Here is a 137,964-nt window from a genome sequence, read left to right as displayed (position 1 = left end):
CAGAGCTGGGGAAACGCTTTAGGGGAAATAATTTCACATGAAAAGCCCCACTGGGTGAACCAACCAGAAAAATATTTACAAAATTGATTTTATAAGCTATTCTGAAAAGCGACAGAACAGACCAAATTTCATTTCCATATAAGCCTTTCTGCCTCTTAAAACAGCTGGACTTAGACAGTGGCTAAATTCAGACGAATTCATATGGAAACACATTGTAATTCTGCCACACACATTTCTGATGTGCTGCCACATTACAATGCGCTGTGATCAGCACCAGATACACAGGTTACATTCAGCTTTTGAATGGAATTAAAGTGAGAATGAAGGCCTGCTCATCATCTTAAGCTTCAATGGCTGACAAGCAAATAAATTCAGTTATGTAATTTCTACCACCAAAGGTAAACAAAAAGTAAAAAAACTTCAAATGAAAACCTAAAAATTACATTCACAAAGAGAGGTTGTAGCAGAAAATACTTTAATTCTCATTTTATAGATTCAAACATAGCAAAGATTCAGAAGTGTTTAGATCTCAGTAAGCCATTCCAACGTTGACTTTGATTTTAATAAATATTACATTTTAATAGGCTAGCTATACGGAGGAATTGTAACATGATGAATTGCTGATTGCTATTGTTTATAAACATAAGAATCTAGATTATTTACAACATATTACAGGTCATTTCCCAGAAAAGCACAAAGCAAGGTCATATAAAGGTGACCCAACCATCAAAACACAAGAAAGTGTGGCACAGTGTATTTCATGCAGATACAATGACATACACCACAAACCATCAGTTGAAGTAGGAAAACACTTTTGTTATTCCAGCTTACACAAGTCTCTCTATTTTACTGGTTTAAATCTATATTCTCACCTTCCTCCTCAGCCACTGAAGAGCAAGTTTTTCAGCAACAGCGCCCTACACATTACCTACGCAGTTTGCACCAAGTCTTATTTCATACAAGTCTTCATGACCTGGGAAAAATGAAACATTTTGGTCTTTGTCTTCTCACTACCTCTGGGATTACAATCATTGTGTCATTTGTACAGGGAAATGTACTTTTACTCTGAAATGAAAGACAGACAAGGTTGACAAGCTGATCTCCAACAGGGAGCTGGAATTTAAAATAGTTTACAGGTCACAGACAGTGTAACTAACCTTATTCTTTAGTATAAAAACAGATCTGTAAATGTCTTAAATTTTAATTTAACATATAAAGAACTAAGTCATCTGACTCACATGGCAAAACTTCACAGGCAGCATAATCACAGAATGTACATCAAATACAGTAAAAAAGATGGTGACAGGAAAAATTTTTTCAACAAGATTTGTAAGCGGAAAAATCTGACGTCCTATTTCTACCATGACAGTGAAGTGAAACACCTTCCATATTTGATCACCAAGCGAGATGTACCTTCAAATGCAACAGAACTTCCCCGTATGCGGAATTCGCTGTTTAGTTGCATTCCTGTGTTTTCATGACACAAAGGAAAAGAAGAAAATCTTCCCATCTCTTTATGTCCTTACCCAACTGTATTATCCACGTGCCTGAACCTCTCGCCTGTCCCACGAACAAGTGCACAATGCTAGTATGTGATGCTGCTTCGGTGTTCATAGATTTTAGCCAGGCACAGATGGAAAACAAGAAAAATAGCAAGCTGCATACCCAGAAGAAGGTTGGAAGCAATTCACTTTCCCCGAAAAGCAAGGGGAAAAAGGGAAGAAACAATTCTGAGGCTCAGGTCCTTCCTGGGGCAGCACAGACAACACAATATTTTTGCAACTAGAAAATCCTGCCTAAAGCTTTAGGCACTATAATATATAACAATACAGATAAATCCCAGCTATACAGCATTCTTCACACAAGTGAGCCTACAGGTTCCAGCCCTTGCAGGTCAATCCAAAAGGCAAGGAATTAATGGCCAGCTGAAACCAACACTCCTTCCATATATACAATTACTCAGAAGAGCTACTCAGGGTGTAACTCATTTACCAAACACAGCTGTTCACATCTGAGCTGGTTACCTAGATTCCCCCTTCCATTTAACGGAGAAAAATAAACTCTAGGGTGCAAAATACAGAGCTTGGAATAGGCCAGATGAATCCACCTAGAAATCACCTGCTCTTCTCCATTAACTAGAAGAAGGACGCCTGTGATGACTTGCTCAGACGAGGGTACCCACAGGCAAGAGAGGCTGCTAGGTAAGAACATAACATTCCCAGACTGGCATCAGCTTTCTCTAACACCACATTAAGTCATCTACTGGCTTGAACAGAAACTTCTGACCGGATACCAGTTCATTGCCAATTTGTGCAACTATCAACAAAATTTTGTGGGGTGTCCCCCCCCTTTTTTTTTTTTCTTTCATTCATTTAGCTTATCCCAGTTTGACTCAAGAGGGTTTACTTTCTTGAGAAACAGTATTTTTTAATAATGGCAGGTGTCAGCAGGATAGTCTATCTCATTTCCAGTCAGATAGAAATTTGAGGCTAGTCTGGAAACAAAGGACACAGAGCATACTCCAGCTTTCAGACAATCTCAGCTGTAAAGGACGCCAATACAGTTACAATCTATTATATAAACAGGTCACCAAATATCTGGTAGGGTGTAAAATGTTTAAGAGCACTTTATTTTGTGAAGACTTACTTTTAAAAACAAGAGATGTATCTACACTGTACCAGCACTTCCTACATTCATAACTCCTAACTTCAATTTGAAACATGCTGGTTTAAAAAAACGATTCCTTAATTTTAAATTTAAACCAATATTTGGTTGCTACTGATCAGTAGTGCTGTTTCTGAATTCTGTTTCGGACAATGGTTAAGTTATCATTGACATTTGTGGATAATGATACATGAGTAACCCCTTATTTCATGAAAGTTATGTTATTAACATACCCGTTTTTTTACACTGAATATTCTTTTAAAGAAGATACAGTTAGGGATTGCATAGATAGAGTACGCAGTATTAAATGTCAGTTTGATTATGAATTTTAAAAAGCATCCTTTTTTAAAAGTGACTACAAAAACAAGTTCTTACTTTTTGCACTGACCTTTTAACATAGCACTAAAGCATAACCCATAAAGAGCAAATCTATTTCCAAAGGTCAAAGACTGAAGTGTGCTATTTTAACATTTTAGACATTAAAAAGATAATTTCTGGAAACTGAACTTGTGATTACAGTCTAGGAAATAAAATGGTCTAGATGCAAATTTGATTGACTGAGGCTTTTCAGCTAGCAGCACTCCACTCACCATCTCCCCCTGCCCTGACCCCTACCCCCAAGCAGATGGATGCAGTCAAGGGGCTGCAGAAAAGTCACTTCCAACTGTACTGCATCAGAGACAAGGTAGTTATGTTAAAGCAAAAAGGAAATTCTGAAAAGCAGAACATAAGGACAAAAAATTGTATCAACACAATGCAAAGGAGCTCAGTATGAAATAAAATTTTCCGCTCAGTAAATTTCCTTTTTGTAAGTAAGTTACATTATTCCAGTAAGAATTCAGGACTCAACATGGGCCTTATTTCCTTTTCTGGCTTTTGTTGTTGTTTTGGTTTCGGGTTTTTTGTTTTGGTTTGGTTTTTGTTGGGTTTTGGAGGGGGGGTGGGTTTGATTGGGTTTTTTTGTTTGTTTGTTTTTTCAAAAGACAGCCAGAATCAGCATACCCACTCCTCAGAATATACTGAAACTCAGTACTGGGGAGGGGCAAGAGGTGAACCACCTCTCTCAGCACAGGCCAAGGCAGGGTGGAGGTACATCTATTTTCATATAGAACAACTGTCTCAGAAAGACAAGAAAATAAAGAAAATCTATGAAGTGTCAGTACAACAGAACTGTGAGCAGAGAAAAAATTAACAGATCAGTATAATTTACACATTTAAAAACTATATATTTCATTCATAAATATCTCTTCTAATTAATAACCATTCCTAGTTCAAACATAAATATTCAAGTTGGTATTTGATTTTACTTTTATCAGTTCATGTGAGTCCTGTAAGGATCAGTTCCTTCTGCTCAATGCAGTCATGTAAATGGTCTTCACTAATGGGTTGTGCAAAGGCCTTCATTACCTAGTTTGTTGTAATAAAACTTTAAAATTCTGCAACTCTCTTACACTTGTGGAAAGCCTGTAAAACAAAAACCCCTTAAGTGTTAGTATGTCAGCTGCAAAAAGGACATGCAAATCATCATCTTCCACAGGGGCTTTTTGTTTCTTTTTCCCCCAACACAATTCTGTTCCAAAGATGAACACACTTAAGATGCTACTTTCCCTCAAAAGATCTATCTCACTCTCCATTACATTTACACAATAGATTACAGGGATTGAAGTTCATATATAGGTTTAATTGTCCCAACTTCATTAGACATCTAAAAATCTCTAACCAGAGGTAATAATTTTAAACAGGAACAGATTGTTATATTCAAGACCTGAAGAACCAGCATGATGAACAAAGCAAGTTCTACAGATCTTTTTAAAAAATGTTTATTTCATCACTTGAATGGGGTAAATATCAAAAAACTAATCAAAACTAAAGTTTTAACAAAAATAACCACATCAGACACAAAAATCCAAAAGCTTAAGCACTAAACGACAGTTACTGTTAAAAATAACTCCAAGTATTTTTCTTCCTTTTCACTACTTTTCACATACATTTAAAAGAGAAATGCAAAATGTAAACCAGCTGTAGTCAGTGTTCAAAAAGGAGGCGACATACTCAAAGTCTAATGCTTGCAACTGTTTAAGAGACTTAAATTTAGCTTTCACAAGATGGAATTTATTGATTGGTAAGATTTGAAAGAGATTAATTAGACTCAATCACAGAATGGTGACCGAGGCTAATAATCAACACTCCACATACTCAGTTTGATGGCATTAAGTTTATCAATATGACTAATAGTAATTCAGCCTTTAAAAAGCTAGTTGTACGTACAGTATCATCTTTCCACAGACCTTGCGTGTTGACACTGAAGTTTTATGGTTTTTCTACTACACAAATGATAAAAACTTACCTTCCAAAGGCATTTACAAGAGCAACTATTTCTTGACGTGTGAGTTGAAAACCTTTTGATGGACTATTCTCAGGAAGGCTCTGTATTTCTTTTTCAGAAAACAAGATCTTCAGAGCAGTTCCTAAGCCCTGAGTCTACAAAAAAGTCCAATGTTTTAACATCAATAAGATTACTCCTTCAAATGCTCAGAAAACTGTAAAAAACTTTAAAAATTACCAATCCAGGCAAACTGCAGTACCAATTCTTATATATTGACATTTCCTCAACCCGAATAACTGCACACAAACCACAACACTAATGCAAATGCACGCCATCAATTGTGTACTAGGTTCAGTCACTTAAAGAACATTCGTTTCCTCAGGTATACTTGCTCTCCATCCTTGTGTTTTTAATCTCCTCCTTTCCCATCTCTTTTTCTCCTCTCAGCCACAGCAGATGCATGTGAAAATATGCTTATTACAACACTTTCAGCTCCCTCCTGCCCCTTACCTTACAGCTGCCCCACTGCTGCAGGAGCTGTTGGATCAGATCTCCCCTTTTCCTCTCCCCTCCCCCTTCAAAGTCAAACTAGGCTTTATTACAAGGTATTGCAACGCTTCTGCTTTTTTTGCCTCCAGTCCCAGTGGCAGACATTCCAGTTTCAGTTTCAACCCCTATTTTCTATACAGAAATAAAACAGAAGCAGCTATTTGTATTTCCTCTTTTAATCAGGCTACAGAAACAACCACTGGGTTTTGACAAGAAGTGGCTGAGGCTGGCTGCAGGAGAGTTTTATAGCTCAGGAAACCTGGCCCTGTTTCATTCTATGTGAGAAGGAAAAAAACAATAATAGATCAGAAGCATTAACTAGGGCAGGGTAGGCAGAACGCCGGAAATGCAGCAGAGGCCACCAAGGTTTTGATCTTATAAACTTCTTTGAAAACTGAACTCTGATAAGCTTAATGCTATACAGCAGTATAGTACAGTAGACACCCCGAAGTAACAACTATTCTCAGTCTGGACTTCACATTATTCTGGAGGTTTAAAATCTTGTTCTCAATAAAATAAAAAGTATCCACAAACTGAAGTTGTTTTTCAGCTTTCAGCTTTACTGTGCACCTTTGCATTCATTTGCTGCCTTCTGCATGAATTGTAAAAATCTGAATCACTTCTTTGTTTTATGCCTCAATTTGTGGAGTTAAATCTCACACTGGATTTTCTAACAATTAAGCACGTGCTGTTATTTCCAGGAAGGCTTCCCACAGGTGATTCTACAAGGCTCCTCTGATCACTGCATGCAGGTAAGATATTGCCTGCCAGTAAGACTTTGCCATGAAGCACCTGCTTCAAATATACTATTTTTGGAGAATACAAACCATACCTTTTAGTAAACTAAACAGCTGTTGACTAAACAAAATAAACATTTTTTAAAACAACTTTTTAAAAAAATTGTTTAACAATGAACTAAACATATGGCTATTTTTAACATATAGGTAGGGATATCAAAGACCAACCACGTGCAGAAAGTCTGAATGCTAAGGTAACAGGCATCCTGCCAAACTGAAATAGATGCTTATCTTCTCACACTCCCCACACCCCCAACATACACACAAAAAACTGTACCTGCAGTTTGCCCCACAGCCTGCATTTGTCACATCCAACACAATCCATTATGCGGGATATGTTCTTGAAATGCAACCTGAATTCTTCCTATCAGTTAAAAACAAAATTTAAAAGTTTAAGTTAAAGTACCTCTTTCTTTACAAAACCAGAAGGCTAGCTAATCTAGTGCCACTGCAATATCAGTTCTCTATGACTAAAACTGAACAAACCCACCACCTTACATGGTCAGACCATAACGATGGCCCCCACACACCCAGAACCTTGTTTCCAAGCCACTGCTAACAGTTAATTCCTCGGAAAAAAACACCCCAAAATACAGGACATACAGGGTAACACTTGGGTTCTATACACTGAGTTTCTACCAACTTCCTTGAAATTTTCTGAGCTGAAGTGCTGTATTGTGTCCCTGCCCAACTTTTCTTCCATTATTCAAATCCCTTTTGAACCAACCTACCTTTTTGACAAACAGGAAAACAAGTTACAATTCACAAAAGACATTTCCTGCCCAAAGCTATGGGTAGATTGTTGCTTTGCAGCTACAGTCAGAGTGGAAGCAAGCACAGCACAGAACCAATTAACATGATCTCAATCAAATATTTAAGATCAGAAAAACCCTAGCTGGGCTGATCAACTACTGGCACCATTCTAATAGCATTCTTTCTGATACTGATGGAATTCCATACTACTACTGAAATAAGTATTAAACTAGACCTTTATTACTGAGCCTCACTCCAACTGTGGAAGTCTAGCGCATACCAACCTGAACACCAGCATATTAACACTGGAAGTTGTTAGGTAGTAACAGCATTCACATTAGGTTCCCAAGTCCAGGAACTATGCTTTTCTAAAGTTAAATATATTACATTACATTATATTATACTATATAAAGCATCTGGTTTTTAAGCAAACATCACTTGTTTGTTTGTTTTTGTTTGGGTGGTGTGGTTTTTTTTTCCAGATACTTATGTGAAACAGACACCCTATTTAACAAACACCATTGCATCTACTGTTAATACCAAGTTAACTAATTTGCCTCACCACACTTGCACTCACCATCACCTCCTGATGGCAGACCCAAGGCACTAAACCAGAGATTTCAGTCTGCTTGGCTCAGGACAACACCTTGTATTCATTTACTATAAAGTATTAAGAGACTTCAGATACAACTCTAAGTTTTTATCCCTGCATTTTCTACTCTCAGCAGTATGCTTCTGGTAGATAGAGATGTTTTCTAAAATATCCAAGTTAATTCCAAAATGGGTATTTTGGATGTCATTCAGAAGACTAGCTTTACCTTTAATGACTTGGCTCCTTTTTTATCTCCAGCAAACATGGACTTTTCATCAAAATGCATATGGAAGGACCTAATAAAGACAAAATGCAAAAAAAAACAAATGCTGGCATAAAACACAGTGTTCCATCAAGCTTGGTGAGCCACTGATGCCATCAGCGTAAAATACTTTTCAGAGTTCCTAGTCTTTGCGGAATAGTCTTTAAAAATTTACTGAATGGTATCAGTTCTACTATTCAATCACTGTAACCTGAAATCTGTTAATTACAGTTTTGTTGAGAACTTTCTTCACTCCATTTCCACCCATCAAGATTTCTTTCTAATATACACTGAAATGGTCTTAATGCTTCCCTTTCAGTTGATTGTTGTCTGACCACATCTCAAATACCTAACAAGGTTATGATCAGAGACAGTAATGAAGCCACACAGCACATCACTGATCACAAAAATTGGCGAGAAGGTGAGCAAAGAACTGGACCAAAGATCCTTACAGACTAAACAGAAGGAAGGAGGGATGGCTAAAACCCCAGAGGTTAAGTCTACGATAAAAGCTGGGTTACTCACTGGACCATTAGAAGACTGCATGTACTATTTTCTTTTCCAAAATAAATCACATGCATCTTATACTAAAGAATCAGAAAAAGCAACAAACAGGGAGTAGCCCAGGCTGTTGGGGGTGAGTGATTTGTTGCTGTTGGTTGTGGGGTTTTTTGTTTGCTTTGTTTTTTAAAGATTGGTGTATTGAAACCTGAAAAATACTCATCTCTTCCTGTCAAATGTACAAATTCCTCTTTTTCTCTCCCATTACTTAATTTTATTTCTTCATTCCACTCTTCTTCTTGCCCTATCCTCTCAGAGTCATCTGTTCTCACTTTTGAGTACAACTGAGAATTTCAAATTATTGATAAAAAAAATCCTATGCCTTACTTTGTATCCCTGAAGATATCTAGTAAGAGAGCCTTAGATTCAGCATCCTCGTGGCCATTTCCAGTGTAAAGGTCAACAACTGAACGCTCAAAGTACGGCGCAACCTTTGACAAAGCACGCAGCTCTATCAAATATAAGAAATACAAATTCTTGAGCCTCCTTGGTCCTTCTCCTTTTGTTTCAACAGGATCAAAGCGGCGAGTGAACTCTTTCACATTTGGTCCCCAGCGAGGCTTCCCCCAGGTTTCTACAGAGGGGGGGGGGGGGGAAGGCAGGGGGGGTAAACCACACATATTTAGAAAAAGAAAGCAACTAAGTTTACATCAAAAATTTTCAGATAAAACAAATATATATTACAGATATTGTAAAATTCCATTCAGCAATTTTACCTAGACTTAAGTTACCTTCCAGAAGATAATTTGCACACAGATGCAAGTTGATGCTAGCATGAAGTCCAGAAATGAGTTTATAAAACACTCTTTTCTCAAGGCAAAGACCTGTCCAGGAGAAAAGACAAACAGACCCCAAACTAAATAATGGAAATAATGTATTAAAATTAATACACCTTAACATTTCACTGATGCAAGTCTGCATTGTTTAACTTTCAAGAGTTACAATTATAGTACTTCAGCATTGTTAATAAGCCCTTATAACCACCACAGGAAAAGTTTACCTCTTATTTTATATATAAAGAAGTACTAAGAATGAAGTTTGATATTTCCTACTTAGTATTTTAGTGTCCTAATAAATACAGTCAAATAAGCATCTCGTCAATTAGTACACATAATCGTTCCTTTCTCAAAGATAAGTTTGTGTGACTTCCCTGCCACTCCAGTCTCCACAAATGGAAGCGGGAAGAGCTGACGGTGAAGCCTATCTGTGAGGCTGAGCTATGGCCTCACTGACAAGACATCGCATTTTAAAAAGCATATAAATTTGTGTGCTTTCCTACAATAGCACCAGTCAGATTTCCAACCAGACAAGGAAAGGCTTATGAAAGGCAGAATAAGCTAAGTTTAAATTTAAGCACATTTAACTCATTTACTTTTCTGCACACCTCTAAAATGTGATTTTGATTGCTACCACTGCAATAATAATTTCCATTTAAATATGAAAAAAACAAATTGCTTTGCCTTCTGAACAGACACGATACTTATGCTAGTTTATATACTGGGAACAGAACCATCAAAACGTACATGTTTTTTAAAGCTGCTTTCAAGTAAGAACACTTAGAAATGTTACTAATAATAACGTCCCTGCTTAAATGCCTAAAATGAGCAGAAAATTCAAAGTAATTGCTATCGAAATGAACTCCCCCTTTACAAAACATGAAACACTGAAGGGTTAAAAGAGTATACCATCTAAGTGAATGAGAAGATTTTCAAAGACCTTCAAGAAAAAAATATCGTTTGAATGACACTCAGAATTTCTGCACAGTTTATTAAAAAGCCTACACTATAAAAAATATTGGGGAGATGAAAAAATACTACGGTGTTTCTTTTAGTGATTTTAACATTCTATTAACCCATCCAAGAGCCTTTACCTTCTAGCCATGTGTAGAAAGATTCCCCTGTAAATACAAAGTATATAGTTAAATGAAGAGCATTTATTTTCAACACTATAGTATCTTTATATTACTATGCATACTAACATTAGCTGCCATCTGGACATAAAGCCGAACAATTTAGCTATTAAAGTGAGAATAGGTACTGAAGTGGCTGAACTTTGAGGTTAGTTTAAATCTGCTGGGGTCAGAATAGGAGAAACAGAAGGATTAGCATGCCTAAGCTACCAGTCAGGGCATTCAGAAGCTATGGAAGCACAAGCTTGATTACATGCACTAGTGGTGAAAGACGTGACAAAGAGTGTAATTGTATCTGATAGCCTTTACCTTGAATGCTACTATCTGACGGCTTCCTGTACACTTAGATTCTTTCCCTGAGAGCTTTCAGCTGACTGAAACATCTTAAAGTCTGTCTCACTGTAGACAGACCAAATGTTTTTTCTCCCCACCTTCCCAAAATCAAGGACATTCAAGAGAGTATACAAAAAACCTGTCCCTCCTCTTTTAAGGAATCTGACATTCGTATCAATGGGGTTCCGGAGGAGACCCAAGAATCCTTTACTTTATGCATCTCTGGTTACCTTGCTAACAACATTATCACAACACATACTCTGTTAAAAGGTTTAAAACCAACAAGATAAGTGTATTTTGTTCTTATCCACTCCTTCCTCCTACTCCAAATGAAAGAATTATCCCAACAAAAACACTTTCTGATCAATCATCTGCATAAGAACATAACTTCCCTGCCATCTAATGCAATAGCAATAAAGTGAATAAATCAGATGTCCAAAACTCTTTTAATGCTTTCTTCATTTCTACAAGTCAAGCAAAATAAGATGACTTACCATCATCTCCTCCTTAGGGGGGGGAAAAAAAAAATCCATATGCATTAAAAAGATAAATTCCACAGCAAAGTAGTAATGAAACGCAGGGTTTAACTACAAACAGTGAAGAAGTGCAAGAAACCTTATTTAGTCTACAAAAAAAATAGGCTACTTTCCATCCTCTTCCTCAAGACCACCTGAGACTGAACACATTTAATAAAAGTCACTAAGAATTTGAAATCTTAGTAGCAGCTGATTTACATATTCTTGAAAGCTATGTTTTCGCTTCAAAAAGACGGTTAAGTAGTCGTCGTCTTCAGTTCACATTATTCAACAATCTGACCAGTGTCCCTTTCTGAAATTATGATCCCCGAGTTAAACTGCTCTTAGAATTCTTTTTATTTGTGTATACCAGCAACATATCTCAATATTTATAATTACTAAAATTTATCTTGATTTTCTAATGTGCGGTGATGTTTTCTAACTCAATCTATTGGCTAATAGTTTATTTTTAAGGGAAATGAGACACATTGACAGAGGAAAGCAGATTCATTTGGAACATCAGGTTATAGTTTTTAACTTAAATTTGAAAACTTAAAACCTTAGTCATTGGCATACTTTTTTTTTTTAACTGAGATAACTCAGTTAAAAAAAAAGCAGATAACTGAGCCTTCCGAAGTATTCACTCTTCCTTCAAATCATGAAATTATTTGTACATTCGTAATACACTAAACATTATGGATGAAAAATGTAGAGCTACATTTTCTAGGACGACTATTAGCTAAAGTTGATTAAATGCTCTAGGAAAAAACACCAAGGTAAGAATACAAGAGTGCTGAAATTTTTGTTGAACATTAAAGTTCCATCGTTCCAATCCACACTGGAAAATGACTGTGACACTTACTAAACAGTTTGAGGTTTACTTCAGTTTTCACATAAGCTTGCCTGACATTAATAAGCCTATTCACATGCATAAAATTAAACAATCAAGTATCACAAACCTTAGTCTAAATATTGAAAATGGACAGCTACTTCTACAGAGGAAATTAAAAAAGCAGTAAGCACACCTACAGACTGAAGATTACTGTTTGTATCACTTGTACTGCAGTACTGACTATATTAAAATGACTGCATTAGAAAATGAAACAGGCAAGACCCACCCCTACTAGGTGCCAGTGGATTTAAAGGACGATACACAGATCGAGGCCTAGAAAATAAGTTAGAAAACACAAAAATCAGTTTAAAGCTAAACTGAAGCACAAGTATAACAAACAGGCTTCCTCCCTCTCCCAATTACTTGAAGCAGTTTTCTTCGTAGATGCTGTTCCACACTCTCCAAGCAGAAGGCCCCTTGTATCCAGTATAACGTTCTGGATTCAGCAGCAAATCCACATACTGTGCATCTGGAGATCTCTCGTCTAAATAGGAAACCTTTTGTTACATATTCTAACTGATCAGTTAAAAAAGATCTAGTGTAAAAAGTCACACAGAATTAAATATAATTAAGAGGTCTCATATAATACTATTTTGTCTTCCAGTTGTATTATAAATGCCTTGTATATAAAAATACAGCCATATACACACTAAATAGAAAGCTCAAAAGTATATAATTTATTCCAAAGTCTCTTGTGTGGCCATCATTTCTACAATGTCTGAACACCTATGTGGCTTCTTCAATTCCACCATAAACACTTGTCAGGCCATGTGTTCTCTCACTCCGTGCTAAGATATGAACAGTGTTTTGTTTTAAGTGGGCTTCAAATTCAGGGTTTATTTGTCCGGCAGTATGTGGTGGTGGTGGGGTACTTTTCTGAAGTGGGTATACTGCTACAGGAGCTTCTTAATAAAGACAAGGTCAAAGAAGTGCATCTTGTAGTTGGTACATATTGTATCTCTGTTAGCCAAATCCCTTTTTTCCCCAGATACCCTTGTATACTGGCAGAAAGTCTGCATCACATTGTTTAGTTGAGCAAACTTTCAGCATATTGCATAATATTCTGTTCGTTATGGCAAGAAACATGTTATTCAAGCAGCATTTCAACAACTTATACCCTCATCTCTGAAGTTCACTACAAATTCAGGCAACATATCCAAAGAAAACTGTGAAACTCTACAGTCTCTGCTTAAAAAATCCATATGAATAGAAACTTAAGTTTTGAGCTACAACTAGTAAAAAGCTGGAAGAATTCCCTCCTCTTTGAGAGGTCAAGAACAACTCATGCTTAAAAAACCCCACATACAAGCCAGTAGTCCAGAGACTTATTCATAGGAATAGGCCAAGCAGCACCACTGACTATTTCCTCAGATGTCGAAAAAAGGCACAGAAACAGTGAAAACTGCTCTAAAAAGAAGAGATGACTCGGCATTAGCAGTCGAGCATCTCTTCAGCAGTAGTAGCAAAAACAAAGAAAGGAGACACACACAAGACGCACAACAACACAGTGAGTGCCAGATGAGACAATGTCAAATTACAGCTTTCTTTCACAGCATGGCTAACCCAAGCAGGTCCTACACTTCCTGGTCACTTCAGGTCTCCACCTTTTCTTCTCATTACCCACAAACAACTGAGTCTGTGGGACAGTGCAACAGAAAGATGGAAAGCTGACCTAGGTTATGAAGTTTTTTTCAGCTAGATCAATTCCCTTATCTAGTTCATCATTAAGACCAACAAAAACTAATAAAAAAGTAAAACTGATGACACTGTTTTGTGCTACAGTGGAGTGAATTAAGTGCTCTCTCATCACCAAGGAAGAAAGGAGAGGAAGAGAACAAGAGGTTCTACCTCCTTCCAGTCACTCCCAGTAGTTATTCTTTCTCACCTCTCCGTGCTCCAAACTCACCTGATAAACCATCACAACAAATCTGGGAGATCGGAGAGAGATGTCAACTTACTTTCCTGCTGTCCAAGTAAGCTGAATCAGCTTACCATGCAGAAAGATGCATGCCAGAGCCAGTGCAAAAAACTGCACTGGAAGAACACAGCTGGGGGCAGTACATCCTCCTTCAGCAGGGCACAAAGTAAGGAGAGATGGAGGTAGAATCAGGAACAACTTAAGTTATAATACTTCTAAACTAAATGCTTCTAAACAATACCTTTCCTAACTGAGTCCTTGTAAAAATGTAAGTAGGGAGCTTGAAGATAGCAGAGACAACAGCAGCTCATTGCATATAACAGGTCAGATCTACAGTAATGCTCACCAACTATTTATTACAGAAACAGCTTATATAGAAAATTTTGACAGATAAGACACAGTAGAAGTGCTGAAAGAGAATTGCAGTTGGTAAGTCCACTACAGCTGCTACTTTCTCAGGTGACACCACACATTAGCCTAAAGGTAGACTAAAACATCTTGTCTTCCTAGCATATAGAGCTTTCTAAGGTATTTATTAAAAAGGCCTTTACCAGTCATTCCTGAACTTGGCAATTCTCATGTTTAACTGAAAAACATTCCTTTGAGCTTTGAATGTTACAAGCAAATAAAAAGACTCACATACGTGGAGCAGAGGGAAGACACAATCTAGTATCCTAATGTTTTAACAACAAGGAAGTCCTTACAAATAAGGGCAAATTTAATGCAGAGATCATTTGGAAACATAGCAAGGCTGGAAGAGGAACAAACTCAGTCCAAGCATAGACAGTAGAATAGCAACAAAAACAATATACTAGTAAGAAACCGAATGAGCTGCAAGTAATTTGTCTTATATTTGTGCTAGATGCAACTCTTCTGAGAAAAAGCTTTTTAAAAACATATGCTAACCCCCTCCCATTTACCTTATTTCCATAAGAGTCTCCTGTTCACTATACTAACACAAGGTAACAGCTGAGTGTGCACTGTGTAGACTACCATATGCTCCTTGTAAAAACCTGCATCCTGCATGTAAGATATGAACTGTCACATCCCCATTTAGCACAAAACTAACTTTTTAAAAATGGTTATTTGCAGAGAAATTATAATCTTCTGTTTTTTAAGAGACAGCAAATAAAATAAATACTCTGAAAAAGCTTAAACATTTTACCATCAAGTTCACAAAAATGATCCTGTGAATCATCGTATCTTGCCCAGTCAATGAAAGCCTCCTTACTTTGGTTACTGAGGGGGAAAAAAATACATTTAATTTTAAACTTTTAAATAGACAACATCAATAAGAGCTACCGAAAGAAACACAATTCACATGTAGTAGTTAACTTGAAACTGAATTCTGAATTACTGTATCTGAAACTTGAGAATACATGGAGTTAGCTGCACAGAGACTCAAGCAGGCATCAACTGCAATACTTTAAAAAGTCATTTTTATGTTACACAGCAAGAAAGATTTCACTGTCATTATTTGAACAAACTGTACGGCGGCAGCAACTTCCTTCAGTAAGAGTTTGGTAAAATACTTTCATAGCATACATCATTAACACTCTTCGAAATACTACTTTAGCAGCTGTCACTTGAGGGGGGGGCAGGGGGGAGGAATCATCATATTTTTGTAACCTGTACTTTCAATGAGATCTACAATAGTTAGCTTTGCTTTTTACTGGGAGACTGGACGTCTAAACGCCCCTTCCAAGCTAAATTACTCTATGAATATGATCTGTCTTAAGCCTTTTAAATAATAGTGGTATTACACTCACTCTAACATTTTCAAAGTTGTACTGTACCAGAGAAACAAGTACTTTCAAGTTCCCATGCTATGAAACACAAACAGTGCCAAAAGCTGAATGCTTTCTTCTACACATGTGCACAGCACAGAACTACTGATGCCACACTACTGACAGCATAATGTAAGCAACATTAAGATTGGGAACTCTGCTCCAGGGTGCAGTGAAGCACCTTGACATAACAAAACCAACCTATTCTGTTTGATCAAATTAGTACTAGCTCAATTCTACAAATAGAGGCAATTCAATAACAATATACATTTCTAACCTTCTGCCAAATTACAACAGAAGACTATGCTTGGCATTAGGTGAGGAACTTCTCCAGAAATTACTAGCAGGCAAGTTTTGATAACCACAAGAAATGCAGCTGATAAAGGAAAATAACCCAAAACCACAAGGATGATGCACTGCTAGGTAGAGAACATGGAAGTTTGCCTACAAAGCACAAACTCTTCCTGCACTTGGAGGATCCATTACCTGCCCTCTCCCAACTTTAACCATCTATCCGATTCTCACAAAAAGCATTCTCTAGCTCTCCATGCGTGTAATCAATCTGTATTTGTTTGCCCTAAAGGAGGGGAAGAGAGTTAATAGTTTCTCATTTCCCCTAAAAAACCTTGGATAAGGTCTCTACCCAGTTTGGTTTAAAACCCACCAAGCCCACCAAGCTAGAAGCAGTTGCTTTTTCATGGCAGTCCCATTTTATCAGATGACAGGAAAGAGTTTCAACATCTCTTAGGTAGAACTACTGAAATCTGTGGTCAAAGACACCGCATTTCTCCATCAACAGTGAAGAACTGATTTTTCCATTTCTACTTTTTAAAGGTGGGGAATCTAGCAGAACGCAAGCTTTCCTAAGTGCTGTTCCACACATTTTCCTACTCAGGGATAACACCATCCTGCAGAATTCCTCCCACCCAACCTTGACTGTGCCATGTAATAAGCAAGATCAGGGAATTGATCCAAGCTAAAAATAACTTTGCCAACAACAGAAGTAACTCACAAGCTCCCTGCTCTGGTTCACTGAATGATCACAAACAGGCACATCAGTGCAACAGAGGGACAGAGCAGGACAGAATCCCTTAATCCAGCACAGTCATCAAGAACAAAGACTGATACTGGTAAAGAGTAGAAAAAAAGGTGGGTTTATCCACAAGTTTCCTCCAACTCTTGATGCTGTAAGATACCTCTTTCAAATATTAAAGTGTACCTTTTTTTTAAAAAAAAAAAAGAAAGTCTACTTAACACCTTTACCTTCAGATATTCTTGCATCATTTCACATCTACTTTCTAATGGGCTATGGAAAGAATGAGTAACAAAAACAGCACATTGCGAAAACAAGACAGACAATAAAATGCTCCTTTGTTACTATTTTTGTACTATTGTTGTAAATCACAGCATACCTTAAGGTACTGTTAACTGCTCCCAGTTTGTTAGCTTGCTCACAGTCTTCCAATTCTTTGGAATTATTTGCCGCTTTTGAATACTGTAAGAAAGTTCGTCTTTAATATACAAAAGAATTACCTAAAGTTCTCAGAGAACAGGTGCTGTGAAAGGTATTTCTAGGTTTAGCAGTGAATTGGCTAGTGTCAGGGAAAATCCTCAGATTCTAGATTATGTAAGTAATTCTGGAACTTTTCTTATTTCTGTTTTTCTTCACTTAATATCTCCGGAAAATTTCACTCTGCAGATATAACTACCACAGACAATTCAGCTCAAATGTCAAAATTTTGTTTGTTTTGATTTTTTTTCCCCTGTTTGTTTAAATTAAATGGAGTTCTGAACTGTTTCAGATACTTATTTACATTCTTGTAAAACAACCTTGGAAGACAAGCAGTGTCATACCTATAATCATACCTTGTATTTTGCAAGCATAATCATACCCAGGTTTCACTGATCATTTCAGTAGGAAATGTATCGATTTTGGCCATTTTCCCCTCCTGTTTCATTCAATTTATTCACTGACATGTTTTAGACATTCCTACATCTGGAAGAGAGGCTTTTCAAGATGAACTCAAATTTTGATTATTTTAAAATCAGAATTGAAGTATTTAAGCTGAACTCTGATTCTACAGTATTTTTAAAAAAGTAATCCACTAAAATAGACTCACTATTAGAATACTTCTGAGGAAAACATTTGAAGAATTAAAGTTGAAATTCTACTATTCTACAATAATATGGTTATGTCAGCAGGGAATTTGCTAAGTCTGTCAGCCTAAAGCTCAAAAAACCCTTCTAGCAGTTTTGGAACATAATAAATAGTGTGAGTGCTCTCTTAAAAGATAAACAAACCCAATGTCCATATTGCAGTTGGGGGGGGGGGTGTATGTGTGTTTTCTTTTGTAGACTAAGCCTTAGGTTTACACATATTTCTACCTTATTGCAGTCCTTAAGAAATACAGAAAACTGTTTGATGTTAAGTAACTGATAGCTCACAAAGCGAAACTGCTGGCTTCCCTTCACTTCAGGGTACATACATATGGGCATGAAGGATTATCCAAAACCAGCTCAAAATAAAAAGATAAGCTAAAGGCTTTGGTCAACCTTCAGAGACAGCAGACAACAATAACAAATCGATAAATTTTAAAAGAAAAACAATAGTTCATTTCTGAGGACAGACGTGGTCAAGATGCCAGAGGCAAAGTACCACCAGAATATGTATCACAATACTTGTCAAAAAAAGAAAGAATTGAATTAATAGTGTTCAGATGAGTAAGCAAGATGACTTGCTTTAAAAATGCATTTGCCAGAACCAATAAAAGGAAAAAGAGTAGAACCTACTGAAGACCAAAGAACAAGTAATTTAAACCTTATTAGGGGCCTTGCCCATAACAACTATTTACTCTAAAAGGAACTTCCCACTCAGTTTTCTTGGATTTGCCAGGTGTGGGTAAATCCTGGCTCATTCTTGAGCATCATATAGTTGTTAAATGGAAAAATCTGAACAAGGAACGGATTCGACCTAGAATGAAACAGATACTGCTGATTAAATGACATACTGAGATGCTGAAGCAAACATTCTGCATGTTTGCAAACCAAACCCTACCCTGAAGTGAAAAAAATCCTCCAAGGATATAAAACTAAATTTAAGGTTTCAAACAGAATGAACATTCAATGCTTCCAGGCTTCACTATTCTCCAGTGTTTAACAGCAACAGCTATTGGATCAGTGACTAGATCAGGACAAAGTATCTGTTCCTACCAAAGCAGGATCTCCTGAGAGCAGTTTCTGGAAGAAACCAGAAAAAAAGGTGGGCATGAAGTACAATATTAAGTTAAATGTTGTAACCTTGAGTTACTGCATCCTGTCCCTTGCTTCAAAGACTAATATAGCAGCTGTCATGACAGTTCTTCACTGTCTAGGCCCCCAACATATCTTCACTCAAATGAAACAGGACTATAGAAAGGGAAACTACTTTGTGGCTCTCCAGCACTGTTTCAAAAACCTTATGTTGGTGCCAAGTATTAAAAAAAGAGATCCTCTACTGCTAACTGCACTTCTGTGGGGAAGCTGTGAAAGTGTAACCCTGGTCTATGCAGCTAGATGCTCTTTCAAAAGAATGGTTCTCTCTATGGTTCAGCGAATAAACAAAAAAAATCCCCCACGAAAGCCTAAATAAAGCTAGAAGTTTACAAGCTCATCTACATTAGGAGAAAAGGGCAAGAGGAAACGGCACAGACGCCAAGCACTTAGACCACAGAAAACGTCTCCACGGGATCCTACCCTGAGTATATCTACTCAAGAGAAAAAGATGCTTTTGGTTGTTTTCACCTTTACAAGGCAGACACTATCAGGATGAAAGAGAGAAAATGGACATGCATGTCCCCAGAGGTTTTGTTTGTTTGTTTGAAACCAATACTTTAAGGATAATCCACAAGATGCAGGACTTTCCCAAATGGACCAAGGACAGGCTAATAGCACAGACTTGCATAGTCCTTGAAACAAAACATTCATACTAAGGTAAGTTTGATGTTTCCTTAAAAGGGATATTAAATGAGATTGTAAATTTTTAATTGGCTCCAAGAAAGATCTTTAACTGAATCATAAGAAGTAACAAAATGGTGTAGGCAAGATTTATGTCAGTCCTGATGACAATTTTCCTGCAGAAATATTTTGTTTTCTGACAGTGAAGCAGCAGGTATTGGTGTCTCTGTTCTACTGCAGATTTGCCCAACTTTCAGTACTGTAGCTGGTTGCAACAACCTACAAGGCAATTCAGAGGAAACTACTGTAGCAAACACACCAGCATATGACAGCTTCCCAAAAGGAGCTATCCCAGTTTCTTTATTGTGGTGAAAGCAAAAGGTGGCTGATTTTTCTCTTCCAAAGTCCAATTCAATATGCTCATGTGAGGTATCTTAAGAACAGCATACTCTCTGGCTACTAATTAGCATCTTGCTTATGGCTCTCAAGATTAATCAATCAGGAAGCTTAAATGCCTACTAGAAGAATCCTTTCTAAAACAGTGTTTAAAGTCTTAAAATGCCTCTTTAGAAGGAATTACGGTATTCCAGGAGACAGTTTTTCTACAATCAAGCTTGAAAGAACAGCTTGTGCCAAAATGGTGACTGACATTTAGGACATGTCAGTGAGAAAGATGATTCTTCTCTGATCACCAGAAACCTTTAAATGAAGAGACATACTTTACTTCAGATTGAGCTTAACAATATATGTATAAAGAGGACAAGACTTCCTCTTCAGCTAAAGCTTGGATGACTTGCCTGCCCTGCTCACAACAGCAGGACACAGAAGTCATCAATTCACAATGAAGTATTGCTCTCAGATATCTTTGATAACCTTTCCTGGCATGAAGTCTAAACCTAATGCCAATGGTAATTTATGATATGGTGAACTACACTCAGGTGAGGCAAGCAGCAGCTATGGCTGCCCAGCAAGGTGGAAAGTACTGGAGAAGACGGAGATACGGTAGTTAAGCAAGAATAAGTATGAGTCTACAACACAGCCAAGGCACTCAACAGGAAGAGCTCTCATTTGGGCACCATCATCCCATCAACTGCTAAAATCCTTATTCTTGGGCACTGGGTCTGGGACTTGGAGGTGGGGGAGGGTTGTCTTTCTGCTCTGACCTCTTTTCTAGGTGTATATACCCTCTTTTTTGGCTTTGCTGAGATCACTTGGTGATTTAGGAAGGATGGCTTGGAGAGAAGCAAGCAAAAGCCAATAGCACAGACTGAGCTTTACTTAAGCTTGCACTGACCACTTTAGCCTACATTGTCTTTAGACTAATGACCAAATCATCCCCAGACTAATGACCTACTCAAGAGCAGACATTGCAAAACTACATGTAAACTTTCAAGATTCTTTTAATATTAGAGATTGTGGTTATTTATGATTCTGACAAAAGGCTGCACTGCTACTGCATCTGTGCATCTCAGCGTATGGCTGTATAGAAGGTGGCCTGTACTCAGAAAATGAACAAAGAATTTTGCATCAGGCATTCTGTGGCCATGTACTGCTGTCCCTGGTCACTCCTTGATCCAGTCTGCACCAGCTCTCCAGCTATGACAGACTCAGAATGACATGACAGTATCATCTACGTTCGAAATACTATTATACATAAAAGTAAAAATGTAAAGCCACATACAGGAATGGTTACATACATACATAACATCAGTTAACAATTTCATCACTGTGCCAAGACTAAAGGTTTGTAACAAAAAGTCACACAGCTAGTGTAATGTTAAGATTAAAAAAAAAAAAAACAACTTAGAACATAAATGACTACTTACTTTATTAGAGCTCCCAGCCTTAATTCCAACAGGTATTTTACTCTAAAAAAAAAAGAAATAAATCACAGTTTTCACACTGTTCAAAGAAATGATTGTGCTTGATTAAAAATCTACAAATTAAATATCATTCCTATAGAGGTCAAAGCAAACTTGGTTTTAAATAATTAACTTGCTCCTTTACCATCTCAATGTTATATCCAAAACGGTGCCAGAGCTTAGAAGAGACTTGAAGTTTTTTGTTTTACTGGTAAAATGACTAAGATCTTAAAATACTTTGGTTGTATTTCTGCTTTTGAAATGGAAAATAATTTTATTGTCACTCTTGTATTTAAGTTCTTATTAGTAAATATTGTTAGTATAGTACTAGTCACTAGAAATTAGCAAACTTTTTAACAAAATAATCTTTTTCTATTTTATATTATTTGATCCATACCTCAGGACAAGGCTCTACATGACAATCTTTGATAGAACAATGGCCATCATCAGCCCAGAATGGGCACGGTCTCTTCAGGTTGACCTGAACATACAAAACCAAAAGTTTACAATCAACACTTACATAAGGCAACTTTAAAAGAAAGAGCTCTCAGTATCAGGAAATCCTTTCAAATTAAAGGAAAGGATACAAGGAAAAAGGGGTAAATCTAGTACTTTAAGTTCGTGGGGGTTTTGTCAGTTGGTTGGTTTCTTTTAACTATTCTCCCTCTGAGCATATGAACAGAAGCTTGCTGCAGTGGAACTGGTAGTGATAATGGTCTCCAGTGGACACAAACACACAGCATATTAAAGCACAAATTAAATCTCTTACCACTAATATAACTTCAAAGCAGTAAATAAACTACTAAAAAGAAGGCAAATCAGACATATGCAACTCTAAAATGGTTATATTTACAATCAGCTGTACTTGTATATACTGCTCAAGAAAATACATTTGATGAAGGACAGACTAGTGCATAAGTTTACTAACTCAAGTAAGTGCTTGGATGATTTCAGATTTCAAGCAATAAAACCAGGCAATCATTACTATACATCATAGCTAGTCAAAGAAGAATGAGTATCATAATGGACTCAAATTAGAGAGCTTATATAGTACAAATATAAGTAATGAAGAGAAATCACTTCAGAAACATTACCAGCAAATCCTATGATGATTAGTGCTCCTATTTGTCATCAAATGGCACAATAAAGGCAGGGAGTACCACATATAACCAAAACAAAACCCAGCTTTCCTTTACATTAGCCTTATACATAATAACAAACATTAGTGATAAAAAACACTTTGACCTTGTCACTCCTAAACTGAAGACTAGTCTAAAGGCTTTCCTGCAGGATCAACCAAAAACACTGCAGAAGCACACCATCTTTGAAATCTAACATTAAAATAAACTACAAAGCATTTATCCTTAGTAGTAACCACTATTTTCCAAATAAAAAGTCAGTTTTAAAACTTTCAAATAAAAAAAACACAACACAAAACCACACACAGGACAAAAATTACTTTCATTCTTATACTTTGTTTTCCTTTAACACAGCTTGTACTAGTTTTCTTCAGCTGACAAATACTATTCATAAGGATAGTCAACTGAAGTCACTACTTACATCCAACAAACTACATCTTGACTGATTTGACGTGTCACTTATTTGAAACTGTTGCAGATACTGAATTTGATTCTGTAGCAAGACACAGCGAGAGCTCTATAAAATTCACTGTAAAAGTAAGCCTAATACACCAAGGATGACATCAGGCCCTAGAGCAGTGTCAACACAAAAATATAACATTTATAAATGTGCTCGTAAAAATTATTTAAATCTATAAATCTTAAGTCAGAAAACTAATCCTTATGCTAGCCGATTGGAGAAAAAAATGCATACAAGCTGTACAGTAAAGCTGTATAGTCACACACTATAAAGAACAGCATTCTTGCTATACCTACAGGTTAAAAGATTGAGACTAAACACTTTGTCAATTTAGTCTTCAGAAAGCCATGTTTTCCTCTTATATGTAGAAACATTTTTCTAATTCATGCAATCTATATCCTATACTTTCACTTTACATAAGGAGAAACATAAACAGGAAACAAAGCTTAAACAACTAGTACAGTAGTGCCAGAGCAGCCCCTTAGGCAAAGAATCAGCAACTGAGCTCTAAGTCCCATGCTCTGATGAACCTGGAGCCCACCACGTGTGGTACCTGAAGGGTTCCTGATACAATAAAAGCAGCATACTACTCAATCTTTCAATTTGGAAAAAAACTGAAATCACTGAGCCATCTTGAACAACTATTCCATTAAAAAAACCCTTTATGCTTTGAACAGATTTAACTGGCAGAGTACATTTACACCGGATCAGTGATTTGCTTTAAGTGGCCTGTTTTTTTGCAGGGGAATACAGTAATAGAAACCCAGTGGCTACATTCACTGAATTGTCAAACCAGAGCCTCACCAATAAAAAAAATAATCAAATTCAATTTTTTCCCCAGCATGATACATAATATACTAAGCATAAGGAAAACTAGATTAATACACCTCTGATACAAAGGCAGGCACAATATGAAGAACCTCAGATGAGTTATAGCCAGATTTTACTCTTTCTCCAGTGTATTCTCTTAATTTTGACAGCTAAGAAAAATCAAAACTATGTACCAGAAATAAAAACCCAACCTTTAATGCTTGAAAAATAAATTGTTCTGAGGCACCATGTACCCAAATTCAAGCAAAGCAAGAAAAATTTCCTCTTCAAATGTTCTGTCAATACCACAAAAGATCCCCAAAGAACAAAACAATGTTTGACTGCTCAACTGACCCTTATACTAAATTCCTCTACCAAACCTTTCAGCAAGCAAGTTCTTTCTGTATTTTCAAAACACACATACAAAGCTAACTGCTATACAACATCTGAAGGAAAGACTGTTTCCAGGTTTCCATTTTGATGTACTTATTCAGCATGACTGGGAACTATAAATTCAACCTGAAAACGTTAAAGAGATTCCTCAGTTAAAAAAAAAAAACACGAACAAGACATTATGCAGATGGTACGACTCCTTAAAAGGGATGACAACGATCTTCTAGCTATAGTTCAAGCCATGTTAGCACAGATACATTAAAAGCAGAGATTTTAGGTTGTTTTCTCCCCCTTGTTTCCTCTATTCAACCCACAAACACCATCCACAGGAAAAAAAATATGTAAAATTTTTGAGTTTTTTGTACTTGCTCACTCATCATCTTTTTTCAAATAAAGCACAAAAAACCATTACATTTTACTTCACCTTCACAACGAGACCTATTACATAAAACATGCCCCTCCCACTAACTTCTATGAAAAAAAAAGACTAGCTAACATTGTCAGACTACAACCTTCTTCAAAGTAAACTCTAAAAATAAAAAATGCTAACACACTTAGAAAGATACAAGTAACTATGCAGTAGTTGTTCTTTCACAGAAGAACACTGTAAATAAAATACTGCTGTCTAAACTGCAGACTAATTCAGAAAGAACACATGCAAATCAAAATATACTAATCCCAGAGTGATTCAAGAGCACTGAAAACCAGCGTGCACACACACACACTTCTGAGACAAACTGAGGCTGTACGCTTATACCATAATCAATACCAATAGTGCACTGACTATATAGAATATCTTTCTACATTCTTCAGGGTCTGAAGTATTGGATTTCCTTGTTATTGTTTAAAGTATTATTCAATACTTGTCACAGATTAAAAGTTAAGATTCCTTATCAGGCTTCCATAGTTTTGTGTTTTGATGTATAAAACTATACAGAGACATATTCTTTTACTCCTTTACTTCTTCCATTAAGAAGTGTTCCACTACCTAGAAACCACCTAGCACAATTTCAGCAAGACTTTAAAAAGAAAGTTTTATTTGGCCTTTCAATAAAAACTAGCTAGTCCATTCAGTATTAAAGTTTTGAGTTTTTATGGCTGTTGAACTAGTAACACAATGGGAATACTGTGACTGTAGTTAGAGTTCATGATCCAAATTCCTATCATAAATTAAATTACTTCAGAGTAGGAGTGTTTTAACTCCAAGAACGAGTATACTCCCCCATGCTTATTTAGCTACACTGTAGTTGACATAGATGATCATTGTCTACCCTCACTTAATAGCACTTCCATGATTCTGTGTAGGGACATCAAACAAACTCTGTTGCTTATTTAGAGGGGAATAACATTCTAACTTATTCAGCTTGCTTGTTCAACACAAGTTCTTCGCTGTCACAAATGGAAGTACTAAATCATGTGTGGTGACTGCGCACTGGCCCTTCTAATTGCCCATCTATTAGGAAGATCGTTATGAAAGATGAAGTAGGATTGCAACACATCATTAAAGTACGATCTGCAGAACTGCTGCTGAAATGAAGATAGCTCTAAACTTGCAGGATGCAATTACTGTTGTCTAAAACCTTTTATATACCTGTTGCTCCTCTTCTTCAAATGCTTTGGTTTGTATCTTTCTGTTGCCTCTGGGGAATCTAATTACCACTACTATGTGGTGTATTATCACTGAAGTTGCACATATCTTGTTTCTCCTGAAAGTGAAGCTAGAACTGTATCATGTAGCAGGAGGAGATTCAGGGTGAAGTTACACATTACTACTTGCTCAGACTAGAAAGGGAAGATTCTTGTGCTTTTTTTCTTCCTTGCCCACACTCATAACCCCATCTTGCATGAGTTTAATACTTGTCTGATTCTAGATCAGCTAGATGACTTGTTATATCCTGGGGAAAAAAAAACAAACCAACCAACAAAAACCAACCAACAACCAAACCCAAGCATCCAAACTAAAAATCTAACAGGTTAAAGAGATGCATTGGCCTAATGCAGTCAGTCAAGCCCAAGAGCTAAATGTAGGGAAGCAGGAATACTACTTGAAAATTGAATATTTTAACCTATTCTTCAAAGGAATAATGGCTCTCTAGATAGCAAACATTAAAATCAGTACTAAGACAGCAACTTCTAAGAAAATGAAATCATTGCGATAGTTCCACTTCAAATTATGAACATTTCTTAGAAGACCAGTACTGCACACTGTCAGAGAGCTGCTAATACACAATCCTTTTCTAGATGCAGCAGCACAAAGATACTACCTTTAAAATTACCACTTATCAGTTGAACGAAAGCAGTCATGATTTACTGTCACTGACTCCAGGATTAACACAGCAAACATGACTTATCACCAACATAACTGTCAGGGACTGGAAATCTGCTACAACCAAATTAAAGAGCTATGGGCTTCTAAAAGACAAGCTGATTTGATATGTAATCCTCTCTATATTTTCTGGATTTTATTTAAATTATTCAGGAAAAAAACATTCTAATTGTACCTTGTAATATCTGAAGTAATCACGTTCTTGCAGTTTCTGTATTTTGGGGAAGATCTTGAAATTATTGAAGTCATCAATGCTTTCTATGTCACATAAACAATCATCTAGGACTCCCATGAGCTATTAAACAAAAACACATAAAAAATTATTTTTAATCAAGAAATACAATATTAACTACAGAAAAATCCTCTAAAGAGAAAAATATGGCAGCCAAAAGAAATACTAGTGAAATACAGCTCCATAGCAAATAATTTATTTCTCACCATAAAATACTCTACAACATACCTTACACACTCAGAATTAGAAGATAACGGATCTTAGCCCTTTTTTTGACCTTAAGTCCAACTCCAAATGCAACTCTGAATCAATGTTAGCCAGATGAACACTTTCAACCCTCAAATTTATTGATAGATTCAACATGTAGAATTTTCTGCGGAATAAGCACCAAGATTTTCCAAACTACGAACACACGCTATACTATCGCATCAAGAGTTGCATACCAAGTATTCCCCTACCAAACACTCAGTAGTTGCATTGCCTAAAAAAAAAGCCACAATCATGCATTGACATCTTATTTTTACAATTCTTTTCAAAGTGTAAGAACACCCCAGCTAGTTTCTTTAGAGGCATGGGAGAAAGGTGAATAGGTACTTTTTTGCCCAAGAAGTTAGTAACTTCACAGTTAAATGCTACAAAAAAAACAGCAGGAAAAACCAGGTGCAGGCATCTATATTGTAAGGCTGTAAAACTATTGTGAAACTAAGTCTGAACTTTCCAGGTCCCATCCTTAACAAGTGAACCATGGGCCAGCAATGTGCCCTTGTGGCCGAGGCGGCCAATGGCATCCTGGGGTGCATTGAGAAGAGTGTGGCTAGCAGGTCGAGGGAGGTTCTCCTCTCCCTCTACTCTGCCCTGGTGAGGCCACATCTGGAGTGCTGTGTCCAGTTCCAGGCCCCCAAGTTCAAGACAGACAGGGAACCTCTGGAGAGTCTCCAGCAGAGCGGTATGAAGATGATCAGTGGACTGGAGCACTTTATTATGAGGAAAGGCTGACAGACCTGGGGCTCTTTAGCCTGGAGAAGAGAAGACTCAGAGGGGACCTTACCAATGCTTATAAATATCTAAAGGGTGGGTGTCAAGAGGATGGGGCCAGGCTCTTTTCAGTGGCACCCAGTGACAGGACAAGGGGCACAAGCTGGAGCACAGGAAGTTCCACCTCAACATGAGGAAAAACTTCTTCACTCTGAGGGTGGCAGAGCACTGAAACAGGCTGCCCAGGGAGGTTGTGGAGTCTCCTTCTCTGGAGATATTAAAAAAACGTCTGGAGGTGACCCTGTGCAACGTGCTCTAGCAGTGGGGTTAGACTAGATTATCTCCAGAGGTCACTTCAACCCCTACCGTTCTGTGATTCTGTGATCCCTCCTCTTGTGCCAGGACAGCAAGCTGGTTCAAGGTACTGTTCTAGCTTAAGACCACCTCTACGAAACAAAGCGCACACAAGTGCAGAAGCACTACTTCCAGCACAGGAGGGGAAGGCAGAACTTCAACAGAGAGGATGGGCCCAACTAACCGAGTATACTAAGCTATAGCAACACTTTTGCTGAGACCCTGACAGTAACTTAGTAAAAGGCAGAAACACCACAAGTGTGATTCTACAAACATTTGTATGGTAAATTTCATTAAACCTAAACTAACTACTCATAAGCATAGCTTCCTAAACAAGTACAAACATATTTGAAAGGCCTTTCAAATATGAGATTGAAGGCTTTAGACTATACCTAAGGGAATGGAACCAAACACTGCTGTTTACTACTACTATTATTTAGCCAGACAGGAATTCATGGGCATACATAATGGCTTAGAAAACATATAAAATAGGAAAGCCCATACATCTTACATCTCGCACGGGCTTAGAAGAACTTCTAGCTATTAAAAGGTTATGTACAAAAGGAGATGAAAAATATTTTGAGGCTTTTTTTTCTCCACAGATTTCACACACATGAGATTACGAAATCATCTAATCTGTTTTATGCATGATAAATCACTCCACTACTTTACAGAACAGATACCCTTATATAACCAAGCTTGATGTAAAAAAAGTCACTAAAAATCAAACTGCAGGCTTCTGCTTTTTTATGAAGCACAAAGAAGGACTGGAAAATGGATTTCCTGCAACTCCCTCTGCGAATAAAGAGGTGAGGGTACGGCAATAAAGCATTTAAGTAGAAAATTCACCTAATGTAGATCCTTCTTTTCCTGAGGCACTAAACAGGCTCACACAATTCTGCAGAGTAGACACAGCAATGAAGTAAAACTCATTTAAGGGAAGTTACTTTACCCGAAGTCTTCCATGGTGTTATGCTTCCCTTGTTAGTGTTATGTAACTTCAAACCTGGGTGAACAGCTACGAAAGAGCCTATGCAGGATTACACATTTTTCACAAAGCCAAGATAGCTCACAGCCTAGATGACTGCCAACTTCAAAGTCAGAAGACAAAACTTGTTGTTATTGATATTTACAGCAATAAACCCCCCATGCATGTTGATCTATAATGATTTCATTAAAAATTTCAAATTTTCTTATCCATCACACATAGGTAAAAATTAAGTTTTGCAGTGTTTACATGTAACACCGTAGCACAAATCAAACAGCAGCACATTTCTTTATAATATAAAGGGGCAAAAAGATAACTCTGAACATTTTGTTCAAACTGTATGAACAGGACAAACCTTACGTGAAGAGCAACAATTTTTTAAGTTGAAAGCAGTAGGAAAGATTCAAGAAATTTTCTTTGGACTCAGAAGATAAAGAATAAGAAACTATTTTGATGACCACTTCATGAAGTTATCCACTGCTTATAAAAATATTTTTACTGTCTACACAAAACTGAAAATGCTTTTTCAGGGGAATGTTCCAAATAAACAAGCAGTAGTTACACTCAGTGTCAAAGCCCCATGGACAAATAAAAAGCTGCAGTCTTTATTGAACTAAGACGGCAAACTAATGGAGGTCACACCTCTGTCAGAAATTTCTGAAAAAAAAAAATCTCAATTTGAAGAACATCTTCCAAAATGCAGTACAGTTTACTTCAAACATTATGAAATTTCAGAAGTAAACCCTCAACAAAAACTAGAACCGGTTTAAGAAACTATTAAGAGAAAAAATAATTCAGAGTAACAAGAGCAAGCAAATAAAATTCTCTATTTCCTTCTCGCAACTTTTTCAAAACCGGAACGGTTTGCTTTTGCTATTTTATGTATAGTGAGCTATGTCTCCTTGGAAGGCATACTCTAAAATTAAACTATGCTATATCCGTACCAAACCACAATTTATAAAATGGTTTGACAGCACATATGAAACACCAACACTGCACATCAGTGGAGTCAGTTCATAGCACACTAATAAAACAGCAACACAGGCTTCAAGCACCCCAGCTAGAGCATTTTATTAGTCCAGGTGTAGTCTTCAGTGCTCTCACTTGCAAAATGATGGAAGACCATGCAAAAAATTGTTTTATTTTTGTTGACAACTGGATCTTCCAGTGAATTATTTTTCAAACTGGAGATGTCAAAAGAAGAACAGTGTATTACACAGTTAAAATTACATACTGCAAGACCTACTTTGCTATTTGCACAATTGGTATTTTCCCTTGTTTTCACTGAATTATACTAGTTAACTTAGTTCACTAGTTACAGAGGCAAACTGTGTTGTAAGTTATCACAACTTTTATTACAATGGCCAAGTATCAAGCTTTCTTTTCATCTGTTAATTACTTTGAACTCTAAAAGCATTACCCTGCTATAATTTCTGTTGAAGAAGTAATCTGACATCAAACAGCTGCTATTTCTTCTGTATTTCCAATCAAAGTATTTCCCTATCAAAGTATTTCCATGTATTATCAAACCTAGTTTAGTTCTTCTACAGGTACCAGAGCTGTACTAGAGATGTTAAACTTCTAACTTATCTTCTCCAAGATAAATCAACCTTTCAGAAGAAAAGGTCAACGTCCAACCTGCATCAATTTCTCCTTATGAAATCTGGAAAGCGAAATATATTCAGCACTTCAACATTAAGAAGAGCTTGAATAAATGCACATACTAACAAGCAGTCTATTCATACAAACAACCTTATTAGTGTTATCAGGCTGTTGTACTTTAATTGCTTCAACAATTAGAAGACCACCTGGGATGCTTTGTTTTCTTCCTTAATGTTTTACTTTGCCATAGCTGCAGAACTAGAGAAAAGCTACAGGTAACATGACTCCAAGAACTAAGGGTCAGCTTACCTTTTCCCTGCATATGTCACACTCTAGGTATTTAAACTCTGAAAACAACATGGTAACAATTTTATGAAATGGCAACAACCAATCTCTTTGCCAAGTGTCATATGAAAACCATGCCAGCCTGTTAATGGCTGCTTTTAGAATGCAAATTTAATTAGCATTCAGTTATGCTAAAATAGCTGCTAAAATTAAGGGATTTTTAAACCAGAGAAAACCTCAGCGTACAATAACAAAACCCTGCAATAACAGCTGTCTAAACCTGACTATTCTAGTCATTGCCTCGGATGGTCACTTACAATATTATACAAAGCAGAAATTGAGAAAACACAATAAAAATAACAACCAGATCCAAAAAACATCGTACTTCCATACAAACTCACTCTTATGTCTTTAGCCTGGCTGAAATCCTTCCCTACTTGACACCAGCTGTTACTTCAGTCATAGTCATACTGCTGATGAATAGCAAATTCCCAACACATGTCCTTCTGAAGCTGTTCACAGTTTCACAGTTCACAGAAAGAAGAAGCATTCTCATCCTTCTCTGCAACGTGGGCAAACAGACACGACCTAAAGACAAGCCAAGCCCGGGCACTGATACTACCATTCGAACATATGGCTTCTCATCAACTTCAGGACACCGAAGCTCCTGCCTAAAGCCAAGGGTACGGTCCGGCCCGGAGCTCCTCAACACAACATCCTACAGACAGCAAACAGCGTTACCTGGCTTAAACAGCTCCTCTGTGCAGCTGCACCGGTACAGGGGCACTACCAATGGTTCCCAGGTCAAACAACTTCCCTCCTCGCTCTTGCAGGGGGGCCCCACGGACCGGAGGCGCCCAACCGCCCGGCCCCGGGCTGGATCCCGGCAAGCAGCAACCGCAGAGTATCGAATCGGAAGGACGTGGGCTACAGACCTCAGCCAGAGATCCGCAGACTTCGCCGCCAGGCGGGCTGCACAAGACCCTCCGAAAGCGCCCTCACCGCCTCCTCCAGCCCGCGACAGGGAGGACCCTTCCCCTCAGGCAGCAGTCCACAGCCCTATCCAAAGCCAGGGGGGTACCCCTGCCCAGCCACCACTCTCTTCCCGCCCCCGCCACGAGGGGACCCCGCCGCATCATCCCAGCTGCCGCTGGTTCCCACCTGGGCCTCCGCTGTTAGGACGCAGCCGAGCACCACCAGCAGCCGCGCTGCCGACCGTGCCCTCGCCGCTCTGCTCCGGACGGCACCGCCGCCGCTCATGCTGCTGCTGCTTCTGCTGCTGCCGCCGCTCCGCCCGCCGCGGCTGACGGGGGAGGGCGGCCCTCGCCTCGCCTCGCCCCGCTGCGCAGCAGCAGCCGCCGCCGCCACAGGAAGGAGACGGACGAACTGAGGGTCGGCAGCGGTGTCAGCGTCTCCTCCCGCCGCGGCCGCTCCTGCCTGCGGCGGCAGCCGTCGAGCGGGGGCGCCGCGCTCACCTCAACCTGCCCGCGCGCTGCCGCCCCAGCACCGGCGCGCGCACACGCTCCTCTCGCGCAGCCTCTGCCGGCGCCACCCGCCCGCCCGCTGGCCCGCCGAAGCGCCCGCTCCTCCGGCAGCCGCGCGGCATCCCGGGAGCTGTAGTCCGCGCGCGCGCGCAACCCTCACCGCGGCAGGGCTGGGGCGGAGCACGACGCGGCGCCCAATCGGAGAGGACCACGCGCGCCTCCAAAACAAGTGGCGGGGGAAGGGCCCCTGGGCGCGTGCGCACGGGGGGAGGGCTGTACCACTACGTGACGGGGGGAGCGGGCAGGAGTGGGGCAATGGCGGCGGTGGCGGTTGCTGTGTCCAGCGGGTTGGGGCCCTACCCTGCCCTGTCCGATTGCATTAGGCAGGGCCGCAGGTTCCCCCCGCCGCGCCGCCGGCGGGAAACTGGAGTACCCGGTGTTTACCGGCGCCCGCCTCACAGAGACAAAAAGTACTTCTGGAGACTTCCCGCCTTCCTGCTGCCGGGAAGTGAAGTTCCCCAGAGATGAATTGTGTCAGGTGTTTAGAAATGGCTTTTTTTTTTTCCTTTTCTTTTGAGGTTAGAGCTGCCCTTTTCTCTCGGCACAGCTTCCCGCACGCGAAGCCGTTCACACGGAGGTGGGCGCGCCTCGCGGTTTGTTTTTAACAACAAGATGTACAGGAAGATGGGAAACGGCTTTGCCTTGTCTGAGTCTCTTACCCGTTCCCTTTGAGAGCAAGGCTGAAAGTTCATGGAAAAACTATGGACTCTCCATCCACTGGCTTTATTTTTTTTTTTTTCTCTAATTCGGTTTTTTAGTTTTAACCCACACACACCCCACCCCCGCCAGCCCATACATTTTTTCAGTGGAGGCATAAGCTACTGCGCAGCACAGTGAAGCCTACGGGACGGGGAGCAGGTGCTTTCAGGTGTGGTTTCACGTTACAGCTAAGATGATGAAACACCGAGTTGTGTGGAAAGAGGCAGTCCTATTGCTTCCTCTCCTTCCGCCTTTTCCAGCTTCCCCATCCCAGGTATCTGAGCTAGTGGTCCTGAAGTTGCATGTTAGATCAATTCAGCTGCTTGAGCGATTTTTACTTTGTTTTTGTTCCCTAGGGATAATTTTCTGCCAGAGCAGCCAGCTGAACTGATTCACTCTGCCTGCTTCATCACTCAGCCTGATCCAGGAGAAGAGGCAAGGGTATATATCCTGGTAGGAAGAAGAGAGATTGGGACCATCCCTTCCAGTGGCTGCTTGCTGTTAGAGCCGTTTAGCTACCCTTAATTTTATTTTACTACTTAGTAATTTTTTACTAACCTTTTAGGGAGACTGGTTAGCACTAGAGACGTTGAAAGTTACAGCATGGCATCAATTTGTCTAGCTGTGCTTTGCTAATAGCTATTGGAACTGTCTAAGACTGTTACTGTTTCTTCTTTCCAGTTTCTTTCAAAATCTTAAAAAAAACAAACTAAACCAAACCACACATACACGCAAAAAACAACAACAAAAAAACCCAAAACAAAACAAAACCCAGACAGCTCAGGAACAATCTTTTGCTCCCAACAGTTAAATGTATGTCTGTAATTCACTTACAGAATTGCAAAAATTAGTATTTATGTGGGAAAGCACTAGTGCTGCACTGATTTCATGTGCAGGGTTGCTGGAATTGGGGTTTGATTTTCAATCCATCTGCTAACCCAGGTTCTTCTTACACCCTTTCAGTTAGAGGAGAATACTCCTTTACTGGAATAAGGAGACAAGCTTTAAGGTCAAGGTAGCTATGCCAGAGAGCTTAAAAGTTTTTAGATTGGCCATTGTTATTTACTTATGAGTCAATTCAAACTTGTTTTCCATTATATTTGTCCTTAAGTGCCAGTATGCCACAGATTTTGCATTGCTGAAAATTGCTTGAAAAGTTGAAGGATCAATAGCTATGAATTACAGAGACCATGAAATGGAGCAGGCAGTAGTTTTATAGTTTGGTCCTAGAGAGATGATGTAATTGCTCCTTCCTCTTCTCTCTGGAGTACAGGCAGCACACCTGTCATTTGGGAACACTTAACTGAGAATCTGTTCCTACTTTCAGTGTCAGCGGACCCATACCTTTGCTAGGTTTTTGAGAAGAAATGGCAGGAGGGCTAACGCTAATGTTTCCGTTGCTGTGGTTTGCTCTCGCTATCAGTACTCCGTACTTTATCTCAGGTGGTTTGTACTCTCACAAAGGAACTGTTTCTGTTTAGCAGATTCAGATGAATTAATTGTATTTGTTTGCATCTTGCAGCTTTGATTCTGGAGCAAAGTTTCTACCATGAGTATTTAAAAAAGCCCAAAACCGTGGAAGAATCGAGCACTTGCACTTCACACACTTGCATAAAGGACTATGCAAATTAGATGTAAACTGTCATATTTTCTAAGTCACAATGTTCACTCAGTTGTCACTTCAGAACATTTTGTTAGTTATGGAGAGTACTTTATTTCTTCACCTCTTATCCTGCTTGCATCAAAAGTCAGTAGCAGTTTCATTTTTGACTGCCATGTTAGAAGCATAAGGAATTTGCTATAGAAATGTATAACTAATAATTATAAGAGGCAGAAAAAAAAAAATTCCTTGTATACATAAGTATTATCTGCTAGACCAGAGCTGAATTTAGCTTAATACAGTTTTCTTAACTCTTGAGTACTTTCAATTTTGTTTTATTTTTTAGTCTTGATTTCAACCTATGAATGCTACTTTGGTAGTGATATAAAAATGTTTTAAAAAAAAATGTACAAATCCTAATATAGGATTTCAGGAAGTAGCTGCAGAAGAAACAGTCTTACAATTGCAAACAAAACCTAACAGCATGTTACAAAGCTGGGAGTATCTACTAAGCCTGTTTCTTCTAAAGAAATTTGCCATGACATTATAATATTTTAGCAGGGGCTGAAGACAAGCCTTTACTGGGGAAAAGGTTAATCATAGTTTACAGCTTGCTGGGCTCATGAAAAAGAGTCCGGCATATATATTTAGTTTTTCAATGTACATTGTACATGCTTGGCATAAGAACAAATATCTTCTGTGATTTCATAACACGCATTGCTGTTAAAAACGTTGACAGTTTTATTTGCAAGCTCTAACGTTTTCTTCCTATGTGGTAGCAAAGAAAGCCTTGAACACAGGAACTAAAAAGAAAATTCTTCTGTATTAGTAAATAAGAGTTAAATAATGCACATCAGTCACCTCTTCCCCATCACAACATTGTTCTCTAGAGCGGACAGAGATCTGGGTGCACCAGAGAGTGACAGGCGGTCTTTTAGCGGATATAACAAATCTGCAATTACCAAACTTGCCTCTGGCCTGCAGAGGGGACGCAGTGAGAACTTAAACTGATAAAGTCCTGCTGCTTTTCTGGTATTAGCTCCATTGATGCTTTTTAGTCAGCTCTTATTTGCTGGAATTGAGCTTATGCACTCTGGTTGTACAAAGAAATAATGATCTCTGGTCATCAACTGTGTAAAAATATATCTTAGAAATTATTATGGACTAATTTAAGTGAACAAGCAGGCAAAACAGGGTGGCTTCACATTTCATGTTAGGAGAAGCTTGGTAAACCCCCGCTGCTTTGCCAAGTTCATGAACTAGATTTCAGTAATCTGAAACGTGGATTTTTGGAATTTTTTTGCCCTTGAAACTTTTGCCTTTGTTTGTTTTTCCAAATTAACATTTGCATGAGTCCTTTCTAAACTTAGGAGGGTAAACCAGAGGAATCAATACGTCACAAACATCTGTTTAATTCTGGCAAACAGCGGTGGGAGTGCAGTGCCTGTTGAGCAATGGAACATATTGTGGTATCCTCGTTACAAAGATTTGATGATACAGCAAGGCAAAGCTGTTGCTAAGAACTTTTAGTGAACCACCTGAGCACAAAGATCAGACAAGTAGTGGGGTGCGTGAGTTTTGTGGTCTCCCAGGCCTGCTGCAGCTGAAGAACTTGTATGCCCAAACCCCTGTTTTATCCAGCTGTCGTGAGGCCATATGTAAGTTCTGTTTCCTTGCAAGTCATGCTTCACTGACATCCTATTCTCACCTGCTGACAGCTGCCTTAAAACCACAATGTATGCTCAAGTCTGAGTCAAAACTGTTGCAAATAACTTTTCAAAAGTACCCATGGATGTCTAGACAAACAAGAGAAATGGCAGGAGTGTGGCCTGTAAATGGCAAAACAATAGGTCAAATTCAGTATAGTGGAAAAAAAGGAAAATTTGCATACAGCAATATCTTCGCAATGAATATGAGGAAAAAGAGGAGAAAGAAAGATATAATGCAGTAAAAAATAAATAGCAAAGTATAAGGAGAGAGTAACTTTTTTAAAAAAAGTTTTTGTAGGTGGTGAAAAAATTAACTACACAAAAAACCAGAAAAATCTTAGCTATACACCTGTATCCTCATTCCTATGTTTTGTGAGCGTGTGTGTGCTACAGCCGAGTGTTAACAAACTGCGTTGTGTAGTGTATGACAGCACGGTCTGAATCAAGAGTACAGAAGTAGAGTAATCTCTGGAGACTTACTGTCTGTCATTCCTGTAGTACCTACAATTTTTGAAGAGGGAATGCTAACAAAGAAATGAGTCTCCTGACTCTGTCAAACTTCTGAATATAGCAAGTGCAGATGAACATAAGTAATCTTGTTCAAAAAAACCCCAAGATTTATTATGCACTTGCACTTTCTGTCAATGTGCTTATCTGTCAACAAATCTGATCGTGAGGCAGAGATTGCAACTACATTATTATACGTTTATGGAAACAAGCAGCCAGGCAGGAGGACCCTGTTAATGACCCTGCAGAGGGATAAGCTGCAGCCTGAAACCAATCCTATTAGGCTCAGTTTCAATATGTCAGTGTAGAGAAAGCAGGGTTTCACTGTTTCTGTGGTGCGTGTTTGACTTGGACACAGCACAGCTCCCGGAGTGGTGGGAACATTCCTATACCGTGCAGTCCTACAAGGCAAACAAATGATCCACAGGCTTATGTAAGATGGTGTAGGTGCGTGTCATTTCTTACATTTTCTCTGTATAATATTCTTTCTATCAAATAAATGTCAGAATTGTGACATTCCTGTACAAAACCAGACCAATATAATTATTGGCAAAGAAAGTAGTTTTAACTTCTTAGCTGCTGGCTAATTATTCCTACTCCAAAGCAGTCCCAGAATTTTAAAGATCTGGTCTAGCAATGCGCTGAAGCTGCCGACAGTTGAAAGCCATCTATAGGATACCTGGGAAAGAAAATGCAGGGAGGTATTTCCTAACCCTACTGAAATACGTTAGAGATGAGGAGCTTATGTTGAAACAGAAGTATTTTACTCAATATGAACTTCCTTAAATAAAGATACTTGAAATGTATAAAGCAAACGAACAAGGAAGAATAAAGAAGGTTGCCATGCAATACTGGCAGGCCCACAGTTACCAGGACTATTGGCACCCCCTGTCAGGGAGGGGAAGGTCACTGTACCACTGTGGTAGCAGCATTTCTGATCTGGAACAGCTGTTCTTTATTTCCATGGGGAAAAGCCATAAAGGATCAGATAGAAAAAAAGGTTTATATCTTTTTTTTTTTTTTTTTTTTTTGGGGGGGTGGGGAGTGGGAAGATAGCAATAAAGTTTTGCTGGACAGGAATACATTGTCCATGGGAGGAAAAAAAGCTTTCACCTGCAGCCTTGTGCTCAGAAGGCAGAAACCCATTGAGACTGTGGGTTGGTCAACAATAAACTGACTGGCGATGTATTACCAAATAGTTTGTAAATCTTTGGGAAAAGTCTCTGTCCTCATCAAAGGTGGCTGGTTTTTTGATGGGGCCAGGAAAGGGGTGAGAAGAGGCATGTGTAGGCTTGATGTGCAAAAAGTATTTGAAAATATTAATTCTGTATTTGAGTGGAAATTTACAAAATGCTGAACTCTGTACGTTATCATTAGTTACACTTAATTTAGCAGCTTGCGGGGTTACAGCAAGACAAGATATAGCTTGTATTTAAGTACAGCAATTTGATGAGAAAGTTAATCCACTGTTTTAAAGAGTGTTGTTGCTTGAAGTTATCTTATTCTGGGTTTAGTTTTTATGGTACAGTTATATTTAGTTTTGCCAAAATAATTGCTGGCTTTCTGGACTGGTCAGTTAGTTAAGTAACGAACAAAGATTTCTATATTTCTCATTGAAAAATGGTACAAGAACAGGCATGCAACAGCCAAATTAATCTGTACTGTTGACAGTGCTCTAGACATATCTATACGTAATTGCAGGCTCCTCCTTCAGTAATAGGGAAAACTTGTTCAATTATGATGACTAACATAAATTTTGAGGCAGTAATGTTATCTAGACTATTCGTTTCTATTATTAAATTCCATTATTTTAAACAGTTCTTTACAAATAACATGGTTTTTTTTAAAAAAAGTTTCAAATCAAAAAACCAATGTAATTTACTCTTTTAAAAATACATGATTTTTGATGACATTAACCACATGCTGGCACAAGTGGTGTTCCACTAAAATTATTTTGTTATTGTTTACTAAAATATTTTTTTAATCCCAATGTAGGAAAATTTCAGGTTAAAAATTATCAGAAGACTAAATGCCACACTGATGGTAAAACCTGGCTTAGCCCTCAACACCCATGCTTCGCATATTTCTGCAGTTTACAGCCACCCGTGTAACGATGGTACACTAGGGATATTTTGAAGGATGTTAATGGATACATTTTTGTGGAGATTATACATATATTTATCCAAAGTTTTTGTAGTCGCTGACTATATCTACTTCTGGGGTTAAAATCAGTAGTCTTCAAGCAGCACACGGAGGCAATACATACATGCAGGTCCTCAGGGCAGATACGGTATTCGTTTTATTAAGGCATAAATTTGGCAGGTTTAAAATCCAGAAAATTCTTAGTTCTACTGTGGCTTTGTCATTCCTTACAGTTATAGGAGGGGCTCCAATTATTACTCTAGCATTTTTGTGGACCTGTGTTGGTAAGAATACACTTCATCCACCCTATAACTCTCAGCCTGATTATCCATCACCAGAAACATGGTGCCTGTAAGGAAAACTAGGGAAACATGCAGAATCAACAATTTTATTTCTAATTAGACTTGGTGTTACCCTTTTAAACTAAGAAGTGCCTCTGTCCTTTGAGAATGAGTTTCAATATTAATGTGGAAGCTGTCAGAGTCAACTCATACCTTGAACAGCTGGACTCCAACACTACGGCTAAAAAAATACTTCCTTGGTTTTTACACATCATGAGTTACAGAAATGTTAGTGATTGGTTAGCTCAGCCTTGGAGATGAAGTTATGTAGGGATTTATGCATGCGTTCGTGTGTGTGTATAACCCAATGCCAAAACCTCCATTTATCTCCGGTGAAATAAGGGTGATGCTCTGAACCATATTATGACTAAATACCATGTCAGTACTCTCACTGGTAGGGTGATTTAGAGGTATGCCGTAAGAGCTCTCCTCACAAAGACCTTGCTCTCCTCTTGCTCTTTTACAAGAGTTCACAAATTCAATAACAGAATAATTGAAAAATACTACCATTACTGATATTAATGACAAGCCAAATAGCAGGATGAGCCACTGTATTCAGTCTGAATTCTGAAAATAAGAGCAATTTAATCTTTATCACTTTTTTTTTTTTTTTTTTTTTTTTTTTTTAGATTTGTAACATGCACAAGAGATGGAAAATAACCTGTAGAAAAGCACGCAGTTTTTAATGCTTTATGGACCAAAGGCTACTTTTAGTTACTCCAGTGTAAGCCAGTTGAGTGAACTGGAGCTTTCCCAGTGTAACAGTAGAATTTGGCTGTAAAGTAACCTTATTAATAAACAAGTAAGGTGGCTAACACATAAATGTAGTCTTTATAGTGACAAATTCAGTTATGCTGGTTTCTTTTGTTTGTATTGTACAATAAATGGCAATACATGATATTTCCTATTTAGAAACTGATTTTGCGTACAGACCTCATGTAATAAACCTGTATGACTTTGAGTGTATTGAAACCTTGAGTGAGAGAATTTGCCGGAAATGGCGCTGGGGACTCAAAGCAATTACATACAGAGGTTTGACATCGTCATGGTATCGGAAGTGCCTGTAGCATAAGAAGGTGAATTTTACGTTTTTGTGAAAAACCAGTGCAATATTTGTGTTCTCGACCTCTCTCCGTGCTCCGTGAGCCATCTGCAGATGGACCCTAAATCCTAACCGAGACCGCCCCTCTCCGTCTGGAGGTGGTTACTGAAGCGCGGAAATACTTGTAAGCGCAGGAGAGCGAGCGCTTGATTTTACATTGCCGAAGAAACCTACTTTGGGTCCGAAGTAGCCTTGCGGGATGAGCCCCAGCACGCACCCTGCGGCTGTGCGCTAACGGGACACAGCGGAGCGCCTCCCGCCCGCAGCCGTTACCCCGCCGTATCCGCGGGAAAGCGGTACCCCCCGCCGGAGAGCGCCGGCTCCCGCCGCGCTCGGCCCCGGCCCACAGCGCTCACTACCCCGGCGGGGCCTCCCTCCGGCGGGGGGCGAGGCGGGGCCCCGCGCCCGGCCCTACCTGCGGCGGGGCTCCGGGCGGGGCGGCGGCAGGAAGGGGGCGGGGCGGCGGGGCGGTGGTTCCGGGCACGTCGGCGGGCGCCGCTCGTTCCTCACGCTGGGACCCCGCCGCCACCCGCCCCATGGCCGCTCCGCAGGACCCGCTGCCCTCAGGTGAGGACGCCGCCGCTGCCGCCGCTGGGAGCCGGGCGGGCGGGGTGCCCCGCGGGGCGGCGGGAGGAGCGGCGGCGGCTCCTCCTGCCGGGCGCCCCCCTCCGCGGGTGCGGGGCAGGCGCGGCGCGGGGTGCGGCCCGCGGCGCCCCGCCGCCCCGCTCCTCTCCCCCCCCTTCCCCGGGCGGGGGTGACCCGCAGCCGCGGCTCACGGGAGCCAGGTGAGCAGCCTCGCCCCCGCCGCGATAAAAAGGGTTTGTTGGTTGCTCCCTTCCCCCTCCGCACACGCTAATTAAGCATGGTAATAATTTATCATGTGCTCTGCTGGTGTGATTTAGTGCAACTTGTCTTGTCAAGCCTGCTCCGGTGTTTAGTGTGTGAGTTAGATGGTGCTTGCTAACAGCACGTGAAAAAGCCATTTTCTTAAAACCCCAGTCTCTGGGTGGTTAGGAGGCTCATGTGCTTTAATTTTCATGCCGAATGGTGCGAATGACTTTGGAGTACCTCATCTCAGGTGTGACATCGTCCCAGTTTTTCTCCTACCTATCTGCTCAGACAGTGACAAAGTTTTGAGTAGTTAACAGTAAACAAAAACGGACAAGTGCTTATGGACTGAGATTTGTCAGAGAACCAACTATTCTAATGTAATTTGCTGTATTTCCTCCTCTTATTCAAATCTAAAATTCATGTGCCTGTGGTCCAAGCACCAATGTTGATTGGGGTTTAATCAGAAGGTTTGTCTCTACGAACATCATTAGCATTAGGGTGATCACTTTGTTTGACTTGTACTGTGTTGTACAGTAATGTGTGTGCCCAGGCTTGGTGTGAAAGAGGTCTTATTATGTGTATGGTGGAACTACATAACTACGGTACACTTCATGGGCTTCTCTCACCACTGGTGGTGTCAAGGCTACTTGCATGGAAAAAACTGTAACAGAGGGTTGACACCTGTAACGTGGTGCTTTGTGAACCCCCTCCCACTCAAAGGTCAAAATGCTGTGGTCTCCAAAACTCACCTTCAGACTTCCTTCCAATGCAAGCAAGAAGAGCAGATGTAGGATTAGAAGTTTGAATGTGTAAGTGTATACCCGTGTATACATCTGCGTATATTTAAAATTGACAAACTGGTCACACAGCATTGCATCACTGTTAGAGTAGCAGCATTGAACAAAGAGAAACGGTGTCGATGGGCACAAGTCTGATGATCCTGTTGCAGATTGGTGATACTGGACAGACTCAGGCAGAACAGCTGTGGCAGCAGTGTGGCTGCTGGGCAGCAGAAAGGAGCCTTGAGAACAACCACCGAACCTGAGTTCCATCTGTCCGGGTCAATTTGCGCGTGCTGATTTATGTCCATCTGAGTCAACTCATGTGTGGTTCCTGGCGGAGGTGTGGGGAAGTAAATGTAGTCCAGTGGCTGTATGCGGTCAGTGGGGAGTGTGGTAATAGTGATTTTTTGAGGGATCCAGATGGTGGTGGTGTCAAGCTGTCTGTCAAAGTAACTATGAAATCAGACGATCTGCACCGAATAGTCAGTCATGTGATACCTATGTTTCCTGTTGGCCTTTCAACAAGCAAAACTGTGGATGTTTTACATTTGAGATAAACAGAGAACTTTCCTCCCTGCTGTTTTCTGCACCTGCTACCAGCTGTATAACATGACCTGCAGAACACTGTGGGAGATACATGTGGGAAAGAGAGGGGCGACATGGCTTTTTAATTGCCTTATTCACAATTAAATATTAAGCCTGTGGTTTTCAGATTATCTGCCTACTATCAGTGGTCAACAAGACCATGGTGAGTCATCCACAGCCTATACGTGGAGCCTTTATTCTTAGGTGCAAATATTCGTACACATACATGCCATTTATAGAAAATGTTGGGACTTGGCAGTGCATAAAAAACATGGAAATTGCTGTTCTTCGTAAAGAACTAGAAAAACAAAAGGGAAGAAATTGAGGTATAGGAAAAGAAACACAGTTTAAAAATGTTTTTCAGAATGGGTACTAAGCAAGAAAGATACAGAGACACAGATTCACAGTAACTTGTTTCTGTGTGAGACCTAGAAAGCAGGAGTCAATTGAAGGTACCATACTGTAACCTCATCACCTCTTGTAGAGTCACCCTGGAGTCTGTGAAGTCCTTATTTCAAGTGCCTATATTCTTGGAGCTTCTCCCTTTTTTTCAGTGCTTCCCTCTGCATTGTGTGAAGTAAATTACCAGTGTCGCAATGTACCTTGGCCGTATCTTGGAGATGTAACAGAAGCCCTTACCATACCTACGGTAGCCACCAAGATTCACCAGGGCATGGACCTTTTGTGGGGTCTGCTTTCATCTACCTCAAGGCTCCTCTTACCTTACAAGGGCAAAAGAAAGATTATTTTTTTTTTTTTTTTAAAATGTATCTAAGAAGCTGTAAGGAGGAGCTGTGAGGCCTCCAGAATAAACAGATCATAAGTTGCATGCTTTGCCACTGGGTTTGTTGAGTCTTTGCTGACAGTGGAGAAACAATGAGACTAGTGTTGCCTGGGCTAGCCTTCTTCTCTGGAGCCTTTCTTTGGTTCCCAGTACCTCCTTCTGTTGCAGCTTTCCTTTGCAGGGTGGGCTTTTCTCTGCCTAAGCTCCCTTTCCAGTTCCTTCGCAGCTTTCCACTACGGTTCCCACTTGGATCCTCCCTTTTTGGCCCTACTCTCATGCTGTGTCTTATGCCAGCTCATTGTACTTTTCATATCCCAGTCTGACTCTCAATCTCTCTGCATTTGAGCTGTGAAGCTTATGGCAGTTTGTGCTGGCCCTTGCCATCAGGGCAGGCTTTATCCAGAAGATTCTGTTAATACCATGTTTCTAGAGCAGGGATTTCATGTTTACCAAAAAGAGCATGTCACAGGAATGCGGGGTTTTGGTTTGGGTTTTTTTCCTCTTCTGTATACGTCTTCCTAAACTTTGTACTGCAGTGTGAACATGCTCATCTGAAATTTCATAGACCTCTGCCTTTTTAAAATGCACAGTGTGTCTTTGTGCAAAGGCTGTGCTGAAGCCCTGCAGATCTGATTGTGTACCTCCTGCCTGGACAATGTGTGTGGTTTTCCTGTGGGCACTAGCACTGAGAAAGGCTCTACCTGGCGTTGCAGAGAGGGGCTGGGCACTGCACCGGACACCCAGGAACTGCTGCTGATGGTACTGCCTCACAGAGGCAGGAGGGAGAATGGCTCTCTCCTATAGCCCCAGGGCTGCTTCTGTCCCACTGCTGCTACCTTTTTTATTTTCAGGCCTGTTTATTTTATTGTGTTGTTTATGCTTTAGAACATACAATCGTTAAAGGACTTTTCCAGCATAAATGTAAGTCCAACCACAAACCCAACACTGCCAAGTCCACCACTAAACCATGTCCCTAAGCACCACATCTACATGTCTTTTAAATACCTCCAGGGATGGTGACTCGACTTTCTCCCTGCCAGGTCTGTTTCAATGCTTGATAACCCTTTCAGTGAGGAAATTTTCCCTAAAATCCAGTCTAGACCTTCCTGGTGCAATTTGAGGCCATTTGCTCTTGTCTTGTTACTTGAGAGAAGAGGCCAACACCCACCTTGCTACAGCCTCTTTTCAGGTAGTTTTAGAGAGCAATAAGGTCTCTTCTCAGCCTCCTTTTCCCCAGACTAAACAACCCCAGTTCCCTCAGCTGCTCCTTGTAAGACTTGTGCTCTAGACCCTTCACCAGCTTTGTTGCCCTTCTGTGGACATCCTCCAGCACCTGAATCACAGAATCACAGCACATTAGGGGTTGAAAGAGACCTCGAAAGATCACCTAGTCCAACCTGCCCTGCCAGAGCAGGACCACCTAGAGTAGGTCGATGTTGTTCTTGCAGTAAGGGGCCCAAAACTGCACACAGGATTCGAGGTGCGGCCTCACCAGTGCCAAGTACAGGGGACAATCACTTCACTACTCCTGCTGGCCACACTGTTGCTGATACAGGCCAGGATGCCATTGGCCTTCTTGGCCACCTGGGCACACTGCCGGCTCATGTTCAGCTGGCTGTCGACCAGCACCCCCAGGTCCTTTTCCACTGGGCAGCTTTCCAGCCACTCACCCCCAAGCCTGTAGCACTGCATGGGGTGGTTGTGACCCAAGTGCAGGACCCAGCACTTGGCCTTGTTGAATCTCACATGATTGGCCGTGGCCTATTGATTCAGCCTGTCCAGATGCCTCTGCAGAGCCTTCCTACCCTCAAGCAGATCAACACTCCCACGCAATTTAGTGTCATCTGCAGACTTACTGAGGGAGCACTCAATCCCCTTGTCCAGATCATTGGTAATGATATCAATCAGAACTGGCGTCAGTACTGAGCCCTGGGGAACCACTTGTGACCAGCTGCCAGCTGGTTTGAACTGCATTCACCCCAACTCATTGGGCCCGGCCATCCTGTCAGTTTTTTACCCAGTGAAGAATGTGCCCATCCAAGCCATGAGCAACCAGTTTCTCCAGGAGAATGCTGTGGGAAATGGTGTCAAAGGCTTTACTAAAGTCCAGGTAGACAGCATCCACAGCCTTTCCCTCATCCACTAAGCGGGTCACCTTGTTGTAGAAGGAGATCAGGTTAGTCGAGCAGGACCTGCCTCTCATAACCCATGCTGACTGGGCCTGATCACCTTTTAGCTTGCTGTTCTATTGTGTTGAGTAGATTTGTGGGAGTAGGTCCCAAAATAAACAATTGTGTTAAATCTGAGTTGGTTAGGATAGTGTCTGTGTAACTTCTGAGTTATTTTGGGGCTCAGTGTTTGTACTGTGCAGTTTGTAATAATTTCTGGGACTGTGTTCTAAATGCACTAAGTGATTTCTATATGTGTGAGAAGGTAATCACCAAATATTCATTCCAATCACCTCTTACTGGTTGCAGCTGAAAGCATTTGATGTATACTTGTAGTAAGTATAAGGACTTTCAGAATGAGAGTATCAAGAATGGAGTGAAAATCCAACCACATAATTTGAAATTCAGTTTTTGAAAACGTGATACTTGTCAACAGAAGAGACTCCTCAAGGAAATGGCAGTTAAATTACAGGAGTGATTTTGAGAATCCTGACTTCTGCATGAGATTTGTTTAAGATTTTCTGTGCCCTTTTGCTTGATACCCCACTATTATTTGTGAGTTTAGCCATTGATGCAGAGGGGTTGACATTTAATGATTCACCTGCAAGTACTTTGAAGATTTTTTTTTATATATACTTTTGATGCTAATAGAATTGAAGGTTATTATTCTATTGTATGCAAATAATTAATGTTTACCTCAAATACATTTTTTATTAGGTTTTGTAGTACAATATGCTGTGTATTATAGTATTAATCTTTGTTGTAGAGGGTATGTTTACTGTTTGAATTACCACTTTGAGGAAAAAGTGGAGTGCTGTCACAAGAATAACAAAACTTACCTTTTAGCGAATTTGCTGGATTTTACTCTTTATTGTGGAATTGCTTTGTGATTTTTATTTTTTTTGACTAAAAATAATTTAGAATTTTCATTTATGTCTATCTTTTGTTAGCTTAGAGTTGGGTTTCCTTGTTGCATGTAGTTTCTCATCTATGTGCTAGTAGCTATGACATTTTCTAGTTTGTCATGTTTTCTTGTGGAAATGTAATTTGACATAATGCATGTAATGGCTGCATAGTTGTGCTTTATCTTGGTCAGACAAAGAATAAAAATACAAATTGCCAGACGGAAGATTAAGGAGTGATAAAGCCTTCTTATTTCCAGCAGATCATGCAGCAAAAGAGCCGGTGGAGGATACAGATCCAAGCACTCTTTCCTTAACAATGGTATGCGTTTCTGGTCTAATAAAATCATCATAGCTCTCTACAGTTATGTAGTGCAGAAGTGAGGTAAAACATTCAAGAATGTTAATCTAAAAAGTGCATATATATAGGGGTTTGCTTATCCATAGGATTGTATAAGCAAATTTTAATTTGATAAGCTCGGGCAATTAAAGTATGAATAGAAATACTAATAGGTACGTAAGCTGAATTGGATGTTATATCAGCTGAGCTGTCTATGGGATAGCCTCTAGAGGCTGCGACAGTATAATTTTTTTCATTTAAAAAATCCAAACCGAAACAACCAAGAAAGATTGGTGCTGTCATTCTTCTGTCTATTTGGGTTGAGGGATAAGAAAACCCATCTAATGCTTAAAATGTCAGTTGTACTAGGTTATTATTCCTTCCCGTATCGACTGTCTGATGAGAAGTTGTGGAAAGGTAAGACCAAGCAGCAGTGCCTTACAGCAGGCATGGATGAACCTAGGGAGAGACTGAACAGCATTATTCAGTGCTTGCTGACAAAGTTAACACCATTTATGACAAGGTTTTGTGTTTTAGGATATTGAACATGCCAGTCTTATGCTAAGACAAAGGTATATCAGGTAAAAGTAATACGAAATTCTGCAAAGTCTTTTAAGACTTTCTCTTTTTAATGTTGCTATGGATAGTTTATTCTGGGGAAAAGTTACAGTGCCGTGTAGCCCAGAGAAGACTGTTGTCTAATGTAGTTATGTAAACAGATTGAAATGCATTGGTTTATTTTATGGATGTCAAGTGTGCAAGCTGTTGCTTTGACTTGGTGTTTTCTTCCCATTTTGATGTTTTGCAACAGGGAGTCAGCAGGAAACTCAAGATTTCACTAGTGCTTTAAATGCAGATCCTTCACTGGGATCCGTTATTGCAGTCTTGTGTACACTCATTTGTGTTAGCAGGTTTTAATGAAGGATACAGACTTTGTGATTGTTTTTGTGGACTGACTAAATTAGATGCTGTGTTTTGCTAAGGAGAGGTTTTTTTAAAAGGTGAGGGAAAGTTGCTATGTCTGAGAATGAAAGTTGTTTATCCCTCTCACTCCCTGAAATTAAGATGTCTTTAATCTGTTTGCTTGGGTACGAGCATCTTTAAAAGCCACACCTACTTTTACGTAAGAGTAGGGGTCATAGGGAAGGAGGTAGATTTCAGGTATAATAGCAAGTTATAAAGTGCCTGGAAATCAACAGCTATCCCCTTAAACTCAGTAATAACAGTTTTCTATCGCATCTTAATCAGCTTTTTAATTTTAGAGCAGAAGGGGAAAATATTTTTTCTTTCAGTACAGTAATATTTCAGTAAAAAAAGCTTGTATCTGCTAAAAGAGCTTTTGAAGTCATCTCTGTTCCTCCTGGTATGCATTAGCTTTTCTAGGTTGTCTTGCTGCTTAAATGCTAAATTTCTGTCCCAATCTCTGCTTTTTCACAAAGCAGCTAAAAATACTGCAGCAAAGCAGCAATCTCTATTACTTTTGCTTGTGTTAATCAGTGGTGTTAGTAGCATCTCAATTCCCACATCAGAAGTGTTACTACATCTGATTGTAGACAGATCAACTAGTAGCAATTTGATGCAACTGTGATTGTGCAATTTTATATACTCTTTTTCCAGTGCGATTACACTCAAAATAACAAACATCTGTGTCTCTTGCCTTTTTGTGACAGACTGAAAAATACCCTGTCCAAGACACAGGAGTACCTAAAGGTAAGTATTGTGAATTCTGTCTATGCAGGTGTCATAGATCTGTGTTGTTACATGCAATGAAACCCATTGGTCTTATCCAACAGATTGAAACACACTTTTTCCTATATGTTTATGCTTTAAATGTAGTGTCGCATTCTCTATTTTTAAGGTCAGTTTGGTGTATATGTAACTTTGGAAATTTCCTTCCAAAGTTTCGTTTTGATCTTAAAAGTCAGTCTAAAACTATCATCATCAGATCTTGGTTCTCAATCTGGAAGGAAAATATAGTGGTGCCATCAAAAAACAGTGTTCAGAGATGGTGGAGACATGATAATGTTAGAAGGTGGCTTTGAAGAGATTACCAGTGCCTTCAGGTTACCAGAAATACAATCCAGAAATACCTTCCCAGTCTCTTGCCTCTGATTGCATTCTCAGCCCTATAACAAATTAACTCTTCATGCTGTCTTTACCTTCAGCAGGTATTAATCCTGTCTGCTTGGGAACCTCATATAGGTCCACTCTGCACAAGCTACAGGCTCTCCTCACTGAAAATGGAGTGAGAGAGTGCAGTTTCTGTATTGCACTGCAGTCAAATACCTGGATTACACAGTGTGAATATCCCCTTTATGGTTTCCTTGACATGTGGGGTGGGGTTTTTTTCTCATCCCGGGCTTCACCGTTGGCTTTTGTCCAGGGAATGCACTGGCAGGGGCTCAGTTGAGCGCTCTGCAGGTAGTGTGTTCTCCATGCTGTGTTGCACAGCAGGTCTGCAGCGGGGACAGACACAGGGAACTATGCAGAAGCTAGTCACAATGGAAACTTTTGCTGAGGAGCGTGAGCGATAATACCACTGGGATTAAAGGAAGTTCAGAGACTGAGGGGCTTGAGGGAGCCAGCCAGAGGAAACTATCATCTTCTTAGAAGTGCTGCTCAGTGGGGAAGGAGAATGTGGGATGAAAATCATTTGAAATCATAAACTACTTTGTGTTTATTTGCAGGCAGGTAGTTTGTTCCTTCAAAATTGTTTATTGTGTTAAGCAATTTCTCTGTAACATTCTTTTCCATGTACTGTTTTTTATTTCACCTGTGACGTTAGTTCACCCTCAAAATTAATTAGATAAATTCCTAAATTTCAGCTTTGTCAAAGTTGTTTGAAATCTGAGATTGCATGTTTTAAATGCATTTAATTTAAAAAGGAAAGCTGAGAGGAAGTAGAAAATTCAGCACTTCCTGTAGAAAGGAAGGAACTTGATTTATTTTTAACTTTAGTTTCTGCTTCCCCTTCCTAAGTGTAAAAAGATGTAAGGACTAATATAGCTTGACATTTCCCCTTTGGAGTCGAAAGTGATAAGAGTACGTCTTAATACTCTGTTAATTTCTGTGATTTAAATTTTTTTCTAAGAATTACTTTCTGTAACTATTTCTGTAAAAATACAGACTTAGAAATATGAATCTGTGAGCTATAAAGCGTTACAGATGTGCAGGTCTGATTCTGTGTAACCCATAATTATGTTTGCTTCAGATTTAATGTTTGAATAGACAGTACATTGGCCTGGGGGAGCAGGCGGAGCTATTCCATTGCTTTTATAGGTTGGTTAATTAATGGACAATTTTGGGGCCATGGATTATTAAAGTTCTTGGCACCCTCTACCAATTATGAGTTAAAGGTGAGTTGAAGGAACTTTTCATCTTGCAGGACTAGGCTTAATGTTTACATCATGTTTTAATTATAATTGGACCACCACTCCAATACGGAACAAATTGCATACATAATGCTTCCACACAAATGAAGTGGAATTTTGATGCCCATACTCTGCATTTTCAGCCAGAAGTTTTTTGTTTTGTTTTTGTTGTCTCTGGACCTACAGTCATAAAGATGATCCTTATTAAACATTTACCCTGCTGGGGGTGGAATACTATTTGTCTTTAAGTTTCAACAGTCTTATAAAACTAGAAAAAGAGGAAAATAATGATTTTGTCTTTTTCTTGCAAGTGTAAGGATGAATTCTTTGATTCAAATAAATTTCTTGAGTGAGATAAGGAAATATGTCTTCTGTAATCTTATGATTCATAAAGATAATAGCTGTTCTTTAATGAAATCTTTCCACTGAACAAACAGGAAATGGAAATGTACCAGCACTACAAACATAGTCACCGCCACGGAGAGTTCTTGAGTGTAAAAGCATGTAGAACATAACCTCTTTTAAGCTCATGTTAGTGGTTGGTCAGCACCTGACCCAGGGGAATTATGCAGATGGTTTGATAATGAGGACCTCGTTAGTTATGCAGAGTGATGAAATTTGTCTGTCTGCACAAGATTCACAAAGGGCTTATGTATCCCTTGTACTCCATTTTGAGGGCTGAAGTTAAGCTTGAAAGGCAAATAGAGTTTGTGCTGTACTGAGGAATGTTGTGCTTTTCAGTTGACTCCCAAGGCAGTTGATGAGCACACTTTGAAATGGATTATTTCAGTGCTTCAGAAAACTCCTGTATAGTACAGAGAAGTAGGATGAGCCTAGTTCACAAAGGGGCAGAATAAAAGATAAATATTTGTGTAGTACATATTTCAACCATTACCATTGTAAGTGTGATAAGAAGAGCAAAGCAAAATTTATAGCAACTTGTGACAGTCGTCTTCAGCCTACATTGAAGTATAGGATCAGTTAATATTCTCAGGTCAGCTCTCTGAAAGAAGAACATGACTCTTACTTCAAAAATAGTGTGGTGTTTGTTGAAAAAACAACTGCTACACTAATATATAATCTCTGCAAGGATTAATTTTCTTTGCAGTCATGCTCTGCATGATTGTTGTAATCTCTGCCGATTCAATATTTGGGGCTTTTAATCCAGCATTTCCCAGTGACTGATCATGATATGGAGTTAAATTTTGTATGCTAGACACTTACATTTTATGCTCAATAGTCTTACTATTTAAATTTGTATTTGGATGGAAGACTAGTGTTTCACAGTCTTTGTCTTAGATGAGGAATACGTAACAGATCAAGTTACATTGGAAATTGCATCTGTGAACATCAAGACCCTTACGTCAGATTCTGGCCTAATCCAACAGGTAAGAAAAAAAGATACCTGAATGTGAAATAAGTTGTTGCTGTTGATTAAATAAGTGTGTTAACAAATAAATGTATTTTCAGACTATATCTGGAGAGCACGGAATTACTCAGTAAAACAGACTAGAAATAGGCTCTCTTTTCAAGAGTTCAATGAAGTGAGCTTTTCCAGAGAAGAGCAAAAGAAAGGTTATTTAATCATTAACGTGTACTTTGTAGTTTAAATAGGTTTTGATTAGTGTGTATATGCTCTGAAGAAGAGCTGACAAACAGTTAAGGCTTTGTCATGCATGCCCTCCCTCTTTCCTGCTGAAAATAGAGCCAGGGCAGAGAATAAGTGAAGAAGTAAGGAATCCTAGGTTTTGGACTCCTTGTGTTTTGCCCTTAGGGAGGCATTTGACTGTTCTGCCTTGACTTTGGGACACTGCTCTTCCCATAGTGGAAACACTCTCCACTGTTGGTGCAATCCTACGTTGCCACAGGGTGGGCAATGCTGAGTGACCCCCATGCTTCATGGTTGCCATCTTTCAAGTGAATGTTGTTTGCTGAATTTCAAATTGATTCTCTTTGGGTTGAGCAGAAAACTTGGAGAAGAGAAATGAATGAGCATTTTCCAGCAAGACGAAGAATTAAAAGGAGTTCCTTATGCCAGAGTCCCAGCTGAATTTCATCAGAAACAAACATGGGTTTGGTATGCATTTCACAGATGATGGAGGTAACGGTGTCATTCCCATCATCAAGAAAAGAGCATTTATTGCCAGCTTACAATCACTATAAAGATCTTTCAGTGTATTAGGGTGTTAATGGTTCTACAGAGCTGGAAAACTTTCTGCTTATCTTCAGACTGTGCGTAGGTTTATGGCTTTGATTAAGACCTGTAGAGGTTGGTTGAATTTTAGTTGTGGGCAAAAAATATTCTTGCTTAATGCCTTCATTTCATGGGGAGTAATGTTACATTGTCTTATTACAATTACAATACAAGAAAATGTTCTTGAATAAACCTGAGTGCATCTGACTTGATAAAAGTGGATAATAACTGATCAGTAAAAATACAAATTTTGAAAACAGATGTATGGCACAGGTAAGTATCCCTGGTTTTCTTTGTGCTTTTTGTAGTACTAGCCACTCTTGTGGTTTTTTTTTTTTTTAATCACAAGACATGAATATAATGACATCTCTTAAAGGCATTTAGGTATTAGCTTTCACAATACAGTTTGAACTTTCGTGGATTGATAAAGTCTGGGAAATGTTACTGAAGCTCAGGACAGCAACTTAGCTACTGCAAACTAAGTGAGCAATATCCACTTTTCCTTTTTTTTTTTTTTTTCCCCTTTTGTTTTCATTTGCTTGTTTATTTATTTTGAAATATCTCTGGGGAGGCTGAGCTCTGATGGGGAGCTCCTCATTCTCCCAGTGAGTTACCCTTCTGGAGGTTTGCTCCTCAGGGCTCAGTAAGAATGTTCTACATTGTTAAGGAATTTGTGGAAATGGAGACAATGAGTATAATCATGATGTCCAGATTTAATTTTTCTTAAACTTTGGGTGCTCACGTGTTGCCATGAAGGCCAAGTTCATGCTTAAAAAGCTCTGTCCAGAGAAAGCTTACCTGGTGCCAGTGGAGAAGTAAACTCCTAGAAGATAATGGCAAGGATTATTCTGTTGCAAGTGGCATATACAGTGTTAGATCTCTCTTGGGCAGACAGCAGAAATTTTATGGAGTGAATTGGTGTTGCGTGTGTGATCTTGCAGTTTTCAGGGAATAAAGAAATGCTGAAAACGGCATGCAAATTTTTCCTTTCCTAACGAAGACTTTTAAATATTTTGGAGATAGTTTACCTTCTTCATAATTGGACTGTGAATGTATGCGTGTTCACCACATGAACTGAAACTGCCTGTATTCTATTTTTAGTGGATATCTTAGAAAAGAAGGTGTAGCAGGTAGGAATAGAATATCTTATTACACTATATTTTTACCCAGTTGTCTTGTGTTTGCATGCACAGCCTGCAAAATGTTAAGAAGCCTGCCGTGATAGTTTTGGAAGAATGATGCAGTACAAAAAATCAACAATACTTTATTGGAGCTATCTAAGGGGAAGATCCCCTTCTGCTTTCATTTTAAGTCCTCAACAGAAGAAAGCTATTTCACCTGGCTCCACACCTGTGTAGCTAAAGTAAGGGCAGCTGCAATTTCCGATGGTCCTAGGATCAAGGTGCTGTCCTTCCAGTTTTCAGACGTTGCTCTCTAAATAATAGAATTGAAATGTTACAACGCATTTTGCAGCCTCAAGCTGCAAAGCAATTTCATTATGTTTAATTAGCAGGCGAAAAGCCACTGAGGGAATGTTTACTTCAAACAGGAGGAGGGTTAGACCTGAGCCAGCAGAAATGTTCAAGTCCACCTGTTGTCTAGAAACCTTCTTATGTGTGTAAAGAAGTTTGTAAAGAAGGCTCCTCCACTTTTCCCAGATCAATGAAACAACCCCTAACTGATGCATGTTACAGGAAAAATTCTTGTTTTTTCATTACAAAGCATTAAAAAAAAAATCTTCTAAATCAAACCTTATTAATTGTTGAATAGCTGTTGAAGGTTTAAGAACAAATTATTCAAAAGATGTAACCCCATAGTGTATCTAATAAAGATGACATTGTTCGATGGATACAACCAACAGGGTGGTTTTGTGAGCCAAAACGTTAAAATGCTGCCTGAAAAGACTGCAGATTGTCAGTAGTTCCTCAAAACCAGATACATTCCCTGTCTGACTCTACATGTAGTTCGGAATTCTTCTAAGTAATCTCCTGCCACATGTAAATTAGCCAAATAGTTATTCTGGTGTTCAAATACATTGTTTTGTTTTGATTTATGTTTGTTTTCTGCTTTGTAGCCAGAAGACAAAGACACACAAAACCATAGTGATGAATCACTTTCAGGTAGTATGTCAGCTTTACTGTTCTACATATTTTATTCCTAAGTTTTCTTTGAAAGTACTTTATTAAAAACTGCTATTTGTCATAACCAAGAACTTCCTGGGTAATTAGTGCTTGTGGAACTCATTTCATTACCAGTGTCATTTACAGCTTCCTTTTTATTCTAAGGGAGTGGTGATGAATAACACAGACCGTACAAAATGTGTAAGTTGGACTTTCCAAATAAATCTAGCACATCCACCTTTGGAAGAAATCTGTAAACAGCTATCAGGAGAGAGCAGAAGCTGGTAGTAGGCTGTGGGGGTTTATCCCATAATGGTATGAGCTCTGCTGGGGATGGGGGTGTGTGTGTGGATGATATACAGCCCTGTTAAGCTAACAGCGAACAACCGAGAATTTCCTGTTAGTAAAGAAGCTTGTCTTATCATGTAGCGTTAGGATCATACAATTAGGTGGGCAGGTCATCATTTGCTCATCTGTATCTAACGCAGGGCATCTTAGAAAAGCAGAATTCTTTATAATGCTTTTGCTAGTCTGCACGCAGTATAGCACAAGAAGCAGGTTGGTTTAGTTTTGTTTACCTATAACTGTGCCCTGTGTTTTCTTTACCCCTTCTTCCCTGCTTCTATTGGAAGATAAAACTTACTCTGGCATCCTTGCAAAGCAGAATAAGATGAAATTCAGATAGGGTGCTCTCCTGCCCTTTGAGCTCAGCCAGAACTTTGATTGGATTACATTAATTTTGCCTTGTTTGTATAACTGGTGTGGGTGAAGCAAGCAAGTTTTGTCTTACTTCAGCAAGAGTTTAGGGTTCACAAGAAGAACAGAATAGTTAACATACATATTTCTGTAGAGAACAGCTGCAAGGCCTGTAGAATACCTGTGAGCAAAGATGTCACCAGAACATGTTTCCCCTTAACAGGGAATCTAAGCATTTGTATGAAGTTATGTGTCTGCAGCAGTGTTGTTGCTGCATGTCCTAACTCGTTGAAAACTTCAGAAGTTGTCTTTGGCCTGCTAAAAAAGCAAGCTAATGAGCAATGTTACAAAAATAACAACAGCTTGTTCTTCCCTTAAAAACAAAAAACACAGTGCATGCAGAAGCTACATTCAGCTCACAATTTTACTGTCTTTCTGAGATTTTCACACAATCTGACAATAATTACTGCAAATTAAAAAAAACCAAACCAAAACAAAACAAAACACCCAAACAACAAAAACCCAACAAAACAACAAACCAAACCCAAAACCCCTCAACCTTAACAGATGATGTTGTCTGTATGAGTAGGTGGCACGAAGTACCAGATTTGCCTTTTGCCAGAGATAGAGTTCAGGTCTCTTAGACCAGCACTCATCTGGCACTTGTAAATTGTGTGTCACCATTTTCTGTTGTTTTTAATCTTGTGCGTAATATCAGTTTTCTTATTGTAGTGTCCCTTTCTCAAAAAGTTTCATCCCAAGTAGGACCAGTTACTTCCCTATTTCAAGCTGTACAGTGAGGCTGCAGGGCAGAAGCTTTAAAAAGTGTTTCTGGGCTGTGTCCATTATCTACTACTCTTTTGAAGGCGGGGAGAAGTTGGTATCTCTAAAAGGAGCGGGGAGGGTTAAGGTCATATCTGCAGTCAAAATGCCCAATGCCCTGCACCACCGCAATGTTAAAGGTCTTGGTGTTAGTGTTTAACTAGAAGTATGACTAGAACTGGTTTCTACATGCTTTTATGGGTTATTAATATATAATATAGTCTGATAGCACCATGTTGTTCACAATGTGCAGTTGTGTGTGGGAGATCTCTAAATGGCAATTTTTGGTATTTGATGCAGATTTTAGCACATACCACCACCTACTTCCAGCAACTTGGTATTTTTATTTTTCTCACACATGTAGGAGTATGCACTTTATTCGTTTCCATAATGTATATTTAAAATAGGCTTGCTTGGTAGAACAGGGACAGTTGTTATTGTAAGAGCCCTTACAAAGCAAAGGAACATTTCCACTTTTTCATTGTGTTAAAGTACTAGATGTTAGTTGTGTTTGCAGCTATCAGCAGAGATTCTCCTGGTGCAAATGTTTCATGTTGTTACGAAGGCAGCAGCTCAGAAGCGCAAAACTTTTTCCTTCGTCCTACAACACGTATATGAGATGCACCAAATGTGCACATAATCCTGATGGTGATGTAAGCAGCGTTTATGGCAGATTCGAGGAAGCGACGTAGTTCCCAAAAAGAAAGAAAAAAGGGGAATATCCCAGCTCACACACTGGATTGAATTGCATGCCTTTTCTCTAAAAGTATAAATACGGTACTTTCAAAATTATTGTCCTTTTGATTATAGCCACTGAGCATAGTGAAAAGAGAAGTCTTAGAAAGTTAATTTCTTGAGTACTTCAAAAGGAAAGGCATTACATGTCACTATTCTGACTTTTTCAGAAATGATTCGTGGGAGCATAATACTCTTCAACCCTTTTTGCTTTTAACTTTCTGTTCCCACTGAAACCACAGCAACAGATCCTAACTTCTCCCCATCTAATGGTTTTCACTGCAGATCTGAAGAAAACCTGCAAGGAAAATGGCACCTGCTCCTTGTGCTTATTCCGTGCACCGACCATCAGTGACATGCTCAATGATGAGGACTTGTTGTACGCAGTGAGGCTAAAGCTGGATCCCTGCCACCCAACGGTGAAAAACTGGAGAAATTTAGCCAGCAAGTGGGGGATGACTTATGATGAATTGTGTTTCCTTGAACAGAAGCCCCAAAGTCCCACCTTGGAGTTCTTGCTACGGAATAGCGACCGAACTGTGGAGCAGCTGATTGATCTCTGTAAATTTTATAAGAGAATTGATGTTGTGAAAGTGCTGCTGAAATGGGTGGAGGAGGAATGGCCCAAGAGAGGGAACAGAACTTACCAGAATGACTTCTAGGTCAAAGAAAGTTGTTAGTCCATACTGGGACTGCTGTTGTTAGTTAGTTAGAAAGTTGTTGGTCTGCTGGGACTAGCTGCCACTAGTACATGGGAAGTTTCCCTTGCAAGAGAGAGAGCGCCTGTACTGACGGTTGGTATACTGTGTAAGCTTTACGTACTGCATACACCTATGTGTGTTCTGTGTCCTCAGAGTTGCAAAGATAACCTTCCAAAAACGGGTGGAGTAATAATGCAGGTTGAGTTCTTGAGTCTGCAGATGGCTTCAGTTTCTTTGCTGCTGTTCGTAGGCTTTGTAAGCAGAAGAGGAATGAAAAGCCAGACCACTGGTTTTACTGCAGCGGTTGTGAACCATGTCAGTTGCGTGCTCTTGTTATTGGGAAAGCCACAATTAGAAGGCAAGTCTCTTGGCCTTTCTGGCAACCCTTCCACAGTTTTATATGTTCTACCTAGTTGAAGATGAGGGGTTGTTTTTTTTTTTCTTTTTTAAAAAAGTATTTTTAAAGCTTTATGATACTGTTTTCAGCACAGGAACACCTCAGTGTTCCAAGCAGTAGTTTGGATTTGCATATTACAATTAATTCAATGTTTCAACATCACATTCAGGCAAATTAAGCTTTAAATCTCTTTTATAAACAAGGATAGATGTTAAACAAAATAATTATTTGCATACTACTACATCATAGGGCATATATTTGTTATAGAAGAAATCATGCAATTCAGACTTTCTAGCCCATAACCACTAGGGACCAAAAAAACCCCAATTAAAATGCTTTATATTAAAATTGCTTTCCAAAGTTTTGAAGACACTGTTTATCTCAAGTGCCTCTCACTTTGCAGTGTGAGGTGATGGCTAATGCCTCACCCACAGTATATCCTTAGTATTGAATGTAACTTCCCTTTTCACAGGCTGTGTGTGGTTTTCTGTACATATCTGTGGGTTGACCTACTTTCTGTCCCCCACCAAAGTAGTGGCACACTTGCGTGAAACATTGATTAAACCCACTCTAATGGGAAATTAACAGGTGAATTCATCTACAGTCCAGATAGATGATTATTATAGCATTTATAGACTGATGTTTCTCAAAGAATTTTGATACTCTGAATTACACCGTTTATATTTGAAGTATTTTAGAAATTGGTCTTTTTCTTACCATTCTTCTGTGTTCTAACGTTTTAAAGAAACTCCTGAAAAATCAGTATAAATACAATGTATAAAGTACTTATAGCTATAATGCCACACACAAAAATGTTGAAACTTAAAAATACTTCTAGTTGTAACCCTTACTAAAAGCATCTCAGACAATACTAGTATGTACATAGCTGTATATACCAAAGCACTGGTGAACAGTATGTCAAGATGTGGGGCAAAACTAGAATGGGGTACAAGTTCATGCACTGTTTACTTTTCTTGAGTAGAAATTGCTAGGAATTAGTAGCAAAGCTGAGGGAAGTCTAATGCTGTATACTGATTTTCTTACTGTAAGAGAATGAAAAGGGACCTCTAGTAATACTATACTATAGATACTGAGTAATATCGTTACAGAGGAGCTAGAAGGAAAGACTAACATTTTCAATATCAGGCAGTAGTTCTGGGGTGACACAAATTAGCTTTATTTTAGTGACTTCAAGAAGCTGAAGATCTAGTTTCAAGGTGAAAAGACTGACCTAAATTTGAGGTTTGATTTTTTTTTTTTTTTCTTTTTTTAAAAGCTTGTGGAAGACTGGAATTTTTAATAACTTTTTTTAACCATTTCTCAAAAAAGCTGCTACTCTTTAGAACAGTTAAGTTTTCTAGCCATATTGTAAAGAGGAAATTGTACTGCTGTATCTTATTGGCGCCGCAGTTCAAATGTTTCATGGTCCTCTTCTAGGTACAGGGTGTTCCCGATCGATGTCTGTCAACTCTAACTTTTGCAAATAAACTTCTCTCTTTAGTTAGGAGCTCTAGAATTGGCTTTGAGGACTTCTGCTGTGGCTGGGCTGCCTGCTATTTTCAATTCCTACTGTGGCATCCGCTGCATATGTGCAAATAGCTCGTGATGTAGCTTGTCTAACATAATTCCCATACTTTGGGCCTGCTATGTGCATCATTTAGGATCATGTGTCTATGTGTTGAGTTGTTGTTCTGAGTGATGAGTGCTGGCATGTATGCCAACAGCTTTTCTCTCCCATAATGTACCACAGCTATATGTCTGTGGTATTATAGTATGCTCTGCTTTGGTAGATCCAGTCCAGCAAGGAGCTGGAGCCCTCGCCTAAGACTCATGATGGGAATATGAAATGATACAGCAGCATTTCTGAATCAAGATGTTCAACTGAAGTCTACATGTTTTCCTGTTTTCTGGCTAAAACTTGTAAAATTTTGAAGAAACACTGTTGTCTTTTGGAAGTGAGTTCTGATCTCTTGAAGCTCTTGAAAAGTCTATGTCAGCTGCAAGGATTCATGTCTCATGGAAATAAAGCCACTTCTGAGAGTTTGTGGGTGGATTCTGTATAGATTCAGCACTGAAGGTTGAAAATGTTAGCCTTAAACTTCATCACACACTGGATTACTCATTAGAATACTTGAAATACTGTTTTCCTCTTTGTATGGCATGAACTGAGATGTACACACTATTTTTTAGTTATATCTGTTTACAAGATACTGGGTCTGAGCGTTCAGTTTATTCTTATATCTACTGTTACAATTATACTATTTTTAGAAGGAATATAGATTGTCGATGTTTGACTTTATTGTATTTGTTTTTATTACAGCTAGGAAAACAGCTGTTTTCCTTCTCACCAGTCACCTTGGAACCACTGAACTATCAACTAGTTGTGCTGTGTAAAAAACATCTTGTATGCAAGATTCATGGCATCATAAAGCACCTATGTTTGCAACAAATACTGCTGTTCAAGAAAGGAAGATGCACTTTTAAAAATCTTTTCCATATGAAAAATGAGTTAATTTTGGTAAGATGATGAACAAAGACGTTTATCTAGAAATTTGCAGTGAAGTTACTAACTACAGAGGTATGAAACCTACACTGAGTGAACTCTTCCTTAATTAATAACTAATCTGATAATGAAGGTTAGAGAATCACATGGACACTAGACTACCAGTTTTGTTCCATTATCTCTTCTCCTATTCCCATATGAGACCCACCTTCCCTTTAGGGATTTCCAGTTCTTTGGCTGCCATCTCTGAGCCTGCAGGATAATCAGTGGCCCTTCCCATCCACTTTAGCTTCTACAAAGATGTCCAAACCACTGTATTCTTTCATTCCTGCAGCTTTATCTAAGGCACAATGAGCCCAATAACTGTTCTTCAACAGCAAAGGTGCAGTCCTGTGCTCCAAGAGCCCCTAGTTTTGCTGTGAGGTCAACTCTGGGGCATCCCCAACAAAACGGCGACAGTTTTCCAGTTACCTTACTAGCTGTATGCAGTTCCCTTTGATCTGTGGAGAGGAATGCAAGATGGGCGTGGGGCTGTCCTTTGGAAGCCTGCTGTAAAGGATAGGGTATTCAGCATGGCCCCAGGTGCTTACTTGGAAGTAAGTTGTACAGAAACTCTAAACCATACTTCTTCCTGAATCACTACTGAATAATGGAGAGCTGCAGCTCAGTCTGGGCAGTGCTTTGTGCAAGAGACTGCATATTTTTCACTCTCAAACTGACTGCCTCCCACAGTTCCAAGTCAAGCTGTTAGCAAGTGGAAAAAAATGTAAATTCTGCCTTATGGTGGTTTAATTTAGGGTAATGCTGTTGACTTGTGGCCAGACATAGTTGGAAATTATTTGTCAGACAGCAGAATTGTTTAAACAAGGTCAAAGAAAGTGCATGGCATTTATAATAATTTAAAGAGCAGCCTACTTCTGTAATATTTGGAGCATATCGTGTACTTCTGTCCATTGAGGAAAAGCAATTAGTTATTCAAACTAATTTCAGTATATCTTTTAAGTCTTTGGACAGTAGTGCAGAGCACCATTAAATGAGAACTTGGGTTTGTTGCCTGTTTTGACAGAAAAGGGCTTTTCCTATCCCCTGAGCTCAGCTAGTCCTGATGGCGTGGCTATGGTCAGTTGTTGGCCTTAGCTGGGTAGGGAAGGTATGGATCTACTGGTCAGACAAGCTGAACATGAGCAGCACTAAGAAAAATTTATTTTGGAAGGTGGAGTCTGTAGTATTTGTTTGCTTGTACCTTGGCCAAGGACTGGGACTGACTCCATCTTACAAGAAGCTGATGGCAAAAAGGAGTTGACAGACATCTGAAAGGCTTGCCTGTACCCTCGGGGCGGGGGTCAGGGGGGGTGGGGTGTGGCAATTAAACAGCCGGGCAGACTTAGAGTTAGTTTCATCTCTGTATTTTACCTTTGTAAAATGGTTCTTGATTTCAAAGGCAGGTCGTTGGGGTAAATGTATATTTGTTACTGTGGTAATGGGAGTTGCATGAGAGTCTTGAATGTGAGAAAGAGCAGTGCAAGTCTTGTTAGGATGGGATCAGCATGATTGGCTTTGGCCTTTTTGAACTCCAACGTGAAAGAGTATCAGTGTGTTGGGTTTGCTCAGGCTTTGTTTACTGACCTTCACAGTGCTATGAAGATGAGAATTAAAATTGGAGAAGAGATAGGAAAGAAGTAGCTTCTGTCAGAAATAATTAATAAGAAGTAATGTCTATAGTGTTAACTTTCCTTTGATGTATGTACAGAAATAGTTTCGTTGACTGAAAATTGTAGTTATTTACAGCTATGTCTTTCAACTTTTTTTGAGAAAATTCCAGAAACACGGCCAAATGTCTTAGTAACTTGGAGAATAAATGTGTTCCGTGTATCTGTGTACAGCGTGAGATAGATATGCAACTTGATGTATCCACATGAAGGTTTTTTTTTTTTTATTGTGAGTTTGCTGCAAAATTTCCAAATATTTAGTTTGGGAATGCTTTTTGTCTCCAAAAACAACCGAAGTTTCATGTTGTTGGTGACATGAAACACATTTACACCAGCAAAAAGTTTCTTAACCAGGAGAGACAGGATAAAAGAAAGGGGCACCCAAATCCTTACACTAGCAATAATCTATCTTGAGTCTAAGCAGAAGGGTTTTGTTTCTTGTTTGTGCCCGATATATGTGAGCTTCCCCTACTCCTCTCAAGCTTCAGCTCATTCACAATCCTGTAAATAGTTTATTAAATTTTTTTTGGTCCTAATTTACTTTCGTTTCTAGTTTCTCTGAAGCTGAGGAGCTCACCGACTCAAAGGTCTGTTAAAAGCCTATTCCCCTCTAGCTATCGGAGATCACCTGCCATCTCGTGCTGAGAGGTGATGCTACAGCCTTCTCGTTTCTCCCTTGAAAATGCAGCAGCGCTGGGGGCGAGTGAGCTCACCTGTAACTGCAGACGCTCACCAGGGAGATCCAAAGGCAACTGCAATGAGGATAGTGGTGTAGCTAAGGTGGGACGGCGTGGTCCTAGGGATCTTGGGTTTCGTCACAGCGTCTAGTTTGAAGGACATCACTGCCGACTCAAGCAGGACTCAGGAACAACCACAAAACCATAGATGAAATGCAAAAAGTAGATTTATTCTCGTTACCTTGCGATCCGGGGCACCTCCGCAGCACCACCTGGGCAGAGGCATGTAAGCGGGGACGCAGGCACTGCAGAGCTCGGTTCTGCTCGTGAGCAAAAAGCTGACAACCCTGCTGCTTTTTGCCTGTTCTAACAGGGACTTTTTTCAGGCTTATTTTTCCACTGAGCTTTGATCTTTCCCACAGTAGGGCAGGAATCTCAACTGTGTTTGATAAGGTGCTTTCGAGTCCATCACAGGCCTACGTTATCTGAACACAAATGTTCTACTTGTCAAACACACAGAACTAAACAGCAATTAGTGTGATATACGTGTGTTTTGACACCCCAGCTGCAAGTGACTTGAGCGTGTTTACAATCCTCCTTGCCAATCTTCCGTTATTCTCCCACAATCACACAGGGGTTTTTTTTGCACAGATGCGTGATGTTCCTTGGTTTTTATCTCCCTAGGTAGGTGGGGACTGAGGCACTATGTTTGTGCAGACTGTGGCACAATCATCTTGGGGCTGGGGGGGCAGACAGGGCAGGCATAGGCACAGATTTGCTCTAGTATCTAATGCATCTGTTGTAAATGGCGAAGTGATCCTGACTGTTTTCAGAATCCCAGAGCATGGTGTCACTGATTTAAGAAAGAAGGGGTGAGTATGTTTTAAGGGTTATATGGCCTGTAATTTGTTTTCAAAAGGACCAGCAACTTCTCTGTAACTTGTTTGTCCTTTGGCCCTCATATCTAATCTGTGTCCTGTTTGCTCTTATGCTTCTCTTCAACATTTTGCTTTAAAAGGCAGGCATTGCAACAAAAAAAAGAGACTACTTACTAGTTTCTGAAGTAGAAGTAGCATTTTAGGCTTTTGAATGGGTAAGCCCATTAAAAAAGAAAAAGGTTTTATTTTGTTCCCTGTGATTTGTAAGATTTATGCATTTAGGCTTTAAACTGAAAACTGGAAGAGCTGAATGATCACTGGAGCGTATTGACATATCAAGAAAGAGTTATGGAAGGCCACTGATTAACTTGGAACTAAATAACAGCTAAACTAGCTGTTAACAGCTGTCAATGGAAATCTTTAATGTTGGTGTACCAAGAAGTGGTAACTCATGTCCACTTCGAATCTAAAGCCTTTCAAAGAGTCTAGGGGAATAATTTCCATCAGAATATACTGTAATACACAAGCAGCTCCACTAAAGCTATGGAAGACACAGCAATGTCAGGCTTTTGAGATCATATGAAGCCTTTACACATCAAATTTTTGCTGTAAAGTGTGCTGGAGGCTTTACCCCTGTGGCCTGTAGTACTGTATTAACTAGGGGAAGAAATTACAGTTACTCTGGTACCACACATCAATATAAAAAAGATTGTCTGAGAGTAACTTCCTCTGGGCACTAGTAGCCTACTTTGATTGCCTCACTGCAAAGCTAGATAAAGTGTGTATCCATCAGCTTTGGGTGAGGACAAACAAACTTGTCAAAATCCACATTTTTTTAATCTGTTACTGGCCTGTTAAGGACTCTTGATGAGACCTGTGGAGGGCCATTGAGGTTATTAATATTGAATCATCGTAGTGGTGCGTTACCAAATAAGCAGTATTTACAGTGGGGAGAAGCTTCTTGTTCTGGACAGGATTTTTTTTTGCAGGATATTCAGACAGTGATTTATTAAAATATACTACATGCTGACACGGATTGCTGTGGAGGCCCAAAAATAGTGTCATTGACCTAAAAATGAAATCGGGAAAATTAATGGTCTGCTTATTCAGTAAGATGATGCAGTTGTAACCTCTGGCTCAGAAAGTCCTAAATGGCTGACGGTCAGTAGCTGAGTGCGTTGTGCTGTGTGCTTGCCTCAGTTCTCGCTCTGCTCCTCTAGGCAGCTTGTGATGGCCACTGTCTGTAATGGTTGTGGGTGCGTGACCCTTTGACTTGATGTGGTACAGCCAGTTTTGTCTCTACAAAAGGCAAAGCAGCCTCTTACCTAAGGGGAAGAATGGTGTTTTGAATTGTGGAGAGGAGAGCTGAACAAAAAGGGATCTGTGAGAGGTTTTGAAATGTGTTTATTTGTGTGACGTCTAGGGACTACTCTTTTTTTAAAATAGCTCAGCATTAATTGGTGGAAATTTTATAGTTGGAACTGTGTATAAAATATTGAGCCACGTATCACTATGTCTGCTGTTACCCTAATCTTGGGCAATGACTTGCTGCTCTGAGAGGTACTCTGGGAAGCAAGGACAGGGGGTCTGCTTAAGAAGTCTCCTCTGAGGAAGCATGATAGCATGTCATCATGTACTTTGTGGCACTCTGCTGAAAAGTGGGAGGAACTGGAGGGCAGGAGCAGATAGCCAAGTGGCAGCAGCTAGCTAAGGCAGGTAGCACAGCCAGAGCCCTGCTGGAGTGACTCACAAAAGACAGAGGAGCTTGTAATGCTGCTGGGTCTGGTGCAGTCTGGATGCAGCCCTGCTGCCCAGCAGGGAAGGCACCAGCCTGTGCTTTGGAGAAGTGTAGGTGTAAGATGAGGCGTTTACTGCTCTGTTGGTTGTGCTCTTCTTTTTCTGCCCAATAAGATGGTATTTGTTAAGCCACCTGACTGAATATGTGAGAAGGGGTTAAAAAAAGTGCCTGGTCATCAGTTTAGTTCAATTTTCTCAGGTTTCTGGGAGGGCTTTAACTGTTACTGGCATGGCCTGTGCTGCTGTCAGAAGCTTACACTGAAGCATGATACAATTATACAGGTGATTGTAACAAACTATATAAAGTCTGGTTTTGCCGACAGCAGACTCAGCAAGGACAATATTTATCTAAACTAAAAATTCATTGTCACTATTAGACTCAGTCACATAGATCCAAAAGCTCTGTGTAAAATGGTGCTAGACATCATCAGCCTGCCCTAATTACTGGGTTGTGGCCTGATGCTGCTGCTGAAGTGTTAAGTCCGTCTCTTCTCCATACTGGAAAGGGAAAACAGAATGTAAATGGAAAGCTAAATCTGTAAAAGATCATGTTTCAGTTTTTAATAAGATGAATCTAAGCAGTTCTTTGTACCCAAGAGGGAGTATGAAAGATTTGGAGATCACCTAATTATCACTGAAAATAAGCAGGAGGTTCCTAAAGGCTGTACTCAGTAGTGCTGGTCGGGTATGGTGGCAGCTGCTGCACTGCTGGTGCCTTGTGACTGTATTCCTCTCCCAGTTCTTGAGGCTGGGGCAGGGAAGGCAGGTAAAATTTCTTAGAGGTAACAGGGTCCTCCCTCAAATGCTACCTTTTGGCCAAGAATAGCTGCTAAATTTGCTTCAGCCGAAGTTGTCTGCCTCTGTCTTGACAAAGCACTTTCATTTCCCCAGCAAGCGAAATTCCACTGGAACACCGGAAGTTGGACTGTGCTGACAGGGTAACCCACAGTCCCAGCAACGGTTGTGTGCAAGTCGAATTGTAGCTTTAAAAGCAAAAGCCAGAATTAAGACTTGGACCATGGAGCTAAGGGAAGACTTTGTATTTGCCTTCATGGTTTGGGGGCTGAAACAGGGATTTTCCTGAAAGTTTCATAAACTGCCAATGACTCAGCTTTCAAAGAGGTGACCAGCATGTTAATCAAACAGCTGTGCTGCTTTGGTAAAGAACTGGTGTACACTTTAAATCAGTGAATTTCCTTTGGGTTGTTTCTTCACCAAAGTAAAAGAGCTCTGAGCCAGAAGTAAAGTACTAAAACTCTGTTTTCTGTGGTTCTTCTAGAAACACTTCCACTTACTGCTCCTCCTTTCAGCATTACCACTTCCTCCTTCCAGCCCTTCAGGGTATTTTCTGTCCCTGTTGTTTGACCCAAACTTGCCAACCTGCTTTGAGGTTGCTGTCCAATACTGAGAAGTGAAGGTGTTTCATGTACTTCTGTCTGTCTGGTTTTATCAAAACTTTCTACTCTTTAAACTAGAATGCCTGGAATAATAGCTCCAACTGAAAACTTAAGTGGTAGTTCAGGCTCTAGGACCTTTTCTTCAATCTCTTGCAAAAAGTGCAGTGGTATTTTGTAGAACAATTGAATAGTTGGCTTTTTGTTATCACCTGACTACAGACAATAGTTCTAGGTCCTCTCTCAAAACCATGCATGATTCGAAGGTATCTTTCCTCAAGCAATCTGCTTTGCTGCTCTTTAATCTGAATAGCTCATTTCTGCAGTTCTCCTCAAAAGAAATGTTATCATACCTTTCTGTGAATGCATCCTTCAAAGCTGATGTACCCTTGAAAGCAGCAATCCTACCAACCATTAGCAGAACTCTAGCAAGTGGATATGATTTGGTATGTGGTGTTTTTTTTTTTTTTTTTCGTGCTGGTTAATTGTAGGAGACTGTATATTATCTAGCTAAGATATTGAAATGGTCTTTGTGACCAGAGTGGCTGAATACCTTTCTAACTTTGCTATAGCCATGTGCACTGCTTCCTGCAAGGCTAAGAAATGCTGTAATGCCTGTAATTGAATGGGATGCAGTGATTTTTTTTTTGTGGGCTTTTTGTGTTGCAACCTTTGGTTTTGTGCTTAATAGACTGAAACAGCCAAAGCCTGTAAGGGAACTGGAAGCTGTGGGTATGAGACTGTGGGCAGGTATAAGATTTCCAGGTTTCAGGAACTCCACAGTCCTGGAGTGGCAAATGACCCCGTTGGCTTTGAATGCCGCATTTGGGTCTGGTCACAGGAGGCGCGTCCTGCCAGGAGGAGGTGAGGTGGGCTAGGCTGCAACGAAGGGCCCGCCGAGGAAACACAAAGCATCAAGTGGAGGTTTGCAGCAGAAACCTTGTGGTAGCGTTGGGGACCTGAATTAACTTTACGACCGAGCTGTTACTTCAGCGCTGGTAAACCCAAGCCCGCAGGGCCCGCGCCGGAGCAGTGGCGCCGGGACCTGTGGCCAGGCCTGGGCCCAGCAGCGCTCTCGGACAGATCCCGGGCCCGGTTGGGGGCCAGGCCGAGAAACGGCGTGGTCCCCGCGCAGCCCTCCTCCCCGGGTCACGGCGATGCCGCCCTCCCGGGCGCTCTGCTGGTCGGCCCAGGAGGAAGTGATCCGCCCTCGGCTGGGGCCAGGCGCGGCCGCAGCGCTGGGGAAGGGCCGCCGGGCCAGGGAGCCACGCGGGCGGCCGCCGGTGCCCGCCGAGGTGCGCGGCGGTGTTGGAGACGGCCGGAAGCGGCTGGGAGGGGCCAGGCCGGGGGCGGAGCGGGCGCGATGGCAGCGGGGACGGCCTGAGCCCGTGGGTCTGCCGGCGCCGGTAGCCGCGGGAGTGCGTTGTGCAGGTAAGGAGGGAGCGTCCCGTTCGGGGGCAGCCGGAGAGTGGAAGTAGGAGTAACCCCCGCTGGCGTGCCTGCCTGTCGGGGAGAGGGGGCTGCTGCCTGTCGGGGCCGAGGCGGGCCCGGCCGAAGTAGGCGCCCGCTGGGGCCGGAGGTTGCTCGGAGGGCGTTGAGGCCGAAGTGGCCGAGGTTTCTTGATGAAACTAGTCCTGAGTTGTCGTGTCGGGTTTGTAGCCGGGGGCGGGGGTACGCCGGTGGGGTCTTGTACCCTAATTGCTTGCAGATACCCGGGGAGTACCTCGCTTGTTCTCTCTGCGGGAGTCTTGTTTGCCTGGGTGTAAAGTCTAGCTTTGATTCTAAAGGCTAACCTGAGTTACCCTCGCGAATGGTGTTTTCTGCATGTCACAGTGGCACAGCGTAATAGCTGGTTGTTGGCCTTTCTGTTTTCCTGTTTTTTTTTTTTAACGAAGAGGTTTTCAGCAGTTTTCCAATGTGTGGCATAACAGGAAAGTGTGTTTATCTTTTTCAGCTCTAAAAGTATAGTCAGGAAACCTTAACTCACAGTGTTGCAGACTTAAGATTTGGTGTAACGAGTACTGACAGCGGTTCCCCTGACGGAAGGTTGCAGGAGAGCCTTACAGTTGCGCACCCATCTGCTGTTTTGTCAAACAGAGCCTGACTTGCAGCTTTCCTTCATTATTGTGACCTTTTCAATAAAAAACTAATAACTGAATGAAAAACCCCCTCAACCCATCCCTTTGCCGTAATGCCACCGGGTCTGCCAAGACTGACAGTCAGTTCTGTTCCAGGATCTTCTTTCCGCAGGATCTAGATTGCTGTTGCACACCCAGGGACGTTCACTCAGCAGACTGCTGGACGCTGGGTTGTAGGTCAGGGTTTCACTTTTTTAATTTTTTTTTTTTTTCTGTCTGCTATTGGACTTTCCGATGCTAAAGGCAGACTTATTGCTTGCTTTGATCTTGATTTCCTGCTTTCAAAAATGAAAGCAGTGAAATTTGCCTGCCTTCACACTTTCCTGTTGTGAGTTGATGGTGGTATCCTGTGAGAATCAAACAGGCAAGCCAGTTATGCAGCATAGACACCTTATGTTCTCCAAATTGCATTCTAGACGCTGGTCTTAAGTGGGAGGATTAATATCTTTCTGGCCCAAATCTCCCACAAGATAAGGCAGATGGCAATGGGTCACTCAATTGTTGAATCATTGCAGAAATTAACTGCAGGGCACTGTGGAACATGTCACAGACCTTGGATTTTTGGTTAGGTTGTGAGGGATTTTTTGTTCTTTTTTTTTTTTTTTTTCTTCTTCTAATGTTGCTAGCAGTTGTTGCACAGTAATGATGCAAGAACCCTCACCTTTGACTTTTTCCCTGTCTGACTGTCATCACCACACAATTTGCATGGAACTTTAAATTTTTTCTCCAGAATGTGCAAGAAATAATTACTTAGTTGATTCAATTGGGCCTTGAATTTTGGTCACTTCATTAGAAGATTTGCTAAAGAAATCAGTGTAGTTGGATATACTCACAAGCTGTTGTTTCATTTCTTATTAATGTTGTGCATCTAATGCAAGTTTTACAAATTTCCGTAGTTATTTGTGGAGTTCAGGGGTTGTATGTGTTGGAGGAAGAAACATAAACCACTCTTTGCTTCCCTGCTATGTCTTTGCCTGGTAGCTCCTAACTTTATGTAAGATAAAACTGGAAAAAGCAAGTTCAGCCCCTAGATTTTGTCTGCTTTGGGAAATCTGGGGATAGCATAGAAAGTGTTAAAGGAAACAGAAGTGGTTGTTTTTTTGTTTTGGAAAAACTGCTTTTGGTACTGTGTATCTTTTTCCTGTCTGCAGGCAGGGGTGAGCTGCAAATGGAGAGCTATTGGGGCCCAGCTGACGAGCACAGAGTTGTTGGTGTTCCCTTGTACAATGATGATTTTTATGTGGGATTCTGTCTCTGTATGTGTAATCTGAGGAAGCTGCTGTGCTTCCTGTCCTGCTGTGTGTGCTGTCCCTTGTTGGAGTGGCACCTTACTTCTTTAAGCAAGCCTTTATTTTTTGTATTTCAAAACTCCAGCAAATTTCTTGGAAAGGAAAGATGTTTGCATCATTTCTTGTGCTGTTAAAGTTGTACCCTTGGAGGGTTTTACTTCATGTAGTGTCACTTTGTTTCTTTCTAATTAAAAGTTTTGGTTTCTTGAAGGGATCCCTCATTTGGTGCTGCCTGACCAGTGAGTACTTTAAATACGCTTCAGCAGTGGTCACACAGAACCGACAAACTTAAACTGGAGGAGGGAAGATGATGTCCTTGGATGGGCAGCGGAAGACAATCAGTAACCCGGTAACTCCCCTGTCATGTCAACAACTTTTTCCTTGGGAAATGGGACCTTGCTGTTTTATGTCAATAGTTGGTACTCGTACTGTTCTGTATAGTGAGGGGTGTTACTGAGAGCTCTTTGCATTGCTCGGGTGTTTGAAGGAAAATGTCACAGGTGATGCTAGGCACCGGTGGTGTTTAGAAATCGTGCTGTAAGCGAATGGACACTTAATGCACAGGACTTCCAAAACAGGAAGGAAGTTCTGTCGGCCTTGGAGGGTGACCCTTTTTCATACACAGCTTATGTGGATGTCTGGCATTTTCGCAGAACATGCTGATCGAAAGTGAAAATATGATAAGCAGTGTTTTCACTCCCAATTCCCTGAACGCGGGTGGCACCTGGCAGCCCTCCTGAAATATTTTTTTTTGTGGTCCTTATAACTTCAGTCTGAACAACTAAACTTGGAATCTTTTTTGGTAGTTGATATCTTACCTTACAATAAATCCTGTTTTATAGGGAAGACTTGAGCTAACACAATTCAGCAGCTGCAGAGAGTGGATCTGACAGAATGTTGTTTGCCTAGCTTAGAGTCTGGAGACTTTCTCTGAAAAGCTCTGGTATTCTCATCGTCTGGGGCAGCGGCCTGACACTGATATGTGGCTAAAGGGGTGGGCTGGAGCTGTGCTTTTCGTTTTATCTTTAAAAAGCTAGTTCCTTTGAGCCTGCAGGAAATAGTGTTTTTAACATTCTGTGACAGAACTGTTTAAAAATATTAAAGTCTGTAGAATATCTGTGTGGAGTGTGCAGTAGTGCAGATCTGCACAGGACATCCTTATCTATTGCAGCTTTGCACTGATACAGACCTCCAGACAAGGCCATGAGCAACCTACTCTGTCTGACCTTGCTTTGATCAATGCATTGGGCTGGAGACACCAGAAGTCTTCCAGCCTCAGTCCTTCTGTGATTCTGTCACCTGTGTGATACCACGGAGTGAACTTAATAGGGATGGAGGAGGGCAGGCGATGAAGATTTCAGTTCCATGAGCAGCAAAACTTAGCAGCTTTATTACAGGTTTGAGGCTGAGACTTATTTCTTCACTACTGTACTGTTCCAAATCATCCAGAGAGAATCCTACTTTCCTCTTTATGCCCTTTGCTCCACCTGTCTGGCAAGAAATGTTGTCATGCCCCATCTGATGGGGTAGCTGTCCACTACCCAGCGAGGTGGATGAAAACCATGTTATCACAGTCCTTTCCTCTGTAAGAGCATAATCTATCCTCTTGTTTTGTGAAAACTGGCAGATACTGTAAAGAACTCGATCTTCAAGACCTCTCAAACTCAGTTGGCATTGACCAATTGGCTTCAGAGGTAATTTTTGGAGGTGTGGAAGAGAGCTGGGATACTGGTAGATCATGTGATGTCACAAGCATTACTCTTAATAAATGAAGAAAAATTAGTAGAAGAACATCTGGAGACGTGAGGAAATTACAGGTGCATTCTCTGATCATGAAACCTCATTAAGTCTGTAGTATTGCACCCAGGAAATGCTCTATTATGGCCTTGCAGATTCCATGTCCGAGCTTCTGAAGAGTTGATGGGCCAACCTTCTTTTCTCTTAAATAAATGCATCCTTTTGAATGTAAAGAAGTGGTTTTGCTACGGCTTCCCTTCAAGGGGTGAATAACTTTGATCCACCGGAGTGGTTAATTCCAGGCACCCCTGACCTGTGTCTGTATGTTTTTCTGGTTCGTCTTTGGAGACTGAACCAGTAATTTATTACTCTGCTGCATTACTCAGAGCTGCTACTCCTCAGGAGCAGTGTGTTAAAACTAAAATAATCAAGATTTTTTAATTATTATTATTGTTGTTTGTATTCTTTGAATAAAAATGAGCCTCTTGTGTACAGCTTGTATATTAAGGAAACAAGCTACTGCCAGGAAGCAAGGAGATTCCAGCCTATTTATTGTTTCACTTTTAACTCTTAATTTCACATTTTGGTCCTCCTGTACTGCACCTGCTTAAGCCAATAAAAATAAAAGAGACTTAAAACAACTTGACCATTTGTAAGATTATGTTTAAGAAGCAAGTTTTGCCTGCTGTAGAAGGGGACAACTGCAAATTAGATTTTGTGCAATGAGTGGATAGCTGAGAAGGGAAGTGGAGAAAGGGCGGAAAAGGATATGTATGTACTGGCAGAAACGATCAACACTGGATTTAAACAATTTTTGCTGTCATTCTCCCTTGCCTTCTGACAAACTCACAAGAATAGGTGTCAGCAAACACTTCACCTTTTCATGTCTTCCTGTTTCGCATGATGAGATAGGCAAAAAAACCCCACAAACAAAAACAAACAAACAAACAAAACCAAACAAAAACCCCAGAGATCTCAACTTGTCCTTTTATGATCCAATATTCCATTCAAGAGTAGTATTTCAGTCTGTTCGTTGTTTGTTGTTAAATTACTGGAACTCTTGCTTGCAATTGATGTTTCATGTCAAAGATGTCCTAAAATCTTATACACTGTTCCATAGATCAGGCATTTTTTGGGGAAAAAAAAACCCAAAACAAACAAACCAAAACCAACCTTGGCAGAAATTTTTGTCTGTTAACCAGAGCAAATGCCATGTTTGCTAAAATTTATTTCCTTTTTCAATCTAAAGCACATGTGATGAGATGCAGACTTAACAGTCTCCTGTGAGCTTCCACAGTTTAAGGTGCTCACCTTCCCTCCCCAAAATGCTGGGTGCACCAGCTGGTGGTCAGGGTAGGGCTTCTGTCAGCATGTCTGAGCCTTTGCCACAGAGCTGTGCTGGGGTGTTTGGGGCTTTTATCTTAACTGACATGTCCCCTCATATGGCTTAACAACTCCTACCATGTTTGCCATTTCAGTTTAGCATGATGTACGTGTGTTATCTTCTCCAGCTGATGATAGGGAAGAAAAAATAGTCAGGTTTTGAGCCAGACTGCATGTCATAGATACCATAAAGACCGAGAGCCCTGAACAGGGCTATTTCAGTGCACCTTGCAGTTCTTGGCTCATTAGGATGAGGTATTTTGTGGTGTTTGTCATGTAGTTTTTACTAAGAAGACACTCTGTGACACAGTTTCTTCTTTTCCCATCACTGTTTTCCAAAATGGAGCAAGAACAAGCTAAAAGGCAGCTGGTGTAGGCTGCGGTAGGAAGCCTCCTGCTACCAGAAAAGGGCTGATAATGGTCAGCCCTTGGCAATGACCTAATTTGAAGTGAATCCTCTTTATAGTCTATTAAAAGTCAGGCAATAAAATATTACCGCTCTTCATTTGAGAGCTAGGAATGGAGGCTGGAAATTTTAGTTTTAATTTTTATCTGAGAGGCTTGCTTTTCATAGGTGAAAATCTGCTGGGTTTTTCCTTCCTATTGTGGTGGGTATTTAGTGCTTTTCTATTGCTTCTTTTAAATAAAATGCTAGTTCTGTTTCTTTCAATGTGCTAGAGCACCACATCATTAAGTATTAGAATATTATTTTTAAAACTATTGAGAGTTTTTTTTATCGTCCATTGCAAAATGTTATTTAAATCTTTTTTTCTTCTCTCTTTTTTTTTTTTTTTTTTTTTTTTTTTTTTTTTTTCCCCCTTCTCTTCTAGACCATTCCGTATGTTGGGACAATACTTGGTGGCCTTGTTCCTGGAGAGCTAATTGTGATACATGGGACTGTTCCTGATGATGCAGACAGGTAGTGGCTACAGTGTCACTTTTTGCAGTGTCACCATGAGCAAGAATGTATTACATGGATAAAGTGTTTCAAGGGGTCCCATTTACGATTGCACACAAAGGCTTGATTTAAATCCTTGTGATAGCATCAGGGTGAATGCAGGCTTAATTGCTTAATGAAAGCTTTGTGATGGGAAGTGGAAGATGAAGTTATTTTTTGCCTTCTGTTGATCTTCTCTTCTTTCTTTTTGCTTTGCCTGCTTCAATGATTCCCACCCCACTCCATCATAGCATACGTCTGCTTGTCTAAAGAGGTTATCCGAGGCTAACAAAGTTGATGACTGAGTGTGTTGTGTGAAGAAATTAACTTAAACTGGGATAAGGAGGTATGAACTAGTGCACGTGCCCAGTATAGAGGTTCTGTTCACAGAATTACAGAGTGGTGGGGGTTGGAAGGGACCTCTGGAGATCACCTAGTCGAACCCCCCTGCCAGAGCAGATTCACCTAGAGCAGGTCGCACAGGGCTGCAGCCAGATGGGTTTTGAATATCTCCAGGGAAGGAGACTCTTAAGAAGGACCTTACATAGTATGAATGGTGACCATTAAATTAATACTTAAATATTTTAGTTCATTTCTATAAATCATGGGAGAACCTTTCACAAGTGTGTAGGAGTTGGACAGATATGTGTTTGGGTTTTTTTCCTTATCCAGCAACACTCATTGTGTCTGCCTTTTGTGAGGCTCCACAGTAAAACATAAGTGTATGAAACTTTTTGGTGATTTCTTGCAGACTGAGCTGAATGTGGTGTGTCTTACTTTTATGGTTAGGTTCCAGGTGGATTTACAGTGTGGCAGCAGCATAAAGCCTCGAGCTGATGTGGCGTTTCATTTCAACCCCCGCTTCAAAAGATCTGGCTGCATTGTTTGCAACACACTGGAGAGGGAAAAATGGGGCTGGGAGGAGATCACTTACGAGATGCCCTTTCAAAAAGGGAAGTCATTTGAGATTGTCATCATGATTTTAAAGGAGAAATTCCAGGTGAGTCTGGGTTGATTCTGTAGCCAGTTGTCAGGCCAATAAGAGAGGTATTTTGTATACTTACAAGAAGCAGCTGGAAGCCTTGGTTTCTCTGTTACTGTTTCTGTAGTCTAACTACAGAAAATTTTAGAAGCTTTTCTTTAAAGAAGTGCTAGGTAAATCAGACCTTTGATTTTGTATTGCTTTTCTGTGAGTTGGGTGAGTAGGCAAGTAACTACCTGCTGTGGCTAATGGCTACGCCACCCTTCCCTTCTTACGTGCAAAAGGCTGACCTTAGGATAAACCTGTTTTGTAACTAGTGTAGGACAGTCCTCTGGGAGGAAACGTGAGGTGTATTTGTCTTGCTCTGTTAGACAGCAGTAATAGATTCTGTTAGATTGATAATACCAATACATTGGTAGATGATCAGGTGATAGAAACAAAAGGTGTGAAATGCAGATTTTAGCGTAGGCAAATAAATCTCCTTCATAGTGATGGAAAGAGAGACTGAATTGTGGGTGGGATGAACTTAGTTGCTCTGATATTTCTGGGACACTCCCTGCTTCTGTACCAAACCAGTGTAAAACAGATGTATGCATACAGTTTGATACATGGCTGGTGTAATATATGTTTAATACAATTTTCCTATGTTGTTTCCTGTCTCTTTAGGTGACTGTAAACAAGAAGCACTTGCTGCTCTACAACCACAGAATTAGCTTTGAAAGAATAGATACTCTTGGAATATATGGCAAAGTGCAGATCAAAACTATAGATTTTGTTTCTAAAGTAAGTTATGTAGGCAGCTGACTTGTTCGATTCCTTTTCTCTGTCTTGCTAAACTACAGAGTAGGATTTATGGTGAAAAAGGAAGTAAAGAAAAGCAGCTACACAGTCTAACATCAATAAGATTTCCCCCCCACCCCTGCATTTCAACATGTGAGTCTCATGTGAGGGTCTCTGTCTTCCCATTTTAGTCTTGAAGTTGGGGGCAAAAGGGTGACAAAAGTTACAGCATACAAAGTTAACAGGACAGATGGTATAAGAATTGATTTGGTACTGGATCTAGGAATGGATTAGCCTTTTCAAATATTGCAGGAGCTCTAAAATGACCTCTCAGTATTCAGTGCTTCTAAGTGATAAGTTCAGCCATGGCTGTAACTTGTTGCTTGGCTTCTAAATACCAAGTTTAGCCACAGCTGGGACTGCTTGTGCACGTAACCCTGTTTTTCCTGCTAAAATGACTGAATAGTTGAATGACGTGATAAGTAGGAGTGTACATTTATTTCTGGGGAGCGAGAAGAGGTGTCGTTTCTTGAAGACTTTGTGGCTTGACTTGCACTTGGACCAAACAGCGGTGGATTTAAAGTAAAGGCAGTGCTGTATTTCCTCTGAGCTGCCAGCTCTGCTAGAGAAAGTAAACCAACAGGGCAGGGAGGAGTTGAACAATGATTTTGCCTGTGCAGAAGGAGAGATCCATCTGCTTTGGAAGAGAGACTTCCAGAGCAGAAACAGAAGGTGATAAATTCCAAGGAGATACAGAAGGTGAATGCCTTTTCCCTTTCTTCCTGCTAGTCACTAAGGCAGCCTAGCTTCTCCTGTGTCACATTCCGCCCCATCCTCACTATACTGTGGGCGGAGCTCGGGTCTCTTGCTGCCAAACATTAGGTCTAAGTCAGGTCAGCAGACTAATAACTGTGTTGAAAGAAGTTGGAGATTTGGGCCTGAAAGAAATGGGGTCTAAGCTTTAAAGATGTGTTACTCCCTGATCATTTCCAAAGCCTATGTACAGACTTTTATGGGCATGTTGCCAGAATAATGTTTCTTCAAAGCTGTCTGAGTCCTGGTCTTGGAGGACTGACTCTGAGAAGAGCTTGGGGGCAAGCAGGTGCTGTAGGTCGATTTGTGTCCCAAGCACAAACCAGAGTTGCTTTAATCTGTGGTTGCTGATGCTGTATCCTTTGGGGAAGAAAGGAATGGAGAAGGACAATTGTTTCCTTTTTGTCTTTGCTTCGTAATTATATAATCTTCTGTGGAGGAAGATGGAGGCTTGTATTGAAATAAGCAAGTTGAAGACACAATCTGCGAGGGCTAAGCTGGAGCTGTATCTCTGCATGGCCATGTTGCTCATCTGTCTTTCCCATGGAAAGGGACAGAGATGCAGGAGGCTGCTTAGAATCCTGAGGCCCCCTGCGTGGACCTGCCCTGATGGTATTCCTACCCCAGTGAGGAAGGCTGAGTGGATACCCTCAGATGCTAAGGGGTTAACAGTGTTCTGACTATTAAGTAGAGATTCAAACTGTAATGAGGTGGTCTTTAGAATCTCAATTTGGTTTCAGCAGTTGATCTTCAGGACTTTTCCTTGGTTTGTAGGGATTTGTTTTTTTCTTACCATAGCTCTGGATTTCCGTGTTAACAGTTCACCCTTCAAAGCAGCACAGATCCTTACACAGTCCTAAACTAATTTCATGTTAAAGTTTTATCCTGTTAGCAGTGACATCTAAATATCTCTGTTTCTGCAGTCTTTACAAGGCTCTCTGCCATCATCTCCAGGAGTAACAAGGATAAACACAGAAAACGTATGTATGTTTGTTTGCAAAAGGTTGAATGAATGTCCCTGTTATCTGATTAGCTAGTTAATGTTTGTTTTCTCTTGTAGGAGAAAATGCCAGATGGTTCACAATTTGTAAGTGTTTCATGTAGACTTGTGGCAAATGTGAAGAGTAAAAAAAAATCAAAAACCTCTCCGTTATTCATGAAAAAACATGCACAGAGCAAGGGAATCGAGAATGTGCTGGGAGATGGTCATCAATGAGGTTTTGTAGAGAGTAATCCTCTTTTCTGCTGGTAGTAAAAGTGAGGCTACTTGTTAAATAATTTAGAAAACCCAAAAGATAAACACAGCATCTGCAGCCATAAACTGAGAAATAAAAAGTGAGGTACCTGGAGTTTTAAGAGACGAAATCTCACTAATAACCTTTTTTTCAAATAAGCATACTTAATTTTCTCTGACTTGGGGAATACAAAAGTATTCTGCACTCATATTATGCCAGATGGCCTTATGTTAATGTGTGTATCTCAGAACCTGTCTGGCTACATCTTCCTCTGGCTGACAGATCCACGCTTTCCCTGTATACGCTTCAGGTGGCTGGATGCGAGCATCGCACCTTAGGGTTGGAACCCGCACCCAGCTAGCACGGGGCATAGAGAGCGTGCGTGCTCATCTTTTGCAAAAAGCTGCACAGGTGGATGGTATCCAGACTGGAGTAAGGAGCACAGTCAAACTGAAAAGGGGTTGGAAGCCAGGAATATGTACAAATAGGATTTGTCGAGAAGGTGGAGTTGCAGTGAGTGCCATGATTTTAGTCGCATTGGCACTTGACAGTCAGCCTTATTCAGTCTTCTTTTCAAAACCAAGAAACATGCAATGTTGTCATTTGCAAGTGGTGGATTTCAGCAAAAAAATAAGGTGAAATACTTCTCCATTCACTCCTTTTCCCTGATCAAAGTAACTTCCAACACAGCGAAAAAGAAAGTCAAATAAAATACTTGCACTATCTGTCATTATGAACTGGTGCCAGGAGGACAGGGTACCCAGTGACCCTATTTCTAGTACTTAGGCAACTGTGGGACTACACACCGAGCATGAGTCTTATTCTTTAAAGCACAACTGGGGCTTGCAGAGAGGAGAGGTCGGGATGTCTGTATCTGAATAATTACGTGATACAAATTTAAATTAGTGCAGCTTGCTTTTTTTTCTTTTTCATTCTTCCCCTCCTTCTGCCATTAGTGGTGGCAGAAGTAGTTGTAAATAATGTTTATTTTGACCCTAAGGTGGTAGTCTAAAGAAAAAACCTGACATATTGGTATGTTAATCAGCCTAACTTTTCCACTAGAGTGTTAGTATTCCAGAACATGTTGGCAGGACTAACTGTGGCTGTAAGTGCAGACTGGCAATTGTAGGCCAAATTTCTTCCTGCCATAGTAAAGCTTAGCTTGTATATTGAAAAAAAAATAAGTCACTGTCAAAATTTTTACTGGTGTTGTATTTCCAGGGAGTTCCTTATGTTGGGAAGCTCGATACTGCACTTCGTCCAGGATGCACAGTTGCCATTAAAGGGGAAGTGAATAAAAAGCCAAAGAGGTAAGTGTTATGGAATTTTTTCTGCCAGTTAACTGAGCTACTCTTGAGAATGAGTAGGCTTTTCCGTTGCCTCAGTATATCCTTACTCACTTGCAACTTTACATCTGGCATCATCTGAAACTGCAGTTTTCTCAGGAACCTGCAGGATACCGCTTTAGAGAAGACTTAAAAGAGCAGCTCCGTTGTGAAAGGTGAAGGTAAAACCTGAGTGTCTCGCCTCCTAAATCTGCATCGTTCACAAGATTGTGTGTCTGTTCAGGGTTTCCATTGTGAAAGGCATGTGAGCACACACATCGTACAAAGACAGCTTTTAATCTAAAGAGATCTAAGGGTAAGGGAACTGGCAGAAGTAGGTGGAAAATGAGTGAGCGAGAGGAGTTGCTGGTGTCCTGGAATGCTGCATGTTACAGTGTTTCTCTGAATACTTCTTGGACGGCCTCCTGGGGGACTGCATAAGCATGCAGGTGCCTAACTGACAACAAGAGTGATGACAGCTGGTAGGGGAGTATGAGCCTTAATTTTGATAGCAAATTAGGAACAGTGTGTTGCAAAGACGACATTTTCCCAACATGGTTTAAATAGAGAGGAAAAAAAAAAAAACGGGGAGCATAACATGATCAAAATGGAGCTGAGGAATTGTCTGTGCTTCATCATGCCCTTTGCTTGAAGGGTGGTTTTGCCTGTGCAGAAACATGCCTGAAAATGAAGCAATTCATGCAAATGATGAGAAGCATGTTTTTTACACTGTGTGTATGCATTGCACTCCTGCTTCCTCAGAGCACATATCTTCCCAGCAGCTGAACAGCACTCAGAGTTCATATGAATACTGGAACCCAAGGTCTAGAAATCTCATTAACAAAGTTGGAACGGACTTTAAATTGGACAGGATAATTTAAAAAAAAATACTTAATACCATTTGTTTTCCATCTTTTGGCTTGAAAATCTTATTAGCACATTTCAAGTGCTGAATGTACTGCTCGTAAGGCTGAAGAGGCTTTTGGGTGTTAGTTAAAGCGTTGCAGGTTGCCTGGTCTTTGTGTTTGTGCTTTTAAACGTATAAGTTACTTAATGTCTTTCACTCGGTTCGCACAGTTGTAGATGTTAGTTTTTTATGGTAAAAAAAGAGGACTTCACAGTGTGGCTGTTGCTGTATTTCATTCTAGGCCTCTCAAAGGAGGGAAATAACATGACAGCTGGAGCTAATTTGGGGGGAGGAATAGTTCTTCTTCAAATGCAGTGAGGTCTTTGCCACAGGTTGAAGCATTCATTTGAATTTGCATGACTCTCCCCTCTGATCACTCTTCTCCAGAGCTCCCCTTTAGGAACCCTGTGTTGTGGAGATGTCTGAGACTGCAGAGTATGCGTTCAGCCTGGGCAGAGCTACGCTGCCTATGAAGTAACGCTTTGTATGCCTAGTGCCCCACTAATCTTAACTATATGGAGAGAATCCTGAAACATTTCCTTGTAGAATCCTCAAACATTTCTTTAGAGTCTAACCAGTTTGTTGGCAGGAAGAATATAATGTCTTAAGGTAAAACACAGCCTCCCACTCTCCGCTGCCCAAGTTAAGAGAAGGAGGTGGTGGAACAAGTAGCACCATATGTTTCTGTGAGAATGCCGCTTCCCAGTGCTGTAGGGGAGCAGCACTTGGCCCGCTTGGCTCAGTGCCTCCTTGCTGAGACAGGAACAGAAAGCTGGGAGTGATGAAGCAGATCTAGCAGGGTCGTGTGCATTTGCTGCCTCCAGCAAAGGTTTCTGTGCAAAGGGGACAAATGCTGTTAACTGCCTGCTTGGTTCTTCAGGTGAATCGTGGTCCTGGCTCCAGAACAGTTGTGAATATTAGCTAAGGACTTGATAAATAGTGTGGACCATGTTTGCATCATGTTCATAAACCCTTGGTATAGTAAACTTTAAAAAAATATCTTCCAGCTTTGCAGTAAATCTGAAATCAAGTGACTCAAAGGACATTGCGTTACATCTGAATCCCCGAGTGAAAAATCAAGTTTTTGTAAGAAACTCATACCTTCATGACAGCTGGGGAGAAGAAGAAAAGGAAGTTGCCAACTTCCCTTTCAGTCCAGGGATGTACTTTGAGGTAAGATTAACTGAAACATAGCATCAGACTGGTAATTCTGCGAGAAGGATTAGCAGTGGTGCTTAACTGTCATGTCGCCAATACAGATTTAAATAAAACTGCCATTACTGCATTTCAGTGTCTCGAGAATATTTAGGATTAAATGGGACCATAGGGAGCAGAGATTTGGCTTGGGTTTAATGACAGTTTTCTTTTTAAATAGTGGCAAGAATTCAGCCTGTGCTTAGAACAAATTTTAATTGAATTCACTTGGACCGGATGATCCTTATGGGTCCCTTCCAACTTGCGTTATTCTATGAATTTTATTGAAGTTCCACTTTTTAAAATGTTTCTTTTGCATGAAACATTTTTTGTAACAGAAACAGGGCTTGCCCAAGTCTAGGCTAGATCATCAGGTTGTTTTTCATGTCTTAGGTGAACTTAAAACTTAACCATTTCTCTTCTTGCTCTTCAGCTGATCATTTTCTGTGATGCCCACCAGTTCAAAGTTGCTGTTAATGGCATTCACACTCTGGAGTACAAGCATCGTTTTAAACAACTTGAAAAGATCAACATAGTGGAAATCATGGGAGACATTCAGTTGTTAGATGTGAGGAGCTGGTAGTGCTTTTCGATCAGTACTAAAAGAATTAAACCTCTTCTAATGACAGTGCCTCCTTGTCAAGTACAAATAGGTGCTGACTTGTGCTGAGCCTGCCTTTATCAATCTAGGCTGCTGCCATCTGCCTCTCCAAGTTAGGTGAGTACCAGAACTGGTAACTGCGAGACTAAAATCCTCCTTTAGCTTACAGTATCCTGCCAAGCTAAACATTTGCTCAGATAAATCTGCTGTATTACTGAACCTGGCAATATGAAAGTGCTGCATCATGCTGTGTCTAACAAACAATTGCAGCCGGTATGTTTAAGTGAAACTGCTGCTCGGCACTCCTTGACAGCATACATTCAGTATTGTGAAGTAGAAACAAGACTGAAATAGGATCTGAAGATACGGTTATCCACCCCAAAAGGGACATTGATAATTCATTTAAAATATAATTATGAAATATACTCTTCTGCTTCTTAGTTTATATTAGCAACTGTAACCTTTTTACTGAGGTTGGATTAAGCAAACGATTGACCCATCAGTTCTAGCAAAAGGCAAGGAAGAATTTGAGCTTACTTCTTAGCCTGCTGCTGCAGTAGTACATTCTCTGACACTCATGGTTATGTCACCTCCTACTTAAAAGTGGCTTAAGTCAAACATACAGCAGCACTTCTAGCTTCTAATTTTCCAGAGTGAAACCAGTGAAAATGATTTAGGTGGTTCCAATTGCATGAACTTTTAAAACAAGCTTGTTTGATCTGAAATGGTTCCTAACTGATTTGAGATTGCTCAGGGACTGAAGTAGATGCTGGGTTTTCATTTTTTTTAAAAAATGTGTGAGCCTGGGTACTCCAGGCAGGGTTTCAGCTGAGATGAGATTGGGATAGTCATCAATAGAATAGAGAATGAATCCTTTTTCAGTCTTGTATTAAAATACTATCTATCTGAAACAAGCTGTTCCTATTTAATCAATTTTCTGTTAAAAAGTCAGTCTTAATTTTTATACTCTTTTTAAAATAAGTTGCTGCTGTCAATACATGCCTGAGGGATGTTCCCGTTTATCTCAACAGCTGCTAAAAGAGTGATGCAATTTCAAGAATAAGATGTACCCTAAAAGACTGTTTAAGATAAATTACCATATTTAATGTATAAAAAGCATAAATAAAACCATTTGTGAACTCTGCTTTTCTCCAAGCGTAGCTAAGTAGCTATGATCCCTTTTTGGTCTATATTTTGTCTTGTTTCACTTATTATCTTACCAGCCTCTCTCAGGTGGTATAGTGATCCTGACTGGCGGACCATTTCCCCATTGAGGGGCTGGTGATCCACAGACCCGTTACCCTGAGCAGGCCTAGGCCTCGGCTATGCTGGTGAGGCCTTCGGGACAGGGCTGCGCTGTATATCCCCAAACTTAGCTGGCCGATTTTCCCTCTGTAATTGCCATTACAGAGGCAGCTCCCACTCTGTAATGGCAATTACACCACTTGTGTGTGTCCTTGCCTTTAAGAGTTCAGCAGGAAGTTCTCATGTGAACATCCTTTTTATTTGAAAGCAGACGTGATTAATAGTTGTTTTATTTTAAGGAAGTCCTGTAAAAGCACAAATGAGCACAAGGGGGTGACCTTTCTGCAGATGGGATCTGCATGGCATGCTGCACCCTAAACAGAGGCCCAGTCCCAGCACCCCATGGGATGTAAGGTTATCCTATTTATAGTGTTAGTTCTAACCCCTTGCATTTTAAACCGTACTTTACAGAGTCTGAGTGCCTTTCTTACTAGCAGTGTAATGAACCAGCACCTCCTGGTCCAAAACAGGTGGTGAATGTTTTGGTAAACTTATTAACCGTAGCAAGCAATTTATTTTTGATCTTCAGGTGAGTAAGAAGCTAATTAGCAGTAGTCTTTAAAGACTGAAAACCAGCTTTAGCTCCTGTATGAATCCTGGTTTCTTGTGACTTCCCTTTAGTAACTTCTGTGGGTTTACTTTTTACTTTCCTAAAAATGACAGAAAAGCAGAGTCTCAGGATTGCAGTAGCTTGGTTCCATTGTAGCACGACAGCCCCTCCACAGCGACAGTGACAGCGACTGCATACCCCAAGCACAGCAGGATTCAGTGGGTCTCATGCTGTCACTCTGTTTGTGCCCAGCTATCAGAAGTTGGTTATAGCTTGCTCAGGTTTCCCAGTGTTAAGAAAAGAGTAGTTAAGGAAAACTCCCCAGACCATCCCAAAATGATAAAGCCAGATTCTTACAATATTTTATTAAAAAGTTAAGATCTTGGCTCTGATAAAAATTAGTATGACAGTTTGCCTGTACACTTGCATTTGTGAAGCTAACATGATTCAGACAAAATTTGAAAACAAAGGGGATAAACTTAGAAGTAGCTTTGGAGTGGTTCTCCCAAAATGACTTCTATTTGCTGAATTGTCTTCTGGCACTGCTGTTCAACTTCTTCACATTCATCTAGAAGAAGAAATAAAGCAGGAATTAAGTAGAACAGTGATTACAAAGCCACTCCAGGAAGGCTTCATCACTCCTCAAGGCTAGAGCTGCCTTCCAACACCAGGTATGACATAATTACTCAAAAATATTTTGGCACCGACTCAGGACTTAAGCCAATTATTTCTGCTGCAACACTGATCTAAACCATGCAACTGGGGAGATGTGCACAGGCTATTAACACTGAAGAAACTACTGTAATTCAACTGAACTTTATGAGTGTAGTGGACACAATCAATTTCAGTTTGCATCCTGCAGTTAAGCTACTGTATGCCATTTCATAAGATTTACAGCAATTACAGCAATCATCCTGTCTGAATCTTTGAAATAAGTGGCCCTGATTATTTTTGTTCGTAGGCCAGTTGTTTGCCTTCACTAATGCCACTTGAGAACATTACCTTCCATGAGCTCAGCTAAGAATGGAATAGATTCTGGTAGCAGGACCAGGTAGTTCTCCTTCAGTTTTTGTGCAACTTCTACCAAAGCAAGTAAAGCAGCAAATCGGACCTAAACCAAAACAATAATCTTTGTAAGGAAACAAACATTACAATATAGATCCTTGTTTTCTCCCCCCACCTTCTTTCCATACAAGTTTGTAAACTAGCCTTCCCTACTGAAGGGAACTAGTTTTAAGCTAATTTAAATCTTACCATCTGGGTTAAGATCATGTCAAAGGAAAAACAGGCTGCAAGAAGCAGGTATGTTGCTGGAAGTTATTTCATATACTAACAGTCTTCAACTTCCCGTTACAATGCCACTCTGTTCCACTGTATTGGAATGACTTAGTACAATGAACACCCAAGTAGTCCCTCTGAATACATAGAACCTGTCAAGTAGGAGTCTTGACAAAACTCTATATAATAAACAGGTCTGAAGGTCAATAAGTAACTGTCTTCCAGTTCCCCCTCTGAAGTGCCCCCTTCGTCATACACAAACAAGTTAGCTCTTACTCCAACACCTACCAGATCTTTAAAAAAACGCAAACCACACAGTAGGGAAGACATCCACACATGGAATATTGACTGCTTACAGTAAGACTAGAGGGCTATGTTGTATACATCTCTCTAGAACCTGGAGTAGCACAGTACGATATCAGTATTTTAGCAGTGACTTGGCTAATCCACTTTGAGTTTTGGGGCACTGTTCCCATTTTCTCATGCAACAAAGCAAACCAGTTCAAATTCAGATTAGCTCCCAACCTTAGGAGAGGCGTGTCTCGTTTTCAGCAGGATGTGGTAGTTCAGTGGTTTCCAAAGAGAATCATCTGCCATTGCCACTGAAAACTGAGCTATGCAGGGTATCAGATGTGCTGTCACTCTTTCCTGGAACTTCTCATCTCCTCCAAGCATATTTTCTAGCTGTGGAAGTAAAAAGTTTGTCAAACAGATCCAGGCTCAGATAACATCAGTCAAAAGCACTTCTTCTAGCTTTGGCTTTCAGGTACTCCAGAGTTACATCAAAGAGCATCAGTAGGAGTGCACTGGTCTGTGAGAGCTCAACAACATGCACAAAACTTCTGGAATGAAGATGTTTAGAGAGGACAGAAAAGTATCGGTAATGCAGAGCCTTAGGCAAAGCAGTTAATACTGACTGTAGCCCAAAGACAATGAATTAAGTCCTCCCTTTTTTTAAGGGAGAGGATTGAGGGTGATAGTAAAATAAACAAATAAATAAATCTCTGATGGGGGGGAAAAACCAAAAAAAGTCAGCTAGGAATTGTTTTTTCCTGTTTGTCAATACCTGATCGACCAGAGGCGTCATCAAGGTTTCTGCTCTTTCCTTACTCAGGAACTTCTGGGTGTCAAACAGGAAGAGCTTGTGCAGACAGTTCACGGTGAACTGCAGCAGTAGACAGCTCTTTTCTGTGCTATTCTCAGAGTCAAAGAAAGCTTCATCTACGTATCAATCAAGGAGAAGGAAAAAAAAATTACCAAAACCATGAAAATACAAAACTTCCTCACAAGATAGAAACATTGTTAGTTTGTGAATATAGCTAAAGGATGTACTCCATAGCAATTATGTACTCATCACTCAGAACAAGAAAGTGGATGCAATATGTTATCTGGCTTTTAGCTAAGGCCCTAGCATGTCTGTCGTCACTGCTGCTCACAGTCAGCTGGGGATAAAAGAGAATAGCTACAGGCTATAGGAAAAGTGCTTGGCCATACCTGTGGATATGGAGAATTTCTTCATGTTACTACAAATGGGACGGACAAATAGTTTCCCATAGAAAAAAGTAATACCTCTTTTTTGCCAAAAAAGCAGAGTCTGAATACATGAGGTAGCATATAAGAGAAGTCAATAAATGACAAAAGAAAAAGCCCAAACAAAACCAAGTCCCCCTCTTTCCGCACAATTTCACTCTCATGGAACTCACTGGGACTGACATTGAAAATTTTCATGTGGTCTCTACTTTGTGTACTGGCAGCCCAGAGCCCATGGATGAAAAATGGCTGTTGGTTCCATCAGAGTAACAAAGACGCCTTCTTTATGAGAGAAAGAAGACAGGCAGAAATGAGAGGCATGTGCTGTGAAGTAAATCCTGTAAGACTAAGCTTTCAGTAATTAAAATTAACCTCTTTCAGCAATTGGAGTTGGCCTGCCAGTGCCTCGCTGTAGTTAGTAACTGAAAACTTACCAGTTTTAGAACTGTTGACCTGGTTCAGTGTCTCAGCAAATGGCTTCACTAAATGACCAGCAAACAGGGTGAAGAGACCCTTGAGCTTGTCTGCAATGCAGTCTGCTATTCGGTGGAACGTCAGCAGTCTGTCTTTTAGGGTACACTCTGTTTTGGACCAGTCAAAGAGCTGAAAGTGAAAGGCAGATTAGCTCTTTCCTGTGTCTGTGCACTGGAAAAATGTCAATATGCCGATGCAGATGGAGTGTATTTAAACTACTTACCTTGAAGAAGAGGGGTCTGAAAGAAGCTTCAGAAAGTTTCATAACCATACTTATCAGACAATCGATAATGTAAGCTTCTGTCTTACCAACTTCTTCTAAATCATCCTAGAAAAATTAGAAAACATAATTCCAAGTCTGAAATGTAAGAATTTGAGCTTTCAAAGCACGTTTTAATTCTGTCTGTTTCAGCCTAAATACCTAACCATAACGTTTTCTACCCCAAGAACAATTCCGGAACAGACTATTCAATACCCAGAGTTTCAGAGCACATATCCAATGAAAACTACTAATATTTAAAAAAAACCCCGTGATAGAATTAGCATGTAGAGGTTGAGCTGCTGCTGTTCACCCCTCTAAACAAGCCACCTGGGCATGCTCTGTTCGGAAGTCCAAGGCTTTCATGAAAAACGCCGTCAGCTCAGACTGATGGGAGATCAGGTGCTCCTTCTCCATACCAACAATGTGCTCCTTCAAAATGTTCATAAGGGGACCCAAGCAGTTCTGCCAAAACAAAAGCAAAGCAATGCAAAGGCAACCATGACACTGACAGTAACCGAGAAACAGCACAAAAGAACTGGCTTTTGCACTTCACACATTTACTCATTAAACTACTGTTGATAAAGAAACTTTGTCCTATACATTTTGGCAGCTTAAGTTAGTAGCATTCCTGAAGAGACTGGGCTCCTCTCTCCAATACTGGAGATGATGCCAGTTAAGTCTGAAGGGTTTGCACCTATGAGACAGGAGCAAAGCCCAGATGAAAATTATGACTCAACTCGTGTTCCTAACGGACAAATCAAGGCCTTTATGAATGGGATGATCTCTCAAGCATTCATCATCTCGCATGCTACGGACACTAAACTGGTGCATTTCTCCCAGGTCTAACTTTCCTGAATCACCACTGTGGTACAAAAGAAAACAGAGATAATATAAAGACTGGTAGGTTTGGCTGGGGTGGAGTTAATTTTCTTCATAGCAGTGCATATCGTGCTGTGTTTTAGATCTGTGACCAAAACAACGCTGATAACACACCGGTGTTTCAGCTGTTGCTGAACAGCACTTGCACAGTGTTAAGACTTTCTTTGTTTCTCACTCTGCTGGTGGTGGGCAAGAGATTGGGAAGGGACACAGCCAGGACAGTTGAACCAAATTTTGCTCTGCTTGTTTCTTTTTTTTTTTTTTTTTCTTTCTTTATTTTTAATCACAATGCAAAAGAGTGAAAAAACGCCATACCTTCCGGGTATTTGCCACTTCACTGTAACACTTTGTAACTGCAGGCAGGAGTATTCGGGGAGCGAGCCTTGTAGCTAGGATAGTTTTCAATGATGTTACACGTAAGCTTATCTGGGAAGAAGGACCAAACTCGACCACAATCCTTTCTAAGCGGACAGTCTAGAAGGGAATCCAACAAGAGGCACGCTTAAAACAACTCAAGAACTTATTTTACAGTAGTCATCTGTTGCAAGTGTCAGATGGGAATTTTGCTGTTTGCACCACTTGGAGCACCTTACATTAAGATGTCTGCGCACAGAGCTTCGCTGTCTTCAGAAGAGAAACACCGAAAAAATGTGCATGTCAGCAGCAGGGGGTCAGAATTACCCTAACTAGAGCTGTTAGATACACATTTGAGGAGATCATGGGTATTACAGAATGATCCTTCAGGATTCGTCTCCCTTTCCAAAGAGGCAAACTACAACCTGTCGGAGGGAGGAGACGCTCTTGTATTCTGTATCTTAGTTACCTGCATAAGAAGGTGAGTAGAAAAGTAATATGTTATGACCTTCCACAGAGTTGGCACACACTCCCTTCAGTTTCAGAGAGGAAAAAAGTAATCTCTCTAACAGCTTCTAGGAACTCGGCAGACCCTTTACAGATCTGTAGGAGTCAGATAGCTCACCTGCAGCAAGCAATCCAAAAGGTAAGGACTAAGGAAGTGTGGTAATGTTTCTGCAACCTTCAGCAGAGCAGTGACAGCACTCAGCAAGTAAATCTCATTGGAGACCAGCTCCTTCTTACTTTTTAAAGTCTTCAACAGTGCCGGCATCAGCCTATGAATAACCAAGCATAAACAGAGAAAAGTGAAACCGCTGACCATTTGAAGGCACGTTTCCAATCACATAAATCCATCTCTTAAGCCTGCAGAGGCAATTTTCACATGAATTTTTACATGTGTATTTGAGAAAACTCAGTATTCTGGGCTTTACTGCTGCATTTCATTTTTTCAAAGCTAGTGAAGGATATTAGGTTTAGAATCACAGAATCATGGAATGGTTTGGGTCAAGTGATCTTTAAAGATCATCTAGTCCAACCCCCCACCACAGGCAAGAACATCTTTACTAGATCAGGTTGCTCAAAGCCCTGTCTTTAAAGATTTAATGACAGTAAGAAACTTATTATATGTAGTGAGATCAAACAGTCTTAAAAGCAACAAGTTAGATGCTTGAATTCTTGAATAGGGAGAAAAAAAAAAAAAGTAACACACAGGGTTTCCAACTGTACTGGTTCTCATGTTTTTAAAATGCAGTTTGCTCTACAGTAAGAGTGCAGAATATGGTCTGACTTTTCTAAAGCCATACAGATTGCCCCTTTGTTCACAGTAGCAGACTCCATACGGAAATCTACTCATTATAAGAATTTCCCCATTGGCTGCTTCTTCGTTCTATGACCAGGAAGCACCTTCAAGCACTACGAACACCTTTATTCTTATCTACACAAAACACACACGTGGGCAGACTGCCACTTGGCCTTCATCAACATTCCTTCCGTAACACATTTCTGTATAACTAGTTGCTGCTGCAGTTGGTTCTGTTAAAAAGAATACAACAGTACCTTGGAAGCTGAGGTATTGCTTGGGCTTTCAGTGTACAGGTGACCTCAGCTATACAGAGCAAAGCACTTCCCATCACATTCTTTTCCTCCTTCTCTGAAGAAATTAGATCAATGGCAGTTTTCAGAACAGGTACAAATGGCCCTGGATTTTCTGTGCCAAAACCTTTGCAGAGTAGCTTGAGGCTGAACAAAGCAGTCTGCCTGTTGATGGCTTGTTCCTCCTCTTCCTCCTTTCTTTTACACTGCACAATAGCAATGAGCTCAGGAACTAGCTCTAAGAGCTGCAGGATCTAAGAGGACAAGAGAACACACACATTAGACATATATTTAGAAACTCAGGACCTGCAGGGTAACTGTGGGCAGGTAGCCTACGTCTCGCTACTCAAGAGCTGCCTGCCAGAGCTGGAATGGGTACTTGATGACTTCACACAGAGCAAACCACTTCTACATCAATCTCTGCCTACTTCTGCTAAAGGAACTGACTTTAACCACTTTGCCTCACCTGGCTCTTCTGCCACCTTGTGCGCTGCTGCACCTTATTGTTCAAAAGGTCCATTGCCTTACGTCTCACAGATGGGAGCTGATTCGTCATTAGTCCCCTGATTACAGGGATGAAGGTTTCTGTTGGCAATAAGGCATTCACCTACAAGAAAACACAAAACAATACCATAAATGCTCTTCCATGCACTGTGACGTAGCAGCCTCCAAATAAGACAGGCAAACTCTCTTCAACTTCCCACATGGGTTTCAGGATCAAAGAAGAGAGGACAGGCTAGCAATGCTGTATCCGAGGCAAGTAAAAGAATAAAGCAGGTTCCAGTTACAATACTTAATGTATGTTCACTGGCTGCTAACCAGCCATTCATTATCCATTCGCTCCAAGATTTCCTCTGCCATTCCTTCTGCCTACACTGGTGAGCTATACTGCCTTACCCTAAAATACTTCTGGTAGTGCCCTGTGCACGTACATCATGAAAACTGGAATATGCTTCATAGGCAAAAAAAAAAAAAAAAAATCCAAACCGTGAAAATATGTATGCTCCACAGCATGTAAAGAGAGAACCAGTCCAATTCTACAAATATACTTCCGATCAGAAAAAGATTAGAAAGAAAAGCATAAGGATTTTTTTCTCCGTTTAATTTCCATGTAGAAATATACATTAGCATTAGTTAAATCATTTTATTAGTTAACAGTGAGAAATGCTGCCAAAAGCCATTCTTCTCCACCAGACAGACAGTGAAATGATTCTTCCAGCCAGCAGAATACTAACTAGAGGAAACACTTACTGCATTCCTGATTTTTTTTCCTGGTAGTTCTGCCTAAGCTGTTAGCTGCAGTTATTAAAGTTGTTAGATGAGAATAAACAATGATGCACCAGGTGGCAGACCATCCAGTACAGATTAGCATTAATCCAACAAGAAATCCTTGTGAAGGTTACAATCATATTAATAAGCAAAAGCAGAAATGCCCCACTGCTAACATGAGGGCTAATGAGACATACTTTATCCAGCATATCATAGGACTTGTTAAGCAGAACCCTCCAAAATTTGGCTGTTGGCTTGTCCACGTTTGATTCCACTGAAGATGCCACAGTGTTGATATAGCGAAGAACTTCTTCTAATAGCCTAGATGGAAAGGAAGCATCCATCTAGTTAGTAACAAGAACACTAAGGAAGTCAACTTTATTACTGGAAAGCATAAACTTTCATGAAACAGCAACAATAAAAGAAAATGAAAAACCGAATGGAGAGACTAGTGGATCACATCTACATATTAACAAAAAGCTATGGCAGTACGGACAATTGTGCACATTAAAGAAGTTTTCCTTTTACCCCCCAATTAGCGTCTACATACAATAGTAATTCTGCTTTAGAACTCTATTTTAAAACCAAAACAAGCTGGGAAGATATGGATATTTAAAAATTTAAAAATGTAAGAAACACAGCATTTAAAGTAACTCCTACACCCTTTTTCACTTCAAACAAACACAGAAGTTAAGCCTCTGCAAAGGAAACCCTCAATTTTGCATCACTGGCTGGTTCAGCCCAATGACTACAGCTGTGATCTGTGACTACTGGTAATTTTCTTACACCGATACAGGGGCACCTGTGAACAACCATTTTGTTTCCTATGAATGAAGCAATATGTTTTGCTAAAAATCTGGAATTCTGTTAGAGACTCCATCATCAATAGCATAATAGTTATGGCCAAGTATGTAAATAAGCACTATCAGAAATGCAGAAAGAGTGGATATTGGGTAGAGCAATCTTTCAGAAATAAAAAATTCCACATCACACTAAAAAACCCAAACCAAACTGAACCCCAGGTAACCTGCATATAATAAATAGGGCTTGTTGCTGTGGACAACGTTAAAAGTATCCCTGGGGAGAAAAAAAAAAAAAAAAAAAAAAATCATTCTAGTGGGATCACACTTTAAAATATTCCCAGGCTGCAATAAAAGCTAGAAATAGGAGGAGCGGAGCAGATTTACAGCATACCTCTGTTCCAACTTCTGCAGCTCTTCTGTTTCTTGACATTCAACTATCTGGTTTAAAAGGGAAGAATGAAAACGCCATGAATGGAACCTACATCCCCTCATTAACTTACTATCCCGGTATACGCAAATGTGTTTGTTCTGAATGAAATGTCCCCTAACATGGTAATTACGAGCTCCCCACATTTGCACTTCAGCCATCATTCTAGAAGAAAATCTGAGAATCTTAGGCAATGCAGTCACAGTAGCAAATACATTTCATGCTGCTGGCTGATGTTCAGTTGAAAAACTGGGAACTACTTCCAGCTAGAGCCGCAGCCAAAAATCTGTAGCATTTGTTTTGTCTTTTCAGAGTTAGTAGTATGAATCCCACACCAACCTTAGGAGTTAGACAGACTGCAAATGAAATCCCAGACTCCATAAAGCCAGTGGGAATCCACTGGGACCAGAATTTCACTTTGTTACCTATTCATCAATCACACAAACGAAGTCTATCTGGAAAAGCCTTATTAAAAAATAATTAACATTACAGAGAGGTTTCAAAGCTGTGTCAATAAAGGTGTCAGCAAGATACACTGGACAGTGTATTCTTTTATCGCCTTTGAATATAATACTAAAATACTAAAAAGCAAATTAAACCTCATCTATTACAGTATGGGACAATTACTTAATGCAATCAGTTTAAAATCAATCTGCCAGTATTACCTTTTTCACAAAACTCTGAGAGGATAAAAGTTGTGACATGAAGGAGACTGACAAGAATTTGAAATGCCGGAGCTGTTTGTCTGAGTGAGACTCCACATTAAAGAGCTGCCCATCCTGATTTTTTAGCTTTGTATTGCATGTTCTTGACTTTTTTGGCCCAGAATCATCTGTTGAAAACATGCATGAAACAGATTTGCAGTGAAGACAAACAGACATTTGATTTCTGATTACAGAAACAAAGTAAAATTACAGTCAGATGCCTATCGGGGACAGTCGTTCTGCAGTATCCAAAATCATGTCAAAGTTCCAAAACAGATGCCCTGGAATACCACAAGAGATAAATTTTTCATTTCAACAGTCTCAAAAGAAACAGTGCCATTTCACTGCCATTCCATCTGATTGTTTTTACTTGAAGAATCTTCTTTTTCTTGGTGCTAAAGCTATGGTACACTGGCTACAAACACGAGAGACTTTTGAGGCAGGACCACATACACTGCGTCACACATTTGGGAAAACTGCTTTCAGTGTCATTACTGGTCCTTCCTGGCTGAGAAAACGTATTCAAACAACAAATACAACAAGTCCTAACTTAAAAACAACCAACCAACCCTCACCCACCTTCCCCAATGCTCTTTGAAATAACAGACTGGAAAAGTATTAAAACGTATCGTTTAATTGTTGCTCCACTATATTGTAGTAGAAGGAAACGAAACCTTAAAAAAAACCCAGAAATGACTGGTATTCACAGAAGACAAGATCACAGGGACTAACAGCTTTTTATTTCAACTACATGATTTACTGTACTTTCTAAATGAGGACTAGTATTTGATTCTAAGTGCTCAAATTAATCTATAGTTAAAAAGATTAAAAAAGAAAATCACATATCTTAGCCATTTTATTAAAAAAAAATGTCATTAGAGTAATTCTGTATCCCTTAGTCTTTGGTCTAGAGAAGTAATAGAATCATAAAACAGTTTGGGTTGGAAGGGACCTTTAAAGGTCACTTAGTCCAGTCCTCTGCAGTGCGCAGGGACATCTTTAGCTGGATCAGGTTGCTCAGAGCCCCGTCTGACCTGACCTTGAATATTTCCAGGGATGGGGCTTCTACCACCTCTCTGGGCAACTTGTTCCAGTGTTTCACCACCCTCCTTGTAAAAAATGTCTTCCTTATATCTAGTCTAAATCTGCTCTTTTTTACTTTAAACCCATTATCCCTTGTGCCTGGTAGCAGGAAGGTTTACATGCATTTGCTGGTTCTGTTTTGTGGTTACCTTCTTTGTTCTCTGGCAGCTCTGTCAAGTACTGGATTATTTTCATCATGCTCTGGAAGTGAGTATGTACATTAAATTCGCAACAGATGGAAATCCAAAATTCAGTGTCTGCTTCCAGAACAGCATCCTATTTATGGTTTAGAAATTAAGAAAAAAAAAAATTAAAAAAATTTCAAGAATTAAAAAAAGTAATATTACTAATAATGATAAAATACTCAAAAACTCCTCAGTGAGTTTGTGAAAATGCCATGGTGAGCCGGATACTGCCAGGATTAACACCACGGGAAACAGCAGCAAGCTCTTGGAGAGAACATAGTTCCAGAGGATATAGAAAGAGATTAAATTGCTACAGCAAAGACTGTATCTTCTCACCAATGTTCTTTTAATAATTCTTTTACTTTTGCCCATAAACTACGCTTCACCTAATCCGAGGGCCTGCCTACACAAAAACATAATAGGGTTTTGATCTTGGTCTGTGCAGGAAGACCAATATCATGTTTCACAAACACAGTTAAAAAAAAACAAACCAACTTTAAAAAAATACTGAAGCACCTCATCATTAGATTATCAGCTCTTTAGGTCAAGGATTGCCTTACAATATGATCTGACTTATTGTTCAGGCTCCAGGACAAAACAATATTGTACCTGCAATACAAATTGTAGTCACCATCAGGTTCTGCTACAGCACAAGCTCAGAGCTCGCTACTTATTTTAGCATAACCGAGGGGCTCATCTTGCACCTTCTTAAAGGCAAGACCATGAACAGAAAGGGGGAGATCAGCCCCTTGAGGAAAAAGTTGACCCCACTAGTTTTCTAACCTTGTCTGTGCTTGATGTCGCAGTCACAGTTTTGGTGACGTACTGCTCAAACAGCAGCACCAGGAGAACCCAGAGAAACTTGTCTCCTCCCACCGTAGTGACCAGCTGGGCGAGGATTGGCAGGCGTCGGTGCTCCGGCACATGGGGCAAGGCATCCACAAACACACGAATGATCTTTATCACCACCTCTTCCACGCTTCCCGAAGACTCTGACAGGTCACTGTCTTCAGCCTGTGAACAAATAGGTACAGCCGTTCCAGCAGATCATCGCAGGCGGGTACACGCTCTTTCTTGTAAATTCAGAAAACGAGAGAAAGCGCTATGTGCCTGATAACAGCGTTACCAAAAGCATAATCTCAAGGAAAATACAAGTGCTCCAAAATGAACAGTTCCTTTTCAGTGTTTAAGGAAGATGCTTCAAATAAAAAAAAAAGAAAAAAAAGAAAAAAAGTGGCGAAACAATGAAAACAAAAAAAAAAAAAGAAAAAAAAGGAAGGAAAAAAAATTACTTGTCATCAGCCGAAACAAGCGTGATGTTTTCAAGGGAAAGCAATGCCACATCCTTCTGAAAACTTTCCCTGTAAGCCTGAGAGTTAGGACCTTCGTACTAAGGTCTTGGATTCAAGGACCTAGTAAAAATAATACGAGTAGGCTACATGATCTCACGTAGGTAATGTTAGGCTCTCCCCACATGTAATAATTGTGTGTGCCATAAATAATGTGTCACAGAAACTTGTGATGCCTGCTATGAAAGGTTTTAAATAAAAAAAAATTTAAAAATCCAAAATACCAACAATTTGATTCCTCTAACAGAGATCTGCAAGAGGATGCAAAATGTGCATACATATCATTAGAAAATACACTGGGAAATCCCCAGCCCATTGTTAGAAGAAGAAATTTTTTTCCAATTCATTTTTATGTAATAACTTTATATAGCATTTGCCATGTTTAAATCTATGAATGCCTCTAGAATTAAGATTTATATAGGTGCAAGTGAAGTCTGACTGAAGAAAAAATGTCCCTTTCAAAAAACAATGATGTATTTTTGCTTTGGTTTATAACCATTTATCCATTTATAACCATTTATGTCCAGACAAAACCAAGAAAACTCACAAAAACACCAGCTGGAAGAATAAAAGCATTTGTCAAATATTTTACCTTTCCACTTCCTTCAGACCATGTCTACTGCTGATATGACACACTATTATAGGACTAATAACCACCTTCTTATTTCCAGTGATTCTGCTACTGAACTTGCCTGCTATTTTTATGATTAAAAACTTGAATTTAAAGTATGTTTCACGTCCTCTTTAAGTACAGCTGTGATACTATTTTGGCTAAACCATTTATAAAGTGTAGGAGCTGATAAGATTAAAAGGAAGCACTGGTCAGATGAGGAGTAGTCTGTTAATATAGTTATTATATATAATTTAATATCTATCTAAAAATAATCCTAGAATAGGCTACAACTTATTCTACCACTGATATTCTAACCCACTTAATTAATAAACTTTTGTTCAACTTTTTTCTGCTCCTTTCCAACAAGTAGACAAATTTACCTGTATAAGAGCAGGAATAACCATCTGCACTGTCTTATTAATTACTTGGAAAGTGTAAGTATCATCCAGACGCAAGACATTTGCTCCCATGAATGTAAAGATGGGCATAATGTTATGGAGAACCTTATCCTGGAAAAGAAGACAGATGAGATTAGTTTGTTTTTTGAACTGTGCTGCTCTGCCTATCATACCTTCAGCATTTCTCCCTCCCACAAATGCCACTAGAATCATTAGTATCTTCCAAAACTAATTTTGAATGTAGTGGCCCTTAAAGCTACTTACTGTGTGATTGTTAAGAGTTCTAAATACCACGTAGAAACCAAGATACACTTCTAAGCAAGTAATTAAGGAGTGGAAATTGAGAGTTTAGTCTGATGAAATACCTTGAATTCTTCCACTCAGTGCCATGGTAGTATGACAAGCAAAATCAGCTACAGGGAGATTTGCAGAAGCACAAATGTGAGCGTGGCACAGATTCCAGTGATTTTCATACCTTTCCTACCCACCCTTTTTTAATCTGTAAAACATCTGTGGTATCTGTGATCATACAATGGAAGCCAACCACACTCATGTTAATTTTTGGCTTTTTTTGGGGCTAGACTGTAATCACAGTAATTAAGAGGGCTGGATTAGAGTTGTCACCTAGCTCAAAAGTTAGTTTCCTAGATTTTCCCAGAATTTAGAGCAAGAAGTTATGGGCACATTTTTCATTACGTTTTAGTGAACTGAAGGAGTGTTTTAGATTTAAAAAGAGAGAGATGAGACTCAAAATATTTCCTTGAATTCAGACCGTGAAAATCTTGTTAGAGCCAATATTAATCGAGCATAAAAGCTCGCTTCTATAGCAGGTGATAGCAGCAAGATGGTGACAAACAACCCCAACAATAGAATGCCAAATCTTCCACAAATTTGTCAAAAATGTTGCGGTTTTGCCTTTTGGGAAAAACGCTCTTTCCAAATGTGTGGAGAAAGTACTGAGGTAAAGATGCAAACTGAGTTTGATACATCTGGATCCATTTTGCTGCTTTTATAGTTTCAAAGCAGAAGAATCTTACTTAGAAGAGTAAGTGTACAGTCACATTTCAATCCATAGAAGAACAGGCCTGTTTCTTGGTCAATTAAAACCAGACCAACCTGGTTTTATCATCAACCACAAATACATTTCTCTTGGTGTTGTACAAGATAGGAACTTCGTCTAATGCACTTAACTGCAAATCATAAATGACTTGTGACCAAAGCATCAAGACAGAGGTTTGTTTTCAAGTAAAATGGAATGGAAAGCCCTAAAAGAGCAGGGAACTTGTAAATTTGGCCTCTTGCTCCTTTCAGGTTTCTCCCCATAGAACAGCTCTGCATGTTCTTCACTCTTCCCAATATTTGGAACCTGAAGAGCTGACACATAAATTTCAAGTACTACTTACAGGAAACATGCCAGCAACAGCACCAAGGAGAAGCAGTGCATGGTGGTGTGTCTGCGGCATTTTAGATATCCTGATACACTGAACTATCAATTCCACATTGAATTTTTCTTTGTCAAGGATATCTGCAAGTGAAAAATACTCACTGATTAGCACTTCTGTGGTCAACCATGTAAGAATAAACAGTAAGCTCAAGCACTGGTTTCAATTTGCAGACCATACCTAAGGGATCTGCAAAAAATTATTAATAAGGCAAACTTGTACACCCTATAGAGGAATCTATCTCTCCTCAACAATACAGCATAGGCTCAGAGAAGGAAAAAAGTTATGAGGCCATTGTTTTAATGCTGTACTGGTAAGAGAAGTACCAAGAAATGGGTCTGGCAATTTTTACCTGCTGGAACCTTGCTACCATCTGAAGACAATTTCTGACAGATGCTTAGCAGGCAGCTGAGGATTAGCTGCTTTGTATATTCCATATTTTCTTCTTCCGATGCCATAGGTTCCAGACACCTATACATTCAGGAAAAAAATTAGAAATGAAAAAGGAGACAGAAAAATAAGCAACCAAACTGCACATTAAGATATAAATAAGAAACTGCAACCTTCATTCTACTGAAGTTCTAAACTGAGGCTTCCAAAAAGCATTTGCCAAGAAGTGTCTCTTTTGTTTTCAAATACATCAACTGGTCTAATAAAAGGCATTTATCAAAGTGCTGTCAGGAGTATGAGGTGATTATGTGAATGTGACTGCCAGTCTATGTAAAGGCAAGTCTTAAGATAAATACCCAATCTATATGTAAACTTTCTTAAGTGCCTGGAGATAGGGCTGGCAGGAGAAGTGATTGTTTTCTTAGGTTGCACTGGATGAAGGCTGTTCCACAATGTTTCAGGAGGAATTTTAAAGCTTAGAGTATTATTACAATAGCTCTGCAAAAGACACAAGTCCTGTCAATTGTGGCAGTTTTAGCACAGGTGTCATTCTTCTTCGCAATCCCAAGCCCTCCACCTGAGAAACAAAGCCTTCACATAAGCAGCTATGCATCCGGTAAAAATCTTAAAAAGCCCATCGCATTGTTTAAAGGGCAAAAAAGTCGTAACAACTTCCCATTCCCCTCATCTGATTTACCTAAGAGAAGTTCAAGTGAAAAAGTCAAGCTAAGCTACAAAACACAGGAACAAAGCAGAGAGAAAGCAGCCCACATCTGAATGCTTTACAGTGTCTGCTGTAGAAGAGAATGCTCTTCTAATAGAGCGTGTTACGGAGGCACGATTACCGGCTCAGCAGGTTAAAAAGCGCAGGTACCAATGCCTGCGGGCGTCTAAGTTTCTTCTTATGCTGCAGGAGTTCCAGAATAAGCATAACCCTCTGCCAGCTGAAGGGACTTGTTTCTGGTGCCAGTTCTGCATCTTGAGGCTTTCTAAAAACATAAGACAAACAATCAGGATATACATTTGCAAAGAAAATAGTACAGTGTTTTGGGGATCAAACACACACGTGAGTAAAAAAAGACAAATTTTCTTTCACGTAGTAATATCCTTTACTGCTCCTCCTGGGACAGGTGGCAATGCACGGGCTTTTGACTGAAGCAGCAACACATTTCAAACAATCAACAGAAAATTCAAACCAAACTTGAAAAAACCTCAACAAGTATAGCATACAAAAACTCTATACAACGAAGCTGTGGAAGAAAAACAAAATCTATTACCAAATAACTGTCCGAATGCTGACCTGCTTGCCATCCAGGCAACTTGCACCTTCTAGCCACAGTTGTCTAGCCACTGACTGTGCAGGCAATGGGTGTGTGCGCACACAGTTTACAGACGGATCAATCTAATGGGTGATGATTGTTAAAAAAGGTCAAGTGAAGGAAAAGAACAGCTATTCCAGGTCAAACCGAGAAAACCAACTCAATGTCCTGTTTCAACAACAACTGAGAGCCAATGCTTAAAGAAGAGAATCAGTACAGTGGACAAAAAGCTTCTTCCTTATGAGAATGGAGAGAAGAAGCAAGACAGATTTAAAAATTAATTATTATATTAATGTTTAAACTGAAAGAAAGTACTGTTTTTCAGTCAACTAACAGGAACATTTTGATGAGCATCTGTAGGCTTCATCCATGTGTATGTAGTCTGTCCACACATCTTTATTACTAACCAAGTTTAACACCTTCAAAATGAATCACATTCAACTGTGTCAAGCCAGATTCTATAAGAGCAAATGTCAACATTAAAACTACTGTATTTTTTTTTATTAAATTTTGACTATAGCTTCATCAGTTCTCAAACAGTAACATGAGTTGGTTTTCTTCTACCGAAAGTAGCTCAGAGTTATTTTACTGTGCAGAGGAAAAAAGAAACAGATATTTATGCTTTCAATATGCAATGCAGTAAAGGACTGAGGTTTTCACGCTGTACAGATAATATTTTTGGGTTTCTAGTTATTTTACCTCTGTTGCTGCATTTTCTGCCTTCTAGTTTGCTGAACAGTGCCCAGACTTTTGGTTTTCTCAGGAGGCTCTAGTTCTTTGACAATCTGCTCAGCACACACTGAAATCTAAACCAAAGAACAATAACGCAAGTACCAATGAACAATGTGTCATATCACATGTCTATCACATCTATGCCCCCTCCTTTTTTTTTTTTAAAAAAAGGCATCCCTTCCATGCACATATGGATATATAATCCACATATTCAAGTCATATAGCAGAAAATGAAAATCAGTGCAGCAGAAAGAAGTGAACTCTGATGAATTCATTCACATAGTATAGTACATGACTGATGCATGGCTTTTAAAGAAATAGCTTCTAAGAACAGTCATTTAACAAACTTCTCATGCCATTAACACAATTATATTATGTGACAAAATGCTATGAATGATATAAACAATGAGTGTTATTGACTGTAGCAACATAGAACCACTGCAACAGGTTTGAACATATTTCTGGGTTCTGGAGTTTGCCACTTACCCCTTTAAACACACTGCTAATTGTCTGGGCGCAAAGCGGGTCCTTACAGTTTAACAGTAAGTCGAACAATACTTTTAATAGTTTCTGTTGCACCATCCCATCTGACACAGCTGCAAAGAATGGTTTAGTAATCTAAAAAAACGGGGAAAAAAAGGGTTCAGAATTTTACTGTAAGAAGGTAACGAAATCACAAGCTATGGAACTTAGGTATGTTAGATTATGTATGACACATCCAATCACACACACACATTAGTATGAACATATATTGTAAAAATTGGCATATTAACTATGTATTTGTATATATCTAGGAATCCTTAGATGCCAAGCACATACTTCTGAAATATCCATCAGACGTACTGATTCCTGAAATTTTTCACACAGCTTGCCTGGTGGGGGGAATAAACTTGCTGTTGCCAGCCTTTGGTAAGTGTAGACTAACACCTGGTTAATAGAAGGCCTGAATTTGTAGCCTTTTTCAAATGAGACTATTTCTCACCTACTGTATTTTCTTGACAATTTTTCCTCAGAAGAAAAACACGAAGTAAAGCTCCTGCCTGACTTACAAAAACTAAGGACAATGGAACAGTAGTATCTGCAGGCAACGATACAGGTGTTCATCTGCATGCAAATACAGTGATGATTCTGTTCTGTACTTGTCAAAATGCAAAAATAAAGAGAGCAGCAATTTCTCCTGGTAAGTTTAAGAGAAAGTTTTGCAGCCTGTTTAGATGTTTCAAAGACACTATGGAGACCTTGAAAACTTGTACGAAAAGAAAGACAGGTCAAAAGCCATGGACTAAACACAGAAAAAGCCCTTGTAAATCCAGTCCTAAACACTGCTATTTGCTTTAAGCATAAAAATAAAATTAAAGATCTTTCATAAAGCCATACCTGCCCAAGTGCTGTGATCTGAAATGGTGGAATTTCTTCATAGATTTTCTTGGCAGCATGTAGACTTTTGATAAATAAATCCAGACTCTGCTGATTCTTGCACAAGAGTGTTGCTGAATATTCGTTAAACTTTCCAAGGATAAGATACAGGAGAACAACTTCATCTTTCAACATTGCCTCAGGTTTCTTAGAGACCTTCTCTAGCAACCGGTCTAGTGCAGGCAAGAGGTGAGAAAGGATCATCTGCAAACAGAGAAAATTCATAACAGAAGTTTTTATCCATTCGCATTTTAATAAACTTCCAATAGCACAGCTGCATTTTACTGCAACATCCTCCCTCTGACAGAGCATAAAAATTCGTAATTCCATTCATTTTTTGAACACTAACTCACATATTTTCCAGCAGAGAATTCTGAATATACTAGACATGAGGAGGTTAATACACACAAATAAATAAAATTGATAGTACTACCTACTCTGTTACAATTCTGCACAGAAAATTCTAGATTCACTGGTATCTAACCAAGGTAATAAATTTCTCCCAGAATAAATCTTCTTCTTTTTCCATAACATAAGGGGATTTTCCTTAAGAACTGTAGGGCAAAATTCCGCAGCCCTCATTCCTGGATGGAACATGCAAATATTTTATGTTTCATTACACCGTACTTCCCAGCACTACTGCATATTATTAGAAGTGTCAACTTAATGCCTAATAGTCTAATACATTATGAAGTTATTTAACAGCATTACTACTAAATGAAATTTGAATTCAGCATTTCAATCAAGTGCAAAACCCATAAAACAACTAGAAAGGCAGCATTTACCTCACCATGGACTTCATGAAGAATTTTCATTAAGTTTCTTGCAATATATGATGGGAAAGTAGGGTTCTGTACACAATCAAGTATGCTTTCCAAAGCTTCCAACAACTTTTTCTTCTGAGATTTCTGTTTTGGTTGTGTCTCAAGCTCCTCAAATAGAGTTTCCATCATCTAGTCATTAACAAAGCGAAAATTAAGTTATTTCCCTGCAATAAAAATGCCTTAAAACATCATTTATTCAATGCTTTTGTAATAATGCATCCAGATACAAAAAGAATTCTTAATCTGTATATAAATCACAAGTTAATACCTCTTATTTGATTGATATTCTCAATTCTCTGTATATAATAAATCACTTGAATATTTTTATAGTCTTTAAAAAATATATATATTAAAAAAAGTCTACTATCGTAAACAAAGACAATGAACTTTCCCAGTTAACTTGATTTCTTTTAGAAAAGATGGGAGCTCACAGCAGCAGACAAAACTTGTATCAATGTACACCTTAATAACAAAAATACCTGTGTTATGTATGTAGGGTCAGATACGATTTCTTCTGTCTTTTGCTCCAAATGCTGAAGAACAGGATGCAATAGAGACTCCTTTATCCCTCTCAAGGAATGGAGGCAGTTGAGAGCAGCCCTTCGAACTTCACTCACAGGACTGCCCAAGTTAATTAGCAAAGAGATCACCACTGCAAAAAAGAGTGAGGGAAGGAAGGAGGAAAACACACAGATTAAAGTGAATGGTCAGAATTTTACTGTATCTGTCCCCAAAGAGGCATCAACATTACTTTGGAATTAAGAAGTCATCTCTTTTCACTATAAAGACATTTATAAACCTCTCAACTACACAAAACCAACATGAATCTCACTGATCTGTGCCTCTGAACTTCTTCATTACAGTCCTTCTATTTGTGCTTAAGCTCAGAGAGTTCATATATTGTGGCTGACTGCCACATTCTTATACCGCACAGAAAGTAAGGTGCTGTAACTGACTTCTTCAGCACAGCAGCATGTTTCTTTAACACTTTTAAGAGTAAAAAAAAAGTGGCTTCACCTACTTCCAAGTTTGGGCTAGTAACTGCAGCAGTGAATCAGCAAGAGAGCCGTCTCAGCCAGCCTAGTGCAGCTGAACATCAATAACTATAGATACCCTTCATGGTATAAAATATAGTAAAATTGCACAAAATTAAAACCCCCTGTGATTAAGTCTTAAGATGAGAGATAGATACGGTTTTACTTTACCTGGAGACGATGGCAATAGCAGCTGTTTCTTTTTTTGGTATGTCTGTGATTCAAGCAGTGCATAGCCAATATACAGAGCTTGAGTCTGTAGCATTGCATTGACTTCATAGTTCAGATGATTTGAAAGGTTATAACTGTAAGTCCATAAAATTGAAAGGAATTTGAAAAGAACCTCTGAATCTTTTAAATGTACCTTAAATTTAATGGAGGGAAGGGGAAAAAAAAAAAAAAAAGAAAAAAGAAAAAAGCACTTGTTTAATAACTTTAATTTATTTGTCAAACTACGACTCACAACATCTGATAAACCACCCAAATCAAAGGATTATACAGAAAGAGAACTACAGAGTCAGAAACAGTGTCTTTTGGGATGAAAAAAGTTATGGAGTAGGTGCTTTTGAGTAAACACTAATTGCACATGTATACAAGTCCACATGTTGCTTAACAGCTGTGGCTTATGTAGTTTAACAGATAACTTGCAGTCTATAGGTATGTAAATACAAGGGACTTTTTTCTAAAATCCTAACAGACTGAAAACACATCTATATGAACATTTGTATAGTATGTTAACTACGCAAGAAAATTGTTATACGCAAAACAAAGAACTTCTATTTCCTGTTTTGTGCAGCAGTAATCTTAATATTAATCTAAGTAATCCCTGACTTTTTCATCAACCATACAAAATGATTTTCAAAAGTCTGTAAGCTAGCATCTCAGAATTGCTGGGCATCCAATTTCCTTGTAGAGCACAGCTTCCTGTGCTGAATACTCACACTAAACTTTATTCTTAGAATTTGTCCTGGATTGGCTGTATAGGCTTTATAATAATAGACCATGGACCAAAATGAACAAGCTGAATCGTAAATGTATCACTGACCATTGCAGACACAGGTCAGAGTGCCTTCTCACCCCCCAGGAGCAACAGCTGCTCCAAGGAGATTCAGTTCACTTTTTCACGCATCTACATTCAATTGCTTTAGGACCTTTCTGTCAAAATGAGGATAGCTTCTGATTTTGAAGCAGTTACATCGTCTCCTAATAGTATCCCAAATCAATTTAAAGTTCTTGCTTACTACATGGTCTGGCAACAGCTAGCATGCTTTCTGACTGCAAGGTGCTCTCTGGAATCCCGAGAGCTCTTCATTCATCAAACGGGAGCGCCCAGCCAACATCCTGCAGACTGGACACAGCTTGCCAGAACAGCTGATACAGCTTCTGACATACTCCTGCCTGTTCTCTTCTTCCATAAGGCCACCGAGATCTACATTCTAGTTATATTAACTGTTCCAGAGCAGGGAAAAATAACTGTCTTGTCCCTTTTGAATTAAACACCCTCAAAATCGGAGACCAGCAGTACTCCATAAGTGAAAGCAGCAAATTATTACTGCAGCTGTTGCCTTCACTAGGTCTTAGGACATTACTAATCCCATTCCACAAACCTTCTGTAGTCCCTCCTCCAACCTTCATTTCTTCTGTGCAGTATGACCCAGCTTGCCCAGTCAAACATCCCACCAAAATAACATCCTCCCTTCCCTGCTGACAGCCTTTAGCCAGCCAGGCACTGAATCAGTCTTTTTAACAGCTCAGTGCCAGTACAATTTCACTAGATCTCGGAGTGACTGATAATTAGACAAAGTTACATATAAGAATTAACATCAGAAACAAGTTTTGTTATGAAATTATTGCTATTCTTTCCTTCCTGTTTGTGTTTGTTGTGCTGTTCTTGAAAAACAGCATCAAATTCCAGTAACAGCAGCTTTGTGTCAATTACGTGCTTCTCTTTTCCTCAGAATGTACAGTTACTACTCCCTGTCATCTAAAACACAGACAGCCATAATCCCTTATTCTCTTTACAAAAATTTATCACGCAATGCAGGTGAGAAAACATGAGATGATGTTATAAAGAAACACACAATGTCTTCTAGGAGTGTTCCTTTCAATTTTTGTATTTAAAAACTAACAAATTTTACAGAGCAACTGTTTACTTTGCTCCCAGATAGGACCAAAACTTTTAGCTCAGACTTCAAGCTCTTGACTCTGTCCTGCAAATCAGTGTTATGTTTTCACCTCTGCCTCAACTGGTCCATTTATTGTTCTTTTTTTTACTTTAGTTTTCTATTATTACATTTAATTAAGTTTAACTAACCAGCTGAAACTTAGACTTTCATTTGCTTACAGTACTAGCATGCTGCAAGCAGTGTTGCACAATTAGTTCTCCATTTTTCTCTGTTTTCCTTAAAATTATGTAACTGCATAATAGCTGGTGATTAGTAATTCAGAGCAACAGATGCAAAACTAATACCTTGAGTAAGAGATTCATCAATGCTCTGTACTGAACAGCATTGCTTCCCTCACTAGCTCCACATACAAGCAGGTCAAATAGCCCCAAAAGGATGTGCAGGTAGTCTTGGCTATCTTGATTCAGAGATTCAGGATTCCACCAAGTTCCCTCTAAAAAATACAGGTTATAAATAAGACCCAGTGGATGCATATGAACACCTTCAGAAACCAAGAGAAAACAGACATCTCTAGTTAAAAGAAGACAATACATTTGGCTGATTTCATGTTCACAAGTAAGTAATCTTCACAGATCTCAATGACAACAAAGGAAGAAGCTTGGGGAAGCAACGCTTGCTTGTTTCCAACAGCTTCTGAAGACAAAAAAAAAATTAACCTCCTTTCTTCGCTTCATTGATATAAAAGACAGTCAAAACCTTAACACTTACCTTTCGAAAAGGACAGAGGAGGTTTTAGGCCATTAATGAAGTTTTTCAATAAGAACAGGAACTTAGCTGACTCCTCTGCATGAGCAGTCTGATCACTATTGAGCTTTTCTATATATGCAGTTACCAAGTCCTTAGGCACCCAGGTTTCCTCTATTGTTTCAACAGACCAATTTAGGGGAGTTTCCTGTGAATGAAAATTCATTTAAATGTATATAGTCACAATTTCATGCAATAGAAGACAGAAATTTAGCACGAAAATTCAGCAATATTTAATTTCCAACCTCAAAAGAGGTATCCTTATGAATTTAATTACATTTCTTTTAATTTAAACTTGCATCCGCAGTTTTAATACCTATGGCAGCTCTTACTACCAAAATTAACAGTGTATGTAAGTGAAGTAACAGAATAGTAAAATACCAATCCCTCTAAAATACCTCTTCAAAGGGATTAGGAGTTACTCACAGCATTTGGTCGATATTCAGTTTAGTCCTTTCATCTAACTCTGTTCCAGCAACATAATCTACATCTTTCAGATATTTGTATATATAAAAACTATTCAATAGAATAATCTGAGATCAGAATAACCTACTATCATCTATTGCTCTGCGTGTGTATGATGGGGCGCACTTACAGAAACACAGCCCTGCTGACATTGGTTTCTTACACAGCTGTTTCAATACAAAATAAATCAAGTAAACCCAAATGGGGAATATGCATAAAAATAAAGCAAAGAAAAAAGGTAGCAAAAAGATGGAGGCTAAACCTACTTTCTTTTAGTTTAAAACCATTGGCCTTTGTCCTATCACTACAGGTTACCCTGGTAAAAAGTCTCTCTCCATCTTTCTTATAGGCCCCCTGTAAGTATTGAAAGTCCACAATAAAGTGTCCCTGGAGCTTTCTTTTCTCCAGGCTGAACAACCCCGACTCAGCCTCTCATCACAGGAGAGGTGTTCCAGCGCTCTGACTATTTTCATGGCCCTCCTCTGGAATCACTCTTCGTATAAGCTCTTTTTCATACTCAACTGCATTTCCTTCTTTCCCCTATTGAACAAGAACAAACCTTTACTCAATGACTAAAAACCCTGACATTCCTAAGCCAAACAATGACACCACATGATGCCACAGGGTAGCTGGCAGAAATGCCTCAAACTTTGTACCAAGCCCACAGCACTGAAACATTGAATCAGTTGGTGGGACGCTAGCCTAAAGCTCTGCAGTTCTCAATTTTTTAATGCAGACTCACTAGTGTGGTAAAATGTAAGAGCAATTCTTAATGGCAGTTCTAGTAATGCTGCCAGGTGTGTGTTTTTGCTTTGAAAAGAAATGAAGGTGAGATTTTCAGTCTTTCTCAAGGTTTCTGAACTTGTTCTCCAACAAAAAAAAGATTTCTACATTACAAAGAAAACGCCCTGTCCAAACCGTTTACATCTTACCTCTGCAGGATCACAAGCTCTGAGATTTTTTATTTTTTTCTCCAAGAAACAGAAGACTCTGATAGCCACTGCAAAATAATGTTCCTTCATCTGTGTGTTGCAGCAGCACTGAACAAGCACTGAACCAATTATATGAACAGTTACTTTCTGTCTCACACTGTCAGATTCTGTTTCAGCAATGAGTATCAGATCATCAACCTTAGAAAAGGGAGTGGAGGAAAAAAACCAACAAAAAGTCTGTTAAGACAGTGGGACTTCACTACGACTTTACACCATTTTTTCATGTGCAAGTCCGATTAAATCCTCATTATCTTCTATGATAAAGTTACTGTCTGCTGTAACGGTACTCTTTGGAACCTGGAAATGCACAAACATCTGTTACTGTGAAGTACCCACAGGTATACTTGTTTATTCTCTAGAATTTCTTTTCAGAAAACTAGCAACTCCTAGAATTTAGTTACACTAATAATTTGTCAAAATAGGTTACAGCTTCGCTGCTTCTTTTCCTTATGTTAAGGTAGAAATCTGTTTTATCTAGATTGCATTGGGGTTCACTATTCTCTCTCTCTCTTATATATACACACACATATATACACACACACACATATATATATTTCTATATATATATATTTTATATATATATATATATATATATATATATATATATATATATATATACACATAGCAGGAAATGCTAAGGCAGGCACAAAGTTCTTCTATATCACATGGTATGTTCTACTACAGTGACCACCTGGAAAGTCAGATCTCCTAAGGCCAGGGTAACATGGTACACATACCATTTGCAATAGTAAGGAAGGGTCCCCTGAAGTCATGTTTTTAGAAAACAGCAGAATCATTTTCTTGTTGGCCACTCCAATCAACTCTGTAGACTTACTAGATTTAATTGCCTCTTCAAGAGCTATTCCAAGGAAAAAAAATAATAATCAGACAGTTTAGGTATTCAAATCACATATTAAAACACTGGTGGCTCAACAGTATTTAGAAACGGTCAGAAACATACTAGATAATTTCTTCATGTTTTCAAAGAGTTTTTTAAAGAACTGCATTCACACTTGCAGCATGACAGCTTGTTAATGACAGCCAGTCTCCTTCAATAAGTGTTTAGGTTCAGTAAGGATGACCAATTGTCACACCTTTTCTTTCACCAAGTTACAATTAATGCTTACCTTCTGGCCACCCTTTCAGTAAAGGGTGTAAGGAGCAGAGATCAGATTCGGACAGACAAATGGCCATTTTCCAGTCTGAAGATTTTGAATTTGCATTAGTGATTACCATAAAAGGTAACAACCGCATTACCGCTTCATCTAGTAATTCTTTTTTCTCTTTCAAAATCTCCTCTTTGACTAAAATTTTTATTGCTCGCTCCAGAACCTTGTACCTAAAAGAGAACAAGTCATGTTGAAATCCCATTGCTCAATCATACCAGCAGCACTTCTTTGATTTGTTCTCCATTTTCCACGGTGATTTTCTGAATCCAAATAGTAGTGAGAACAAATACAGAATTCATGGGAAATGGTATGCAAATAATTGAACATTTCCCTTGTAACTCAGCAAATAGAGCATAACAAAAAATATTTGAAGTGGAAAACAGTTTTTATAAGTATTCTTTAGAGTTACTTCAAAAAAATTGAATTTTTACAGAAAGGATGTAGACTGAAAAAACGCACAAACATACCACTTTCCGTCCTTTGAGAGATCAGCTTTCTGGAAGATGTTCAAAAGACTTGATACTACTACTTCTGGATTGACGTGTTTCCTGAAGATCTGAAAAGTAATCAAGAAAAGAAATGAAAGTATAATAAAATAGAAAATAATTTACCGTATCATAATGGAAAATGCATCTGCTATACCAAGTGGAAACAGGGATCAAACATCGCTAATTGCTAATTCCTATTGACGATCATGTAATAAAAATATTATCAGGGTATACAGAAGTTATAAGGCTGCCCAGAGTATGGCCTCTTGATATGCTAAATTTACTGAATGCAGAAATGTTTGGTAAAATTGATAATAAGAAAAACACTTAATAATTAAATAAGAATTGCTTTTACTTTACATAGCATCTGTATGGCAAAAATATAAGGCACATTAACAAAAGATACTAAAGTTTAAAGAAGCACTCATGCTTCTATTTCTGTTGTTTAGTGACTGAGAATGAATGAACACACAAGACCAATTACACTATTGCTAATAATATTCTCCACTACTACTACCAGAAGCAATAAAGACAGACTGTTACTCTAGCTGGAAACAATCAGTACAATGTGTACCAGAGTCTGACCCAGTGAACCTGAACTGGAGTTTAGGACTTTGCCGCTATCAACTGACCAAATGACTCTCATACGGAAAAACTGAACTGAGCACTTCTCACTAACGTAATGACTTGTCACTGAACCATTTTCCATCCAAATGGCACATAATATGGCTTGCATTTTTATTAAAAAAAAAAAAAAAACAGGATAAGCAAGAAGCGCACTTCAAATAATAATCAGAGATTAAAATATGCTTTAGTAGCTACATTAAAAAAAAAAAATCAATAAATTCAGGTGCAAACACTTCAGGAAAGATCAGGAAGCAGAAATTCAAGGGGGGAAATTGTGAGGTGGTTAAACAACACAAGCCTCCTAAATTTCTGCTGCTTCATCTTCTTAAAGGACAGAAGCCCTACACTAATGTTACTACTAGAAGAAGGGCCATTACAAAGAATACATTGCAGGCAGACATATTTGAGAACAGCTAAAACCCCAGTGGACATATCAAAAGATATACACTTACCTCCAAAGAATTGAGAGCAGACATTACAACATCTCTGTTGTCATCCTTCAGACGACCAAAAATTGCTTCTTCTATGAAAGACTGATCAAAGCCTTCCTGAAAAAATAAAGGGGAAAAAAAAAAAAAAAAAAAAAAGAGTCAAAGGAAAACAAAAAATCATTTCTTGGTAGCAAAATTTACAGGCTTTTAATGAAATATCTGAATCCTAGTACAAGGAAAGTAGTAACATTATCTAAATTAAACCTCACAGGCAGACTAACTTTCAACAACAAAAGAAAAAAACCCAGAAGTATCCATTAACTTAAGATTTTATCTTAAGACTACAAGCAGCTTAATAAACAAGAACTACATCCAGACTCCAGAATACAGCAAAATGGTGTCAGGAGCCTACAGAAAACACCATGACAATCAGTGAGGATGACATACCACTCATCAACTGACATGTCCAGGAAACAGCTTTTTGAAGACGTTATATGTTAAGTCAGTTCTGTAACTGAGAGACTCAGGACACAAACCTTTGACGTTTCAATAACATCTTTCAAATGCTGAAGAGCCAGGACCCGCACAGCTGGCTGAGGATGATTCAAACTAAGCAGAAGGGAGGTATCAGAGTCTTCCAGAAACTGAAATACAAATTTCAAAGTGACTCACTACATGTTAAAAATATTTAAAGTATATATCAGTAAAACGAGAGAAATTCTTTACAGCAATTTTTTGTACCAGAAGAAAACATGTGTAACTCAGACCCAAAAAGAGTCAATTACAGAACAGTGATGTTGTATAACTGTTTCAAATTTGGTCTTCACTCTGGCAGACGGTTTTTGGAATATAGCTTGAAAAGCATAGTAAGCCACAGACACCTTTTTGTCCTAGAAAAGCATTATGCTTATCTAAGGATTCTGAGAAAGCTCTAGTGACAATGTCAGTGTGACAGAGCACAGATAGAAACTGTTAAAAAGGCATCCCTGCCAGTCCAACTGCATGCACTTATCTCAAGAACCTTAATGGCTAGAAGACTCATATGCCTTTGTTCTGCATGCCTTGATTTTCTGTTAATGCACTTGTTGTTCAGTCACAAAATCTGTGCCTTTGTTAAATAGGTACAAAAATACATGAAGCACTTCTTTATGTAGTTTATCATCTTTTCCTAAGTGCTTTCCATCTTTCAGTCATTGCAAACAACAGCCATAATACTAACCATCTCTTAATAATAAATTCCTTGGACAGCTCTGCTGCATTCATGGTTATTCTGTGTTAGGCTGAGTTTCAATTGATCTTCAGAACTGGCACAGGAAGAACTCTGTAGTCACTCTATTCTTCCACGTTACTGACTGTAAACATTCATAAAATCAATGCAACAAAAAGGATGGAGCCACCTTTGCTCAACAGCGATAAAGTTCTTTGTCAGCTTTCCCAAAACAGGCACTTCTGACACTGACAAAAATCTTTAAGCAAGATGAGGCCTTGCTGGGCACCACCATGTTGTCACTACTGACCACTACAGTAGGTGAGGTGGCCATGTTCCTAACAAAAAAAATTATTGATAGCAATTGGGGCAAGTGTAAATGTACAGAGCTTACACTCATCATTGCTCATGATAAACGTGAACTTAAAAGACCTGATATCTTTTGATTTTACCACAATTTTGATCAAGCCCCCCCCCCCAATTAATTTAAGTTGGTTTTGGGGTTTTTTTGGTGGGAATGGTAGTGGTTTTGTTTAGAAAGAGGGAGAGCAGAACTTTGCCAAAATATCAGCCTTCTGACAGCATAACCAGGTAAGAGCTAGGGTCATGACCTTAGATACTACCTACCTTGTATTTGCCACAGCTTAATGAAAGAGAAATAAATTGGTGAAAAAGATTTTGGTCAGCCTCATCTGTGCAATCTTCCAGATGCTTCTCCAACACAGAGTCCAAGGTTTTTGGATACCTGCCAACAGACAAAACCCCCAACATTTTCAACAGAGCATTACAGAAGAACATGTATTTACTAGAGAAATACAGTGAAATAGAAAGAAGCTGAATGCACATGCACTCATCTGAATCAGCTATTTTAAGTAGCTTTGCAAAGGCAATCAACCATTATATCTTAATGGAGATGAACAATATGCAGACCACTAGGATAAATAATGAGCAGAAAAGGTCATGCTATACAGCAAACAGCTTTACAAAGCCAGTAGGTCTGTGTCCATGTATTACAGTGATTACAAAATATGTAAGGACAGATCAGTAAAATAAAATTTGGACCAAGATTAGGAGTAAGTTATTTTTACTGTATTTATTTGGGCAAGAATATTGTGCTTACTACACCCAATAAGCCAAGATCATAGCTGACATCACCACTATACAGATTGTGGGTCTGTAATAGAAAAATTGAACTTACTTTCTCTCAAGAAGTCTGATAAGAGGAAGCACCTTTTGATTGAGTGCAGCCATTTTGGTGGGATTAGATTCAAACTCTGTACCACAGGAGATAAACTCTTCAAGAAACTTGCTAAAATTACAAACAAAAGAAAAAGCCATCATGTTTTAGGCACTACAGTTTTCATTAATGTTATAAAGCACACTGCTAAACAAGTTTGGATTAATATGCATTATTTATTGCAAGTACAGATTTGCTTCCGGCCTGAAGTTTCACTCTGTCCCACAGGTGCTGAAAGCATGGCTCTCCTGGATTTCTGAATGTTTCAGTTTCAAAATCCAGGTTTAACTTGCAAATTCAGAAAAACAAGCTTATATAATGCTAATGCCATTGTCAGGAATTAGTTGTTATTAAACCAGAAATGACTATAGTACTGCAGAAGAAAAATAATCAAAGTTAACTCACGAAGCCAACAGGTGATCTAAATCCTTCTCCAGCGGTATACTCTGCAGAATAGCTTCAAGATGTCTGACGTAAATCAGATTCTCTGTCTCCTCAGATTCTTCTTGTTCCTCTAAGGACAAAGCATAAGCATAAAAGATGACGATAGTTTGAGAATAACTCCCTCATACCAATTAAAGCTAACAGATTGTACAGGCATCATCATCTGGTGAGCCAAGCACACAACTTGAACACTACAATGTTCATTGATTACTAGCACTAACTTTCCATGAGCTGCTAGCAATGCTTTACCCTAATGTCATTATAATGCCAGAGGCTGTATTGCTACCAATAAATTCAAGTATGCTTTGGAATATTCCAGACCTGCTACCACAACCTGTGCCAGCAACTCCCTACAGCATTCCCTGGCCTGAACTGGACCTTTTCAACAAAAGAGCTTTCCCAGTCACAATTCAGCAGTCCACAGTGCAAACAGACTTAGTAGTGCAGACACAGGCTGCTACTGCATGCCAGCCAGCCTTGCCGTCCCAGACTGTTCCCAGGCACATTTAATTAATCAGGTAAAAGCAGATCTCCACTACTTAAACTACATATGGAGCACACATAATCTACCTAGAAACAATTTTGCAGTACTACAATACATCTCGAAGAGTTAGGAATTTCATACGTTAAAATTAAGTTTCTGCTGAAATACTGCAAATCAACATCTAAATCGAAGTGGTATAGATGCCTAAACCGGCTTCCTCTGTAGGGCCTGGAAAAACAAAAAGCAACACACACACACAAAAGCTACATCAGGTCTTCATATGTGTTGGTGCAGTTTTAATGGCAGAAGCAACTAAAATTATACAGCTATGACACTGACCACAGCTATCTGTCCTTAAGACTCAACAAGATTGTAAAAACGTATGCCAACTTACCCGTATCACTTTTCAGGACACTGCAAACAAGATGAGGCAACAGGTAATGCAGAAGAGGAGAGATATCATAGCCTGCTGAAAGGCCTTGCAAAACTGCTACCAGTTCTGGGGTTTTGCACAGATACTGAAATGGCCTGCGCAACGGAACAGGGAAATAGGAAAAAAAAAAAAAAAGTATGTACGCTCATCTGGATTACCAACATTTTCAAACCATGCAGACTTCCTAAGGATTCAATTTTCAGCATCAGGTAACACCCTCATTGTAAATATGTAAAAATGCTGAAAAGATTCAAAGGGTTCCACTTCCTTATCGCCAGAGGCTTATTGGCCCATTTAATATCCAAGAAGAAAACAGGGTACTGCCAGTCACGAGTCATGTTGAGCTGCTGCAGGGGCACAGTGAACACACCTACGCTTTTGTGAAGTTGATCGTGCAAGAAAAAATACTTGTATGGATTGCATGAGGAGATATCCTCAAATTGCAAGGGGCACATCTATTACCCAGCATCAGCAAAAGGAAGGGAGGAGAAATAATAGCTCAGTAACAGATCCTCAAAAAAGCATAGAAGCAATTTCCTTTCCTGCTAATAAAAAGTTTCTCTCATCTTGTTTCCTTTCATACCCACCTGGCTGGATGCTGCACAATGCATCAAGTGTGCCTCTCCTTAGTTCCCCACACCTTAGCTTTTAACCCATTTTCCTCTTCTATGACTGTGTTCAAGTACCTGGAAGGTGATCCCTATACTTATCCCAGTAACAATTTATTCTATGGAAATACCCATGGTAACCTCCCTGCCAGCAAGCAAACCCCCTGTAGCACACAGGACTTCCATCACTAGCACTAGCCAACTGTATCAGGGCAGATTGATGGGAATGAAATACTTCATGTTCCAGGAGAACACCTGGCTTTTGGGACGAAAAAATTGGTGGTACAGAAGCACTTACACTTCAGGTGTCAAACCGTATGAAGTCAAAGCCCTTCCACTGAAAGAACATAACTTCTTTTTTCCAAGCTACTGAAATAACCTCAAATTTGCACTACTGTTACTATGCTGGCCTGTCTTCTGGGATTTCCAGTTTCAAGAAAATCTCTTACTGGCAGGGTTCAGTTTTGCACATTGACAGCAATCCTTTACTAAGGGAAGTGGCAGGAGAGGGACCCAAAGATGACAGACTCGCGCCACTGAGACTCCTTAGCTGTAGCTAGCCTATAAATTTTCAAAGTAAGCCACAGAAAATTCCAAGCCCTTTGAAGTGTCAACTACCAAAATTTCTGACAGCAAAGTATCCCTTTAATAAAGAGGATAAAAAAATTCAAATTATCAAAGTGCAGTCTGAGCTTTTAAAAAGCCGGAAACCTCAACTCATGTAGACTTACTTTTTCCCAAGTTTGTCTCCTTTCTGAGTTTGTAGGAGTAGGTTCATGCAGGCCACGCCATCCCTGACTAATGAGGGCACTTTAGATAATGTCTTGCTTATCTGTAGCATCAAGGAATGCACCAAGGAAGTCTCCACTGTCACTTTTACTGTCATCTGGCAGATTATCATGTATGTCGCAGCTCTGTAATCCTGTATGGAGGATTTCAAGCCCTAGGAAAAGGTGGATTTTTAACACACACAAATTAAAAAAAAAGGAAAAAAAAAGGAAAAAAAAAGGAAAAAAAAAAGGAAGAGTATATTAACATAAAAATCATTTTCATTCTGACATCCATGGAATCACACCACCTTCTTCTCCATGTGTTAACTTTTAATAGATCTTTAAACCTAATTTTCAAGAGGAAAAAGCTGTCACGCAGGGTGCACACATACAGAAGACAGTCATTAACTGCTGCTCTGTTCATTAACAGAGCAACAGTCCTGGAGGAAAGAGGATATTAAAGCAGGCTGTCCAACCTGACTCCATTTCCTCACTGTTTAGCACGATAAATCTTTAAGGCAAAGAGGTTCATTCAAACTGGGTATCCAATTCTCACAGCTCCACTCCTTGTGCAGAGTAGGAAATAAGAGTTCTGAAAGTGCTCATCTGAGGTGTGAAAAAACATTATTATTCATGGACCTTCACCTGCCTGATGTTTCAAAGCAGGCCAAGAGTGGTATGATACACTTCACACAGAATGTTCCTCTTAAATGTTGTCTGCAGAAGCATGTCTGTACAACACAGTACACTTCATCACACAGGAAGAAAAACAGAGCTTCATATACCTTTTGGATGTAAGGCAGCAGCATAGAGACTATAGTGTCTGTTATCTTCTCTGTGGCTCCAAGAGCTGATACAATGGTGGAGGCATAAAACACAAGAAGAACTCTCAATTGAGCTGAGTTGCCAGGACACTCTGAAAATACCTGGACCACAGAAAAATCAGTTGTTCAGACATCAGGAAAAGTGGAAGTGCACATACAGCTTCCCCCCAAACCATCAAAACCTCAGAACTCCAGCATGGAAGCTCCACCAACTCCTGCTGGCAGAACTTAAATCATCACCTCCTCCTAGCAGTAACCCTCACCAGAGGTTACTGCTCCTCATTACAGACAAGGTAGAGATGTGTGCTATTTGTCAGCTACTGTAGTTAATCACAGTAAGGTAACCTAAATCACTTGTGATTTTGGTGTAATGCCCAAGACTGAGGACTGGGCAGCCAAGAAGGTGACTGGTCTATGTTTAACACCCCCTACGACATCTGTGAACAAACCCTGTTATTGTGTGTGCTTTGCTTAGTTGGACAGTACACGCATTCTAGTTCTCTAAATAATTGGAATTGTCGTACATCTTCCCCTTCTGAGACTGTAAAACCAGTTCTCTATTTGACATTAACTGAAAAAACAAACAAATCTGCTCACCTTCGAACAGTCTCAATCTTAAGTTCTCATTAATATGTGAAGACATAAGTTTAAAACACCCATGATGACCCCCAAAAAGAGATACCCAAATTCAAAGCACAGAAATTAAGACAATGAAGTACTTTGAAGCAATAGAGTATCTTTACGTAATACAGTATTGCCAAATTGTTTTGTCATGGCTCATTAGTTCTTAGCCACTTCCTGACAAGAATTTCCAATAGACTGTGATCTATACAAATTGTAAGAAAATAAATTTTCATAGTGTTTACTAATAAATGACTCCTTTTACTATTTCATATGCAATTCAAAACATTAGTAAACAGCATAGTACTATACAAACACAAAGATGGGGAAAACCAAGTGACAACAAACAAACAATGCTCTAGAATAAATGACCAACCTTCACAGATTTTGCCACCAGCCTACAGATGAAATCCATGAAATTCAGGTCTTTGTAGCAGTGTGTAATGACAGTACCCCTTGCCAGCGGGACTCCAGGTTTCTTTACATGGTGAAAAAAGTAAAATTAGAACACTCAAGGGTAAAGTGAAGCACTTAAAGTAAAAATTAATATAATCTCTAAATTAATCCTTCCAACCAGTTGAACTGAAATAAGTAATGGAAACCCATACATCTCTCTGGAATTTTTTGTATCTACATTAAGACAGACGATGAAGCACACTACATAAAATCTATATTCAAATAAACATATATTTTAATAACTGATATACCTTCCTAGCAGTAGCAAATACTTGCACCTTAAAAGCATACTTTTAACGTTGCCAAAACCAAGAGTAATTACAATCAAAGCTTTCTATAATTGATTTTATATTTAAGGAAAGATAGCAGAAACAACAGGCGGGCACCCAGGCTCCTTCCCTGCAATTAAATCTTTCAGTCCAGTTCTACAACTAACCACATGAACAGGCAGACCATATTCATAAACCTAGTAACAGAGTCAAGATGTTATTATGTTTCTCCCAACTTGCATCTGTCAAACACTTTACCCTTATCGGATCCATCCAATGCCATTTATGAGTTGGGCTTTTTATATTTAAAAGTTGAATAACTCTCACAAACAGTTTAGTCTCATGATATGGCAGAACACAACCAATCAAACTATCTTCATTGTAGAGATGGATGTGAAATCTAAGGAAAAAACATACACACACACTTAAAAATTATCTGGAAGTCCAAAAAAAAAAAAAAAGACCCGCCCACATTCTTCTCAGAACACCTGGCTTACTCGCTTTTAAGCAAGATGAGAAATGGTTGTCATACTGACTCAGACATATGGTCCAGCTACAGTCCACAACCCCAAGGTGGCCACTAGCCTCTATGTGCTAGAGGAAAGAAACAGTGCTAGCAATTTTCTTCCTCGCTCTCAATAATGTCAGGTGCCTACAGGACTTACAATTACCTTAATTTCTTCCGCATAGATTTCAATATTAAACCAGCCATTACAATAATCTAGTATGAATTTCAGTATGATACATATATAAAAAATCTGTGATTCAAAGGTTGTATCAACAAAATCACCCACTCTTTCATGACATGAAGTATTACACTTCCTGCATTTGGATAGGTTAATTTATATAAATAAATACAACATCACAAAATACTTGCTTTGTTATTTCTTCACAGCTTCCTACATAACCTTGAAATAAGAATACTTAGCTCATGTTATAGTACAAGGGCATACTATTCAGGATTCACAGTTAATACTGAAAACTATTTTACACATCCCATTTCTAAAAACATATTACAAAAATGCCTCTTGAGGTCCTCTGGATGATGGCTAAAGCTGGGTAAATTTGGTGAAAGCCATACAAGGAAATAACTGCTTTTATATAGAATATCATGACAGATCAAAATTTTCACAGAAATTTATCAAAAGACAAAAATCTAATTTGCAACATAAAGAATAAGCCCAAGTGGATATTTCTAATATTTTAACCTGTATCTTCAGAAAACTAAAGTAAAATTATTCAAAATTTTTCTCATTGGGGAAAAAAAAATCTGGCATTTCTAGTAGCCTCACCTATTGACAAGTAGGATATTCAGTGAATTACCTGTGAATCAGCCATTCAAGGCACTTCTGGGCTGGCTTAAGCATAAAGTAAGGGGACAGGTGAATCAGGAACAACGAAATAGTCTTATTCAGCTGCTGATTTACTGCTTTAGACTGAACACTGCGTTCTAGGCCTTTGGATGTGGAACTAAACAAACTGGACTGGAACACTTCAAATGAAGGATCAATCCCCATCAGCTCTTCTAAGCCAGTACATCCTGTGGAAAAAATTGGAAGAATGCTTTAAAGGCAACGGTTCTATTCACCAGTCCTACCCGCCAACCTCCTCACTGGCACATCCAGCTTCTTTGCTATACTGGTATGCTTCATCCTCACTAGGCAAACCCAACCAAATAGTAAACAGGTCTAAGACCAAAATCTCTGCTACACTTTAAGTATTTCTTAACTGACGAAGAAAAAGGACATCAACAAGTATCAGCAGTGTGCTATTGCAGCAGTGAAGGCCAGCTGCATCCTGGGGTGCATCAGTGAGAGCCATCAGCAGGCTGAGGGAGGTGAACTGTCCCCTCCACTTGTGAGGCTGCATCTGGAGTACTGAGTACAATTTTGAGCTCAGCAGTAGAAGAAAAACATTGCCATACGGGTGTGAGTCCAGCAGAGGAACACCAACATGGTCAGAGGACTGGGAAATAACATACAAGGAAAAGTAGGAACTGGGTTTGTTGAGCCTGGAGAGAGTCAAAAGGAAATCTTCCTGCTCTCTGCAACTACTTAATGGGACATAGTGTAGGTTATCAAGAAGATGGAGCCAGACTCTTCTCAGAGATGCACAATGGAAGGGTGGGAGGCAACAGATGCAAGCTGGAACACAGGAAATCCCAAGTCAATGTATGAATTGGTTATTTTTTTAGACACGAGTGGTCAAACACTGGATCAGAGACCATAAAACCTCCATCCTCAAACTCAGCCGAACACAGGCCTGAGCAACCTGCACTAACTAACTCTCTGCTCAGCTGGGCTAGTACCAAATGACCTTCAGAGGTTACTTCCAGCCAAAATTATTCTATGATTTTATACAGATGAAGCAAGCAAAGGCACCTCTTTGAATAAATCAAAATACAATATTCCATGTACACCACTGGAGAACCATCGGAAATATTTCTTTATTCTACACTAACTCGTAAAGATTAATGGCCAAGCACAAAGCAGACGACTTCAGGTGAAATAAGGAAACCAGGCAGCCGGCTGAAACATGGAAGAAATAATGATATGCAGCAGTTCTACAGTAACTATATAAGAAACTAAAAAAATACCCTGTGTTGCATCAAAGAAATATATATATACAACCTTGTTACTCAAAATCAATGTATGGTCTCAATCTTTCTGGTCTTAGAAAACAGCCTTCTTATTCAAGAAGTATCGCATTCCTAGGTAACACTCTATACAGAAAATGGAAAGAGATAAGCACAAAGGGTGTGCAAACACAGCAATGGCCTCTGTCACTTTCACTATTTGTGGCCACTACGTCACCAAAGAGCAAGCGTCAGCAAGTTTTCACAAAAACCACAGAATTCAGGCTGGAAGGGACCTTTGCAGACCTTTTGTCCAAGGCCCTGCTCAAAGCAGGGTTAGCCCTGAAATGAGACCAGGCGGCTCAGGGCATTATCCAGTGGGGGTTTTCAAGAGGATGGAGAGCACAACCTCCCTGGACAACTTGTTCAACTGCTTGACTGTCCTCATGGTGAAAAAGCTTTTCCTTATATCCAGGCTGCACCTCTATCATTTCAACTCATGCTTATTGTCTCCCCTCCAGCCATGCATTCCTCTGGGGAGCCTGACCCATTTCTCAAAACCTCCTCATAGTTATTGGCAGGCTGCTATGAGACCCCTCGATGCCTTCTCTTCTCCAGGCTGAATGAGACCAGAGACGTTCCTCCCACCAACCTCCTCTTGTAGGGCAAACTCTCCAGCTCTTGACCACCTCGGGGCTCTCGATTCTTACCCATAACCTTACCCTTCACGTGCCCAGAAACGTGCTCCAAGAGGACCTGCCCCATGATTGTCCCATGAACTGGAGTGATGCTGACTAGCCTGTTGTTTCTTGAATTATCCTTTTGGCCTTTTTTGAATACAGGTTTGCCTTTCCCATTTACTTTTCTCCATCTGCTTTTTTTGGATAGACGTTTTTTAAAAATCCCCGGCATGCCAACAGCCAAACTCACCGATTGCAAAAAAAGTGTCCCTGTCGATACTCGCCGCTTCCTTGCAGCTGAAGAGCAGCGATGCCACCTCGCTGCGGTTGAGGAGGCTGGGGTCGCTCTGGGGCAGGGCCAGCCGCTTCAGCTGCTCCGCGAGGGACGTCATCGCTCCGGCTTCACAGGAAAGGACCCTCCAAACAAACCTAGCGAAGGAAAACCAAAGCAGGCCCGCGGATAAAGCAGCCGCATGGAGACATGCCGGCTCTCCCCTCCCTCCGCCTCCCGGCGCAGGCCCAGCCGCCGGCCGCCCCTCAGCGGGGCATGCGCGTGGGGATGGGCCGGGCCCAGCCAAGGCGGGCCGGACAAGGGACAGCGGCAGGCCGTGACACGTGTCCCGGTCCCGGTCCCGGTCCCGATCCCGATCCCGATCCCGATCCCGATGCCGGTCCCGGTCCCGGTCCCGGTCCCGGTCCCGGTCCCGCTCCCCGACACCGACCTGGCCCCCGCCGCTCCTTGCCGGGCCCCACGTGGGCTGCGCGCGCCGCTACCCCGGAAGCGGCAGCCCCAGCGGAAGGGGAAACTTCCGCCCGCGACCAGCGGAGAGCCGCTCCCTCGGGGGCTGCGGGCAGGGGTTCCGCTGCGCGTGCGCCACCTGGAGGGGAGGTGGTGCGGGCGCGCGGCTGGCGCTCGCGAGGCGCTGGCGGGTCCCGCGTGCGGGCGGGCGCCTCGGAGCTCAGGGCCGATGTGGAGGCTCCGTGCGGGCGGGGGGCGGCCGGTCCGGGCAGGCGGTGGTAGGCGCGAAGGGCCGCTGCGCCGGCGGATGGACGGGGCTGCCGCGGTGGGGTGTCTGCGGGCAGGCGTGCTGCGGGCTCTGCGCTGAGCCGCGGCGGGGCAGCAGCCCGGGCTGCGGGCCGGGAGCCACGAAACGGGGTCAGCGTGGCTTCGTAGTAAGGGCATGGACGGGAGTTGTTCTGCCTGAGGGTTTTCCCGTGTCTGGAGTGAGGGGAGGTGCAGGACTGCCGTGGGCAAGAGGTCTGGAAAGCTGCTGTAGTGTGTATGGGGTAGATCCCAGCTGCAGAACCACAGAGCTATGCAGGCTGTAAGAGCCCTCTGAAAGTGGCCTGGCCTAGCCCCAGAGCGGGCCGGCTCACAACACGTTGGTCAGAGATTGGCCCAGTTGCGTTTGGCAGTGTTGCCGCTGATGGAAATTCAACAGCTTCACTGAGCCTCTCGTCCCAAGTTTGGTTGCCCTCAGATTAAAGGGAAATTCCCATGATTAAAACCCACGATGGCTCCCACCAGTTTGCATGCAAGGCCGCAGGGTTCTGCACCTGGAAGTTGGTGCGCAAAGCCAGAAAGGGAATGTGGCTTGTGACAAACCAGGAGAAGCCTGGAAAAAAAAAAAAGGACAGAAATAAAACTGATTTCAGTTCATGTCAGCAGACGCACAAAATGGTGCCAAATAGAACAATTCCAGCACCAGATCTGTAAAATTATTTACATATAGTTCTGAGAAGCCGTATAGCTATGGCAGAAATAACAAATTTCTTTGCATAGTGAAGCTGCCTGATTTGGCGATCAATTAGCATACAGTAGAAATACAAAAAGCTAATAAAAGTTTCGGTCTGCAGAGAATTGTTTTAATGCTTAATTTTGTCTACTAGGAGTATCCACTGATTCCAACAAGACTGCCTGTACTAAGTTAAACCTTTTTAGGTGTGGGAGCAGAGAGAGGAAATGAAGCTGGATGTCTGACTTTGTGCCTGATTGTATTTGCTGGTGCCTTGTCAGAGAGCGTGTATTAACTACATATCGTGTTACTTCTGACATGGTATTATCTGGATGTAATGACAGCAATTGCTGAGCTGTTAAGTGTTGCTACTGCTGCAGTTATAACAGTGTTAAAGTGTTTGGAGGATATTACTGATTTAATGGGATTGCTATTATTTTTCTGATTGTTCTAACACTAAGATTCTGATCATCTAGCAAATGAGCTGGCTAGGCGTGGTGCAAGCCAAGAGGCCAATTTATTGCACTTTCTCACATTCCCTGTGGCTTCTGTGCATCTTTTACGTTTATGAAGCCTTCATGTGACCTTATTTTTTAGCATAGTTTAAACCTGCATAAATATGCATGTTTCCATGTCTAAAAATACCAAACATTAAACTATGTAGACTTTGCAAAGGACAGAAAGCTGTTTCTAAAAAAGAAAACTAGTCATTTTTTAGCAATGTGATTCATTATTTGAATACTCTAGCCAGAAAGATAAGCTACAAGTTGTAAATGCTGAAAGGTGTTCAGGTTTTCCACTACTCCTATCCTACTCTATTCTTTCCCATAGAGAGCTGCAAGACAAAGGTTTTGTACCTTTGTGTTTTCTGTTACATCCCTGTTTGGTTTCAGAGTAAAGCTGGGATTTCCTTTGGAGGTTAATTGGAGGGACAGAGACACCTTCTGCAGAGGGAAAAATGTTCATTCTTGATTTAATTCTAAAAAAGTGTTTCCAGGGAAAAATATAAAAGCAGAAAGTCTGTTAGGAAATAGGCTTAGTTGGCTTTGTAATTCCCCAGTGGTGAAGCTGAATATCACGGAGATATGCTCCATGCTGGACTACAGAGAGATGCTTTTCTGAAGTTAAATCCAAGCCTGTTTCAGCCGGTCCCTTTAGCTTCTCCATGCCTGCATCATCACATAGCTCATCTGTACGGGTGGAATTCTCGTAGCCATACTACAGCTGAGATCACCCATGCTGCTGTCTGCTGTTAAACTGCGTTTGACAGGCTAGATTGGCTGATAAAAAAAATCTTGAAGCCTTAGACTGTAAATTGTCATACACTAATTTTTATTTGGGAAAAAGGGATCTGTTTCAAATGTTTTCTGTAAGCCTATTCACTCATAAGCATTGGTGTGTTTGAAAAGATTTGACTGAGAAATGCAAACACTATTAAATTTTTAATGCTCTTTACATCTGGGTAAATTTGTGCTACCACTGGAGCAAATATAATTGATGTCTTTATATAAATAAAGATCTAGTCTTCGTATTCCTTTCCTTCCAACTCACTGCACCGGCTGTGCACATATAGAGCTATATCTGCCTTGGTAAGTAATGCAACCCAGTAGGAGGAAATTTGTAGGGTGAAGCGGTGCTGAGGAACCCTTGTCACGCTGTGTGCATTTCAGAGGTTTTATGCAGACTAGATCTTGTTCTGCCCTCTAGACCAAATCCCAATTAGGTGCACTTCCAGATTGCATCTTCTGGTTTGGTTTCATGTGTAGGCAACAGGTGGGGAGGAATTTCATTTAAAGAGGAAAAGGGAATCGCTTCCGGCACAAAATAGGGCTGTTCAGTAGCATTCGATTGTAACGTATCAAAACGAAGGCAAGGAATGAGTTGAGTCATCTCTGCAATTTACTGTTTACACAAAGTTAGGGAGCATTTGTATTCACTCTGAAGTCCTCGCAAAAGCTTATTAATTCATTTGCTAAGATGATGCTTCTTTTTTTCTTCTGGCACCATCTCCTGTAATCTAGTGAGCCACCATGATTTTGGATTGCTAAAACAGTTCTGAAGGAGATGGAGGAGAGCCACCTGCCATGCGCTTCGCCATCGCTTGCTAGTAGTCTTGGTGTGGTCCCTGATGTTTCTCCATGCCATTTCTAATAGGGAATGTGACAGTGCCTGACATCTAAGAAGTGATCTGATTGCAGCGTAATGAAGTAATATTAAAGTCTTTCTAGGATGTGCAAAGGAGACTGTAACTTCCTCAGGGTGTATCAAGTTCTCTCACTTTTTAAGCAAGAGTAGGTGTTAACAGGTATGTGTGTTCAATGTGGGTATATGTTTGCTAACTGACCTGTAAACCAATCTGTGTTCTGGAGCAGAGGCTTGAATGTCTTGTAAGCCAAGGTAATCTCATTGTCAAGGGATATATTTTGTTTTGCTATTGGCTGCAGGAGGCTTGCCGAGGTTTTGTAGTTTTGGAGCTACTCTGAGCTAATCTGCGTCCTTTCTTCTTAATTTGTGCACATAGCTGCTCCCTGTTGGAAGTTTATCATTTATAAGGAGACACCTATGGTGTCTGAATTTATAGTTACTGTAATTATCAGGAAGAACAGTGCTTAATCATATACTTAAAGCTGCAGTTATTTTGCTCTGTTTTCAGTTATTTCCTCTCTCTGACAGTGCAGCAGTCACCCTTCACCTCTGGACACTGTGAAATGATGAGACAGTACCCATCTGCAGTGTATACGTTGATAAGGCCTTGAGGCCATTATTCTTTTGGCTAAGCTTCTGTTAGAAATAAAGAGATTGGAGTCATTGTATCATGTAGCAACACAAATATGTAAAATGAGAGTGCTAAAATTTGTTTTCCCTGTCTACCCTTCCTCCCCTAAGGGCTTGATCTTTTTACACTTGCATTAGTGAAACTCGGGAGTAGTTTTGATGAGGTCAGTGGAATTGTATGAGTGCACAGCTGATGTAACTGGAGGCAGAAATAATCAAGCATAATTCGATGGTGGTTGAGGTTACAGAGAATTGCAGTTCTTGTTGCTGGAACAGGACTGAAGGGAGAATAATTCTTCAGTTGAACTGAAGGGCTGGAAGAAGCTTCCTTGCTAGGCAGGGTATCGAGCACACCATCAACTTACTGACCACTGTGGCAGGCAGTATCACATTTCCCTGGCTTTTCTTGGAAAATCTATTGCAGCTTCCCCCAGCCATAAATTCTCCTGTGTAGCTGCATTCCAGATCTAATAATAAATAGAAATCCCTTTGGATGGGGTGGCGGGAAGTTATTTTGGGCATTTTACCATATTAAAGGCTTTCTGATATGATAATAGAAACTGGGGGCTTTGGGATCAAAATTGTTGTAAAGGAAGCTTTTAAATATATATGCTAGATAAGGAGAAATACACCCCAAATAAACAAACTAGCTTCAGCTAGGCACGTGCAGAGAAAGCATTGGTTTGAAAAGGGTAAGCAATAGTCACCTTTGTAGCTCCATTTGTATCCACCTGAGGTAGGTCTAGTTTGTCCCAAAAGCACCAGGGAGAGTAAGAAAGACAAATGGAGATGGTGAAAATTGTAAGAAAAAAGCAGCCCTTTCAGTGCTGTGCTACTTGATGAACTATGATTTTTTTTTGCTTATTGTGTAAAAAGTCAACCAGAAAGTTGGATTTTAATGCCTGCACAATTGTTGCAATGAAAAATAGGAAAATGTCTCTCATGATTGCTGTGATTGTGACAGACCTTTGTCATGATTTGGTATTTATTGGGCTGGGAAATATGATACTGTGTGGATATGTTAGCTATTTATTTTTATGAAAAGATACCTGTGTCAGACAACCGACTGAGAAAGTAGGTTTCATAGATCTACTGTGTGATAGTAGTGAGTCACATTGTACAATGCTTTGGGAGAACTTGGTAAGCAGTGTATAGCAGTGTGGCCATTAGGGATGTGGATGTAATAAGCAATAAGGAGAGCGTTGTGTACTAGGCATGTCTCATCTTTCATAGCAGGGCTGTAAACAGTAAGAGAGACAATAAACTGAAGGATGGGGAGGAGGAAAAAGTGATCAGTAAGGAACATGCTTAACACAGCATGCTTTTCTTACTGCAGTATACTGTCTGGCTATCGCCTCCCTCAATTGCCTGTTAGTCCAGCAACTGACAGGCACTGGAATAGCAGTAGATCTCATATGGTGCAACTACCCATTCCTGACCTGCAGCTGTTGGAACCTGTATTTGCTTGTCAGACAGCCATTTGCTGGGTTTTGTTGGGTTTTTTTTTTTTTGAAATGCCAAGATGAATCCCCACTCTTTCCCTGAAGGAGAAATAGTGTCATTCCTATCCGGATGCACTAAATAGAGATTTCAGTCTTTTCCCAGACTGGCCGTTGAAGCCAGTCCTGCTTTCGTTTCTTCATTTGCCCCAGTCACGGCCAGTGCACGGGCCTTTTCCATATCTGGTGAATATGTGATTTGAACTAGAATGAGCTCACAACTTTATGTGATAATTCATGAGAACGGTGTGATCCCCATTCAGTAACAGAGGAGAAAATATATCTGCTGGGTTTGCAGTTCAATTATATTCAGCTACATATTTTTATTTCTCCACTTTCTAAAGTTTATTTATTTTACTTTTTTTTTTTGTAAGAGAGAGTTATGCATTCATGTAATGCCTAGCACTGTAAACAACAGAGCATTTCTTAACATGTGTATATATAGGAGAGATATTAATACTATAATATTTTAAAAGTATTAGAAAGTCAGAGTGCGCATTTCTGTGATACTGAATTCTACAAAATACCTGCAATCGTAAAAAACCCCTAAACTTTTCTCTGCATTTCAGTGCAGTTTTAAAAAATGTTTGGCTTTTGTATTTGCTTTCACTGTGCATTGGAAACTGTTCATGCTGTTATGTATCTTGGGAATTCTTGCAGAAAAAAGTGTTATTAGAAGAAATATTGTGTTTGATTTAGATAGCGAAGACATGCAACCGAGTTTTCCCGGTAAGCCTAGATCTCCACATTTCTGATTTACTACTGATGCCATGTTTTCCAAGTTAAAATAGTGGCCCTGTTGTCTTGAGATGATATAAAGACTGTGCTGCCTTTCATAAAATAGTCTTGACAACCGGAAATTTTCTTGATAATGGCTAATAACTCTTATTGACAAAAGTATATGTCAATGTTTGCTCCTGAGCATTTCTTACTTGCTGTCATTCTGCATGTATTGTGTGTGTATGCTAGTGACTTAAGAGAGTTCTGTGCAGAGAAACTGCTTGAGAGAGACTTAGAGGCCCAGTGACATCAGAGGCAATTCCTTGGACACACTGAGAGGAGGGTGCTGTTTCTGCAGAAGGCTTGACAGGCACTTAGTATAGCGGATTGGAGGGCATCCTGGTCTTGAACATGTAGTGAAGGGGGGTGTGTGGCTTGAAGAGTCAGGTGATTTCTGCTACTGAGGCTGATACACCTCTTTTAAGTAAGCCTGGTGGCCAGAGACAAAGCAATTCCTGCTGTGGTGCTCTCAAATGCTGCACAGGAGAGATTACACTTCAAAATCTTTCTCCCTTTACTTGTGGTAAACCTTTGGTTTGCAACACCCTCTGATTCATAACAGTATGGTGATGGATGTGCCTTGTTTAATCTGTAGAGGGGGTACAAAACATTTTAAACAATTTGTGATGCATTTAATTTTTAAGATAGGCCTAGTCTGTCTGTGTCACTGTAACACGTTTTAAAGACTCTTTTGTATGAACCTTCAACAGACAGATCTGAGATGCAAAACGCTTGCTTCTTGATCAGAAGCTGTAGTGGTTATGTAACTGTTAGGCTGCACTGGAAACCTTTAGTGCTTTCCTTAACACTGTCTTCCAATTCAGAACTCACTTATAATTACTTAATTTATGATGGATCTATAATTAGTTGCAGAGCAGATATCTTAAAAGAACATCAAGATCACAAGTCAATTAATGTGGACTATGCCAGAGATAAGTTTTCCAAGCAATCTTAATTCAGCTGCTTTGTATGTATCACAATGCAGACTTTAATTGTATAATCACAAACTACTTTTTTCTCCAGAAATCCTGCTTTGTTCAGTGTATTGCATAAGCAGTACTCTACAGCATTATAATTTCTCTTTTTTATTCAATGAAGGTCTGTTGCACTCGGTTGAAGCATGTTCCCAAGTACATAATTTATGATTTTCAGCTCTGGTCATCACAGTATTTGTACTTGTCTTCAAGTTTTCCAAATCTATTGGGTATTTGTTTTTCACATATTTCCTTATACTCCAAACTGTCCATCGTTCCATTTCCCCATCCAGTGGATAGTTTTAGGATAAGGAATTTGTCTTTTCCCTAAAGTGCTTTACATTGTACAATTACATACCGTCTTTTTGCTCACTGGGTAGGCCTGGTGGTTTGAACATTTAGGCCCAGCAGAATCCTGTATTTGTCTGGTATTTCCATCACTCATTGTTTTAAACATTCTCTCCTGCAATTCAAAGTGCAGTCTATGACCCTCCTGACTTCTACACTGGTACTTTAACAGTAAAAAATGAGGCCCTACAATTTCAGGGCCTCTTCGACCTAATTTTCCATATGTTGTTTGTGTGCCAGGGTGACCTACCTGTGAAGGAGATATAAGGGGCATCGGTGAGCCATGGGGAACAAATGGAAGTGTCTTCATGTTCTAGAAGTACATTCGTAACTGAACAGTCTCCCCTGGAGAAGTCCAAGATATATTTGAATCCATCCATTTGAACTGCAAAATAAGCTTTCTGCTGAAAGCTTTTATCATGGGAAAAAAGGCCAGGGGAAGATGTGTTCAGACTTTCTCAACTAAAAAATGAATTCCAGAGTTTTCTATAAATACGTGTGGAACCTTGCAGCCTGTAAGGGTAGGTTCACCTTTGTCCTAGTTGCTGACTTCACCTCCAGTAACTATTGTCCATAGGAAATGGAAAAAAAAAATAGAACAGAATCTGGCTTGAAAAAGAAAACCTCTTGAATTTGTTCGGTTGTCAGATTCTGGGAGATTACAGCTATTCCAGATTTAACTATGGGACACAACAGAGATCTATACTGCACATTAGCACAACTCCAGTGCATTTATCCTATAGACAAACTGGTTTCAAAATTAAGAAACATGCAAATACTCTCCTCTCCTCCTTTGCTTATGCTAAACCAGACTTACGCAGGGAGAGAGGTGAGCCAATTAAGAAACAAAGGACTTGTCCACATTCAGAGGGATTGAGAATATACAACAATATACGTGCCTTAACCATGAGTAGGTTGTTGCTGGTAGATCTCAAGAGTGACCAGTCTCATTGGAAAATATGTTGTGCAAAACTGATACCCGTTGCTCCTGATATGAGAATACAGCCGAAGTTAGTGAGAGAGATCATAGTTGGACAGGGAACAGTTGTCTTCAGAGCAAGAATTGGAAAATTCAGACCTTGCTTTCATGTCAGGCACGGCAGGAACATTGCTCATTTTCTCGGTGCTGATTCTTAATACAGCTGAGTGTCAGAGCAAAGGCTTTGTTGGACAGGATGTAAGGACAACAGTTCTGGAAAAGGAAAACTTGCCCCATACATGTTGCAAAAAGAACATGTTATCCTTGCTTGGCAGTAATTCAGGTTGTGCCTAACACCGCCTTATACAGGGATGAATTTGCCCCTTTTAGTAATCTTTATATCACTCCTGTGGAATGAATAATGAGTATCTAGTATTCATTTTTACAGACTGGCAATTCGTTCAACCAGGTTGCCTTCTTGAGTACATAACTAATTTCATTGATGTTAGTGAAATTACATTGGTGTTTCTGGAAAGAGAAATGAGGGCGTTGAGACTGCAACTTGTCTAAGGTCATTCAGTCAATCTGCACGGGTGCTGAGTTTAGAACACAGCAGTGTCTGACATCCAGTGCCCATAATCTTTACCTCATGCCTCAATGATTTAAAACCTGCCAGGTATCATCTGTGCCCCTTAAATAATTATTGTCTGGAAACTCTGACTTAGTTGATGATGATTGTTTCTGGATAAATAAAGGCATGTTGTCTATGCATTCCTTATCTCTCACACAAATCTCTGTTCTCTTTTCTCAGTGTCACCAAAACTGTTGCTGAAAAAGGTTGTTGTCTTTAGACAGACAGTCTCAGGTAAATCAGTTATGGGTCACAGGCTCGCTCACTAAAGGCTTTTTTAACTGGTTGTATTCATGAAGTACCAGTTGTATAGTCAGTTGCAGGCCTTTGCATTGCCCTAGTCACACAGTTTCTTCCATGCTTAGTATCTTTGTGTGATAAGGCTAAGCCAACATAAAACAGGAACACAGCCAGGATTCTGAGAACACATGATGGTGTGAAGGTTTCTTTGGAAGGTTTGTAATAGGCCATGCTGTACCCCTAGCCCTGCCCCTTGCGTTCTCATCACTGCACCATTTTTAAAGTCTTGGATCTGTCTCACCATTTTTTCCAATCTTATGCCAGCACTATTTGTAGTTTCTGCACCTGTTACCGTGTGTATTACGTTGTAACTGTCTGCATATTGCTCTACAACTTCAGTCTGCTAACAGTCTGGCTGCCGTGTTGTATATAAATTACCATATACGTTTCCCGGCTTTTCCTTTGATGTTGCATTCCTAATCTGTGCAAATCATCTGTTGAAGCTTCTGGTATTATTTAGTTCATGATCTAATCTGTCTATGTGAGTTGCATCTACCCAGACAAGAGCCATTAAACAAAAAAGGCACCCTCAAGAGGCTAGCTCAAGGGATAAGGGAGTTCGGGTATCGATTTCGTGTGAAATATTTCATAGAAATATGCCAGAATGTGAGGTCTGAGGGCTCTTCTCATTGATGAAAGGTATGATCTTGCGTAGTGCTGCCTGGCAGTCGCCATCACCAGAGGGTTTGCCCTCTGCTACATTACATCTTTCACCACTCACATCGCAGTTTGTGACTGTTACTCGGTATCACAGTACTGCCTAGTGACACTGTGGCAGAGACCAGATGCTGACTGTTTCCCGCTAATACCTGTGTTGAAGCCTCTCTGAGAACCAGGACCATCTGCTGTGCGGGCCACAAGGCTGCAAGTGTGGCCCTACAAACAGTAGGGACATCCCCTCCAGAGTATAAGGGACTCTGAATGCCTGAGCAAGCCTGACATACTAGGATAGTGCTAGGCATTTTTGGGTGAGGCTACACACACACCTGAGAGACAAACATGGAGGTGAAGGGTATACAATAGGTAAAGCACACTGTAATCATAGTTGTTCTGTAGGCTCCTCAGGGTGTTTAGACAGAAAAAGCCTCTGCTGCAGAGAATTTGAGTTCTAGGTGGGCATTAAGGACCAAAGGAAGCACTGTTGACACTATTTTAGAGATAGGAGAGTACAGCACTAGAAGTTTATTTTTCTTTCTCTCAATGAGAGTAGTCTAATGGGCCAACAATTAGCTTTTTGGGACAATTTTATCTGAATTGACTTGCTCAAAGTCACAAAGGACATCTTAAGCTGGTATGGGTCACCCCATGTCTCAGCCCCGTGATTTTCCTTCCGCACAAAGGGTTGGCAAAAGCCAGTGATCTCAGTGCAGTCAGCATTTTCTCCATACTCCTGAAGCCCAAGCTATGCTTTGGTAGTATTTGTCTGTCCTATAAATGTTTCTTGCTACACTTCATCCATGGCTGAATTTCAGGGACAGAATAAGCCGTCTCTATATTTAGCTGATGAAACACTTCGGGATCTTCTGGCGATGTCAGTTGTTACTATGAAGCCAGCAATGCCTTTTTTCAGCTCTTTCTCCATTTGTATTTCCAAACCTGTCATTTGAAATAGCATACTTAAAAAAAAAACCAAAACCAAAACCTATATATGTACAGAAAATGTATACTTAGCTTCTATATAGTTAATATCACCGTGCATGAGTAGCATGGGGATTTTTCAGAGTCAGTTTGTGCCTCTTGGCGCTAGATGTGGGAGGGCTAGTCAGAATTGTGGTTCCCAAATGTATGCTTCTCTTCTCTGCATTCTTTCTGTCTTCCTTCTGTATGTGTTCATTTCAGCAATATGAAGCAAGTTTAATGTTTATTCATACTATCTTTAATATTGAATTTAATTCCTTGGGTTTTTTCTGAACTTACAAAATAGTGTTTTCTTACATTGAAGAAGGTGGGTCGTGTTTATTGTATTGGAAATAAAAAAGGTTTTTTTCTCACCACCTCTAATAAAAAATAAATACATTTTACAACACACCCCACCTTTCTGCTTAGCTTTGTTTGGGAAATTTATGCATAATTTTTAACAGAATCCAACATTTTGGCCCAATCTAAATTATCAGTGTCTTCTTTAAATAATTCAAATTTTTGTTGGTTAGGCTTTAAACTAGTGGAAATTTGCTACAAACACAAGTACATTTTAAGTGACAGTTATGACATGCTTTGAAATTAAAAGGGCTTTTTGATCCCTCCTTTAAGATTCTGTAAACAGTTTACACAAGAGAACAATCACTTTGGATTTATTTTCTGTCTTTCATTGACTTCTTTCTTGAGAAGCCATCCTAAGGTTCTTTATCTTCCTGTGGCCTTTCTGAGACAGTGAACTATTGCATTCCTACACAGAAGTGTTACAGCTGAAAACTAATGGTGATCGTTTTCGCATCAGTTTATTGCTTCATGGATGATTAAGTAGAGAAATCTGGCTAATTTCTTATTATAAATCTCACTAAGTTCAACTGGAAGAATGATCTGGGGAAACACTGTTGCAGTGTTCAGCATTTTTGAAGTTTTATTAAAAAGTTGGGGGTTTATTCTCATTAAGATTTTGTGAGAGGGAAGAATGAGGTTGAAGGGATCGGAAGTCTGATGAAAAGTGCAAATATGGAGGAGTGAGTTCTTGAGAGAATGATATGATGGCTTTTGGGGAGCAAATGGATGCTAAATATAAACTATGTGAAACAATTTCCCTTTTATTAAAAAATTAATAAAGGTCAACACAGGAGGTGAAAACTGTGCATCCTTTAATTAGAAGAGCCCTTTGATTCTCAAGGAGCTTAATGCAAAGCATGCCACGAGGTTTTCGCTTAGGTGGTGTTAGGTTCAAAGGTCCTTAATAAGTTGTGATTGTGATAGGGAATACTGAGTGAGTGCACTGACAGACCTGCTGCTCCTGTTAGGAAAGTTCTGGCCTTCTTGGTGCTCCTGGTGCATGGGAGGTGATATCTTGTTGCCATAGGGTTCTCCTGGGGTAAAGGCATTCCCCTGAGTAGGGCCTTACTAGCACCTATGTTAGCATGAACTACAACTGCACACCTTTTGCCAAATAAAAGATAAAAATCGTTGGCAATTCATCTCTGCCATCTCCATCTCTGATCTCTCTGTGCCGCTTTATTTTTACTAATCTGTTCAGCAATCGTGAGTATTATTTTTGTCTTACCACATTGTAAGGAATCTGTGTAATTTCTACCTCAAATATACCTGCTGGCTCTCGGGTATCTTGCCATGTCAGTTTAAAATTCCCTATCTGTATGGTTCACTGTGTTTCTTCCTCTTTCTCTGCTTGGAACTTTTGTCCTTTCTTTCCTCCTCAGCTTTGTTATTTCTGTTTTGATTTGATTTTTCTTTCTCCTTAGGCACACATTGTTTGTAGCTGTATGACTCTGCCAGCTTTAGTGGGGATAGACCTAACCTATCTCTAGTGTGGGAATAAGCTGATTGAAGCACACTGCTTTATTCATGCTACTCTGTGGGGCACAGCTTTCCTTTTCCCTCGGTGAGCTGGAAGAGGCAGCTCCCTTTCCACTTCAAGTTTGCTGTCGGAGTTCCATGTTGGCTCTCTTTCCACTACAGACCTCCATTCATATGCTTCTCATTACCGTCTGCACTGTTCCTTTATAAAATTAAATTAAAGTAGTAAACAAAATACCAGATACTCCTCCTAAAGCTCCATCTATAAATATCTGCCCTGCCTACTCATGCTGTCCGATTAAGGGGCAGTAAGCAGTTATTTAGAGAACCTAAAACAGGTCAGATTCCGTCAAGATAGGCAGGTTTTTTTAAAATGGGGATGTTCCGCTTAGCTTTAGTTTCATAGGTAAAAAGCTCAGCTCTCTCAAAATGCACACTGACAAAGTTGAAGCCCCTTATTTTGACATTTTCAGAATTAAAAAAGTAATTTTTCATTCTGATATATATTTTTTTCATCCAAAATGAACTAACACAACCTACCCAAAGTGGATTTTGAAATACTTGCACCTTATAGAAAAATGTGGGTTTATTCCTATTTGGAAATATATTGAATTTTTTTGATATCTCAGACTACCTGAGAGATACTGTGGTTCTAGCTGTTGGCTCCTTGGAACAATGATGACATTTTTGTTCTATTTGTTTTGTTATGAAAGTACTAAGTTTACCTATATACCAAGTGAGCACGAAAAACTGAATGGTACCTTTGCAGCAGAGGCTAGCTATGTTTTGAGCAAATTCAGTTATTTTATGAAAAAACTTAATAACCTTCTTTCAGAATTATAGAAAATCTGGGTAGATTTCCAGAAATCTAGGCATGGCTCTGGCTCCAGTCCTAATCCACAGCGGGATCAGATATTCTTTTTGATCATAGTGCCTCAGAGCGTGTTTCATGCCACAGGCACTATGGGATGTGTTACAGGATGAAGGCCAGCAAATAAAATGTGGCTTTTAGGTACTGCCTCCCTGTGCGAGGCCATCAGTACCTGTAAGGCGTGCCCGTACTGTGCAGTGGGGACTGGCGTGGTACCGTCTGACTTGATCCTCGTAGATCCCTAGACAGGGCCGAGCTGAGGAAGGGACAAAGCTGGCTGCAGCGGCTCACCTCTAATGAGATAGGGCATGAAAGGTCACAGGTCTTGTCAGTGCAGGAGAGCTCTTTGCACAGGAGACAGCTCCGGTTCAGAACGTTACAGCTTTACACGTATGCTTCTGTGACTTTTCTGGCTTCTTCCTGCTTTTGCTCGAGAAGCTTCTCCTGTGCTGTGTATAGTGAATAAGAAGAAATGGTTTTACTGTCTTCAAAGGCTGAAATAGTCATTTAGGTGACTGAAACTGGACATGTATCACAAACCCAGCTATAAAAATAAACCACACAAATTACAGCAGCATCCATCTATATAACAAAGCAACCTTGAGAATATTTTCATTGAGCGAGTGAAAAGCATGTGGTTCGGACTTTGCTGTTTCGATTTGGGATTTGATTTTTAGGCTGTATTTTACAGTATGTACATCAGTCTTTGGAAGTTCAGCTTGCCGTGACTGCATGAAACATGTTGCCATCATTTCTGAATTCCCATTTGCTACCTTAGTGCTGCATTTATGAAGTTTTTTTGAGCCGATGGGTAGGCATTAGCTGTGCGTGTACGCATGTTCTTCTAAATTGCATAGACTTATGGGAGAGAAGGTGACTTGGCAGAAAGCAGAGCTTTGGTAAGCAGTACCAAGTGGATGACTTATGCTGTCTAGCTGTTAATTATTGTGGTTATTCATTCACATTGACTTAGAGTCCTATGGTTGTCTTTACTGAACATAATTCTCCCTTGTATCTGACTTGGTCTTTTATGGCTTCTGAAAGGTCAGCTTTGGTGAGCATTTTCTTTTTCTGAGTAAGGTTTGAATTGTATCTAGTGTGGACACTGCTAGAGAGGATGACCTTGGCTGAGGATAGATGTGGGCATTAATGACAGGCTACTTGAAGAACAAGGTAAACTT

General features: G+C 40.0%; 4 protein-coding genes across 8 annotated transcripts; 2 read left to right on the top strand and 2 right to left on the bottom strand.

Annotated features, from left to right (window-relative positions):
* Positions 1-3,907: 3,907 nt before the first annotated feature.
* ERO1B (endoplasmic reticulum oxidoreductase 1 beta) lies at positions 3,908-32,477 on the bottom strand. The gene is made up of 16 exons (XM_086482340.1): positions 32,379-32,477; positions 26,957-27,076; positions 22,051-22,134; positions 21,618-21,659; positions 17,271-17,353; positions 15,237-15,310; positions 12,517-12,637; positions 12,380-12,426; positions 11,241-11,252; positions 10,375-10,401; positions 9,236-9,328; positions 8,832-9,078; positions 7,908-7,977; positions 6,614-6,700; positions 5,012-5,145; positions 3,908-4,128 (listed from the first exon to the last, which is right to left on the bottom strand). The coding sequence occupies exons 1-16, from the start codon at positions 32,475-32,477 to the stop codon at positions 4,068-4,070; spliced, it is 1,401 nt and encodes a 466-aa protein (XP_086338466.1). The 3' UTR covers positions 3,908-4,067.
* An 8,920-nt stretch (positions 32,478-41,397) lies between these two features.
* EDARADD (EDAR associated via death domain) lies at positions 41,398-57,947 on the top strand. 2 transcript variants are annotated; one of them, XM_086460977.1, is made up of 6 exons: positions 41,398-41,428; positions 47,174-47,235; positions 48,924-48,963; positions 51,924-52,012; positions 54,893-54,938; positions 57,477-57,947. In XM_086460977.1, the coding sequence occupies exons 1-6, from the start codon at positions 41,398-41,400 to the stop codon at positions 57,851-57,853; spliced, it is 645 nt and encodes a 214-aa protein (XP_086317103.1). In that variant the 3' UTR covers positions 57,854-57,947. The 2 variants fall into 2 exon arrangements, with proteins under 2 accessions (XP_086317103.1, XP_086317102.1); XM_086460976.1 differs by having other exon boundaries at positions 51,912-52,012.
* A 10,675-nt stretch (positions 57,948-68,622) lies between these two features.
* On the top strand, positions 68,623-83,712 carry LGALS8 (galectin 8). Of its 2 annotated transcripts, XM_086482337.1 has the most exons (10): positions 68,623-68,678; positions 70,886-71,023; positions 74,625-74,713; positions 75,521-75,731; positions 76,380-76,496; positions 78,230-78,286; positions 78,367-78,393; positions 79,763-79,851; positions 81,781-81,946; positions 82,401-83,712. In XM_086482337.1, exons 2-10 carry the CDS (start codon positions 70,982-70,984, stop codon positions 82,548-82,550), a joined length of 948 nt encoding a protein of 315 aa, XP_086338463.1. In that variant the 5' UTR covers positions 68,623-68,678; positions 70,886-70,981; the 3' UTR covers positions 82,551-83,712. The 2 variants fall into 2 exon arrangements, with proteins under 2 accessions (XP_086338463.1, XP_086338465.1); XM_086482339.1 differs by lacking the exon at positions 78,367-78,393.
* A 1,061-nt stretch (positions 83,713-84,773) lies between these two features.
* HEATR1 (HEAT repeat containing 1) lies at positions 84,774-122,883 on the bottom strand. Of its 3 annotated transcripts, none has more exons than XM_086460973.1 (44): positions 122,742-122,883; positions 120,560-120,776; positions 119,495-119,636; positions 118,888-118,989; positions 117,852-117,992; positions 117,028-117,239; positions 115,636-115,783; positions 114,733-114,839; positions 114,289-114,399; positions 113,718-113,835; positions 112,420-112,527; positions 111,905-112,000; positions 110,805-110,893; positions 110,296-110,507; positions 109,906-110,027; positions 109,109-109,306; positions 107,676-107,859; positions 107,252-107,400; positions 104,953-105,145; positions 104,227-104,399; positions 103,709-103,876; positions 102,885-103,127; positions 101,994-102,125; positions 101,475-101,581; positions 100,302-100,445; positions 99,419-99,537; positions 99,028-99,149; positions 97,607-97,735; positions 96,048-96,278; positions 95,229-95,355; positions 93,958-94,124; positions 93,257-93,303; positions 92,260-92,383; positions 91,260-91,400; positions 90,758-91,047; positions 89,826-89,976; positions 89,162-89,320; positions 88,295-88,429; positions 87,929-88,033; positions 87,666-87,834; positions 86,768-86,922; positions 86,227-86,385; positions 85,426-85,534; positions 84,774-84,991 (listed from the first exon to the last, which is right to left on the bottom strand). In XM_086460973.1, the coding sequence occupies exons 1-44, from the start codon at positions 122,881-122,883 to the stop codon at positions 84,903-84,905; spliced, it is 6,486 nt and encodes a 2,161-aa protein (XP_086317099.1). In that variant the 3' UTR covers positions 84,774-84,902. The 3 variants fall into 3 exon arrangements, with proteins under 3 accessions (XP_086317099.1, XP_086317101.1, XP_086317100.1); XM_086460975.1 differs by having other exon boundaries at positions 93,958-94,136; positions 114,733-114,841; positions 115,650-115,783; XM_086460974.1 differs by having other exon boundaries at positions 114,733-114,841; positions 115,650-115,783.
* Between the last annotated feature and the right edge of the window lie 15,081 nt (positions 122,884-137,964).

Source organism: Leptosomus discolor, chromosome 2 (genome assembly GCF_034619465.1).
Source record: "Leptosomus discolor isolate bLepDis1 chromosome 2, bLepDis1.hap2, whole genome shotgun sequence".
Classification (NCBI taxonomy): domain Eukaryota; kingdom Metazoa; phylum Chordata; class Aves; order Leptosomiformes; family Leptosomidae; genus Leptosomus; species Leptosomus discolor.
The sequence above is the reverse complement of the archived record's forward strand: the minus strand, read 5'-3'. Positions and strand labels throughout refer to the sequence as shown.

Bases quoted from the DNA above. Each gene is read 5' to 3' on its own strand.
- HEATR1 (XM_086460973.1), bottom strand. From the start codon at position 122,883: ATGACGTCCCTCGCGGAGCAGCTGAAGCGGCTGGCCCTGCCCCAGAGC. The intron at 114,400-114,732 runs GTGAGTTAACTT...TTGTAATTTTAG, and splicing joins TTAGATCACCTGTTGGCTTC to CAAGTTTCTTGAAGAGTTTA. The intron at 86,386-86,767 runs GTATTGACAAAC...TTACTTCCACAG, and splicing joins TGACGCCTCTGGTCGATCAG to CTAGAAAATATGCTTGGAGG.
- LGALS8 (XM_086482337.1), top strand. From the start codon at position 70,982: ATGATGTCCTTGGATGGGCAGCGGAAGACAATCAGTAACCCG. The intron at 78,394-79,762 runs GTAAGTGTTTCA...TTGTATTTCCAG, and splicing joins TGCCAGATGGTTCACAATTT to GGAGTTCCTTATGTTGGGAA. The intron at 79,852-81,780 runs GTAAGTGTTATG...AATATCTTCCAG, and splicing joins GTGAATAAAAAGCCAAAGAG to CTTTGCAGTAAATCTGAAAT.
- ERO1B (XM_086482340.1), bottom strand. From the start codon at position 32,477: ATGAGCGGCGGCGGTGCCGTCCGGAGCAGAGCGGCGAGGGCACGGTCG. The intron at 27,077-32,378 runs GTGGGAACCAGC...TTTGTTTAATAG, and splicing joins TCCTAACAGCGGAGGCCCAG to CTCATGGGAGTCCTAGATGA. The intron at 12,427-12,516 runs GTAATTGGGAGA...CTTATTTTCTAG, and splicing joins TACGAAGAAAACTGCTTCAA to GCCTCGATCTGTGTATCGTC.
- EDARADD (XM_086460976.1), top strand. From the start codon at position 41,398: ATGGCCGCTCCGCAGGACCCGCTGCCCTCAG. The intron at 52,013-54,892 runs GTAAGAAAAAAA...TCTGCTTTGTAG, and splicing joins ATTCTGGCCTAATCCAACAG to CCAGAAGACAAAGACACACA. The intron at 54,939-57,476 runs GTAGTATGTCAG...TTTTCACTGCAG, and splicing joins TAGTGATGAATCACTTTCAG to ATCTGAAGAAAACCTGCAAG.